The sequence below is a fragment of the Oncorhynchus kisutch genome, linkage group LG15 (genome assembly GCF_002021735.2).
Source record: "Oncorhynchus kisutch isolate 150728-3 linkage group LG15, Okis_V2, whole genome shotgun sequence".
In the NCBI taxonomy this organism is placed as follows: domain Eukaryota; kingdom Metazoa; phylum Chordata; class Actinopteri; order Salmoniformes; family Salmonidae; genus Oncorhynchus; species Oncorhynchus kisutch.
Window position 1 is genome coordinate 31,729,243 of NC_034188.2, and position 141,778 is coordinate 31,871,020.

A 141,778-nucleotide genomic window follows, 5' to 3' on the forward strand; every position below is an offset into this window, starting at 1 on the left:
TTATATTTTTGTTCAGTATATTTGATATATTGATTTAGCCAAATACATTTAAACTCAGTTTTTCCAATTCCTGACATTTAATCCTGGTAAAGATTCTCTGTTTTAGGTCCGTTTGGATCACCACTTACTTTTAAGAATGTGAAATGTCAGAATAATAGCAGAGAGAATGTTTTACTTCAGCTTTTATTTCTTTCATCACATTCCCAGTGGGGCAGAAGATTACATACACTCAATTAGTATTTGGTAGCATTGCCTTTAAATTGTTTAACTTGGGTCAAATGTTTTGGGTAGCCAATACCTTGACTTTGTTGTCCTTAAGCCATTTTGCCACAACTTTGGAAGTATGCTTGGGGTCATTGTCCATTTGGAAGACCCATTTGCGACCAAGTTTTAACTTCCTTACTGATGTCTTGAGATGTTGCTTCAATATTTCCACATAATTTTGTTTCCTCATGATGCCATCTATTTTGTGAAGTGCACCAGTCCCTCCTGCAGCAAAGCAACCCTACAACATGATGCTGCCACCCCATGCTTCACGGTTGGGGTGGTGTTCTTCGGATTGCAAGCCTCCCCCTTTATCCTCCAAACATAACGATGGTCAATATGGGCAAACGGTTCTATTTTTGTTTCATCAGACCAGAGGAGATTTCTCCAAAAAATACGATCTTTGTCCCCACCTTCACAGGGTCCTTTGCTGTTGTTCTGGGATTGATTTGCACTTTTCTCACCAAAGTACATTCATCTCTAGGAGACAGAACGCATCTCCTTCCTGAGCGGTATGACGGTTGCGTGGTCCCATGGTGTTTATACTTGCGTACTATTGTTTGTACAGATGAATGTGATACTTTCAGGCGTTTGGAAATTGCTCCCAAGAATGAACCAGACTTGTCGAGGTTTACAATCTTTTTTCAGTGGTCTTCGCTGATTTCTTTTGATTTTCCCATGATGTCAATCAAAGAGGCACTGAGTTTGAAGGTAGGCCTTGAAATACATCCATAGGTACATCTCCAATTGACTCAAATAATGTCAATTAGCCTATCAGAAGCTTCTAAAGCCATGACATAATTTTCTGGAGTTTTCCAAGCTGTTTAAAGGCACAGTCAACTTAGTGTATGTAAACCTCTGACCCACTGGAATTGTGATACAGTGAATTATAAGTGAAATAATCTGTCTGTAAACAATTGTTGGAAAAATGACTTGTGTCATGCACAAAGTAGATGTCCTAACTGACTTGCCAAAACTATAGTTTGTTAACAAGAAATTTGTGGAGTGGTTGAAAAACAAGTTTTAATGACTCCAACCTAAATGTATGTAAACTTCTGACTTCAACTGTATATACCTTCCAATGGTTCCAATCTGGAGTTAGGCCTATTTCCATGATTCTGCAACACCAGATCACTCAATCTGTTCTTACAATCAGAAATGTACACCAGGTGCGACAAACATCAATTTGATTCTAGCTCCTCTCTCTCTTCTCGCGCTCTCTCTCTCCCCTCTCTCTCTCTCACACACACACATGCACACACAGTAAAAGTAATGGTGAATTTATACCATGGTACCCGTTTTAAATGATGTAATACTTCATTGACTTAAAGAAAGACTGCTAAAGGGTGAATTCCTTGTTTTCTGGAAAATGTACACACCATTCCACTTGCCCCTTTCCTGCTTTAACCCGGCAACTAAAACACCAGGAGTGTCCTTTGAGGAACTATGTTGTATGAATGGGGTTGTCATGGAAATTCCGGCAGTGGAATGGGGCTATGGGAGGATTATCTTAATTAATTTGGGGGGGAGGAGTAAGCGTGTGTGTGTTTGTGTGTGTGGTTATTCTATTGTACATGCAGTTTGCTGAGCTATACCTTTTGTTATCCTGCACCCAACTACTCAATACTTCAGAAAAATGTGATGTCACTGAAGTTTTTTCAAATCCATGCATTAAACATAGACTTGTAACTGTTATCCACTCTCTTAACGTTTCTATCTCTCCTCCCGACTCTTTCTGTCATGCATATGTGGGTGCGTGTTTGTGTGTGTGTGGGTAGACAAGGGTGAACCCCCCTACGACCCTAAGATGATCCAGCTGTATGAACGTCTGCTGGCTGCAGAGTCCAGGGGGGAGCTGGTGTACAGGGAGCTCAGCAGTCTGCTGACCAGCCTGAGGAACCTCACCATAGCGAACAACAACTCCTCCACTAATGTCACAGGTGAGGTGACAGATCCAAGTTATCATCAGTATACATTTAGATCATAGGTGACAGGACAGCCATGTTGTCATCTATGTAAAGGCTCGTTGTACTTTGTGGATCCAGTTTGAGGACGATCCTTTACTTTCAATTCATGTTCAGTGCTGGTCACAGAGGGGCAGAAATCAAACTACCCCTCCTGAATCCACATGTTTTTGGTCCATGGCAGTGTTTTCCCTATCTCTTTCTTTCTCTCCTTTTTCTCCTTTCTTTCTTTCTCTTTCTTTCTTTCTTTCTTTCTTTCTTTCTTTCTTTCTTTCTTTCTTTCTTTCTTTCTTTCTTTCTTTCTTTCTTTCTTTCATTCTTTCATTCTTTCTTTCTCTTTCCTTATTTGCATCTCTCCTCCCAAGTTTGTTTACTTTTGTGAATCCAAGATAAGCCTTTTAAACATTGCCAACAATGCTAATCCAATGACCTCTCACAGGTCATTTGCTGCTGTAATAAAAAAGGATTAGGTGTTTTTTATGTCTGACCGTTCGTTGTGTGTTTGGTTTGGTTTCTGGTGGTGTGGAGTGTAGAAGGACTGATAAAGAGAAGACTCGGTCTGCTTTCCTCCAGACTGCCCAATGCCTACCTCTACCTGCCCCACCTACGGGACCACGCAGACAGCCTGAATCCTAACGTCGTCCTGGGACAGGGCCGGACTGGAGGTGAAAGACTCTTCCTTCTGTCTTAATCCCTGGTGTGTGTGTGTGTGCGTGCGTGAGTGCGTGTGTGCGTGTGTGTGTGTGTGTGTAGAAATGTATTACATGTAAAAATGTGTCTGCGTAAACATGTTCTCTTTGACAAACAGGAGGGCTTGTGTTAAAGTGAGAGACTACACAACCTGGTGTGGATTTCACCCTGTAACCTCTATCCACCCACCTCACCCTCCCTGCTCTGTGTGGACTTTACTCCTTCTTCACCAGAACGTCACCTGTGTTATCAATAGCTCTGGAAATTTGAAATCTGCAGCAGATAAGGCTATTTACTGTGTTCTTTCCTTCCTTCCCTCCCTGTGTGTGTATGCGTCAGTATCCCTGGTATTGGGGATCCCTACGGTGAAGCGTCAGAAGCAGAGCTACTTGGTTAGCACCCTGAACTCCCTCCTCTACGACCTTTCACCTTCTGAACGAGAAGACACCGTCATCATCGTCTTTGTTGCCGAGGTAACTTGCTCACGTACCCTGATAGAGGCACATGGACACACGTGACAGTCTTTGCCAATCAAACCTCACTTAAAGTCAATAACAATTGGGGCCCCATCAGGTAATTTAGAAGTGTCTTTCTAGATGTTAAGCATAAGAGGAAGGGACTTTGTAGATGGGGTAATGTGTGCTCCCGAGTGGTGCAGCGGTCTAAGGCACTGCATCTCCTCGCTAGAGGCGTCACTACAGACCCTGGTTCGATTCCAGGCTGTATCACAACTGGCTGTGATTGGGAGTCCCATAGGGCGGCGCACAATTGGGTTAGGGTTTGGCCGATGTAGGCCGTCATTGTAAATAATATTTTTTCTTAACTGACTTGCCTAGCTGAATAAAAATTAAATAAATGTAGGTTGGGGACCCAGACTTTGGCCAGGTCTCTCCTTAGGCTCTAACCGACATATTATTAGTATTTTAAAGCAGAAAATTGAGGGATTAGAATGAGAAAAAGAAAGTTTGAGTTTGAGTTTGAGTTTATTTTTATTTTTACAGGGACAGTGCACATTAATCAACATTTCAGTAAAAGTGCCGGTTTTAGCCAACCGGCTAATTTTCAACCGCAGTCCCTGGGCAGGTTATTAAAAACAATTACAATATAGACAATAGCAACATAGAACAAGCAAGACATAGCATACAGACAGAGCAACATAGGACAAGCAAGACGTAGCATACAGACAGAGCAGCATAAAACAAAAAGAAGCAAGACAAAATTCATAAAAGCAACAAAGTGTTTCCACACCTCACAAGCTACAGACAACAGACAACATGAAGTGGCAACACACAGCTAGGGACCAAGTGATTTGTTTCTAACAAAAGACCTGCTAAACCTTTTGAATGTGTGACCATGCCTTTCAGGACCTGAGGTGTGTATGCTTTAACACTAGACTTGAACTACAGAAACTGACGGGCACGTAACGGGAATTTCCTGTTCTTGATTTCAAGACCTAAGGCCGTTTCAGCTCCTAATGTTCAACTGCGATCACTCGCATCACAACTACCCTGCAACTGCTTTGCATGTTTGCATTCCAACTCAAAGGTTTGCCCAATTGATGGTAACTTTGCGTAGTGGTTGTGTAGTGGTTGTGTAGTGTTTGTGTGTCTGAGGATATGAGCACACACAGGAGTCAAGACACAAGACACCTTTCAGTGTATTGTACCTCTCATGTTTCATCTACACTGGTTCTATTGCACACGAACACACCACTCTTAGTAATATGACCTCATGTTTAAACTTTCACTGGATTCCCCCTTCTCATTCATTTCCCCTTCTCTCTGTCTCTTTATTTCAGACGGATGAAGGATACGTCAACACCGTAGCAGAACTCATAAAGCATAAGTGAGACATTTTGGTTGTTTGGGATTTTAGTTGGACTGTTTTGGTTGTTTGTTTTTTTTGTTAGTCTTTCTTCAATGTGTTTTGTAGTTTACCTGTGTGTTTGCCTGTTGTGTGTGGCTGTAGTTTTCCTAAGGATGTGCACTCAGGCCTGTTGGAGGTAGTGTCCCCTTCTCAGTACTTCTACCCCAACTTCCGCAGACTCAGGGAAACCTTTGGAGACTCCAAGGATAGAGTCAAGTGAGAAACGGACGCATGCACAACCAAACACAACCCAACCTAACACAACCCAACACATACAGATGTGTGGTCTTAAAATCATGAAAATAAAAAAGTCTAACACATCATCTATACCCACAGTAAGTGGTTTGTATTGTGGTTGTTTTCAGATGGCGCACCAAGCAGAACTTGGACTACAGCTTCCTGATGCTCTACGCACATGAGAAGGGAACCTACTATGTACAGGTGGGGGGGGGGGTCAGAGTTCAACTTCTCTGATTGGTCAGTCAGTCTGTCTGTGTAACTGCATGTGAGTTGTTCCATTTAAATGTGAATTTAGAAAGTGAATTGAAATCATATTTTTATGAACACATCCTCATTGGAAAAAATATGTGTTCTCAGTTGGAAGATGACATTGTGGCTAAGCCTGGCTACTCTCAGGCCATGAAAACATACGTCAGATCACTGGCCTCGGATGACTGGATGTTGCTGGAGTTCTCTCAGCTCGGCTTCATCGGTGAGTCTGTGCTCGTGTGTGTGTGTGTGTCTGGAAAAGGAGGTCGTAGTTGATCGTTTTTAGATTAACACTTGTTTCTACTGTACGACAACGGTGGAAACGAAAGCAGGTGAACACATGCAGTTTATTTATTACCTTTAGTTAATGAGGTTATTTACACTCACAGATGTGGAAATGTACCAGTGGAGGCTGGTGAGGGGAGGACGGCTCATAATAATGGCTGGAATGGAGTGAATGTAAACCAAGTGTTTGATACCATTCCATTTACTCCATTCCAGCCATTATTATGAGCCGTCCTCCCCTCACCAGCCTCCACTGGTAGGTACAATACACTCATGACTCTTCTTCCTTGTCATAAAGTCATTTTATTTTAATTTATGGGTTTGTGTGTGTGTTTGTGTCTGCATCAGGCAAGATGTTCCGAGCCCGTGATCTACCAATGATAGCAGAGTTCTTTCTGATGTTCCACAAAGACAAGCCCATTGATTGGCTGTTGGACCACATTCTGTGGGTGAAGGCTTGCAACCCAGAAAAAGATGCGGTGAGTTGTGCTCAGCAAAATAAAGTATTCTGTTCAAGAGAATGAAATGCAAACGATGATCTAATGTAGAGTCCACGCATCTCACAAACCTTGTGAGTGAACAATTCCTTTATTGGATGGAGAGGTGATGGGCTTTTCATCTTGTTTTGTCCCGTCCAGAAAGACTGCAACCTGCAGAAGGGCCTGCTCAAGCTGAGATATAAACCCTCTCTGTTTCAACATGTAGGCCTTCACTCCTCTCTGCCTGGGAAAGTACAGAAACTGAAAGTAAGATTATCTTTCTCTGGTGTGTTTGTGCAAGATAATCTCAGTTAGTGGCAGTTATAATTCAAATGTCTCTCTCTCTCCATTGTGTTTGAGCAGGATAAGGACTTTGGGAAGGCACCACTGTTTGCTGCCCACAGTAACCCCCCTGCAGAGCTGAGCAGTAGTCTGAAGCACTACCAGCAGCACACCCTGGAGAGGGCCTACGAGGGCCAGGACTTCTTCTGGGGCCTGACCCCTACCGCTGAAGACTTCATCCTGCTCAGCTTCCCGCAGCCACTCATTGTCACCGGGTCAGTGGACACACACACACTCCCACAGTAGCCTACACCAGGCACGTGAACGTGAACACCAGGCACGTGAACGTGAACACCAGGCACGTGAACATGTATCGGTAGCCCTTTGTCCTCTTGTGAAAAAAGAACCCTTAAAGATTGGTGGTATTTTCTTTCTTTAATAACTTTTTATTTTCAGACTTGTTTCTCTATTGTAGCTTTAAATGTAACGAACTGCGTTGGAAATGAATATGATAAATGACTTTGGAGTTGCTAGCGTGTGTCGTGTCACGCTCAGCGACAGGATAGGGGCACGTGTAGTCCGGTTGTTTGTCTGCAGCAGAACACATTCAAATCAAGTAAAGACTAGTGAGCTAGCTGTTTCATCTCACACACACACACACACACTTTTATTTGAACTTCAACCACAGGTCACATTTAAAAAACTGGCCTTCCCGACGCTGACTCCCATTCCCTCTGTCTGCTTGCCTGTATAAAGGTTGTGGAACAGGACTTTGCCTTCCACTTGTCACACCCTCTCTCACAATGGACAATGCTACATCCGCAACATGTTATTTGATTTAATACCACACTGTGATTATACACACAGGGAATGTCTCAAAGCAACTAGAATGGAGTTAAAGGAAATTACGAGTTATGAGCAAATACATTGTAGGTATTGAGTTAGTTGACACTTGTTGATCGTGGTCATTTATGGTATGAGAGGGATATATGACAGAGGTGTATTCTATTTTGACCAGTCAGCCCAACTGTTGCAATTCTACAGTAGGTAATGACTCCGATGATCCAATCTTGTCTCTCCAGGTACCTGTTTCGCAGCGGAAACATTGAGATCAACGGAGACAAGTTTTATAACACCACCGTGGAGGTGCTCCCTAGTGATGTGAGTGCCATGGAGGTCATACTAACTGCAGAGTGAGAGAGAGAGAGAGAGAGAGAGAGAGAGTGAGAGAGAGAGAGAGAGAGAGAGAGAGAGAGAGATCTCTGGTGACTGCAGTGTCATGGAGCTGGTCTAAGAGACTGATGTGACTCTCAGGTGTCAGATCCTGGGGACTATGTAACAAGATGACAGGAAACACCAACCACCACATGCTATCTGCTAACACGCTGATGGCCTATCTGTGTGTGTGTGTGTGTGTGTGTGTGTGTGTGTGTGTGTGTGTGTGTGTGTGTGTGTGTGTGTGTGTGTGTGTGTGTGTGTGTGTGTGTGTGTGTGTGTGTGTGTGTGTGTGTGTGTGTGTGTGTGTGTGTGTGTGTGTGTGTGTGTTTGAGATAAATCAACACAAAATATGAAACTTTCACTCCTGTCCATACTCCACTACAGTCTTATACAAAGTAAAAAATGAAAGAATCACACATTGTTCATAATGTCATCAATATAATCATCAGTGTGTCCTGGTACCTTCAGTAGCTCTGACGTCAATCACTATCAAAAGATATGAGCACAATCCCTGACATTCAGTAACTAGTCTGGTGACTTGTGAGTCTCACACAATAGAACACTGGAAATCGAGTGTATTACAGATGGGAAAACATATAAATATACTAAGCTATGTGTTAATTACTCTTAAATGACTATGAACTTTATGTATGTTAAACATTCCCATTCTAGTTCTAGTGTTATAGTGGAAGTGTTCCATAGACTTCTGATCATATCGTGTTTGTGTGGCTATTTAAAATTATACTCATTTGAATGACTGTACTCCATAGAACTTCTGTTACCTTATGGCTGTGTTTCGTAGAACTATTCAAATATAACTCTATTTGTATAGTACTGTGGAGCAGAACCATCGTCATAGTGCAATGACTATGGACATAGATGTTGCGTTACACAGCTCTGCTGAATGCGACCTGAGATAGTGAAAACATCAATTTTAACCCAGTTTAACATGTGTTTTTCCTCTCCAGAGCTCGGTGAGTGACAGACTGGTGGGTGGCCAGTCTCCTCAATACGAAGGATCTTACGGAGGCTTCATAGTGATTGGTACATGAGTTTGAATATTCTTATTCCTGGTCAGGTGATGTGATCGGAAAAAGCTCTGATCTCCTTTTATTGCTAGTAGTTTCTCTGTCATCTCTGGCCTTATAGACACAAACACTTGCCAGGGTAAGACGGGTTATTCGGAATCATAGAAATACAATAACTAGAATAGCTATCGGACTCGACCCTGGTAGTGTCTGTGTGGTGGCAGTTGGTTGTCTGTATAAGTGTACCTTTGACCCTCTTAATGCCTTCTGTGATTGAGATAGCGCAAATAGAGAGAGAAGGAATGACTAAGCTTTGCTGAATCATAAATCACCTCAAAAGGGAATGGAAACACGAGGCTTTAGAAATCCAGCTAATTGTAACTGTAAATCGCTATATTGGCATTATTGCATCATCAAATCAAATCAAATCAAATCAAATGTATTTATATAGCCCTTCGTACATCAGCTGATATCTCAAAGTGCTGTACAGAAACCCAGCCTAAAACCCCAAACAGCAAGCAATGCAGGTGTAGAAGCACGGTGGCTAGGAAAAACTCCCTAGAAAGGCCAATACCTAGGAAGAAACCTAGAGAGGAACCAGGCTATGTGGGGTGGCCAGTCCTCTTCATATCTCATCGATAGTTGAGTTTAGGAATTCCTGAATTTACTGAGACCATGACCTTCGTGTGCATTAATGAGCATCATTTGCTGGTGTCAAAAACATGATACATATTTTGAAAGCTGAGAAACAGCCGTTTCAAATGGTATGATATACAATAGCACCACATCAATCAAGAAACATCTGACATTTACACAACTTCCTAAAAATATATATATATATATAAACACTACCGTTCAAAAGTTTGGGATCACTTAGAAATGTTCTTGTTTTTGAAAGAAAAGCTTTTTTTTTTGTCCATTTAAAATAACATCAAACTGATCAGAAATACAGTGTAGACATTGTTAATATTGTAAATTATTGTAGCTGGAAACGGCAGATTTTTACATGTTCAGTGTTTTATATTTACATTTCCCCATATGCTTCACGGGCCTCGTCTGAAGTCGGTATCGCTAATGTGTCAACTTCTGTCTGTCGTGTCCTAACAGTTTGGCCTACAAACTAATATGACCGCAAAACACCAGTCTCAACGTCAACAAGGAAGAGGCGTCTCCGGTAACCTGGCCTACTAGGCAGAGTTACAAAGAAAAAAACATATCTCAGACTGGCCAATAAAAAGAAAAGATTAAGATTGGCAAAAGAACAGACACTGGCCAGAGATTTGGTATTAACTTTGCTGCCAGTTGAGGACTTATAAGGCGCCTGTTTCTCAAACTAGACACTCTAATGTACTTGTCCTCTTGCTCAGTTGTGCACCGGGGCCTCCCACTCCACTTTCTATTCTGGTTAGAGCCAGTTTGCGCTGTTCTGTGAAGGGAGTAGTACACAGCGTTGTACGAGATCTTCAGTTTCTTGGCAATTTCTCGCATGGAATAGCCTTCATTTCTCAGAACAAGAATAGACTGAAGAGAAAGTACTTTGTTTCAGGCCATTTTAGGCCTGTAATGGAACCCAGAAATGCTGATGCTCCAGATATTCAACTAGTCTAATGAAGGCCAGTTTTATTGCTTCTTTTATCAGAACAACAATTTTCAGCTGTGCTAACATAATTACAAAAGGGTTTTCTAATGATCAATTAGCCTTTTAAAAGTATAAACTTGGATTAGCTAACACAATGTGCCATTGGAACACAGGAGTGATGGTTCAGCTACAATAGTCATTTGATGAAACATTGAATTTAGCCTTACTGCTACAGTATTAGCCCATAGAAACACATTGAATAACATATTCATTAAAAAAAAGATGAAAAAAAGGAATTATGTTTTGAAGTGTCTGTCCTATGTCTAAGAGATCTGACAAAGCCCATGAAATTACACCCCCCCCCCCCCAAATTTACCCATATTTAACCCCTTTTTTTGGCCGCTATAGTACTTCCATATCATTCACTTTTTAAAAACTGCTACCGGGTTGTGAGGCTTGTGGGCGTCGTAGAGCAAAACAACTGACATGTACACGTTTGTGAGAGTCTCAGATTTCGATGGCGAGGTTATATTAGTTTGTCGGCCAAACTGTTAGGACGCTACAGACAGAGGTTAACACATTGGCGGTACCGACACCAGACGAAGCCTGTGAAGCTTGTGGGGGTCATAGAGTATAACACTGACCATATACAGTTCATTGGGTAAGTATTCAGACCCCTTGACTTGTTACGTCACAGCCTTATTCTAAAATGTATTTTTTTTAAATTCCCCCCTCATCAAGCTACACACAATACCCTATAATGACAAAGCAAAAACAGTTTTTTAGAAATGGTTGCACATTTAATAAAAAATATGAATCTGAAATATTACATTTACTTAAGTATTCAGATTCTTTACTCAGTACTTTGTTGAAGCACCTTTGGCAGCAATTACAGTCTTGAGTCTTCTTCGGTATGACGCTACAAGCTTGGCACACCTGTATTTGGAGAGTTTCTCACATTATTCTCTGCAGATCCTCTCATTGTCTGTCAGGTTGAATGGGGAGCATTGCTGTACAGCTATTTTCAGGTCTCTCCAGAGATGTTTGATCGGTTTCGAGTCCGGGCTCTGGCTGGGCCACGCAAGGACATTCAAGAGACTTGTCCCAAAGCCACTCCTGCGTTGTCTTGGCTGTGTGCTTAAGGTTGTTGTCCTGTTGGACGGTGAACCTTCACCCAAGTATGAGGTCCTGAGCGCTCTGGAGCAGGTTTTCATCAAGGATCTCTCTGTACCTTCCTCCGTTCATCTTTGCCTAAATCCTGACTCGTCTCCCAATCCCTGCCGCTGAAAAACATCCCCACAGCATGATGCTGCCACCACCATACCTCATCAAACCAGAGAATCTTGTTTCTCAGTCCTTTAGATGCCTTTTGGCAAACTCCAAGCGGGCTGTCATGTGGCTTTTACTGAGGAGTGGCTTCCGTTTGGCCACTCTACCATAAAGGTCTGATTGGTGGAGTGCTGCAGAGATGGTGGTTCTCCCATCTCCACAGAGGAACTCTAGAGCTCTGTCAGAGTGACCATCGGGTTCTTGGTCACCTCCCTGACCAAGGCCCTTCTCCCCCGATTGCTCAGTTTGGCTGGGGGGCCAGCTCTAGGAAGAGTTTTGGGGGTTCCAAACTTCTTCCATTTAAGAATGATGGAGGCCACTGTGTTCTTGAAGATCTTCAATGCTGCAGAAATGTTTTGGTACCGTTCCCCAGATCTGTTCCCCTACACAATCCTGACATGCACAATTCCTTCAACCTCATGGCTTGGTTTTTGCTCTGACATGCACTGTCAACTGTGGGACCTTACATAGACATGTGTGTGCCTTTCCAAATCAGGTCCAAACAATTGAATTTACCACAGGTGGACTCCAATCAAGTTGGGGTATTGTGTGTAGATTGACAAGGATTTTTATTTTGATTTATTTAATACATTTTAGAATAGGGCTGTAATGTAACTAAATGTGGAAAAAGTCAAGGGGTCTGAAAACATTCCAAAGGTACTGTATGTGTTCATGAGTCTCACCTTTTGATGTTGGGGTCATATAGGTTTGTGAGAAGACCAATTGTCCGTTTAAACAGATGGATTATGACAGGGATTTTATTTATTATACTAATGACATTTACACGGGGGGGGGGGGGGGTGGACATCGACTCTATATTAATTAGCTGGTACACACCTGATATAAGAACCAATTGTTGAAGAGCCAGAAGAAGGGAAAGCTAAGGGAGACGGATATAGAGTTACAAGGAGGCCGAGAGCGAGAAGTAGTCTTGGAAATACTAGACCTAGGGTGGCGACAGCAGTAGTACTGGGATTAATTACGGATTCTCTTGGTGATTTAAAAAAGGGAGAAAAAAGAATAATAACATTGAGCTTTTAAAGCAGGATTGAAATGTAAAGTCAATGTTCCCCTTAATGGCAGAAATCCATCTAGCACTTTGGGGGGAGATGAAATAACGGAGTCCCATTCGTTGGATGACATAAACATGGGCGAGGGAGCGTGAACAAGGCGGGACCAAAGTTGGGGAAAGTGGAACTTTTGTTGCGTACTCTGCGATGTTGCATTGCTGTTGACCAATCAAAGCTCACTATATAGTTTCCAGCCCCTACTGGATTGGCTGTTGATACCAAGCACGACCTAACCTGCTTGCTAACACCGACATGAGGGCGAAGCTAGCGTGCTAGTCGCATAGCGGATCACTGCTGTAAGTGAGAAGGATCGTCAATAGTTGCCACAAAGTCATAAACCCAACATATTTCTTCAATTTATCTTCTTAAAATGAGATTTAAACTTAACCACACTGCTAACCATATGCCTAACCTTAACCTTAAATTAAGACCAAAAATACATTTTTGATAATATGACATAGACAATTTTGTGGCTGTGGTAACTAGTGGAATCCAGTGAGAAGGGGAGAGAGAAAGGAGGAGAGAGAGAAAGAGAGAGAGAGAACCTACAGTACCAAAACAGCAGAGGAGAACAAAGAAAGGGACACACCTTAGAAGCCTTCCATTGATGTCAGAGTCCAATCCATTCATACATAACCAACATAATTCCTCATAGACAATAGTCTCATATGAAACTCCAATTGTTAAAAGGTTATAGCCCACTGTGGGATGTTTTGTACATGACTGGTTATAGAGTCGATTGCTGTTATAATAGACTGTATATTCTGCCCGGTCTTTTCAGAATAATGCCACATTCAGGTTACTAATATATTATTGCATGTTTGTCTTACGCTTGTAGGTTCCTTTGTGGATGGGATGGCTGAGGGACAAATAGACGCACAGATGCAGCCCATCTCTGCTTTACGTCTGCTGGTACACAGCGACTCTGACGTGTGGGTTCTGCTCAGTGAGGTGAGCTGTGTGTGCGAATGAGGAAGTGAAAGGAATTTATTGTTTTATTAGTCAGTCAATGGTTCTCTAGATTTAAAGGTGTGTCCAAACAGCTTGTAGGTGCTGTGTCCTGAAAGAGGACGTGGATTTGTTTCACGAGAATGACAAGGGCTCTCTGCAGTCCGTATCGCAGAAGTTCAGCATTAACGGCGTGATTGAAATTTAAAGGCAACATTCCTGCGTTAGGGAAGACTGCATTCATGGTAAATGGCGAATATGTCAGCTCAATAGGAAATTATCTTTCAATTTCTCTTGAACAGAGCCCTAAGTCACATTCCTACATAGTTCCCTCCTTAGAGGGAACTCTGTGAATTTATTTACAATAACCATCAGTGTGTTTTGGTACCTTCGGTAGCTCTGGTGTCAATCACGATCAAGCGATATGAGAACAATCCCTAACATTCAGTTACAAGTGTGGTGACCATCAACCCCTGCATAAATGAGTGTCACAAATAGAGCCCTGGAAATCATGTGTGTTACAGAAAGAGAAAGCAGCAATATGCTAAGCATTGTGTTAATTACTCTTGACTGATTATGGGGGGCATTAGAGAGAGTGTGTTTCTGTGTCGGATTACAGGTTTGGTTAATGCTCATGCTTGTCCCTGTCTGTCAGATATTTATTAAACTTTGATGACTGGAAGAAACAGGAGGAACCTGAGGGCCTGCGCTGCCTCCCTACCTGTTACACTCCACACCTGGACCAACAGCGACCTCTATTGGACATGGATAGTCAATGCAGTTTCTCTAACCGTCTCACCTGCTACTGAATGGAAGTACACACACACTGGATGTTCTCTTCGCCCTTCGGATAGTTTTTCAACCCATGACTATAATGTTAATCTGGAAGAGACAGTTTCAGTTTGTGTGTTCCTAAATGAGTTTGTCAATCAATTTGAGCATTTCCACGTTTGTGGAAGACTTTATACTGGACACCAGCTTTCAGCTGCGGTTTTAGTCTCCGTTCTCTAGAGGGAAAACATGATTTAACGTGTACAGGGCTATGTTAGAGTATAACAACGACAATTCAGCGAGAGATGATTTGATTGATACACTCCGCCAGTAATGAATGCAACGTGTTTGTTTGTGTATGTGTGTGTGTGTGGTGTGTGAGAAAAAGATGTGGACTGATGCAAATGGTTGTATGGTTGTATTATCGAGTGCTAGTTACATTGTTTGCGCAAGTTCATGTCTCTGGCCAAAATGCTGTCAATCAGGTTCATTCCACAAGTTAGTATTTTGCCATAGGTGCATTTCCCTGGTACTGAACTGCAAGTCTACTAGTTTCAATGGGGATCAGTCACTCCACACGTAGGTACTATGTGCTGTATATAAAGAAAGAACATGAAGGCATTCTTGATTGTGGATAGCAATTTAACTGCTTGACAAATTCTCTTGATTTTTTCCCAACCTTTAACGTATAAGTAGCAGTGGAGGCGAGGACGGCTCATAATAATGGCTGGAACAGAGTAAATGGAATGGCATCAAACACATGTAAAACATGTTTGATGTATTTGATACCATTCCACCAATTCCGCTCCAGTCATTACCTCGAGCCCATCCTCCCCAATTATGTTGCCACCAACCTCCTGTGATAAGTATCTATATGGGTTTCATATTTCATAGGTAGAAAATACAGGTTCTCTCTACTCTACAAACTAGACTATAATTGTCTGACTTTACAATATCTAACAGATATGAGTAAGTAGTATTGTTAGCTCAATTTCTCCCCAAGTTTGGTCTCGAGTTTACTTTGACTTGCAGAGTCGCCGCTAATGTTCCCCAGCAGGGGGCACTAATACTGCACAAGTCTTGCAGCTGGGTCAACTCAACAATCACTTCTATGGAGAATATGGGGTTTGGCGCCAATCCTCACCTCCGGATATTAAAACAAAATATTTGCTGCCGGGAGAATACATTTGTGTATCCTAGGCCGGCAGAGGCAATCGGGGAGAAGTAAACTCCTCCGTCCACCTTAACAAATTGACACTGCTACGTAATTATCGGTTTCCAGGTCAGAGGACTCGAGGAGAGGACAGACTTTGGTCTAATTGAGAATCTCCCTGAGAAATTCAGTTTCTAATTCAATGGATTGACATGTTACCTTGTTCCGGGCCTGCTGTTTCGGCCCTCTCGCTCTACCGCACCTGATCTCTCTTAACTCTGAATGATCGGCTATGAAAAGCCAACTAGCATTTACTCCTGAGGTGCTGACCTATTGCACCCTCTACAACCACTGTGATTATTATTTGACCCTGCTGGTCATCTATGAGCGTTTGAACATCTTGGCCATGTACTGTTATACTCTCCACCCGGCACAGCCAGAATAGGACTGGCCACCCCTCATAGCCTGGTTCCTCTCTAGGTTTCTTCCTAGGGAGTTTTTCCTAGCCACCGTGCTTTTACATCTGCATTGCTGGCCGTTTGGGGTTTTATGCTGGGTTTCTGTATAGGCACTTTGACATCAGCTGACGTAAAAAGGGCTTTATAAATAAATGTTATTGTTGTGGTCAATACATTTAAGTACAATCAATCTAGGGATTGGTATGTCAACTGAAAATCATGCTACCACAGGCCCCAGCAGCACATGACAGATTTTGAAATATAATATTAACTATAAGAACATGTTCCTGACTGTTGAGACACTGAGCCTTGCGTTAGCTGTGGACATACAGTATAATGCCTCGACATGTCAACAGATACATTTACAGCATGACCTCAGTGAGATGCAGAACGGCAAAACTCAATGCTGGCTGTTCCTCATTTGTCTTTCCGGGCACCCTTAGAGCCCATGTGGAAGCTGGAGATGTGGTTTAGAGAGGACTATGTGGAGACAGGAGAGGAATACCACCACATACACTCAAAAGGCAAATCAAACACTTTTATTAAAACAAATGCATTTAAAAAGAACATAATGGTCAAATGTACACAACGGCTACACACCAAGGTTTAGGGTGACTTCCACTGGCTGACAAATGCAACGAAGCAACTTTCTCTACCACTGATGCACATGCGCAAGCCCCAAATTGTTCATACAATAACAATTAATTTTAGAAAAACAAAGGTCTGAACTCTGATTTAACATCTTGTGTGTTTGATGAAAACTTTGCCAGTGGAGAGAGTCAGCATTCCAATTAAACCTAGACCTAAAAGCATAGTCTAATAATATGACAAACAATATTAAACCATGATGACCTTTGGGCTCTATTCAAGCTGTAAAGCGGAAGTGTTACAGATTCCGCGATAGAAATGTAAAGGTCATTTCCCATTGAGCCGACATATGCAGCGTTTACCGTGAATGAGGTCTCTGCTAAAGCCGGAACATTGCCTTTAAATTTGAATCACGCTGTTAAACTGAACTTCGCGATGCGGATTGAATAGAGAGAGCCCTTAGGGTTGCATAATTCCAGTAACTTTCTCCAAATTCCCTGGGTTTTCCAGAAATCCTGGTTGGAAGATTCCTGCAATTAGAAGTGGATAAGCAGGAAATCTGGGAATAGTCTTGAGATTTCTAGAAAAACAGACTTTTGGGAATGTTACCGTGATTTTGCAAGCCTATTTAGACTACTAGGCAATCTGAAATGACACCGTTCCCTCGTCTCGTCCTTCAGGCGAGGTTATGTGTAGTAAAAGAAACATATACACCCAGAAATAACAAAGTCGGATACAACAACTGTGTGACAATGGCAATAATACTGTAACATAAATAGAAAAGTTAAAAAGTAACCCAATGTAAACAATTGAGCTTCACTGTAGAAATCTTAAAGATGGCGAAGTGAGGGGAGGGTCTAGGGCTATGGATGTCATGACGACAAAGGCATAAACTCTACCAGCTGTAGTTCAGGGGGGTTATTGGCTGGTATTTGGGTTAGGAGGGCTGAAGGTAGAGGGGGGTTGGTTTTGGAGGGCAGTGGCGGTTCTTGTCTGGTCCCTTATTTTCGTTTGCTCTTGGTGTCGGTGGTCTGGAACACGCTGGAGGCAGACATAAGGTTCTCAATGTACTGACCCAGAACCTGGTTCTCAGACTTCAACTTCAGGTTCTCCTCCTTCACCGCATCCACACGCGACGACAGGTCTGACAACAACAATGATTTAAGGAATTGCAATAACTAACATTATTTACCGCTGCTTTCATGAGTCTGCAAACATCCAGCCGTCTCACCTTCTAGAGTGTGTTGAAGCTCCAACACCTGGTTTATAAGCCTAGTCTTTTCCTCCAGCTCAGCCTGATTCTCCATGTCACCTACAACACACACAACGCATTCTATTACAAACATGTCCACGGGAAACAAATGCTGTTTACGTTGCACATTTCCCAGAAAGTATGTGAAGCAAAGCCTTGGGCTCTTACCATCCCCGTCGGAGCTCATGGCGAAGTACTCGTCTTCCTTTTTGGAATGCAGGGCTGCAACTTACAGGGACACTGGAAGGGGGACAAACATTTAGAAGGAATAGGATCTTAGGCAAGGGTCAATGGCCCTTGACTGACCTGTTCAACTCTTATATATACACTGAACAAAAATATAAAAACGCAACAATTTCAAAGATTTTACAGTTCATAAGGAAATCAGTCAATTGAAATAAATTAATTAGGCCCTAATCTATGGATTTCACATGACTAGGAATACAGATATCCACAGATATGCATCTGTGGATCAGAAAACCAGTGAGTATCTGATGTGACCACCATTTGCCTCATGCAGTGCAACATATCTCCTTCAAATAGAGTTGATCAGGCTGTTGATTGTGGCCTGTGGAAAGTTATCCCACTCCTCTTCATTGGTTGTGCGAAGTTGCTGGATATTGGCGGGAACTGGAACATTCTGTCGTACACGTCGATCCAGAGCATCCCGAACATGCTCAGTGGGTGACATGTCTGAGTATGCAGGCCATGAAATAACTGACATTTTCAGCTTTCAGGAATTGTGTACAGATCGTTGCAACATGGGGCCATGCATTATCATACTGTAACATGAGGTGATGGCGGCGGATGGATGGCATGACAATGGACCTCAGGATCTCGTCACGCATCTCTGTGCATTCAAATTGACATAAATTGCAATTGTGTTTGTTGTCCGTGGCTTATGCCTGCCCATACCATAACACCACCCCCACCATGGGGCACTCTGTTCACAACGTTCAGCAATGCGAATTGCACACTCCCTCAAAACCTCTGTGGCATTGTGTTGTGACAAAACTGGACAGTGGCCTTTTATTATCCCCAGCACAAGGTGCACCTGTGTAGTGCTCATGCTGTTTGATCAGCTTCTTGATTTGCCACACCTGTCAGGTGGATGGATTATCTTGGCAAAGGAGAAATGCTCACTAACAGGGATGTAAACAAATTTGTGCACAACATATTTGTGGTTGTTTTGGAACATTTGAAATCTTTTATTTCAGCTCATGAAACCAACACTATACTTGTTGCATTTATATTTTTGTTCAGAAAAGTAGAGGTTTGTGACATGGCGCCTGCATGTGTGGATTGATCAACAGTTTTAGAATTCAAATCAAATGTATTTATATAGCCCTTCTTACATCAGCTGATATCTCAAAGTGCTCTACAGAAACACAGCCCAAAACAGCAAGCAATGCAGGTGTAGAAGCAGGATTGACTGACTTGCTGTAAATTATTCAATACAATCAATGCAACGGTCTCTACTGGTAGACTTACATTTGTTACCGCTGCTCCATTCAATTCGCAGCCAAGTGGTACACTTCCATTGTGAATAAATTAGTTTAAATTTCATTTCAGCTACTTTAAAAAGGAGCAATCTAGAATTGCTACATCCATTTAGACTTTTATTAATGATATAGCTATACCCATTCATTATTGGACGGTCAGTCCTTAATCTGATGGTCATCCCTTGCATAGCTCGGTCTGAATATGAGAGTGGTTACATTTCTCTAGACCCAGTGCAGCTTTTTAATAAAACAGTGGCGGGGTTCTGCTTTGTTGTTTAAATCGCACTTTCTCCTTGTTTAAAAAAAAACAGATACACTGGCTGACAAGATCATTACTCTAACCCTAGTTGAGCGTTGATTTAGCATCCTATGTAAATTTAACCAGCTAGCTAACGTTAGCTAAAAAAATCTAAATTGTCTGCCCCCAATCACAACCTAGAAACACTCGTCCACCCAAAATATAACATTATTATTTCACACTTTGACTTACGAATCGGGTAGCCACCGGTAATGTTATAAATTGTTATTCTACCAGTGTCCTGGCCAAAAAAATATCACAAAATTTAGCAGACTGTGTAGCTAATCTTGCTAGCTATGCCGACAGAGGCCAGCTGGCGAAACAAACTGGCCTGTCTTATTTGCTACCCATAACACTTTATACAAAACCATTAAAACAACACAAGTCGAAATTGACAGAACATATTCAAATTACTTACCCTCAAAGCCCAAAAAATAAATATGCAATGTGGTGCTGAAATGGGAAAACGTCCGAAAAAAAATATACAATCCTACCAGCAGCTGTTCAAGGTAATTTAGGTGTCAAGCGCCTCCTTCGTGAGATGCTCGTCGTGTGTCCGCTAGAGGGTGGTGTAAGACTGATTATTGTATCCAGAGCCATACTTTATCTACAGGAGATACTAATGTATTAATGGCATTGATTGTGGCCAATATTGCGAGCCCCTTTGAAACAATGCTGCAGCTGGTCAACGACATTGGATTTTGTTGTAGACAGTTAAGACACGTAAAAGCGTGGTCAAAAGCTTTTTGAAATATTCCTATTTTATTTTGGAGTTGCACAGAGGTATACCACAAAACAGAAATGCTACCACCATAGCATTTTCTCCATACATTTGTTAATATATTTTCCTAATGCTTTTTCATCATAAGAAACCATTTTGGAGAATGGAGAATATGGATGGTTCTCAGCACAGACAAGCAGAGTAAGTTAATGTAGCTATTCATTACAGATTCTCTGGTACTTTTGTATACTATTTAGCCAATAGTTCTGAAAATTGCCTACTACGTCACATATGAGCAGATATGCGCACCATGTCATTGCTCTCTCTCTCTCTCTCTCTCTCTCTCTCTCTGCTGTGTCCGCTGAGCGGTTGGGCCCGCCCTGCAAACTCATTGGAGAACGCTGGACAGGTCTCTTCTAGCTGTCACTTGTGAGAGCAAAATTATGTTATAATACTGTTATTGCATAAAATGGTTGTTTTATGGAATAGAATAGGGTTCTTAGAACACTCATCTGTGCGTTGTCTTCTGAGTTGGGCCTCTGGGGCTTAATGCTGACAGTGGATTTACAATGCCTTTGGTGATAAAACCTAAAGACCGCAATCCATAGCACGAGTTGGTGTTTGTGTACTGGAAGGTACCAGGGTTCAGATTGCTCGGATAATTATGAGAGGACAAAAGCTGAAGAACATATGCACATCCAGGTACTTTCCACAGGTGCTGGAGTTGTAGACAAACTCATGGAAAACAGAAAGAAAACGTTGCACACTGTTTCTCATTCTCCTAGGTTATATTTATTTATAATAACGTTTCGACCCTTAGGTCTTCATCAGGCATCCATATCCCAGGTCGGGGTGGAAGGTCCTATATATAGGGGCAGTACTCAGTGACATCACTTCCTGAAAAAGCAGGTAAACAATGTATGACAGTTTCACAATATTACAATTCAGTGTATCAAAATATATGATCATACACAGGGAATGTGATCAATATTTACAGTAATATACATACACATAAAAAAAATCCTAATTGAATATTGTAACTACATTTTGACATAAAAACTGTTTCAAGTCAAACCTCTCGTTAAGGCCAAGAGGAGACAGTGTTCAGCCTGTGGATCCAGGATGATTCCCTTAGAAGAAGTTTCCTCTCAATGTCCCCTCCCCTGCGTGACATCTTGACAATTTCTATTCCAATGTATCCCAGAGAACTAATAGGATGTCCAGCTTGTGCAAAATGAGCAGCAACCAGATTCGTTGTCTTACCTGTCCGTATATTGCTGCATTTTCATTGATCTGTGTCTTAAGGCTTCTATGGGTTTTCCCTATGTAAGACAGACCACAAGGCTATTTCAACATGTAAATAACATTGGTGGACATGCAGGTAATTAGACCCTTGATCTTAAATCTTTGTCCTGTGTGTAAATAAGTTGCATTCGTACATAAAGCTGCATTGACCACATTGGCCACATTTGTAATTACCCTCCAGAACCTTGTCCAAAAAAGTTTCCCCCTTTCTCTAGTGGGTAATCAGATTTTACCACAAAATCTAATATCAATATTATTAAAATGGCGCCGAAGAAGGCAGATGTTTTATGTGTCCTCAACCGATTGTGTTTTTTGTTTGTTTATTTGCGTTGTTTGTAACTTATTTTTAAAACTTATTTTGTACATAAATGTTGCTGCTGCCGTCTCTTATGACCAAAAACAATTTCTGGATATCAGGACTGCGATTACTCACAACTGACTGGCAGAATCCTTTTTTTCCCTTTTAATGAGTCTGACGAGCCCGACGCGAGCGATAAACTGCTTTCTCGGGAACAGGCCCAAATCCCTGTGATTTGCGTGAAGAGGAGAAGCAGAAAAAGGGGCCAGAGGGCAGGCTGCCTTCTGAGAATTCATAGGCGATCGAATAAACCCCCACTTCCTTCCACTCTGCTAGAAAACGTGCAATCTTTGGAGAATAAAATCGATGACCTACGCGGAAGACTAAACTACCAACGGGACATTCAAAACTGTAATATCTTATGCTTCATGGAGTCGTGGCTGAACGACGACACGATCACCAGCTGACTGGTTGTACTCTGTACCGGCAGGATAGAACAGCGGCATCTGGTAAGACGAGGGCAGACTATGTATTTTTGTAAATGACAGCTGGTGCACGATATAAGGAAGAGTACCTAGAGAGTTTTCATCTGTATTTTTCGTAGCTGTTTACATACCACCACAGTCAGAGGCTGGCACTAAGACAGCATTGAAGGAGATGTATTCTGCCACAAGCAAACAAGAAAACGGCACTCGTAGTAGCCAGGGACTTCAATGCAGGGAAACTTAAATCTGTTTTACCAAATTTCTATCAGCATGTTAAATGTGCAACCAGAGGGGTGGGGGGACTCTGGACCACCTTTACTCCACACACAGGGATGCGTACAAAGCTCTCCCTCGCCCTCCATTTGGCAAATCTGACCATAATTATATTCTCCTGATTCCTGCTTACAAGCAAAAAATTAAAGCAGGAAGCACCAGTGACTAGATCAATAAAAAAGTGGTCAGATGAAGCAGATGCTAAGCTACAGGACTGTTTTGCTAACACAGACTGTAAATATGTTCCGGGATTCCTCCGATGGCATTGAGGAGTACATCACATTAGTCACTGGCTTCATCAATAAGTGCATCGATGACGTCGTCCCCACAGTGACTGTACGTACATACCCCAACCAGATGCCATGGATTACATGCAACATCCGCACTGAGCTAAAAGCTAGAAGCTGCCACTTTCAAGGAGCAGGACTCTAACCAGGAAGCTTATAAGAAATCCCGCTATGCCCTCCAACAAACCATCAAACAGGCAAAACGTCAATACAGACTAAGATCGAATTGTACTACACCGGCTCTGACGCTCGTTGGATGTGGCAGGGCTTGCAAACCATTACAGACTACAAAGGGAAGCACAGCTGAGAGCTGCCCAGTGACACGAGCCTACCAGACGAGCTAAACTACTTCTATGCTCGCTTCGAGGCAAATAAAATAGAAACATGCATGAGAGCACCAGCTGTTCCGGAAGACTGTGTGATCACGCTCTCCTCAGCTGATGTGAGTAAGACCTTTAAACAGATCAACATTCAAGGCTGCAGGGCCAGACCGATTACCAGGACGTGTACTGCGAGCTTGCGCTGACCAACTGGCAAGTGTCTTCACTGACATTTTCAATCTCTCCCGGTCCGAGTCTGTAATACCAACCTATTTTAAGCAGACCACCATGGTGCCTGTCCCCAAGAACACAAAGGTAAACTGCCTAAATGACTACCGACCCATAGCACTCACATCTGTAGACATGACGTGCTTTGAAAGGCTGGTCATGGCTCACATCAACACCATCATCCAGAAACCCTAGACCCACTCCAATTTGCATACCGCCCCAACAGATCCACAGATGATGCAGTCTCTATTGCACTCCACACTGCCCTTTCCCACCTGGACAAAAGGAACACCTATGTGAGAATGCTATTCATTGACTACAGCTCAGTGTTCAACACCATAGTGCCCTCAATGCTCATCAATAAGCTAAGGACCCTGGGACTAAACACCTCCCTCTGCAACTAGATCCTGGACTTTCTGATGGGCCGCCTCCAGGTGGTAGGTAACACACATCCGCCACGCTGGTCCTCAACACAGGGGCCCCTCAGGGGTGTGTGCTCAGTCCCCTCCTGTACTCCCTGTTCACTTATGACTGCACTGCCAGGCATGACTCCAACACCATCATTAAGTTTGCCGATGACACAACAGTGGTAGGCCTGATCACCAACAACGAGACAGCCTATAGGGAGGTCAGAGACCTGGCCGTGTGGTGACAGGACAACAACCTTTCCCTCCCTCAACGTGATCAAGACAAAGGAGATGATTATGGACTACAGAAAAAGGAGGACCAAGCACGCCCCCATTCTCATCGACTGTGCTGCAGTGGAGCAGGTTGAGAGCTTCAAGTTCCTTGGTGTCCACATCGCCAACAGACTAAATGGTCCAAGCACACCAAGAATGTTGTGAAGAGGGAACGACAAAACCTATTCCCCCTCAGGAGACTTGGCATGGGTCCTCAGATCCTCAAAAGGTTCTACACCTGCACCATCGAGAGCATGGTACTGGTTGCATCACTGCCTGGTATAGCAACTGCTCAGCCTCCGACCACAAGGCACTACAGAGGGTAGTACGAACGGCCCAGTACATCACTGGGGCCAAGCTTCCTGCCATTCAGGACCTCTATACCAGGCGGTGTCAGAGGATGGCCCTAAAAATTGTCAGAGACTCCAGCCACCCTAGTCATAGACTTCTCTCCACTACCGCACGGCAAGTGGTACCAGAGTGCCAAGTCTAGGTCCAAGAGGCTTCTAAACAGCTACTAACCCCCAAGCCATAAGACTCCTGAACACCCAATCAAATGGCTACCCAGACTATTTGCATTGCCCCCCTCTTTTACACCACTGCTACTCTCTGTTGTTATCATCTATGCATAGTCAATTTAATAACTCTACCTACTTGTACATATTATCTCAACTAACCGGTGCCCCCGCACATTGACTCTGTACCGGTACCCCCCTGTATAGTCTCGCTATTGTAATTTTACTGCTGCTCTTTAATTACTTGTTACTTTTATTTCTTATCCGTATTTTTTTTTAAATGCATTGTTGGTTAGGGGCTCTTAAGTAAGCATTTAATTTTAAGGTCTACCTACACCTGTTGTATTCAGCGCATGTGATGAATAAAATTTGATTTGATCTCTCACGTTTGGGGGTCTTTTAAAAACCATATGTGGGGGATATTTAAAAATGGGTTTCAATTGTGGGTCTGTATCAATAATTTATCAGTGCTTCTTGATAATGTCCCTAAATGCCTTCCCCAATGGTGAGTATTGCGTAAAGCATTATTGGACATGTTCTGCTTTTTCTTTTACTTTTGGTTGAAGGCTATCCAACTGTTAGTCCTTCAAAATGATCATTGACATGTTTTACCCAATTGTCTTTGTACCCTCTTTCTTTAAATCTTTGTGTGAGGCCCGTAGAATGTTCCTGATAAGAAGCATCAGATCTGCATATTCTTCTGATATGACTGAATTGACTTATAGGGAGACTTTTAATAAGTGGACGTGGATGAAAGCTGTCACCTCTAAGGAGGATGTTCCTGTCCCTCGTTTTCCTATAGAGATCTGTAGAAAGGGAGGTTTTGTCCTTAAATAACCATCACATCTTGAAACCGTTTTAATAGTTTCAATGTCTAAATTGTGTTTTTGTTTTAAAAAATTTAAATCATAATTTAATATTGTATGTGTATGTATATTACTATAAATACTGATCACATTGCCTGTGTATGATCATATATATTGATACATTTAATGGTAATATTGTGAAACTATGTTATACATTTTCTTTTACATCCTGTTTCAGGAAGTGATGTCACTGAGTACTGCCCCTGTATATAGGACCTTCCAGCCCCACCTGGGATATGGATGCCTAAGGGTTGAAACGTTGTAAATAAATATCACCTGGGACCATGAGCAGCAGTGTGCTGCATTTTCCTTTCTGTTTTCTATAATTATGAGAGGAACCTTGTTTTGGGGTCCAGACCCTGGTTTCCACACAATGAGAACAGTCTTTACAGCAGATCTTGTTTCCTGTGAATTATTCATTTCTTTCATACAAATCCCAACCTTATGACCCATTCCACACATCAGTTGTTTGTCATGTAGACTATAAAAGATCTTTGTATCCTTTGTGTCGGTGCTCTCCTTGAATCATCTACGGGTGGTTCGTTGACCAGCCATCGTTGTTGCAGAGCACTCACATCATTCACTTGTGTGTGTGTGTGACCTGCTCTCCTTTAATAAGTGAATAAATATTTAGTTTAAGTATAACTCTGACTTGTGTGATAAGTTTGTCTCTCATCATTTTTGATAATACAGAAATTAACCACCACACACTCAAATGCGAGGGGCTGACTCTCATTTGCTAGAACTAAAATTGCTAGTGGGCTGGCCCACGTGGGGGGAAATGTAGGAAAAATGCCGTGGCACAGCTTCAAGAGATGTCATGGCTAATTGGGGTAAGAGAGTAATTCTGCTCATGGATTATGTATGTATGAACTACACATTAACACATCCAGCCCAAAGAGTGATGTTTAAAAAATACTTTCTTTGTTGCCAGTTCTTTAAGAAGGGCAGAATACAGTATAGACTAAACCATGTTCACCTTTTCAGACAACCCTGCCTTGTTTTAGTGGAAAAGACGTATCCATTGAAATACATTTGTCGAGCCACCATATACACACACACACACAACACCTCCAGGAACTACAAGCCTTAGGAAGACACAAATGCTCCATGCTGTCCTACTTTAGTTGCTCCATGTTGTTCTACTTTAGCTAGTTATGTTTGGTAAAGCAAAACAGTGCATTATTTATGAGTTTTATAATCTTAACTTCGAAACAGAAAAATAGCTGTCACTGACCATGTGCTTACGGGTGAGCTTCCTGTTTAAAGCTTGCTTTAGCCCACTAAATGATGTGACACCAATGAAGTGATGTGATTTTGATCATGTGGTTTCTCTGCAACGGTCTAGTAAGAAATTAACTCGTCAGGATTAAGCTGTCCTAGTTTATGACATCACACTTTTTAAGAATTCACCCTATTGTTCAAATACATGAAATTATAAATGTAATTAATTGACCTTTGTTGACAATAGTTGAGTGGTCACAGGGTATTTAAAAACACTTCTTAGCATTTGCACACGAAGGACAACGTCACAGGAGAAGGAAGTACAACGATGGCTATTTGTGTCCGGCAGAGAAGGGGTTAAAAACCTCTACGGGATCGATGTCCCTCCACCAGGACAGTTGAGCTAACGTGTGCTAATGAGATTAGCATGACGTTGTAAGTAACAAGAACATTTCCCAGGACATAGACATGTCTTATATGGACAGGAGGCTTCAATTGTTGTTAATCTAACTGCAGTGTCCAATTTACTTACAATAGCTTTTACAGTGAAAAAATACCATGCTATTGTTTGAGGAAAGGGCACAACAACAAAAAACTTTCCAACGGGTTTGATAACATTCACGTCTGAAGGTAAATAATGTACTCACATACAGTAATCTTGCTCTGATTTGGCATCATGAGGGTTCCATAGATAAAATGTAGCATAGTTTTGTTTGATAAAATAATTTGTACATTCAAATGTAGGAAATTGGTTCTAAAGTTTGAACTGCTGCTGTTTCTGTTACAGGCAGTTAGATTTGGTTGTCATTTTAGGCGAAAATTTGAAAAAAAAGGGTCAGATCGTTATTAAACCAGCGCAGGGTCGTTGTTCTGGGCATGCTGCAGTTGGCCTGTGCGGCGTTGTGTGTGGGTTCATTGACGTGTTTTTTACACAAAAACACCAACCTCAGTGAAACTCGAGCACCTGTGTGGACTGGTTTGGTGAACAATATGAGTGTTCTTTCATCTAAACAATTGAAATGATTTGTCAAATGTAGAGTACAACACTTGATTTGTTTAATTTTGTGGTGACTCTTTGCTTCCCAAAGGAAAAACACAGTATTGGTAAGTGATCAAGGTGGCATTGGCTTGAGGCTACAATTGTCTGACTGACTGCCAAAGGTGACACAATGTTCAATCATCTAATAGCATGGTTTGACCCTTGCCAGGTTTATCCTGCCTTAGTGCGCTCATGTGTTTCCATGGTGATGGTGTCAGGCTAGACATGCCTAACGTTGACCAATGGCGAGAATGACAACGAGGTGTTCCACCATCACAACAACCCTGAAGTGGTAATACCCTGACAGCTCCCACAAACGATCAACACAACAATAGTTTAACTCTTTAACTCCCCCATCCCACAGATAAAAAAAACATCTCGACCTGAAATGATACATTGCGCTGAAATGTTCAGGATGCTTTATTGCAAGGTTACACATAACATTTCTAATGTAATCCATAAACCATTGCAAGGCTTTACTCCCTCGTTTTGTTCCCAGGAATTCATTCCTGACGTGATCAGTCTCGTTAAAATAAAGTGTCTTTCTCAAACAGACATACCTTTGTATCAAATAGCCCAAATAAAATGAACAGAAAAAAAAAAATTGATTAACCTGAAATGACAAATTAACGACACAGAGCACTAACAGAACACATAAAAAACACAAATATTTAAAGCACATGTAAGCAAAACAAGAGTGCAAGGCAATTAATAAAGCCTACCATTTTCCCCCCTTGCCTAGTTCTATAGACCAATCTAAGGGCAACAGATCGGAGAGTGAATATCTTTTAATTGAACTGTATCCTGAGAAAAGGCTATCTAAGCCCACAGTACTTTAGCGCAGCTAATTGTTGTGTTGACATACTGTGGGGTGGCATCTGTTCTCTGCTGGCTAAAAACGGTAATTATACAACAAGACTTCCAGGTTATCTGACATACAGTACATAAACACCAACCGTCTTCATTAGAGGGTCATTTCACTGGTGGGGGGTTTCTTTGCAACTGTCCCATGTTCAAAGAAGCAGGTCTGTTAGCTAAGGTTCAACAGCAACAATACAGGTAATCAATCTCCTCACCACTACTTTTGACACATTTTACAGGCTTGTTGTAAAGATAAAGATACCCATGCATTGATAGCAGCGGTCATCATTACTTTGCCAAAGCAGATTATGAAGAGGGAATGATGACGAGTCTTGCCCCACATCAACAGTGATCTCATCAGGCGGAGTGGTTCGTGCAGCATCACACTGTGCTGCACTCACAGTACTGAACTGATCTGAGGTTGTGCCACACATCCTTCTCACAAACACATGTAAAACGATGCACCACAGGACCAGCTGTGATCCAAACGCACAAAGCAATGGTGACAGTAGTGAAGGCCTTTGGGATGACATCATAGGGTAGAAAACGTGTTACAGTTAGAACAGATTTAAGATACATGGTATTTGTTGTATATTGTAATAGTTGTTTTATAGACGTTACTTATGCAAGACATGCTACAGAAGATCATAACTTTGCGTAAGAAAACGTTTGTATATTGTGGGACTTGCGTAGGGGCACAATTATAAACCCGATGGATGGATGGGTATTTTGGTACAGAAACGCCTGAGTGAGGTGTACTGATATTGCCTGCTGTATACTCTGAGGTGTGTGTGTGTGTGTAAATTGAATATGTTGTGCATCAATCTGGCCAACAGTTTTCTAGCTCAAACACAGTTCAGTGGAACCCGTCAACAAGATTAACTTCAAACAAGTTCCTTTTTATCCTTAGCTTTCCCAGGTCACTGAGATGTTTACCATATGACGACAGTGCTAACACCGTCAGGACTACCTCCTAACACAGAACATGTGTGTGGTAACACACAGTCAAGGTGGAGCACAGGTGAGTGAAGGTGAGTGAAATATGTGTGTTGACAAAGACTGAGGGCACCTAAACTCTTGTAATATGATGACATCACCCCATCTCTCAGGTGACCACACATCCACTTAAATAATAAAAAGGTGCTTAACTGTTGGGGGGGGGAGATCTACCCCTGATATTGGAAGTAGAGGAATCTACCCTGATTCCTATTTCTCCCCACAACCTTCTTCTCTTGCTCCCCCCAATGCTCTCTCTCAGCACATGCAGGCCCAGCTCGCCTTCTCCTCGCCCTTGTCCCTTCCCCTCGTCAGGGTCACCGTGTCCCCCCCGGGCGGCTGGCTCAGTATCAGTGGCTTCTGGGACTTCAGCTTGTGGGCTACCGTCATGAAAATGGCCTCCACGTGATCACTGTTACCATGGCTACCGTCACCATGGCCATTGCTGCTGGGGTTCTTGGCAGATGTCTCGAACAAGGGCATGGAGTGGGCATCAGCAAACTGCTGGGCCAAGTCTGTGCCCACCTGGACAGAGTTCTGCAGGTCACACTTGTTCCCAACCAGGATCCTCGGGACCTCCTGGCCCAGAGCGTGCTGCTTACACTCCTCGATCCAGGCCGGGAGGCTGCGGAAGCTGGCGGCACTGGTCACGTCGTACACGAACACCACAGCGTGCACGTTGCGGTAGTAGTGCTGCACCATGCTCTTACGGAAACGCTCCTGGCCTGCCGTGTCCCATAGCTGAACCTGGAGGGGAAAGTCAAATGAACACACTCTGAACAGCTTCTTTATTGAATGTTGTCAGTCTCCAAGGAACTGAGATACAGTACCTAGATAGACCTTATATTCACTGTGAGTTTGCCAGAGGATGAACTGAACTGTAATATGTATGATTCTGCAGAGGGCAGTCAGCGCACCAGACAGATTGTTTTCTCTTCTGCCACTGCCCTTGAGATGATCAAAGACAAGAGACGTTTGAAATTGATGCCACAACAACTCCAACGTGGATGAGGTAGACTGCATTTATATGTCAATTGTTTCCAGGTTGTGTTGTTTTGGAACAACCCAAACAATAATTTCACTTGTTTTATGTAATCTATCTATTCACCTTGATTTTCTCGCCGTCAATCTCGATAAGTTTCTCCCGAAAGTCCACCCCGATCGTGGCCTCGGTTTTCTCCGGAAACTTGCCCGCACAGAATTGGTAGGTTAGGCATGTCTTGCCCACACCGGAGTCCCCAATCACGATGATCTTGAAAATCCGCGTCCGTGGTGGCGGAAGATGAGACGAGACAGTCAGCGAACTAGTGAATTCCGTCGACGACTCCACACTTGCCATATTGTTTGGTTATTGATTATCGAGGATATGCTAGCAAACTACAGTAGCTGCCTAGCTAACGTTAACCCAGAGCTGTTATGGCTTGCAAAACCGCGCCTCCGCCAATGCTAGCTGGATGAGCTGTCAAAATGAGACAAGCAATCTCGCCCAATACAAATGGAATTGGACATTCGTGACAAATCTGTAACCTCCAAATATAAACATATGACCATGCATTAGTTTTGGAATAACAATCTCAGGTTGCTACTTTAAGCATCCTTCTAACTCCTTCCCCGCCCTGCATTATATTTGAAGCCACGTACAACATTGACAGAAAACACAACTCTCGCGAGAGGTAACCAAGAAAATGAAAGACGCTGTGGATTGGATCAGATTCGACACGAGGGTCGTTGCTTACAACTGCAGCCTGCGTCCCAGCTCCCTACCGAGCCCAGTCAAAACACTAAAATAAGCATTACATGGGAATATCACAGAAGTGAACTGCAGTACTAAATCTCTTCCAAATACAATTTGAATGAAATAGGAATAGGTATTCAGATTTTTGATAATATCTCGAACGTGTGTCAGCACTTTAAAATCCTGTTAATGTTTTAGAAAGTGGCTTTTAACCTTTACCTAAAACAAACAATGGTTAGTGGTGCACCTTACCAAAGTCCACTTCAGTAGTGAAAAAAAGGCATCAACATGTCCGTGAGTACTCATTCCCCCCTATTACAATTTGTTAAAATGTTGTTTGTTAAAATGTTGTAACATTATCTTTATTGTCATGACGGGTGAAAGTTCACACATTTCCCGCTCTGTCCTGCTAGTTTTATTGAAGTTAAGCTGCAGTGCCTTTTTGATCCATGTAAACTTGTGTTTGTAACATTCTTATCTGTAGACAGTCAGTAACCAACTAGACACATTCATGTACAGTGTACAGTACTTCATAAAAACGGCCATGTCCCAGTTGATTGATGATTTCTTTGCATAGAGTTGAGGCATGTTATTGCAATTGTAATGGCCCACAGGATCCTATAACCATGGAGCTAGAGCCCTCTCCCCCAGGGTTGGAGGCTGAGTATCGAACCATCTTTACCGCAGGATCCCTGGTCTTCCTACAGGAACTGGTCTCAGCATTTGATGAAGAGGTCGACAAGGTAGGTCAAAAAAAGCACTAATACATTGTTCCAAATAAATGTGTTTTCTCTAGGCCTACTTGTTGACAAACTGAGTGATCAGCGATCACAAAAAAATATATACAGTATATCAACCTAGTCTAATACAGTATGTGTCTTTCTGTCGTATAAGATCCTGAGGCTTAGAATCTCCAGGAAGACCCACCTGGACCTGTCAGGTGACCTACCGGGGTTCTGTGAGGTCACAGCCCCCGTAAGAAGTGACCCTACCTGGAGGGTCCGTCCAGTCCCCCAGAGGCTGCAGAGGAGACATGTGGATGTGGGGGACCTGGCCCCCTGTGACACCCAGCGCTTCATTCAGGCCCTCAGTTCCCCTGCACAGGGCCTACAGGTACACAATGGGGCTTGCAGGTAAAGGATATTCAGGGGTCAGATTTAGCCAATTAGCCTTGTTTGACACGTTGTTGAATGTAACATACAAGTAACATTGTTGAATGCAGAAACAGTCACGTATGTACCCAGTCTAGAATGTTGCTACAAGGCAAGGGATGTTGGATATCAGGAGGCTTTGATATACAAGTTAAAAGACGTATAAATCAGGTGATTCTGGATCTGTTGGTGGGCAGAGCATTCCAGAAAAGCCCTCTTCACTATGACGACTGTGTTGTTTTTCTCTTGCAGGTGGATTTTGATGATGGGAACTGCCCAACGTACCACAACCAGATAAAAGGCATTTATAATGTTTACCGGGCGGTGCACAATCAATTTCCCAGTGAGTTTATATCCACTCTATTACCCATTACTCACGGTGGGCTCGGTCCAGGGCAGGAAGCGTTTTGTTGGCACACATCATCTGAATCTAAACGTATCTAGATACAGTCTATCTTGATTGTTTAACTGGACTTTATAATATCTTATATTTGAATCACAAACCCTGCATTAGTCGACTTTATAACTTTCCACCATGTTTAAGCAGATCTACAGGTCAGAATATTGTATGAAGACCTGCATTATTATTATTCACGTATACACCCAACTGTTACTGTCCTCCAACAGATGCCCCCAAGATATCCCAGGCTCCTGTTCTGATGCTCCGCCCTAGAGCCTGGAACATGGTGGAACACAACATGATGGTATTGAGTTCCAACTTCAACACTCTGATGTCCAAATTCATCTCAATACCTCAGTTTACATGCATACAACATCTGGATTGGCTGAAAGTGTAGAGCCATCCAAATGATCATGTTATGTCTACAACCATCATCAGGGGTGCAACTTTGGTTTTAGAAGTGTTGGGGACATACTATATATATATATATATATATATTCTGTCAGAAAAACACTCAGAAAAGCCTACCCGGTCGCTCCGAGGCATCCGCATGGTCCTAAAGCACACCCTTGCACCCTTTGTATCACATTCCAATGATAAAACTGGGGGGGACATGCCCCCCCTCATTCCCAGTGAAAGTTGGCCCCTGACCATCATCTTATTTTTGTGGATGATATTTCAGCAGCGCTGATTCATTTGTGTGTATGCAGGTTAAAGGCAAAGAGGTGCCAGGGCCGCTGTGTGATTTCGGCTTCCTCATGTTCCACTGTGGCAAGCTGTTGTTCGACAGCGAGAGTGGGCCATTTTTCTATCTTTCCAAAGTAAGGCTATGGTAGATAGCTGTGCTGTTATTGGCTGTTAGAATAGCAAATAGGATTGACACGATCTGGTATAAAAAAACAAACTCTCCACTACTCTTTCTCTCTCTTTTCCTCACCACCATCGATGCATGTTAGGTCGAGAGCTACATGGAGGCGAGACTTTGGAACAACATATTCCTCTGGACAGAGCAGAAGGTTTGTAGCATGCCAACATGGTAAAGGTGTGAAACGCTTTAGAACAGCATGCTTGCTATTTGATTGCTTCTCTGATACACAGTAAATTACTGATCATAAGTAACATTGAATACAAGTGTGTGTGTGTGTGTGTGTGTGTGTGTGTGTGTGTGTGTGTGTGTGTGTGTGTGTGTGTGTGTGTGTGTGTGTGTGTGTGTGTGTGTGTGTGTGTGTGTGTGTGTGTGTGTGTGTGTGTGTGTGTGTGTGTGTTGTATCCTCTAGCTGGGCCTGCCTGTGGGCAGCATAAAGGCAACCGTGCTGATAGAGAATGTGCTGTCAGCATTTGAGATGGAGGAGATTCTGTATGAGCTTAAGGATCACTCCGCTGGACTCAACTGTGGGATCTGGGATTATTCCGCCTCCTTTGTCAACAAGTTTGGTGAGTGACTTCAATCACTCAGTCATATCTTTTCCATGGAAACGAAGGGTTTTCATGGGTCTACAAAATGTCTCTATTCTGGCAATGTTGGAGAAGACAGCTTTCAATTTTCAACCATGTTGTTTTTTAGATTGGGACCATTCTGTCCCAAACAGCTCAGTTTAACCTTATTATAAAACTGAATGCAGCAGCTGTCTAAACATGGGTAATCCCTGGGTATATCTTGATACATCACTGGACTACTAGTTCACAAAAGGTCATCTTAAGTTCATATGATTGCCTGACAGGTCACCGAGGGGCCTTCCTGCTCCCTGACCGCAGTAAGTATGTCAACATGGAGAAGCTGTTCCTGCGGAGCTACATGGACCTGCTGGTCCAGACATGTCACCGTAGAGGAGCCCTGGCTACTGGAGGTATGGCAGCCCTGCTGCTGCCTCAGGACAGGGACAGTGCCCCCTATAGAGCAGCCTTGGCCAACGTCACCAGGTGAAGGACCTATTCTACACAGTCATCTATACGTCATCTGATATATACACTTTATGTACAGTACCAGTCAAAAGTTTGGGCACACCTACTCCTTCCATCGGTTTTCTTTATTTTTACTATTTTTTTAAACTATTTTCTGCATTGTAGAATAATAGTGAAATCATCAAAACAATGAAATAACACAAATGGAATAATGTAGTAACCAAAAAGTGTTAAACATATCAAAATATAATTTATATTTGAGATTCTTCAAAGTAGCCACCCTTTGCCTTGATGACAGCTTTGCAGTCTTGGCATTCTCTCAACCAGCTTCATGAGGTAGCCACCTGGAATGCATTTCAATTAATAGTTGTGCCTTGTTAAAAGTTCATTTGTGGAATTTCTTTCCTTCTTAATGTGTTTGAGCAAATCAGTTGTGTTGTGACAAGCTAGCGGTGGTATACAGAAGATAGCCCTATTTGGTAAAACACCAAGTCCATATTATGGTGAGAACAGCTCAAATAAGCAAAGAGAAATGACAGTCCATCATTACTTTAAGACATGTAGGTCTGTCAATCTGGAACATTTCAAGGACTCCAAGTTTCTTCAAGTGCAGTCGCAAAAACCATCAAGTGCTATGATGAAACAGGCTCTGATGAGGACTGCCACAGGAAAGGAAGACCCAGAGTTACCTCTGCTGCAGAGGATAAGTTAGTTACCAGCCTCAGAAATCAGAAATTAACTGCACCTCAGAAATGTCAGCCCAAATAAATGCTTCACAGAGTTCAAGTAACAGACACATCTCAACATCAACTGTTCAGAGGAGACTGTGTGAATCAGGCCTTCATGGCCGAATTGCTGCAAATAAACCACTACTATAGGACACCAATAATAAGAGACTTGCTTGGGCCAAGAAACAAGGGCAATGGACATTAGACCGGTGGAAATGAGTCCAAATTGTAGATTTTTGGTTTAAACCGCTGTGTCTTTATGAGACGCAGAGTAGGTGAACGGATGACCTCCATGTATGGTTCCCACCGTGAAGCATGGAGGAGGAGGTGTGAGGGTGCTTTTCTGATGACACTTTCAGTGATTTATTTAGAATTCAAGGCACACTTAACCAGCATGGCTACCACATCATTCTGCAGCGATACGCCATCCCATCTAGTATGCGCTTAGTAGGATTATCAGTTGTTTTTCAACAGGACAATGACCCAAAACACACCTCCAGGCTGTGTAAGGGATATTTGACCAAGAAGGAGAGTGATGGAGTGCTGCATCAGATGACCTAACCTCCACAATCACCTGACCTCAACCCAATTGAGATGGTTTGGGATGAGTTGGACCTCAGAGTGAAGGAAAAGCAGCCAACAAGTGCTCAGCATATGTGGGAACTCCTTCAAAACTGTTGGAAAAGCATTCCAGGTGAAGCTGGTTGAGAGAATGCCAAGAGTGTGCAAAGCTGTCATCAATGCAAAGGGTGGCTACTTTGAAGAATATAAAATATATTTTGATTAGTTTAACACTTTTTTGGTTACTACATGACTCCATGTGTTTATTCATAGTTTTGATGTCTTCACTATTATTCTGCAAGGTTGAAAATAGTAAAAATAAAGAAAAACCCATGAATGAGTTGGTGTATACAAATTTTTGACCGGTACTGTATCAATTTCTTGCCTTTTTGATCCTGATCTGTTCTGTGTTTTTGGTCATATTACACAACAGCAGTGACGACTGATTGCTCGATTATGATTTCACTGGGCTCCAATTGCACCACTCAGCAAAAATGTTGTTTCTCCCTTTCTCATATTTCAGACTGAAGTTACTGGAGATCAAAGCTGGTGTTGATGGCTTCATGGTGTATGACCTGGGCTTGATAGAGCCCATGCAGAAAGTAAGTCCTTAATGTAGGAATTGTTGAGCTATAACTTTCAAGGAACTGTTATCTTCTCAGTAAGCATTTCACTGTTAGTCTACACCTATTGTTTACGAAGAAGGTGACAAATACAATTGGATTTGTCACTCTCCCCACTTTTCTGTATCACTCTCTTCTCAGCTCTTCCAGCTGCATTCTCAGGGTGACAACCAGATGCACCAGCTTAGAGATGACCTCACGGTTACCCCCGACGACCTGCTCTGCATGCCAGCGGTCAGTTACTCAATAACGTTGTGCTACTGTATTTATACTACACTATGCATCGCTCTGGAATACCATTCCACGTCTCGTGTACTGAACTGCTCTAAACGTTCTTCTAGGGTGGAGTAACCCTGTACGGCTTGAAGTATAACATCGCTGTAGGAATCCTGTTCATAGATGCTTGGCTCAAAGGTGAGAATTCAAGAGTATGCATCATAATGAACCAGCATCCTTAATGGAGGTTTGGGATGGATATGTGATTGAGTAATGTTGATGTAATGCTCCGTGGGTCTCCCCTAGGCAAAGGTCACTTCTTCTACAGGGGACAGGTGGAAGATTCTGCAACTGCAGAAATCTCCAGATCCCAGGTAGGTTCACTTTAGTTTAGGTCATCCTGTGCCGCACTTCCCATTGCAAAAAAAACTTGAAAGTCCAGGATCCATTTCATGAGAGATGTCTGTGTGGTGTTTTGTGTCCAGGTGTGGCAGTGGATCCGTCATCAGACACAGCTGGAGGATGATAGCAGGGTGGTGACCCGGGGTCTTGTGACAGAGCTGACCCAGGAGGTCATGGGGGAGCTGAAGGTCGTCACACGTTTTCACACTGTCAGGTAGGAGTTGGATAAGAGCACAAGGTTTCCAAGATAACTCACAACTCAAACATTCCGCATTTCTAGAAGTTTCCTTTGTCTCTGCACTCCTCCCTCTCCTACAGTTCTCTCCTGACTCTCCCCCCCCACTCCTCTAGGGAGGAACAGAGGTTGTTGACAGCTGCAGCCATGTTCCTGGAGGTTGTCCAGAAGAGAGATTTCCCAGAGTTCCTCACCACCTACCTCAACCTGGACCACACCTTCCTCAGCTCCCACCCTCAAGCCAAAAGGCATGAGGGTGGGGCAGCAGGGGACCTGCCCAGACCAAAACTCTGAAATCCCTGTCCAACATAGCATGGTATTTACATCCCTCATAGTACCTACGGTGAGCATGTGAGGCAACGTGAGCAAAAGTGTTCCTCTTCAAGACCCTTCAAATAATTTTGAGTGTTTCTTGACAATACTGATCCAGAATCCTTGAATAAAATACAAACTTCTGCAGGAAAAATGGCATCAGGAAATAGCTTTTTATTCAACTTTAGTTATTGATAAGTCCTCTGTGTGTTAGGAGTGGTCTGTGTGCAGAACTCAGTATGATTGACAAACGCCTTTCTCAAAAAAATAAGATGGATTGGTAACATTGGATGAGCCTATAACATTTTACCAATAAACAGAAATAAAACCCCAAAACAAACCCCACTAACTGTAGAGTGTCAGTGTGTTTTTGCTTTATCAGGAAGTGGTTTCATGGGACTTTCACATGGGTAAAACTAGGAAGGAAAATACAGAGCGGAAAAGGAAAACAGAAATCTGCACATTTGTCAGTCATACAGCACTCCAGGTGAGCATTGAGCTCTGTGTCTCTGCATTCAGATCAGTCGTGTCCTGTTCCCTCCTGGAGGCCACGCCGGGACCTCTACCGCTGCACCACCTTGTGGCAGAGCAGAGGACTGCTTGAGCTCAGTAGCTGATTAACTGAGTGCATCGCTGCTACGCCTCCCCTGGGAAACAAGTGATGTCTCCTTTTAAAAAGTTCCACCTTTTCATTTTTGGCACTTGCCAGCTCACAGGTAAAACCACAATCCTCAATCACCACCACAATTTATAATCTTTCAATTTTTGCAAATGTTTTAAATTCTTTGTTTTTAATATATAAATTACCTTTAAAAATGTGAGAAGCAGATGCACATACAGGAGAAACACAGGCGTGAAAACACAGGAGTAAAAACCTGACTTAACGGCAGCCACCCTAACACTTTTCTTTTCTTATACAGTTTTATTTTGTTCAGTTAAAGAAGAGATGTCAACAGGGTTTAAAAAAAAAAATAATAGTAAAATGCGCATTTGTTTTTCCCTCCTCTTCGCGGCTCTCTCAGTCCAGGTCAGTGCACTGCAGGGGGCATTCACAAACAACCGTAGCTGGGGTGTTGTTGGCAGACTAGCGGCTGGCAGCTTCTATGCTCCTCCCCTCCCATCCCTTGCTCCCCTCTCACATGTCGTTGGCCATGTCGTCGTGCTCGCCTGCTGACAGGTCTCCATTGGCGCTGATGGTGGAGGTGGCGTTGTCCTCGTAGCCGGGGGGCATGAAGGCCAAGGTGTGGGGGTACAGCTTGTTACACGCGGCGCGGTACGCCTCCGCTGCCTTCTGCTGCCCATCGCCGAGATTGCCCTCACGCAGCGCCTCCAGCACATCTGTGCAGATCTGACAGGAAAGATAAGGTGTCTTAGACTTGGGTCACACAGACAATTGACATTATTCCTTGCCTTTTTCCCCAATGTTGTTTCTGGTTCAGGTGTGGGACTACTGTGCCAAAGGTACTTGATACATTTAAATATAACAATGTTGCGCAAGAATTAGTGCAGTGAGTAAGCGCTCACCGTGATGCTTCTCCCAGTGAGGGACTCATCTGGCGCTGTAGCCAGCTCAGAGGCCATCTTGTCAGAGGACGGGTCCAGATAAAACATCATCTTAGCAGCTGCAGAGGGACAATGTGGAACTTTTCAGTTATAAGTTGACAGTGTGTGTGTAGTTATGGTGAAGTCTCAAGTGGACTGTTGAGTCAGGTAGTGCGGGTACGTACCAGCCACGCGGTGTGGTATAGAGTTGGAGTGTTGGCTCAGGTAGTTCTTGTTAAAGTTCTGGGGGTTGCTCTCCCCAAACAGCCGTGAGATCTCCTGCTTCAAAACAGTCCGCACAGCCTCCGGTAGGTCCTTACTGTCAGACACTGAGGAATACACACAGAATCAGAACATGGTAGAGTTATTTGTACCAGAACAGACAACTATTCCAGCAACAATCAACATAGGGTTCAGAGACAGATGGCGGTGAGGGTATCTTAAATGCATGGAGTTTGGATGATGACAAGGCCCAACAGCCTGGCCAAATGACAGGTGGCAGAAGCCCTACTAAACTGTACCTCCTTTGAAGAAGCGCACTAGACACTGGTGCAGCCAGGGGTGAGAGGGCTCCATGGAGAATGCTCTCTTCACCGACTGCAACATCAGCAGGTACTTCTCTACGAGAGGGAAAGCAACAGATCTGTTTACATTTTTTTTTGACCAAAGTACCAGATTCTTCGTGTCAGAACGTCAATCAGCTTCTCGTTCCTTTACCTTTCCTGAAGTAGATCTCGAAGGCCAGGAGGTGAGTCTCAATCTTGTTCTTCACCAGGTTTTTCAGGGGGGTTAAAAACTTCACTGCCTCCTCTAGTGGGTTCTCCACCTACAGGGGGAAGAAAACAATATCATGGGTCTTATCCCCCCCAAAAACTTCAGTCTCCTTAGTGTAATTTCACCATGTTCTGCAGTGATATCCCACAGGGCTAATGGCAGTAGCCATGAGGGTAAAGCGAAACCACAGGTTTGTTCTTTGAGGCATTTCCAACGACTAGGGCTCACTGTGAGGAGTCTGTCGGGATAGGCCTCAGTTATTCCTTCATCTTTTACAGGCCACACACACCTTGGCCAGTTTGTCTGGTATGAGCTCCTCCTTTGGTCCTCCGATCTCCTCGTCGTCATCTTCTTTCTTCTTCTTCTGGTTCTTCAGCTGCTTCTCTTTCTCTGCGTTCTTCTTCTCCTCCTCTAGTTGGGCTTTCTTCTGGGCTCGTCTCTGCTTGTTCCTAAGCTTCTTTAGCTCCTTGTCATTCAGGTTCTCTGTGGGACAAGCACCAGCACAGGGACAGACGGGCCAGTGTCATTTCTCTCAGACACTGGGATCATTTACAAATCAAGACACTACACCAATGTTCCGTCTAAGCTGCACGTGGGTACACAGTAGCCCAAGACTGCTTCGCAGAAGAAATGTCAGCATTCAGAGAGAAGCAAGAGATTTGAGTGATGTTCACTTTCTAGAGCAGTGGTCACCAACCGGTCGATTGAGATCAACTAGTCGATCTCCAAGGCATTCCTAATCGATCAAAAAAAAACGAATGAAAGCCTTGTTCCTATATATTTTTTTTCCATCTCCGGTTGTTGGCGTTAAGTGCACCAGATTCAGCTGCCCTGTGCGCCAGGCAGGCAAGCTTGCCATTTTTAACCATTTCATGTGTCTGAATGTACAAACTCTGCCTTCCCGGCGGGCCCGGAGAGCAAATCAGGCCTACCGCTGGCCAATCGAATGGCTCAGATTGCCGTGTCTGCAGTAACATAGCAGGCATAAAAGAAAGCTACAGCAAAGTTGATACGGTGAGATTTCTAAACATTTAAAACCATGACTAGAGACTCAACGAATACAGCAAAGAGATGCTGTTTTTAATGAGAGTTTTTACTCAGCACTGTCAACACTTTGTATTCAACACTTTTATAAGCTATTAAGTCCAAGTTCGTCCTATTTCCACACAGCGCTACAACAAGCACTGCAGCAGTAAATAAAGAGTAGGAAAGTGCATCTCTGGGCTTGCTTTAGTATTAGCGACTTGGGTCTTTTTTAATATAGAGGAACATTTTACCTTCTCTGTTCATAGGAGTAACATGAATTTGTGCATGAGGCAGAAATACTGCGGTGCGACTCGAGATTCGCCATCAGCTGGAAGACGGTGTCCCTTTTTGGTCAGTGTCAGTGGAGGAAAGGGAGAGCGGAGGGATGTTGAGAGGCGGACCCTCTGACTGGCCATCAGACACCATCAGCCCGGTAAAATTAAAATAAAAAGCGAACTATTTAAATGCATGCTCAATCAGCAGTGTCTCACAAATAATACAGCGGATCTATTACCGGTGTGATCATATAGCCTACCTCAAAATGTTGTACATCATTTTTCAAAAATGGCCCGACCAACAATGCATTGGCAGGCCAATTGCTGTGATAATGTATTGGGCCTATAACTTACTGCACAAACCTCATTGCTAATGTTGCATAGGCTTATGGTTTAAGTCGTGGTTAAGAAAATGTGAGGGGTAGATCACTGCTTGCATTTTGACTCTGAAAGTGATCTCGACTCAGAAAAGATTGGTGACCACTGTTCTTCAGGTTTCCCTGTTAAACCTCTTGAAGCTAGGAGGCACTATTTTCATTCCCAAATTTTCGTTCCCAAAGTAAACGGCCTATTTCTCAGGACTAGATGCTAGAATATGCATATAATTGACAGCTTAGGATAGAAAACATTCTAAAGTTTCCAAAACTGTAAAAATATTGTCTGTTAGTATAACAGAACTGATATTGCAGGCGAAAGCATAAGAAAAAAACAATCAGGAAGTGACTCATGTTTTGAAACCGTTGTGTTCCTATGCACCCCTATTGGCCATTGAAAGGGATATCAACCAGATTCCCTTTTCTACGTATTCCCTAGGGTGTCTACAGCATTTTGACGTAGTTTTACGCCTTTGTTGAAGAATGAGCCTAAACGACTACATTGTGTAAGTGGCCAGCTGAGGGCTCTCAGTGATTCTTGCGTAAAAGACAGAGGTAGTCATTTTTCCTCTCGCACCTACTGAAAAGCCAATTGTCCCGGTTGATATACACTGCTCAAAAAAATAAAGGGAACACTTAAACACAATGTAACTCCAAGTCAATCACACTTCTGTGGCATCAAACTGTCCACTTAGGAAGCAACACTGATTGACAATAAATTTCACATGCTGTTGTGCAAATGGAATAGACAACAGGTGGAAATTATAGGCAATTAGCAAGACACCCCCAATAAAGGAGTGGTTCTGCAGGTGGGGACCACAGACCAATTCTCAGTTCCTATGCTTCCTGGCTGATGTTTTGGTCACTTTTGAATGCTGGCGATGCTTTCACTCTAGTGGTAGCATGAGACTGAGTCTACAACCCACACAAGTGGCTCAGGTAGTGCAGCTCATCCAGGATGGAACATCAATGCGAGCTGTGGCAAGAAGGTTTGCAGTGTCTGTCAGCGTAGTGTCCAGAGCATGGAGGCGCTACCAGGAGACAGGCCAGTACATCAGGAGACGTGGAGGAGGCCGTAGGACCCAGCAGCAGGACCGCTACCTCCGCCTTTGTGCAAGGAGGAGCAGGAGGACCACTGCCAGAGCCCTGCAAAATGACCTCCAGCAGGCCACAAATGCGCATGTGTCTACTCAAACAGTCAGAAACAGACTCCATGAGGGTGGTATGAGGGCCCGACATCCACAGGTGGGGGTTGTGCATACAGCCCAACACCGTGCAGGATGTTTTTCATTTGCCAGAGAACACCAAGATTGGCAAATTTGCCACTGGCGCCCTGTGCTCTTCACAGATGAAAGCAGGTTCACACTGGGCACGTGACAGACGTGAGAACGTTCTGCTGCCTGCAACATCCTCCAGCATGACCGGTTTGGCGGTGGGTCAGTCATGGTGTGGGGTGGCATTTCTTTGGGGGGGGGCCGCACAGCCCTCCATGTGCTCGCCAGAGGTAGCCTGACTGCCATGAGGTACCGAGATGAGATCCTCAGACCCCTTGTGAGACCATATGCTGGTGCGGTTGGCCCTGGGTTCCTCCTAATGCAAGACAATGCTAGACCTCATGTGGCTGGAGTGTGTCAGCAGTTCCTGAAAGAGGAAGGCATTGATGCTATGGACTGGCCCGCCCGTTCCCCAGACCTGAATCCAATTGAGCACATCTGGGACATCATGTCTCGCTCCATCCACCAACGCCACGTTGCACCACAGACTGTCCAGGAGTTGGCGGATGCTTTAGTCCAGGTCTGGGAGGAGATCCCTCAGGAGACCATCCGCCACCTCATCAGGAGCATGCCCAGGCGTTGTAGGGAGGTCATACAGGCACGTGGAGGCCACACACACTACTGAGCCTCATTTTGACTTGTTTTAAGGACATTACATCAAAGTTGGATCAGCCTGTAGTGTGGTTTTCCACTTTAATTTTGAGTGTGACTCCAAATCCAGACCTCCATGGGTTGATAAATGTGATTTCCATTGATAATTTGTGTGATTTTGTTGTCAGCACATTCAACTATGGAAAGAAAAAAGTATTTAATAAGAATATTTCATTCATTCAGATCTAGGATGTTATTTTAGTGTTCCCTTCATTTTTTTGAGCAGTGTATTATCGAATAGATATTTGAAAAACACCTTGGATTGATTATAAAAAAACGTTTGCCATGTTTCTGTCAATATTATGGATATAATTTGGATTATTTTTTACCCCAGCGTTGTCGTGAACGCTATTTCCGGTGGATTTCTCAACATAACGTGACCAACAAACAGAGGTATTTTGGGTATAAAAATAATCTTTATGGAACATTTGCTGTCTAACTGGTAGTCTTGTGAGTGAAAACATCCGAAGATCAAAGGTAAACGATTCATTTGATTGCTTTTCTGATTTGTGACCAAGCTTCCTGCTGCTAGCTGGACATAATGCTATGCTAGGCTATCGATAAACTTACACCAACGCTGGTCTTGCTTTGGCTGTACAGCATCATTTCAAAATCAGGGAAGACAGGGTGATTAACAAAAGGCTAAGCTGTGTTTCACTATATTTCACTTGTGATTTCTAGTAATATTTTTTGACCGTTGCGCTATGCTAATTAGTGTAGTTGATGACAATTCTTCCGGATGGGTAGTTCCAAGAGGTTTTAACACAGTTTTGCTTTACTGTGGCAATTGTGATCAAATCAAAACAAGAGATTTTGTTGTAGGCAGAACGCATCCGAGTAGGATTCTATTGCATTGACGCACTACTCAGCCTGTACGCTATGCTGCACTGGTCTATTTAAACAGCGGTACAGTAGGCCTATACGCAAATAGATCATTGCCATATGTGGATCTGTGCCATTTACCTTGAACTGGACTGTTTCCAGCATGAGCAGTCATGAATAGATTATCTTGTTTTGAGATCAAAGCGAGAGCTGCATGTAGCCAGGTGGTGTGCACATTTTGTTCATATCCTTTGCTAGTTCGAGTCATTTGCTGACTACAAATTATCTATAACTGGGCTCTTGGTGAGGAATTGCTTCTTACAAGAGCACAAAAACAGTGTACATTTCTAGACATCTGTGAAAAGCAAGTCAGGTAAAGAGCTTTTTTTCCTCTTAAAGGGGCAGTGTTTTATTTTGAGACAGGATTTGTAAAAGTAAATAAAAATAAGTGGAAAAAAAGTGACCTTTATTTAACTTATTGACGCAAAACATCCCGTTAGTAGGAATTGCAGAGTGCGACATTCAAATAATATTACTAAAAATATTTATATTCATGAAATCACTAGTGCAATATAGCAAAACACCTGTCGAGTCAGATTGAAAATATGCTTTACAGCGAAAGAAATCCAAGCGTTTGTGTAAGTTCATCGACCACTAGACAAAACATTATGAACACCTAGCACCAAAGTAGCTTGGTAACGAAAATCAGAAAGCAATAAAAATGTATCTTACCTTTGATGATCTTTGGATGTTTTCACTCACGAGACTCCCAGTTACACAATAAATGTTCCTTTTGTTCCATAAAGATTATTTTTATACCCAAAATACCTCAGTTTGTTTGGCGCGTTATGTTCAGAAATCCACAGGCTCGAGCTGTCACGACAATCCAGACAAATTCCAAATAGTATCCGTAATGTCCACATAAACATGTCAAACATTTTTTTTTTTAAATAATCAATCCTCAGGTTGTTTTTAAAATATATAATCGATAATATATAAACCGGCACTGTCTCTTTTTCAGTAGGAGAGGGAGATACAATGGCTGCCCCACTCTGTTGCGCAAGCAAAACTCATGCGAACACCCAGTTATCCACTACGCGATGTTTTCTTTCTCGCTCATTTTTCAAAATAAAAGCCTGAAACTATGTCTAAAGACTGTTGACACCTTGAGGAAGCGATAGGAAAAGGAATCTGGTTGATATCCCTTAAATGGAGCGAAGGCAGGCAATGGAACATGGAGCTTTCAAAATAGAGGCCACTTCCTGGTTTGATTTTCCTCTGGTTTTTGCCTGCAATATCAGGTCTGTTATAATCGTAGACAATATTTTTAAAGTTTTGGAAACTTTAGAGTGTTTTCTATCCTGTCAATTATATGCATACTCTAGCATATGGGCCTGAGAAATAGGACGTTTACTTTGGCAACGTTATTTTTCCAAACATAAAAATAGTGCCCCCTAGCTGAAAGAGGTTAACTTGTTTGGGATAGGGAGCAGTATTTTCATGTCCAGATGAAAAGCGTGCCCAAAGTAAACTGCCTGCTACTCAGGCCCAGAAGCTAGGATATGCATATAATTAGTAGATTTGGATAGAAAATACTCTGATGTTTCTAAAAAACTGTTTGAATGATGTCTGAGTATAACAGAACTTATTTGGCAGGCGAAACAGAGGACAAACCATCCGGGGGGGGGAAAAAAATGGGTGACTTTTCTATGGGTAACTAAATTTATGAGGCACCTGGTTGCAGTTCCTATGGCTTCCACTAGATGTCAGTCTTTAGAAATTGGTTGATGTTTTTCCTTTGAGAAAATAATTAGTACGGCTGTTCAGAATGAGTGTCAAGCGAAGTGTACTCGTTTGTTGCGCACTCCACGTTGATTTTATCCGCTATTGAACACAGTATATTACGTCTGAAATTTGATCGATTATTTACGTTTTAGGATACCTAAAGTTGGATTAAGAAAGTTGTTTGAAATGTTTGGACCAAGTTTACAGGTAACTTATTAGATAATTTGTAGTCATGTTGGAACCGGTGTTTTTCTGAATCAAACGCGCCAAATAAATTGACATTTTGGGGATATAAAAAAAGAGTTTATCGAACAAAAGGACCATTTGTGATGTTTCTAGGACATATTGGAGTGCCGACAGAAGAATATCTTCAAAGGTAAGGCATGAATCATATCCTTATTTCTGACTTTTGTGTCGCACCTGCTTGGTTGAAATATGATTTTCAAGTGTTTGTATGGTGGGGTGCTATCCTCAGATAATCACATGGTTTGCTTTCGCCGTAAAGCCTTTTTGAAATCTAACACGGTAGCTGGATTAAAAAGAAGTTAAGCTTTATTTTGGTGTATTGCACTTGTGATTTTATGAAAGTTAAATATTTCTAATAATTTAATTTGAATTTCGCGCTCTGCAATTTCACTGGATGTTGTCGAAACGTCTAGGCGTAACAGGTTAACTTCTTATGGCTGGGGGGCAGAATTGAGTAGCTTGGATGAATAAGGTGCCCAGAGTAAATTGCCTGCTACGCAGGCCCAGAAGCTAAGATGAACAAATGGACAAATGAATTGTCCGGTTGGAATATTATTGAAGATTTATGATAAAAAACATCCTATAGATTGATTACGAACTGTAATGGAACTGTTGTCTGAACTAAGTGCCTGCGCTGTGTGAATTTGGATTTGTGAACTAAACGGGACCAAAAAGGAGGTATTTGGACATAAATGGACTTTATGGAACAAAACAAACATGTATTGTGGAACTGGGATTCCTGGGAGTTCATTCCGATGAAGAGCAACGGTAAGTGAATATTTATAATGCTATTTCTGACTTCTGTTGACTCGACAACATGGCGGGTATCTGTATGGCTTGTGTTGGTCTCTGAGCTCTGTACTCAGATTATTGCATGGTGTGCTTTATTGAAATCTGACACAGCGGCTGCATTAAAATGGTGTATAATACTTGTATGTTGCAGGAATTTTAATTATGAGATTTCTGTTTGAAATTTGCACCCTGCACTTTCACTGGCTGTTGTCAAATCGATCCCGTTAACTGGATTTCAGCCGTAAGAAGTTAATTTGTCTGATTCTCTGGAATAATGGTATGGGAATAAAACATAAGTAGTTTCTTGCATCAAACATATCCAGTCACCTTGTCTGAAAGACAAATGGATAAACAGATCAATGTCATGCCCTGTATGTTTTTTTCAAGCCTCATGGAATGTAGACCTACAATGAACTCCACACATTGGCTGCCACGGTAGGCTGAATGATAGAACAGCTGTTTCCATGTTAAAATGTAATGAGATTTATTTTCTCCATCGTTTAAAAAAAATGGTAGCCCACTCTGGTAGGCCTACATTATGATCAAATAGCCACAGTAGCCTACTTGACCAATTAAAACTAACTTAAAGCGGGTACAGTCTGTTCACAGCAAAAGCATGCTGGAAGTTGCACAGAATTTTCACAAAGTTCAAGTTTGTGCTCAGCAGACCTGGAATTTGCTCAGTGCCAAAAAAACATTAGAAGGAACTTTGCACTACACCAAACCAAAAACCAGTGTGTAAATCACCAAATGAGCAATATCAAACAAGCGTCAGTTTGGGGTCTTGCACTCTCACACACAATACGTACCGGCGTCTGCCTGGTGTTCCTTGTTGTCGTCGGTGAGTGGGTTGTCGTGCAGGCCGAGGTAGATCTGAATGGCGGTGCGGGCAGCTTTGTAATAGAAGGGGTGCATGCGCAGCACGTCCTCCAGCTTGAGCAGGTCCACATAGGATCGCAGCGTCATTTTCCTCATGCAGTACGTGTGGAAGTCGAACTGGTCATCTGTGATCTCCACAAAATGCTAATGGGACACATGGATATGATGAGGCAATCCAACCACTGACCAGACCTGTACTACCACTGGGCCATCTAGACAGGTTTAACCCCCGTCAGGGAATCTGCCCCCCAGTTAGAAAACTTACCCTCTCGATCTCGTGGCACTTCTTGAGTGCGTCTCCAAACTTGTTCATGGACTTGTAGGCCAGAGCACATTCTGTCTGGTACCACATACACTGCATCTCATTCAGATTCTCTACCGCTGATGCACCCTCCTGAAACACACCGATACCCACAGTTACCACCACACACACACAAAGGGTTTTAAGGCAACACACAATGTACAGTCTACACATTGACAGCTTAACACACAAACACTGACTGACCCTTGTGAACTTGGAGCACATCTCTTCTGCCTCTTTGACCAGGCCGGCCTTCAACATGTACTTGGCACACTTTGAGTTGATGAAGCGGTCAGCAGTGTCCAGAGCCTGGGCCTCATCCATCCACCTGGCTGCTTCCTTTATGTTACCTGCATGCTACAGAGACAAAGATAGGAAGAGAGTGTTACACTGTAAATCTTCACGATAATGACATGTCTATAAAATGTGTGCCTTGAGGAACAATTCTACGGGTGCTCTCAACGGCTGTGTGTGGGTTACCTTGTATATTTTGGCCTTGATGAGGAACAGTTCTATGAGCGTGGGTGTGCTCTCGATTGCTGTGTTGATGTAGTCCAGGGCTAGCGTCTGCTGGCCCACGTGGTCAAAGTGCTGAGCCAGGAAATACTGGACCCACAGCAGAGTGGTGGGGGGCTCCTCCTTACCGTCATCTAATACACACACCATAATTAGAGATTCTAATACGGTTCCTATTAGATTTCATAAAACATGAAAATCTGATCACACTCACCACTTTGATTGAACTTTCGACAGCTTTTCAAACACGTCTCATATCCAACCACTAATTCTTCAATGATGGACAACTACACAGAGAGGAACAAGCAAACACAAGATCACCCTGACATCTCAGTCCAGGCATGTTACTTCAGTGACTTGCTGGAGCCTATGGAATGGCAGTGGTTCTCCCTCACCTTCTCCTTGTCGTGATACAGGGACTTCAGAGTGGTGAAGACGGGCGGACAGCCTTTACTGAAGTTCATCCTCAGATAGCAGTCCAGACATTCACGGAACTTCTCACCTGAAAAGAAAACAAGAAGTGAATGGAGCTCCTCAACACCCCATCCTCCGGTGTTCCACAGACCACGTTTCAACGTGCTTGTGTCTATCAGCCATCGTCTTGAAAGGCCGTCACACCATGGATAATTACACAGTAATAGTAGTGATAATGGCTTATTTATGTACCTGTTAGGAAGGTGAGAGGCAGCCTCCGGGGAACAAGTCCTTTGGGATACTTCACCCACGCCTCCTCATAGAGCTTCTGCCTCTCCTCTATGCAAGCTGGGAACACAAGAAGCCAACAGTCAGAGCATGCCATTCATACGCAGATTCAAATCTGGTCAGAGAATCTTCCAAACACATGTAGTGAGAGGACCCATGCTAAAGAGGGGACCAGAGAGGGTCCAGTGGGAATGGGGAGGGTAGCAGTGAGGGTTCAAAGGATACCTGGTTTCAGTGCTTTCTCCAGACCCTGGTAGTAGGCCCAGTTCTCAGGGTTCCTCTCCTGGAGTTGTCGGTAGACCTCAGTGGCCTCCTCCGAGCGGTCTAGCTGCAGTAGCAGCTCTCCTGAGCAATAAATAGGTTCACACGAATCACATTTTATACATAGATCTACAAACAACCCTACACCCTCACACACATTAGGATTAAAACACTCAATACACACTTTCACATGCACTTTCACCCCTTCTCTCACTCACACACACACACCTCGTGTCTCCTCCACAGCAAGCTTGTCACAGATCTGTTTGTCATAGGTGGTGAGGTGCTCCAGTGCTTCCTTGAACAGCCCCGCCTCCCTGAGCACCTGGTTCTGGTACAGCAGCAGCTCACTGTACTCATAGTCCACTTTGTCTGGTGACGTCTGAAACACAGCACCACATTTACTGACACAGGCAGTGACCAATCGGGTGTACTGATCCAGGCAGGGTGACCAATCAGAAAAATGTATACAGATGGGTGATACAGGAACTCTACAGAGCACCCAATGAGAATTTTTCGACTCAAAAACACAGAGGTCAAAGAGGTCAAGCTCACCTGTTGCGTTTTGCGAAACTCTTCAACGATCTTGGCGGCCATCTCAAAGTCCTCCAGCAGGTGGTAGGCCACGGCGTAGCCGATCCATGAGGCCCTCTGCGCGGGACGCAGCTGCAGGAGCTGATAGCGGGTCTCCTGCAGAGAGAGAGAGAGCATAACAGAATAATTATTATACACAGCAGGAGCTCATACTTATGAGTGGAGACATGCGTGCACACACGGTCCGTCTCTGGGTCCTCACCCTGTAGCCCTCCAGGTCTCTCATCTGGATTTGGAGAAGAGAAAGGTCCCTGAGGATCTGCAGGTTGTCCTTGTCCCACTTCAGAGCATTGCGGTAGCACTTGATGGCCTCGTCGTACTTCTTATCCGACCGCTGCAGCAGACCGTACACATGCCAGCCTGGGAGAGCAAAGGTTAAGGAGGCAAAACAACAGACTACACACACACACTAAACCAGGGGTAGGCCATCATTGTAAATAAGATTGTGTTCTTATTAACGGACTTGCCTAATAAAAATAAAAAATACAAACCTCAGAAATTAAATCCCTCGCTAAAACAAACCATTTGGAGGACTACTAAAAACACATGACTACATTTCAAGGCAAAAATGAAAGCTAATACTCATGGTGACAAATGAAAACAGTGAACCCTGTATTAACGCAACCAAGCCTATATTATTAGATGTCACAGTAACAGTCAGAGCCAATCTAGCACGCTCCCATTCCCTGCCTGGATTATGTGCAGTAGACATGGCGCAGTAAGGGCTTGTGGGATGGAGTCAAAAGTTTGGGCTTATTATGATGTCGAGCTTTTGGTGAATGTCTTCCCGCCTCCGACTAGGAGGTTCATATGAACCCTCACCTCATTAGCCCTAGTATAAAAGGATACAGACATGGCTCTTGAGGTCGTTGCGCAGGCCTCGTCTCACCAGCTCGTACGCATCCTCCTTTTTCCCCAGACAGTTCAGGGTCAGTCCCTTCATCGCCAGCGTCTCTGAGGGACAGATGAGGGAGAAAAGGAACTAGTGTCAGTCACAGCCAAAACACTTAATTAGGCCAAGAAATGAATTACCAACACTGATGCACTGAAAGATAAGTGAGTAGTGGCTGTTGAAGCACGCCTTACCTCCATGCTCAGCGAACTTTGGGTTGGAGAGGATCTGTTTGCAGAACTTGAGTCCATTTCTGTACTGCTTGTGCTCATAGCATCTCTGCAACAGGGGAGAGGTGTGTTGTCATCAAGGTTTTTGCAAAGCCTGTTCTTAGAGTTCAGATCTGATGAATCACCCAAATACATAGTTACAAATAACACTTTTGGGTAGGTTGTCTGGTGATACCACCCTGCCAGCAAGCAGGGACCGTAGCTCACCACAACCTAATACAGTAAGTATTATCTTGATTGATTGGGTCTGAAAAAACATCTAGCTTTGTGTGAATGTGTGGTCAGGTGGGTGATGAGATGCAGTGATTAGAGAACCAGTCAGACGTAGATTCCTATCTGCCTGGGTCAGCACAGTGTGGCCTAGCACCTCAGTGATCAGCCTGCCAATTCCCCGCATAACGCTAATACCCGGGAATCCACACTGGCATAGGGAGAAGGCAGGGGCTCCAAGGAAACTGAGGAGCATTCAACACAGCAACTAAAACAAATGTTTTCAGAATGTTGTACAGAACGTTAGAGGCTCTGAGTGGAAACAGACAATTCACATCTACACAAAACATACTTGTGGTAAGCATTTACAACCTTGTGAGCTCTCCTCAAACAGCATTGGCCAATGAATTACTATTATATACTATTATATTTGCAGAGTAAAGTAATGCAAGGAACTACGGTAAAGAAATGATTGCCTTGCATCAGAGTGGATTTTTTTCTTCTGCAGAGAACCAACCCTGTAGAAATATATTCAGTAATGTATTTTCCTCAATATACATAATTGTTCAAAAATATAGGAGTATACTTATGAATAAACATATGTTGGCAACTAATCTGAAAGTTTATATCCAACACTGTAGGTGTGGCTTACTTGTATTTGCAGGCCTAGAGAGATGCCGAGCTATTGACACAACCTAACTTCGCCAATAACACCAACATTGTTAAACACCATGTCCAGAAATAGGAAATGGTTGTGTGAATGGTGCTCAATATTCAGCAAAGTAGACTAAACGTGTGCACTTTAGCTGGCATGATAGGAAGCTAATTGTTTATAATTAGTTCCCATATAATATATGATTCAGTAAAGCGTGAGTGACAGCTAGCTGGCTGGGTAGCTAGGTTGTGTTAGCTAACTGCAATCTGTGGTAAAGGATTGCAATACTTAACATACCGCTGTTTGCAGTAATATCTTTGGGGACAGCACTGCACATACGTTGAGCATGTTAAATGTAACGCCTATCTAGCTTGATAGCTAGTTATAGTTTCTCTTGTTGCTAAAATGCTGAGTAATGATGAAGTACCTGTGCGGTTGGTGTAGAATGAGCTTGCAGCGAGCTAGCTTCCTACGTTAGCCAACTTATCTAGCCGTAGCTAGCTAACGTTCCTTGCCAATCATGTTTTGGAGCAAAGTCATGCGTTTATTTTGAACCAGTCCGCTACAACAAACTGATACAACATATAACAAGTTAGTAAGTTTACTCGCTTGTTAGCCATGTTTCATGGTAACTAGCTAGTTAGTAAGCGGTGTAAAACTGAAACCGCTAACTAACAAGCTAATGATGACAATCAGGCCATTCCGAGTGCCTCGCGACATACTAGCCCACGAGTTAGCTATAACGTTACAATCGTTGAGAGGGTGATGGAAGGAACAACATATGTCAACTAACGATACAACATGAATACATGCTGTTTTATTTCAAATCGAATCAACGCTAGCTAGCTACTGGTCATGTATAGAGTAGCTACTGTAACGTGCGCAAGTTAGCTAGCTTGCTATATTTAGCAAGTTAGCTAACATAACTAGCTAGCGGCAGCTAGGTACTTACCAATATTCTCTTGAATAGAGCGTTCTCCTTCGGCGGTAGAGTAATTGAGGGCATTCTGTAATCTGGCTACTCTTCTGTAGCTTCGCGCATGAATCAGAATCGAAGTTTCCTCTCTCTCTCCCCTCTCGGTCTCTTCGAGTCAAAGCTCCCGGAATTGTCTCGCTCTCTTTCGGGCTCTTCTTCCTCACGTGGTGACAGCCAAGGCCCCCTTCAGACCAAAATGGCCGCCTTCTCCTCCGGGTCAAGCTGCTCTCTGGGTCTGTGTGCGTGCTGCTGCTGTACGGTGCAAAATTGTCAAACTGAAAAGTTACAAATGTAAATCAATCAACCAAAGACAATTATGGAAGGGGACGTGTTATAGTGCATCACTTCGGTTCTGCAATAGACGTGATGTAAAATATATTTTTCTCTGTTCTCATAATTCCAATCTTGGGTTCTCCAGAGCTAGCTACATGGCACCGTGCCCAGTCCCAGACAGAAAGAATAGAAAATAAAAAAATGAATTAGATAAGATTACAGTCCATTTCCGTAGCCATTATCCATCATTGCAGCATTGTCACCACTGTTATGTGGTTTGCATTATTGACGTAAAAAAACATGACATTTGCATCATAGACGTAAAAACATGACATATAGAAGTGAATATGTTATTGCAAAATTTTACAGTAAATGGTTCAAGTGTGTACTTTATTTTAGGAACACTGAGCCTTTAATCTCTAAATAAAATCATCCCTCTTTTTTAAAATCTATTATTCTGTGATCATTTCAAATTCTACTCCACTGGACAGGGCACATAGTCGATCAAAGCTCGTCACGAACCGATTTTGGATGAGGGAACAAATTCTGTGGCTAAAATGACACTAAATCGTTTATTACTACGGGCAGCAAGCGCCAGCAAGAGTAAGTAAATAAAAATGAATTATATTATGGAAGTATACTGTGTGTATAATTTGTGTAATAATCCTTTATAAATATACTTTTTTTTAAACGTTAACCTTGCGAGAAGACTGGCTATCGGGCTGTTTTGAGGCCTGACCTTAGCTTAGCTAGCTAACATTAGCCAATGTCAATAGCTAACGTTATTTTAGCAAGGTTAGCGTAACTGTCTTGACTAAGTGAAGTACTAAGTTATATGGCAACATTCATAGCCATTCACATTTTAATAACACTGCAATTGACATGAAAACACAAAGTAGCTGTATTCAGATGATTGAATGTGCTATCTAGGTATAGTAGCTAAGTGACATTAGCTTACTAGTAGTCTACTAGTTAATTAGGTATTATTAGCTACCTGGGATGTAATCATTAGTCCAAACACAGGATTTTCATGCACGATAATTACCTCACGAATGATTGTATTATGGAGATAAAGAGAGACAAATCTGTCAACCTAGTATTGGTGTAGTCTACAATAATGTATGCACAATTTGTGACTAACTTGACACTTGTGGGGTCTCTATTGGGAGTCAGCAAGAACAGACTCATACAGTAACAACTGAAGCATTACAACCTCACAACTCTTTCTGTTGAATTGCCAGTCAGTCAAATGCTGATTATTAATCTCATTGTCCTTTTATCTTGCAGTTGGGAGTCGGTCTGCATTCACCGCAGCAAAGCCAGATCACACCAACCCCAACTGGCTGCGTGTGGGCCTAGCGTTTGGGACGTCCGCTTTCCTCTGGGGCCTGGTAATGACTGCTCACCTCCTCTATTGGGGGTTACACACAAAACATAAGATTACTTAGTTAGCCTACTGATATTTGTACATTTGTCCCCTGATTTCCTTTTACAATACTGCAGAACATTGTTTGGATTTTTGAATGCAGTCCAGGATGAATGCCAAACTATAGAGGTTCTTTTTTTCATCTGCAGCTCTTCAAACAGCACAGCACTGATGTGCATGAGTACAAAGTGAGGAATGGCCTGGAATGAATCGCTATGACAACATGTGAGTCTTACCCTCTTCAAGTCTCCCTCAGTTTAGTAATTTCAAAGGTAATGCATGTGGGACTTTCAAGAATTAGGATGTTGTGCTGTTCTAACACTTGTAAAAATGTCTGCTGTTTGAATTCAGATTGTTGTTCTTTCGATTTATTATATTACAAAAGAAAAACATGACAGTTTTTGTGATTCATTATTATGCTTTGCAGGACTATTTCGTGGATCCATCAGGGTGATCTGAATATGTCTTCACACTTTTTTTTCCTTCTGTATTTTTATTTTGTTTTAATGATCCCATGTCCTGGGCATAAAATCTAGTTCTATGTGTAATAAAGAGATTACTGTATTTACATGTCTCCTTTTATATAAACCCATATTTTAATAATTTGGTGGGTGCTTATTTCTCCTATTTCACATGTGTGTATTAATATGCATTTGTGACTTGGAAATGTGTTTTTTTTTGCATATCCCACTCTCCCTGATACACAATCGGAGAGGGGGGTCGATATTTTCCCTTACACCATACTATTTTTAAGATATAGTACATACCAATACACAGGGAAAGTATTCAGACCCCTCAACTTTTTCCACTTTTTTTTATGTTACAGCCTTGTTCTAAAATTAAATTGTTTTTTCCCCCTCATCAATCTACACACTACCTCATGACAAAGAAAAAACAGGTTTTTAGAAAGGTTTTGCATTTTTTTTTTAAATAAACTGAAATCCCACATTTTCCTAAGTATTCAGACCCTTTACACAGTACTTTGTTGAAGCACCTCTGGCAGCCATCTCAGCCTCAAGTCTTCTTGAGTATGATGCTACAAGTATGGCACACATGTATTTGGGGAGTTTGTCCCATTCTTCTCTGCAGATCCTCTCAAGCTCTGTCAGATTGGATGGGGAGCATTGCTGCAGTTATTTTCTCTCAGTTAACATCTCCAGAGATGTTCAACCACTGGCCGGTCTCTGGCTGGATACCAATTGATTACCAATTTATTTTACCTTTATTTAACTTGGCAAGTCAGTTAAGAACAAATTCTTATTTTCAATGACGGTCTAGGAACAGTGGGTTAACTGCCTTGTTCAGGGGCAGAACGACAGCTTTTACCTTGTCAGCTCAGGGATTCGATCTTGCAACCTTTCGGTTACTAGTCCAATGCTCTAACCACTAGGCTACCTGCTACCTCTGGCTGGATACCAATACACAGATACGTATACCATCAGGGTGATCATTGAAATACAGTAAATAGATGCCTTATTGATATGGTGCTCCAGAATACTGTAGATGGCAGCTCTGTAAAACCTGCTGTATTCATGGTGTGGATGCTTGCATGCATGTGTCTCACATCAGTAGACGGTGTCTAGGCCAGTGGTGTAAAGTACTTAAGTAAAAATACTATAGAGTACTACTTAAATAGTTTTTTGGAGTATCTGTACTTTACTATTTACATTTTTGAAAACTTTTACTTCACTACATTCCTAAATAAAATATTGTACTTTTTACTCCATACATTTTCCCTGACACACAAAGTGCTCATTACAGTTTGAATGCTTAACAGGACAGGAAAATTGTCAAATTTACGCACTTATCAAGAGAACACGTGGTCATCCCTACTGCCTCTGGCCTGGCGGACTCGGTAAACACAAATGCATCTTTTGCAAATAATGTCTTGAGTGTTGGAGTGTGCCCCTGACTCTACGTACATTTTAAAATCAAGAAAATGTTGCCGTCTGCTTTGCTTAATATAAGTAATTTTTCATTATTTCTACTTTTACTTTTGATACTTAAGTATATTTTAGCAATCACATTTACTTTTCATAATATGGGGGTACCACAGGGTTCAATTCTCGGGCCGACTCTTTTCTCTGTATATATCAATGATATCGCTCTTGCTGCGGGTGATTCCCTGATCCATCTCTGGCCCTTCTTTGGACACTGTGTTAACTAACCTCCAAACGAGCTTCGATGCCACACAACTCTCCTTCCATGGCCTCCAACTGCTCTTAAATGCTAGTAAAACCAAATGCATGCTTTTCAACCGTTCGCTGCCCGCATCCGCCCGCCCGACTAGCATCACTACCCTGGACGGTTCTGACCTAGAATATGTGGACAACTACAAATACCTAGGTGTCTGGCTAGACTGTAAACTCTCCTTCCAGACTCATATTAAACACCTCTAATCCAAAATCTAATCTAGAATCGGCTTTCTATTTTGCAACAAAGCCTCCTTCACTCATGCTGCCAAACATACCCTCGTAAAACTGACTATCCTACCGATCCTCGACTTCAGCGATGTCATCTGCAAAATAGCTTCCAATACTCTACTCAGCAAACAGGATGCAGTCTATCACAGTGCCATCCGTTTTGTTACCAAAGCCCCTTATACCACCCACCACTGCGACCTGTACGCTCTAGTCTGCTGGCCCTTGCTACATATTCGTCGCCAGACCCACTGGCTCCAAGTCATCTATAAGTCTATGCTAGGTAAAGCTCTGCCTTATCTCAGCTCACTGGTCACGATAACAACACCCACCCGTAGCACTCGCTCCAGCAGGTATATTTCACGGGTCATCCCCAAAGCTGGAAACTTACATTCCCCTCACTAACTTTAAACATCAGATATCTGAGCAGCTAACAGATCGCTGCAGCTGTACATAGTCCATCTGTAAATAGCACACCCAATCTACCTACCTCATCCCCATATTGTTTTTATTTACTTTTCTGCTCTTTTGCACACCAGTATCTTTACTTGCACATCATCATCTGCTCATTTATCGCTCCAGTGTTCATTTGCTAAATTGTAATTACTCCGCTACAATGGCCTATTTATTGCCTACCTCCTCATGCCATTTGCACACACTGTATATAGACTTTCTTTTTTTTCTATTGTGTTATTGACTGTACGCTTGTTTATTCCATGTGTAACTCTGTGTTGTTGTTTGTGTCACACTGCTTTGCTTTATCTTGGCCAGGTCTTAGTTGTAAATGAGAACTTGTTCTCAACTAGCTTACCTGGTTAAATAAAGGTGAAAGTATATTTAAAACCAAATACTTTTACTCAAGTCGTATTTTACTGGCTGACTTTTACTTGAGTAACTTTCTATTAAGGTATCTGACAATTGGGTACTTTTTCCGCCACTGGTCTAGGCACCTCTAGTTCAGACACTTGCCAGATAACGATGTGGAGGGAGAGAAAAGCCAGTCCCCATACCTCCCTGTTGTAAAAAGATCTTCAGCATTGCATCATTTGTTAATTTGATTACAGAGAATGCTAGCTAATGTTGTGCTCTCCAGTGGCACTGCAGATATTTGTCCCTTATATTATGGAAGTATACTGTGTGTCTGATAGCCAGGACATGATGACTTGCTGCCTTGCCAATGAAACTAATTTGTAAAATTGTGGTCAATTTTGACAGTCAACCCCCCCCCCCCCCCTGAGTTTCCCCCCTCATGTCAAGATATCATCTCATAGGCTATGACAATGACCTTTGGACAGGGCCAGACTGGCCATCAGCCATTTCGGGCAAATGCCAGATAGGCTGGTCCATTTTTACCTGAGTGGGCCTGCAGTGGTGTAAAGTTACTAAGTAAAAATACTTTGAAGTACTACCTAAGTAGATTTTTGGGGTATCTGTACTTTACTTGAGTATTTATGTTTTTGAATACTTTTACTTTGACTCCACTACATTCCTAAAGAAAACATGTACTTTTTTACATTTTCCCTGACACCTAAAAGTACTCGTTACATTTCGAATGCTCAGTCAGTGCAGTAATATGGTCCAATTTATATAATGGGTTGTCATCCCTACTGCATCTGATCTAGTGGACTCTAAACACAAATACTGCATTTGTAAATGATGTCAGAGTATTAGAGTGTGCCCCTGGTTGTCCGTTAAAAAACATTTTTTACAAGAAAATCATGCGGTCTGGTTTGCTTAATATAAGTAATTACATTTATAGAATTTACTTTGTACTTTTACTGGTAATTGAATACTTTTTCCACCACTGTACATAAGTACATTTAAAACCATATACTTTTAGACTTTTACTCTGATAGTATTTTACTGTCACTTTTACTTCAGTCATATTCCATTACGGTATTTTTTATTTTTGCTCAAGTATGATTATGAGTACTTTTTCCACCACTGTGGGCCTGCAAAACTAGTTTTTTGTTGTTGTGCAAAACAAGTTACAAGCTTTTATGTCGTAGGTGCAGGATACATACAGTATACACCGTCCAACTAACGACAATGAAACAACAATAAGAAATAAAAGGTAAGAATATGAACATAAAGCAAATGGCTCAGTAGAATGGAATAAAAAAAATAGCATAAGTATAACACAGGAAGGCACAATTTATAGTTCAATATTTACACCTGTAAAATATAATTAAACGTAAAACGATAATTATCTGGCTAATAATGGGGGCCTCAAGGGGAAAAAATGTGTCAGTGTGTTAGAAATACCAGAGACGATTTCTAGTCCCAGTACGCGCCTGTCTTCGGACATTTCTGGAACATTCCAGCAATGAAGGAACTGGAGCATAGCCTGTGGTTTACGAAAAAGCCACCTGCCCATCCTCTATAAATCAAATTGACAGCTTTGAACATATATACAAGACCACTGCTAGACCAATGCTAACGGTAAATGAGTTAATACTTCTCTGTGGATCATATTTAACCCACTGGGGTTTGGCACTCCATTTCCTACCTTAATCATTTCTTGGGGTAATCTGCGCACATGGAGGAATCGATCGATTGTTGAACGTGCATTGCGCACGTGGTGAACAAACTCCCCCTCAGATAAAGTTGAAACATGTAATTAAAAAGACTACCGTAAAATGTCTAGGCTATACGTTATTGAGACATGTTTGCCAATGGTAGGCTATGTGCAGGGGCGCCGCCAGGAATTTTGGTCCCCCATGAAAAGACATCACATTGGGCCCCACCAACACAGGCCACACCAACCCCGCGCAATTGCTGTAACCACCCACCTCCAGAACCCAATCGACCCATTCAAAACGTTAAATATCTCTACCTTTGCAGGCTTTCAACTCTCTTGTAGTCCAATATTTACTGTACAATATTCACTGACAGTGAGCTGTGAAGATATAACACTGTGCAGACATGCATGCAGCATCTCTGCACAGGAATTCACTATTTGATGCAAGACTGACACCCTCTATAAGAACTGTGCTAAAGGCCATCTTTTACAGTCTAAATGTAATTTTAATGGTCAAATTCTTGAATGGAAAATTCTCTTGAAGTGTATAATGTAATGTATAACTTAAAATAAATATTACTTAAATGAACCTCTTCAATTAAAATAAATTAACATAATCATCTATAGAATGATATAACAAACAAAATAATAAAATCAGTAGCAGATTTTTGAACTAAGTACACATACCAACTAGAAAATAAGCAGCTGTAAAAGAGGAAATGGAAAACAAAATGGAAATGAAAGGGCCTGATGGTGGCGCTAGAGGAAAGGTCAAGAGGTCATCAAATCAATAGGCTTCTTCCACTTGGGGTCATGATTGTGCACAACAAATGTTATGGCAATCCAGCCATTACTTTGAGATATATCTTGTTCTCAGCCTGTGGGCATCATGTGTGTAGTGATCCAATATCCATAACGATGCCATTTAACAGTTATCACTGGCCCTTGCTCAGCCTTACTCACCAAGAGCCCAGCTCCGAGCCTTCTTGCTAGCAAAGTCACTGATCAAGTCTTTGAAGTCCAGCTTTCTAGCTAACCGACTTTCAATGGACAGCATGGCAAGACTGCAAAGCCTGTCCTGGGACATAGTGGACCTCAAATAGTTTTAAAAAATCTGTTTTAGCTTACTGAAAGCTCTCTCGCCACCAGCAACAGTCACAGGCAGTGTGCAAAATATACGTAAAGAAATGCACACTTCTCCAGAAATGCTCTGCAGCTGCATCTTACAAATTGCCTTCAGTAGACCAAGATGGGACAAGTTAGGGGGGAAAGTGGCAGCATATACAGTGTTCAGGTGTCTTACTTCATTTTGTACCTCAGGTGTAAGATCTCTGGAATACTTCATGATCAGTGGTTGGCACACAGAAGGGATTTTATCCTCACTAATCTGCCCAACTTTCAGAACAGCAGAAAATTATTCTACAATTTTTGCAGTGGTGTGGAACCTAGTGTCCAAGTCACTTATAATGTTGTCCATAGCAGTAAAAAACACACTGTGTTCCGTTGCTGCACTGTCCTGAGCTGTCTCCTCTTGAGAGGTCTCACCATGGAATGTCTTCCTTTTCCTCTGGCGGCTGTGTTCCTTGCTAAATTGAGGTGCAACATCCATTTGCGTAGCAATCAGTGTTGCCTCAGACAGGAGAGACTCCCATCCATCTCTAAGAGCTTGCACGTTAGTTGTATTAGTACGTTGTAAATAAAATATTACAACGTACTAATATTTAATATTGATTTTTTTTTTACCTAATGTTCTAATATTTTTTAGGGCCCCTGTCAGTCACATTCCCTTAGAATCGTCCTAGCTTCCCTCATACGGCGCCCCTGGCAATGTGTAATGCAATGCCCAAATACCCGAACAAAGTGTCTGCCTAAATTGGTTTAAAGTGGGGTTCTAAGCTGACATGGAATTGTTTTAACCCTCCTGTTGTGTTCGTTTCTTGTGAATTAATTATGTGTTCCCGGTCCAAATTGACCACCCCATTATAGCTGATTATAAATCCATAATAATACATATATTATCACCTAATGTGGTGTTAGATCTTTTTCTATCAACTTAAGTTCTTGTGAAAATTACACGTTTTTAACTTCTATTTGCTATTTATGGCCTGTGGGCTTCATTGATCTGAGCTCATACAACTAGTTTTTAAGCAAAAAAGCATCATGTATGAATTAGTTTGACTATAACACATACTCAGATTAAACATATTGTGCTATTTGTCACAGACTACTCCACTGTCCGTTTCCTGGCCTCTCTCCTCCTCACCGGTGTCATGATCAAAGATATGACCAAGAGCCTCACAAACAGTATATCGTTTGGTCATTGTGCTGCCACATAATGAATTATTAGCAAGGCCTCAAAAAAAGCTTTATATACCAGATCAGCGAGAAAAGTTCTATATATTATTGAAACAATGTTGTGATTGTTTGTGAGAATGCCAACAGGTGTGGTTCCGGTGGGAGAAAGATTTTATTGGGAGAAAGGTTCCCGTGGGGGTTGACGTGGAAGCCAAGAAGGGGAGTGAGGTGTGTGTGTGTGCTCAAACTACTATGGACCATTGAGATATTTGATTTGGAATTTTAGGACCGCTTTTAGGTATAAACATTTAATTTGACCTTTACTAGAATAGCCCAGAGGAAAGCATTGAATAACACATTCATAAATGGCAAAAAAAAAATAGAGTAAAAAATATATTATAGGTTTTTAAGTTTTTGTCCTATATCTATAAGTTATAAGACAGTTAAGGAAAACTTCCTTCATACTTCGATTTTTTTTTTTAAGTCAGATGAGTCCTGACACTACTTGTGAGAGTCTCCCCTTTCCATAGAGTGGTCATAAGAGTTTGTTGGTCAAACCGTTCGAAAGCTACAGACGTTTTTGTGAGAAACCCCATTTTCGGGATGACTCATGGTTTGACAAACACCGCTCAAGTTCTGTCGCCTTTCACCGCCGATATGGAAGTACGACATCGAAAGATTAAGACGTATCCAATGCAAAAAAAACAGATTTATTTTCTTTTGGAAAAATTTTATTATCGCATTTCCTTTAAAACAGCTAAAATATTTTATTTTATATTTTACACATAAAAACGGTTGTTGTTAAAACCAATAAAAACAACTATAAATAAAAGTAATTTTTTATGTAAAACATCCAATTCTGTAAAATCCATTTAAAATGTGTATAAATTATTTAACAAAAGTAAAACATTTTTAAGACATGAAAAACATGTTAAAAAGTTACTTTGTTAAAAGGCTGTCTTCGGTCCTTTGTACAGGAATTGGGCGAGACCTTATCAGACTCGCCTCCTCCTGCTCCTCTGAATCAATTTCCGTCCTGTCAGATTTTTTCTTTTGGAAAAGTTTTATTGGCACAATTCCTTTAAAAACAGCTCATACATTTTTTACATCATTTACACACATAAAAACGGCAACAAGGCATAAAACACAGCATTTGAGAGTTACATTTGAATTTGTTAAAAAGTACATGTTGTTAAAATCAATTAGTTAAAACAACCATGAGTAAAAGTACTTTCCTTGTAAAAATATCAAATCTGTAGAAGCCATTTAAAATGTGTACTAATGATCTAAAAAGGTAAAACATTTTTAAGACATGAAAAACATGTTAAAAAGCCACTTTGTTAAAAAGCTGTCTTCAGTCCTTTGTACAGGAGCGGGGTGAGTCTTTATCAAGCTCACCTCATCCTGCTCCTCTGAATAGACCATCGTCCCATCCTTTGGGGCCCAGAGGAGATCCCTCCCCTAGGCGCATCGCCCTAGGCGCCGCAGCGCTGTCAGGCCGTGGCCGCCGGGACCTAGGGTGTTGTGGGGGACCCTTCACCTGGGGTCGAGGCCCCCTTCCTTTCGTACCACCCCAGGGCTTCCGTGGCTACCATGGCCACTGCCTGGGGGGTGGTCTCTACGTTTTTCGCTACCAGCAGGTTGCGGGAGGACCACAGTGCTGTCCTGTCAGATACGGTATCTCTACTTGAAATTGACGGATTTTGATCGGGAGTTTTAAAATTATGCTACTTAGGTTGATGTAACGGTGTGTCAATCGACTAAGGGGTTTGGGTGCGTACACTGAACTCGTAAAATGGATGCACTCATAACAAGCGTACAGGAAAGACATTCCAAAAACGAAAGACACACCGATAAAACAAAATATATGTTTATGTTTAGGTTCCACGTGCTTGACGTTTGACAGTTTCCCTTGTGCGTGAGAAAAGGGGGAGGTGAAGAACCGTTTGAGAAGACACACATCCAGCGCTGAGCGCAAGCTAGATAGGGCTCTCCTTCGCTCCTCTCACACACGACCAGCTTACGCCATTCATTCTGCCCTCCCTTGCTCCGGCACACGCTGCATTCCTACGGTAGTTTTTGGATAGCGAGCGGCGATGTTTCTCTGCAGAGCGGCTTGGCAAAGATATGGGCCTTTGGCAAGGAAGGTAGCCCAACAGTTATCTAGAGATGGTGAGTATTTACATGATGGGTTCAAAATATGGAGAGATCTAATTAAATTACATTTGTACATGATACAAGATGGCAAATCTGTATGCCTGTTGGTTTTTCATTCCTCTGTAGGATAGGCTACGGGCAGAGGAATATGCGTGCATTTCAGAAGAGAACATTTTGTTCTCATGTGTTTTGGCTTTTGAAACCGTCGCATCCCACATATGAAAGATGGCACCGGTGTTACAGTACAAGGGAAGTGAAGGTCAATTGGAATGTTGACCAATGATGCTCTGAATCTTTTCATTGTATTTATGTTGATCATTTTATTGGAGCATTGCTACATTTTAAAGGGAAAGTCCTGTTTTCTCCATGTTCAAGTAATCTCATGCTCAAAGTATCCTAACCATTTTGTTCCGAAATGAATTCGGTGTTACTATACAGACTCAGCGATGGCCTACTGTGCCAATAAATCGTTGAAATCCTCTCCAATCATTAGATTATGGCAGCTTGTCACTTCGTATTAAGGGCGATTGCACGGCCTAGGTGTTCACATGATCCATTTTAACCATAGTTACGAAACACGCAATTTGAAAGGGAATGTATCAATTCATTGAAGCTCGTTACATAACGTTTGTGGTTTTAAACACAAATAATATGTGACCTTCATTATGCCAAAGATGGCATAGAAATAGGGTTCATGCTTTTGCTCACGTGGTGTGATCATGGTCTCAATGTATAGACTGCGGACAGAGGCACGCGTTTCTCGCCATACAGCTGCTCCCACGGGAGCGCGCACCAATGAACTTGCATTCTATGAACAAAAAATGGTTGACCTAATCAGTGTTTCAAAGCCGGAGTCAGCATTCATTTTAAATATTTACCATGGGCATAGTTCAGTAGTTCAGGCAACCATATGCTGTACTCACACATATATTTAGGCTGACATAACGTCAGCTTCTGAGAAGGTCCATTTTAATATTTGGACCTTTATTAAATTGTCAAAAGCTTTACCTTACACTATGTGCCTTCACATTTTAGTAGAATGTCCACACCTTTTGCTTACATGGTATTGCTCGTAATTTGCTGTAGCCCCTGCAGAACGTGGTTTTGCTGCTCTTAGACAAATGCCCAAGGGCTAGGCAACGATAGCAACATGACGTGCCGTGAGCTTTTGGCCCAGCGTTCTCTCCATTGACACGACACACACACTCAAAGTCGAGCTTGTCCGGTGTCCTGCTGTCAGACACCATTGGTGGCCTCTTATGAGATTACGCAACAACACCGGCCCCTGCTTTGCGTCTGTGCAGTATACAACCACAGATGGAACAATGAGCCAGATGTTTCATCGGATGTGTAACTATGAAGCATCCGGTTGCCATTTCTATTTACCACCAAATTAGTGATGAGATGAAGCCCAGTGGCCGGGAGTGGGAGAAGATGGAGCGAGATGTATTTTGGCCGACATTCTGTTAATTTTCTTACCGATGAAACATTTGATCTCAATAGTTGTCTGTTCCCAAAACTAGAATCTGTTACAAACAAGGTGGATTAAGTTATGTAGACTTACCCTTTGCCAAAGTTTTTTTTTTTAAGTGCGATGTTTAGGATTGCAAGGGCAAATTTAGTCATTACACACACACACACTTCAGTTCCCTAACAGAAATATACAGACACATACTAGAACATGCCAATAGGATCTCGCTAGCTCATGCTTGGCTCTGCCCCACCCCCTTGCTTGTTCTGCCCACTATTATCCATTTGCTCCCTTTGGAAACAACAGGCTGTGGTCTATTTTGGGTTAGTTATAAAAAAAAATATATTTGATACATTTCTACATCTACATGCCAGAATGCCCCACTGCCATCTTCTCATGGCAGTGGGGCCCTCCCTGCCCACTCTCATCCCTTGACCAGTACTTAGGCACACAGAGTATCATAGTTTAATCTTATGACCCACAACCCCTCATACTCTCTCAATCCCACACCACCTTAACCCTGCAACTCCTGTGAGGGTTTAACAGATTAGTTGGTATAAATAACAGGGTACAGTGACAATCCCTATGTTGATGTTTTGAATGGAGAAACTCACGTACTATGTAGTTAGAACCCATTTATAATCACCGACACTGTTATTTCCTAATTATCAGGATCAAGAGGAAATTGACACAAACGGGGACTAGTTATGTCTAAAATAAAATCCTATTGCCTTTTCCCCCATTAAATTGTCAACTTTATTTGGGCCTGAAATTACTGGTCATCCACTTTGCACACTGATTGTGAAAGGCATGCAGGCTCTCCTGTTAGTTTAGACTGTGCTTGTTTACTGTACAAGTGAAACTGGACACTTGTGATTCGTGGTAGTTTTCTCCACTGTAGCTACTTGACAGATTTATTTGTACTGTGGCAAAGCCGGAAGTCCGTTTCTGTGACAGTCTGTCTGTATGGTAGATTTCTGTCTTCGTGAACTTTCGTGTGTTTTGAATCCTGTCTGTGTTCTAAACTTGCATGCTTGTTGTGTGGTAAGTGTGTGTGTATGATTGTATCCGTCTTTGTGTGTTGTGCGTGTCTAGTTTTTGTGTGCCTGTCTGCAGTGAGGGCATGGCAAAAACCTACAACAGCATTAGCAGGAATCTGTGACTATGGCCGAAGTCTTGAAGTTGTAAACAAAGTGCCTGGCTGCAGTGTTCTCCTGCTGATGTAATGGCACTCAGGCAAAACACAATCAAAGTGAAAGAACTACGTCAAATGACACAACACCACCTTGTGCGGAGTATCATCAAAAAAATATGCGTCTGGAGAGAGTGTTAAAAAAACTTTTAAAAAACTTGAATATTAGTGGTGGGTCATTTCACCTGCTTTTGAATGTTGCTATTGCGCTGACCTGCTAGGAAAATTACTTTAGGTAGAATTTGATTCAATTTGTATTTGACTTTCTTTTCTTTTACAATAGACTATTTAAAAAAGCTGCCCAGTGTTAGTCTGGTTGAAGGTCTACCAGAGGATCACTGAAGTCTATTTCAGTTGGAGGCAAATGAGCTCTGACAGGCACATTCCTGGACACCTAAACACATTCCACCCAATCCAATAAACAGCCAGGGATTGTGCTTCAACAAAGCCTCTGTCCTCACGCTTCTGTCTCGCTCTTTCTGAGGATTGTTTTGATGCATTAGGTCTACGTCAATCTAATAGGGAGTCAGGGTTATAGGGTGGGATCAAGATCAAATGTTGAATATCCTGTTTACATCTACCATGTTTCCTTCTCACTTGATGACCACTCTGAAGGCCGGGTGAGTTGTGCAATGATTATTATTATTTTTTTTGTAGTGTTGCCACGACGACAAATGTCATCAGTCCCCGGTGGTACTGGTGATAACATTGTCTACGCCCTGCTGTGTGGCGGGGCCTTCGCTGGAGCCATCGCATACGTGAGTCTACGCCTGGCCATTTGAATTTGATCTGTCTGAGTTCAGATGACGTAGTTTAGAGATAAACTATAATACCAGACTGGCTGATTTCATAAGCCTTTACAACTCTAGAATGTGCTCTGTTTTATTATGTGACATGGCTAAAGTTATTATTATTATTATTTTAGGTCTTTAAAAAAAAATGTATTGTTTTTCTCCCCAATTTCATGGTATCCAATTGGTAGTTTCTGTCTTGTCTCATCGCTGCAACTCCTGTACGGACTCAGGAGAGGCGAAGGTCGAGAGCCGTGCGTCCTCCGAAACACAACCAAGCCGCAGTCACTTAACCCGGAAGCCAGCCGCACCAATGTGTCGGAGGAAACACTGTGCACCTGGTGACTGTGTCAGCGTGCTCTGCGCCCAGCCCGCCACAGGAGTCGCTAGTGCGCGATGGGACAAGGACATCCCTGCTGGCAAAACCCTCCCCTAACCCGGGCGACGCTGCACCAATTGTACGCCGCCCCATGGGTCTCCCGGTCGCAGCCGGGCTGGGTCAACATGGCTAAAGTTGCCCTCCAAAATAATTTTATAGATTTCTCTGGTAGAGTTGAAGATATTACTATTTTGAGCGTTTAAAATGTTCTTTGTGTTTCTTCCAACAGACATACAGCACTGTGACCACAGACCACGCCAGATTCAATGACCGTGTAGCGGATATCAACGCTCGTCCCAAGACTGTGTGGTCGCCCAAACCATGGCCTCCCAAGAGTCAGTCTCAGCTCACCCACCATCTTACTGCATAACCTCAACCACCATCTTACCGCACAACCTCACCCACCATCTTACCGCCGCATAACCTCACCCACCGTCTTACCGCACAACCTCACCCACTGTCTTACCGCACAACCTCACCCACCATCTTACCGCATAACCTCAACCACCATCTTACCGCACAACCTCACCCACCGTCTTACCGCACAACCTCACCCACCGTCTTACCGCACAACCTCACCCACCATCTTACCGCACAACCTCACCCACCGTCTTACCGCACAACCTCACCCACCATCTTACCGCACAACCTCACCCACCATCTTACCGCACAACCTCAACCACCATCTTACCGCACAACCTCACCCACCATCTTACCGCACAACCTCACCCACCATCTTACCTCACAATCTCAACTAACCCATCATGTCATGACAGGTTGTTGAATAAGACGCTGTTTGGGTTTGGTCCTGACACTAAGGACTGTGACACACTCACTGTAAATACAGCTGGAGTCGGAAGTTTACATACACCTTAGCCAAATACATTTAAACTCAGTTTTCACAATTCCTGACATTTAATCCAAGTAAAAATTCCCGGTCTTAGGTCAGTTAGGATCACTACTTTATTTTAAGAATGTTAAATGTCAGAGTAATAGTAGAGAATGATTTCTTTCAGCTTTTATTTCTTTAATCACATTCTCAAGGGGTCAGAAGTATCCATAAACCCATTTAGTATTTGTAAGGATTGCCTTTAAATTGTTTAACTTGGACCAAACGTTTCGGTGAGCCTTCCACAAGCTTCCCACAATAAGTTGGGTGAATCTTGGCCCATTCCTCCTGACAGAGCTGGTGTAACTGAGTCAGGTTTTTAGGCCTCCTTGCACGCTTTTTCAGTTCTGCCCACAAATGTTCTATAGGATGAGGTCAGGGCTTTGTGATGGCCACTCCAATACCTTGACTTTGTTGTCCTTAAGCCATTTTCCACAACTTTGGAAGTATGCTTGGGGTCATTGTCCATTTGGAAGAACCATTTGTGACCAAGCTTTAACTTCCTGACTGATGTCTTGAGATGTTGCTTCAATATATCCACATAATTTTCATTCCACATGATGCCATCAATTTTGTGAAGTGCACCAGTCCCTCCTGCAGCAAAGCACCCCCACAACATGATGCTGCCAGCCCGTGCTTCATGGTTGGGATGGTGTTCTTCGGCTTGCAAGCCTCCCCCTTTTTCCTCCAAACATAACGATGGTCATTATGGGCAAACAGTTCTATTTTTGTTTCATCAGAGTAGAGGACATTTTTCCAAAAAGTATGATCTTTGTCCCCATGTGCAATTGCAAACCATAGTCTGGCTTTTTTATGGTGGTTTTGGAGTAGTGGTTTCTTCCTTGCTGAGAGGCCTTTCAGGTTATGTCGATATAGGATTCATTTTTACTTTGTATATAGATACTTTTGTACCTGTTTCCTCCAGCATCTTCACAAGGTCCTTTGCTGTTGTTCTGGGATTGATTTGCACTTTTCGCACCAAAGTACGTTCATCTCTAGGAGACAGAACACATCTCCTTCCTGAGCGGTATGACGGCTGCATTGTCCCATGGTGTTTATACTTGCGTACTATTGTTTGTACAGATGGAAATTGCTCCCAAGGATGAACCAGACTTGTGGAGGTCTACAATTTGTTTTCTGAGGTCTTGGCTGATTTCCTTTGATTTTCCCATGATGTCAACCAAAGAGTCACTGAGTTTGAAGGTAGGCCTTGAAATACATCCTCAGGTACACCTCCAATTGACTCAAATGATGTCAATTAGCCTATCGGAAGCTTCTAAAGCCATGACATCATTTTCTAGAATTTTCCAAGCTGTTTAAAGGCATAGTCAATTTAGTGTATGTATACTTCTGACCCACTGGAATTGTGATAGAGTAAATTATAAGTGAAATAATCTGTTTAAACAATTGTCGGAAAAATGACTTGTGTCATGCACAAAGCAGATGTCCTAACCGACTTGCCGAAACTACAGTTTGTAAACAAGATATTTGTGGAGTGGTCGAAAAACAATTTTTAATGACTCCAACCTAAGTGTATGTAAACTTCTGACTTCAACTGTAACTATTCATTGTCCACTGTTGCAATGCATTTTCAATTGGCGCATAAAAAATAGAAACCTGCTACACTCCCACCAGCTGCCAACCCACCCCATAACCCCCCTCTCAGTACAGTGGCCTAAGCCCTCCATTCGTGAGTCATGGTTGGCACAGTAGCTCTGTCCTGTCTGTGTGTGAGAGAAAGAGGGATGTGATCCACGCTAGAGATTGTGGGACAGGAGGCCTGGATAATCCTTGACTTATTTCACCATGTCCGAGGAATGTCAATGAAGGACCACACACACACGCTCATGCGCCTAAAGCCGTAGCATGGCTATTCAGTGTGTGTGTGTGTGTCCTATTTTCTCCTCTGGGAGAGCCTTCCTTCTGCAGTGGAAATCCTGCTGAGTTCATTAGAATAGACACACACACACACTGAGGGTGTCTCCTGTCATGATGTATTATTAACTCTGACACAGACAGGCCATCCCGCGGGTCAGGACAGCCCAACAGTGTGTGTGTGGAAATAACAAGTGGTCAGTAGTTTTGGCCAGACCACCATGGACTTCTAGCCAAGCAGGCCAGCCCCCCTCACATTCTCTGGCCGAACCAAGTCATTGCTATTCAGTGTCCAGGCAGCTGTCGGAGACCTGCGTATCCCACTATCACTCCTTTTCGTCTCTGCCAAAATCACTTCCTGCTAACAAAAACACTCTCCCGTCCAAGACTATTCTATTTATGCTTGCAGCCATTATGTCATCCAACAGTGGCTAGGGAGTTGGTTATTTATTGACACTGGGGGAGAACCATATCGTTCTACTGGTGCTGTATAAACACAAGATTAGATATACAACTAGCTTTTATTGTCCACTTGTAATGGATGTTTATTTTGGCAGACTTCACCGTGACGCTAAACTCCAACTACACAGATATCATCACACAAGCGCATGGCTATCTCACCCATAAACGCTCATGCACGCTCATACACGTGTGAAAAGATAAACAAGGCAACAATAAACATGTCGTACCCCACGAATGATGCAGCGCCCCCCCCATGGGGCCAACTGGGATTGCGTGTGACTAACACATTCCAGTTAACTGCTATAGCTCCCGACTTGGGCAAATCAGTGTAATTTTGTAAATGACGGATCTCTATGGCAAGACTCATCATTCACCCAAGTTTTGTCCAAATCGGCCCAGTGCTGTCTGAGATATCACGTGTGACTGACGAACGAATGGACGTATGGAGACAGATCCACAGTCCCCTCCCTGATTTCATCGTGGGGGACAATAAAACACCATGCCAATATCATAACTGAGTACAGATCAGACAGATATATACTACGGCAACCTCATTCATATAAACTCAGCAAAAAAAGAAAACTCCTCTCACTGTCAACTGTTTATTTTCAGCAAACTTAACATATGTAAATATTTGTATGAACATAACAAGATTCCACAACTGAGACATAAACTGAACAAGTTCCACAGACATGTGACTAACATAAATGGAATAATGTGTCCCTGAACAAAGGGGTGGATCAAAAGTAACAGTCAGTATCTGGTGTGGCCACCAGCTGCATTAAGTACTGCAGTGCATCTCCTCATGGACTGCACCAGATTTGCCCGGTCTTGCTGTGAGATTTTACCCCAGTCTTCCACCAAGGCACCTGCAAGTTCCCGGACATTTCTGGGGGGAATGGCCCTAGCCCTCACCCTCCGATCCAACAGGTCCCAGACGTGCTCAATGGGATTGAGATCCGGGTTCCTAGCTGGACATGGCAGAACACTGACATTCCTGTCTTGCAGGAAATCACGCACAGAACGAGCAGTATGGCTGGTGGCATTGTCATGCTGGAGGGTCATGTCAGGATGAGCCTGCAGGAAGGGTACCACATGAGGGAGGAGGATGTCTTCCCTATAACGCACAGCGTTGAGATTGCCTGCAATGACAACAAGCTCAGTCCTATGATGCTGTGACACACCGCCCCAGACCCTCCACCTCCAAATCGATCCCACTCCAGAGTACAGGCCTCGGTGTAACGCTCATTCCTTCGATGATAAACGCGAATCCGACCATCACCCCTGGTGAGACAAAACCGCGACTTGTCAATGAAGAGCACGTTTGTCAGTCCTTTCTGGTCCAGGGACGGTAGGTTTGTGCCCATGGGTGACGTTGTTGCCGGTGATGTCTGGTGAGGACCTGCCTTACAACAGGCCTACATGCCATTAGTCCAGCCTCTCTCAGCACATTGTGGACAGTCTGAGCACTGATGGTGGGATTGTGCGTTCCTGGTGTAACTCGGGCAGTTGTTGTTGCCATCCTGTACCTGTCCCGCAGGTGTGATGTTCGGATGTACAGGTCCTGTGCAGGTGTTGTTACACGTGGTCTGCCACTGCGAGGACGATCAGCTGTCCGTCCTGTCTCCCTGTAGCGATGTCTTAGGCGTCTCACAGTACGGACATAGCAATTTATTGCCCTGGCCACATCTGCAGTCCTCATGCCTCCTTGCAGCATGTCTACGGCACGTTCAAGCAGATAAGCAGGGATCCTGGGCATCTTTCTTTTGGTGTTTTTCAGAGTCCGTACAAAGGCCTCTTTAGTATCGTAAGTTGTCAGAACTGTGACCTTAATTGCCTACCGTCTGTAAGTTATTAGTGTCTTAACGACCGTTCCACAGGTGCATGTTCATTAATTGTTTATGGTTCATTGAACAAGCACGGGAAATAGTATTTAAACCCTTTACAATGAAGATCTCTGATGTTATTTGGATTTTTACGAATTATCTTTGAAAGACAGGGTCCTGAAAAAGGGACATTTCTTTTTTTGCTGATTTTACATGCAGCAGGATCATTGTGTAGATCTCTCATCCATATACTCCATAGCCTATATTACACTGAGCAAAAATATAAATGCAACATGCATCAATTTCAACGATTTCACTGAGTTACAGTTCATATAAGGAAATCAGTCAGTTCAAATACATTTATTAGGCCCTAATCTATGGATTTCACATGGCTGGGCAGGGGTGCAGCCATGGGTGGGCCTGGGAGGGCGTAGGCCCACCCACTGGGGAGCAAGGCCTTTTATTGTCCCCAGCACAAGGTGCACCTGTGTAATGATCATGCTGTTTAATCACCTTCTTGATATGCCACACCTGTAAAGTGGATGGATTGTCTTGGCAAAAGATAAATGCTCACTAACAGGGAAGTAAACACATTTCAGAGAAATTAGCTTTTTGTGCATATAGAACATTTCTGGATTATTTTATTTCAGCTCATGAAACATGGGACCAACACTTTACATGTTGCGTTTATATTTTTGTTCAGTATATAATCCATATAAAACCCTGTAAATCTGTGACACTGTGCTTCTCTGTGTCTGTTTTCAGGCAGGGATGAGGAAGAGGAGGGTGAGTGCCTATGTGTGGCTCTACTGGCTAATGTCTTTCATTTTTATAATAACTCACAGCCTGTTAAATGACTCTCTTTCTGAATGACCAATGAAACTTTGTCTTAGACTAAGGGTACCTTGGCATGGATTTGATTATTCTCTCACTGATGGCCTTGAAATGTATGTTTCTCTATTGGTGCACTCACACCTAGATCTTTCTCTAGATACATCCACAAAACTGCATTTCACAGAATTCTGAGGACCAATGGTGGGGAAAAGGAGCGGATTCATGGGCTCTGAAATGAGTGGAGTCTTCATGTATTTTATTTAAATGATTGAGCCAAATGCTGTGAAATGCCATGATGATAATCTACAGTATAGTTAGTAGTGATGTCTCCAATCATTGTAGGGTTCCTAAATCCTCATTGGTTAGTCACTGCAGAGCACCAATCACATAGCTTCTTACGCCCACTCTGAGTTCTCCCTGTTCTGGTTAATAACTGCCTGAGCCATTTGTCTCATCTGCAAAAAAAATCAGCCAATTTATCAGCAATGAGTGCTTCCAACCTTCTGGCCTTAAATGCTTTCTATTTACATATAGTAGAACTGGCATAACGGTCTGAGACAGATGACCATTTATTTGAATTGACACCTGGATAAGGTGTTGGGTCAAGAACAGGTTCTGCGCTCTGATTTTCTGGACTTAGTTTTGGAAGTTTCACAACCCAATGCCTTAGCTTTCTGTCATTGGCAGAAAAAATATTGTTAGGGGACCCAAAGCATGTAGTTGATGGAAAACCTTCTGTTGACGGTAATATTTGGGAGGACCTGTTCCCTGTACACAATGTTTGTTCCCTGTACACAATGTCTTGGTTTCTCTAGATGGCCTACTCCTGTTGATGACTTTGATATAGACATTTTTATCGGAGTGATTCTGAAACTAGAAAACTCAGCCTCTCCTTTCTGGCCCCACCCCACCCAGCTTCTCCCGTCTGACCCTAACCTGATCCTATTGGCTGAAATACCTGTTAATCAGAACAGGGGGCTCCCCTCCTTGACACTACTCCTTTCCTACTGTACGATCCACCCCAAAACGTGCCCACCCTTCAAACCCTCTTCTCTCACTGTTAACCCCCCCAACCTCTCGTAAACCCGTACCTCTTTATTAAAGAGTCTTTATTCCCTACCAAACTCCCTACCAAATGTCCACACTGACGCCACTCGTCAAACTGAAACAGGTGATGTCATCTTAGTGCCCCTTTACACCTAGAATGCTAATTCACTGTTGGCATTATCAGTCATTTTGATGAGATAAGCCTGTAGGGATTTGATGATCATAGTATTTGATGTTAAATTTGCGTATTTGATAATGGTGAAATTGTAATCTGATTTTAAGTCCTTTTTTGGGTCAAAGGTTCTCTTCCTCCTTTTTGCGCTAACGCTCTCCTATTTTTACTCTTTTCAGTGTAAAACTAAATTGGCTATACGTCAGGGGACTTTATAGCCTGCTGGACTCTTTGGATGAATCTGAAAAGGGGGAAATCTCCTACTTTCCTCCTTCTCCTGTATGACCGAACAAGTCCTGCTTACGTCCCATACGTTCAACTTCTGTCTGTTTCTGAACGTTTCAGAACTTCGTTCTATGTGTTGCCCCAATTTTGTATTTATTTGATGAACTGTTTTTGTGGCGTCTTCCAGGATGGAATCGTGTTGATGGATAAATGTGTAAACAGACAGACTGCCTCAATTTAAAATTAAATGCACACAAACCATCTGGCTTTTCTGTTAATGTTGGAATTTCCAGGTATTGGTTGCTTTGATGGGATGGTAAGATTCACCATCTTTATCCCCTCACTCCTTAGTCCACCCTCTGACCTCTAACCCCTGATCCTGTATACCTCCCCTATGTCACTTTCACTTTGCTCCTCTCCTTTTGTTGTTTTTCTCTCTTTCTCCCCTCCTTTTCTCTCTTGTCTCGTTGGGCTTTGCATGTGGTTCTGCAGTGAATTCTCTTCTGTAGTGGAGTGAATTCTCTTCTGGGGAGTGTGGTATGAGCCGGAGGTGTGGTAAGATGAGTGGCATGGGCGTGTGTGATGCGTTGTGTGATTGTTTCAGTGTGTGGTTGTGTACACGGCAGCTAAATGATAAGTAATGAATGTAAATATGATTTAAGATAAAAACATAGACGTAGTACTTTATCGGAATATTCTGTTATATTACAGGCTAGTGTTATGTAGGCGTGAGTAGTGTAATTCACATGCCCTGCAAATACTCTTACTTATTTCGTGTTGTAAAGCTTACTCAGGCAGTGTTTCAAAGGCCCATGCCATCTTTACTGATTCATATCTTTTTTTTTTCTCTCTCTCTCTCTCTCTCTCTCTCTCTCTCTCTCTCTCTCTCTTTTTTTTTTTTAAATTTCAGGTGAGGAAGCAGCAGCCTGGGGAGGAGAGGAGGAAGCAGAGGAGGCGGCTGAGGAGGGAGGAGAGGAGGCAGCAGCAGAAGAGGCTGGAGAGGAGGCTGCAGTTGAGGAGGTTGTAGCGGCGGAAAACGGAGCAGAACCCGCGGAAGAGGTCTCAGTCGAGCCAGCGGCCGAGGCAGTCTCTGAAGAACCGGCTGTGGAGGCAGCGGCAGTCGAGGCAGAAGCAGCGGCCGAGGCAGTCTCTGAAGAACCTGCTGTGGAGGCAGCGGCAGTCGAGGCGGAAGCAGCGGCCGAGGCAGTCTCTGAAGAACCGGCTGTGGAGGCAGCGGCAGTCGAGGCAGAAGCAGCGGCCGAGGCAGTCTCTGAAGAACCGGCTGTGGAGGCAGCGGCAGTAGAGGCAGAGGTGGCACCAGCGGAAGCGGAGACTGTGGTGGAGGAGATTACAGAGGCTGTTGCTGAGGTCGCAGAAGAGGTCATCGAGGTGGCAAATGAAGTGGAGGCAGCAGCAGAGGAAGTGGCCGTGGAAGAGGCTGCTGAGGAGGCAGTTGCCGTGGAAGAGCCGGAGGAGGAGATCAACGGTACGGGCCCAGAGGAGGAGGCAGTCCCAGAGGCTGCTGTTGCTGCTGAGTAACGCACACACACCACAGGGAGGCACACGCTGTCCACCACCAGCCCGAACACTCACTCCGATAGGCCAGCAACAACAGGGAGATTATGTGTACACTGTTCCTACACCATAGAGTACCACTACAGCGTCTAACACTGATCTCACCTGGTTCTAAAACCACTGTAGAGCTAGACTCCTCTGCCGTGAAGGTTATTCTCTCGAAGAGAACACTTTATTTACTAGTTTATTAGAGTTTACTTAGAGGGCAGAGAGTAAATAATGGTATGGCTGGTTTTGTAAGTGAAAGTGTTTAAAGCTAGAAGACAGAAGCTTCAAGGTTTTTGTGTGGGGTTTGATTTTCTGTATTTCAAAATCTCCTGACTATGTACAGTATATTTGTTGTGAGTCCAGCAGATGGTAAACGTGCTGAAACAGCTTTTACAAGGGAATTCAGTCAGAACAGCAGATCACCGCTGTGAGACCTTTTTAGAAAGTGGCAGTGATGTCATCCATATCAACCTCATATCACAGTAAGGATGGAAATACACAATAGTGCAAATCACTGTGCCACCTCCCCCCAATAGTGAAATGTGATGAAAAACCTTCTTATTTCCCCTTTCCCCCTCCAAACTACCTTTATTCACCCCTTCCCTCTCTCCCTTCTTCCTCTCAAACACTGTTTACAAAGCTCCACTGACCTCACGTATCAATGCCCTTTAACCTCTCCCCTGCCTTCCCTCAGAGGCCCGATGCCGCATGCAAACACAAACAGGAAAACACCTCAAATGCGCCATTTGATTATCTTTGTTTTGTAATGTGTAAGACCAGTCCACGGCCAACCAACCACGAATACTCAGGCTTTTTTTGGGGAGATATTACATAGATAACTGTACATTTCTAAGCCTCTTAACTTATGCTTCTCTGCCAGATATCACGGAGTTGGTACATGCCGATGTAACTTTAACTTGTTTCACTAAACCCGCTGTAGCCGCGTGATGGCTTCTGTTTGCACAGACAACGCTGAAACCTGTGCAAGCTCTGTAGCTGTAACAAAACGAAACGGTTGCCGTGTGTTTTCATTCTTAACTGTAAAAGTGGAACTTGGAGGGAATGACCTCGCAAGGTTAAAATGTGAGGAAATCAACCATGTGTGGTCATTCAGATTTGCTCTTTTTTTTAACCAGCTAACGTAGTGAGTCGTCGTGTAAGTGATTCAGGGAATTCATCGAGCCATACAATAAAATGACTGGAAAGATCCACTCCCGTGTTGAGTTTGTCTGGGTTTGGTTTGCTTGTGCTAATACGCTATGCTTGTAGGGTTTTCGGGTGTCCTACAAGGTCTTTCCAAAGCAGCAATGGTTTCCATCACGAGGACAAATGACAAGACAATACACTTCCGATCTAATATTATGCGGGTTGTACCATGAAGAACCTAGGGATAAATCCACCACACTGACACTAGGAGTTCATTCACCTCTGCACTGTTCCCCCATGAGTCAACAAACAATTTACTTTAGCCCAGGACACATATCAGAAAAGCTCCCTAGTTCAAGACAAATGTTTGAAATCAAACCATTATCCCATTTGGTGTGTGTTCCTTTGTGATATTTGTCAGGAAGTCATTTTATTTTATTTGAGGTGGCCTCTTTTAAAAAATATATTTTTAATGAAGGATGGTGGACAACATGCAAAAGTACTGTCTTTGCTGTATGTTCTGATGACTTATTTTGGAATGTCTTCTATTCACATTAGAAATGACTCGTTCACACTTAAAAGGCATGTTGCGTTGCATACGTGCACCATATGGGGAATGGTCATGTACAGTTAACTGCTATTCCACACACTGTTCCTTCATTACTTCTACTGCTTCCTGTGCCCTCTTCCATTCAATGCTTCTCCTGTCACCGCACCTTTTATTTCGATGCCATCTACACCCATGCCACTGCTACCCTGTATGTTGAAGTTCTGCAACAGTAGGCTCCATCCTAACTCTCTCGAAACCACCCATTAATTTGCGGTCACTCAATGCTCTGGCGGGTACATTCTTGCCATAGCCTGACAGTCTGCATTGGTCCAATGCATTTCTGCTTTGCATCATTCACCAACATGTGCAACAAATAGAGGTTTTAATGACTGGTCCAGCTGAACTTTTAGATATGGGACTTTTGGGGAGCAAGTGATGCATGCAATAGAGGTCAATGCATGGTTAAAGTACACTTTGATCTGTACAATGTTGATGCAAACTCAACAAAAATGTCTCAACACATTCGGATTGCCTTTCTATCTGAAGAAGCACAAGCTAACACCTAGCTAACACCTAGCTAGTTTTTTCTTCTTCTAACTAATGTCACGTTTTTACATGGCAAGCTGCCTTGTTGGTCTTCTCCCTGTGACCTCTGTCTGGCTAATGGCTACGTGTTGGTCTGGGTATTCTCCCTAACCCACACAGTGGGCTGAGCCCGTAAGGGTTTTGGTCAAACTGTACTATTTAAACAAGAATGCGTCTTTCACCATCTCGTGGGAATTGTGCACAGACTTCTACAATGTTCACGTTGGCATGTCTAACTCACTCTGTTTTCCTGGATCTCCTTTCTTCTGTCACACTGGGTGCTATGTTGATTGAGTTGGAGATAAATTGTGAGTCAGTCTTTTTGTAACATGAGTGTGAGTGATGTTTGGGCGCTGGGTTCTGTCTTGCAGTGGAACCAGTCATTCTGGCAGCAGCCTCTGCTTTGGAGGTGACGACAGTCGCTGAAGTGGTTGTGCCTATTGTAGAAGAAGTCGAGGAGGCCGCCCCAGTGGAGTCCCCAGCTGCAGTGGAGGAGGCCACAGCTGCAGTGGAGGAGGCCCCGGCTGCAGTGGAGGAGGCCCCGGCTGCAGTGGAGGAGGCCCCGGCTGCAGTGGAGGAGGCCCCGGCTGCAGTGGAGGAGGCCCCGGCTGCAGTGGAGGAGGCCACGGCTGCAGTGGATGAGGCCCCGGCTGCAGTGGAGGAGGCCCCGGCTGCAGTGGAGGAGGCCCCGGCTGCAGTGGAAGAGGCCCCGGCTGCAGTGGAAGAGGCCCCGGCTGCAGTGGAAGAGGCCCCGGCTGCAGTGGAAGAGGCCCCGGCTGCAGTGGAAGAGGCCCCGGCTGCAGTGGAAGAGGCCCCGGCTGCAGTGGAGGAGGCCCCGGCTGCCCCACCTGAGGCTGAACTCATTGAAGAGGCTGCAGTGAAGGAGGCCCCAGCTGCAGTGGAGGAGGCTGCAGTGGAGGAGGCCCCAGCTGCCCCACTTGAGGCCACACCCATAGAGGCCCCAACCATAGAAGAGACCCCACCTGAGGTGGAGGAGGCTGCAGTGGAGGAGGCCCCAGCTGCAGTGGAGGAGGCCCCAGGTGCCCCACCTGTAGAAGAGACCCCACCTGAGGTGGAGGAGGCTGCAGTGGAGGAGGCCCCAGCTGCGATGGAAGAGACCCCAGCTGCAGTGGAGGCTGCCCCAGTTGTGGTGGTGGCACCTGTGGAGGCGCCCAAGAAGGAGTACATTGTAGTGGTGCTGGAGGGAGCAGCCAAGACTGATAAGAGGCCCAAAGTCCTGGGGGTCGGCCCCATGACCGGCAGGATCATCCCATCTCCAGACGATGATGAGGCCCCTGCTGCTGAGGTAAAAGGTAATTTGACAACTGACAGCATGCAACTGATCAATAGAATGTTTGATTAGTTGGATTAGTAGATGAAAAATAGGACTAACACTGTCTATAAATGCACAGATTGTTGTATATTTTGTTCAAATAGATCATTTTCAATTACAAAATCATGAATGATGATGATGCAACAGCCGTGGCGGTAGTACTGGGAGTTGTATCTCACATTTAGAAATCTAGGTTAATAGGATACTGTCACTTCAGTGCTAGTCATAGTATTGTGATCTAACGTGATCTCACCGTCTGTCTTCAGGGCAAGCGACGGCTGCTTAGGATGCAGATGCAGTAGAACCACCTGACAGGTACAGAGCTTTAATACAGTCGCCTCCTGAAGTCACTTCTCTAAGATATTAGGAAGCAACATTTTCCTTTGTGGGTGTAGTGTAACGGAGTCTAACCTGAACCTGTAAGTTTTTTTTTGCTGGTGAATAGATGCCTACTTACTTGTGTAACTTTTTTCTGTCTGGTCTGTCATGCACCAGTCTTGATACACTGTGTATTTATGTCAAATGTTTTCTTCTTCTTTCTATTCGTCACAGTAAGCACTTGGAGCCCCTGGATGATATCCAGTTTCTCTACCCTGAGGGAGAAGAGGGGATGTGCCTTCCCCAACCCCCCTTTCATTGACCTCTCCACACACTTTGACCTTTGACCCTTGATATTGAATATTGATCTGTAGTATAAAACTTGTCTTCTCGTCTTGGTCTAGGGAATTATCTGTGTATATATTCAGATAATGCCTGCTTTATGGAAAAATACATGATCTGGTATGTTTTTCTAGATGTACAACACCCATCAAAAATTCCCCTCCCCCCAAAAAAGTCCCCCTCCGTCACACCGGGCAAGCTAAATTATAATAATCTGGGAATATTTGGCCATGGAAACATTCCTGGTTGACGTCAGGAGAATGTAACTGTTTGCCAAAGTTACACAAGTTTGCCAAAATACCTTAGACTAACTATTGGACTGAAATAGTTATATATTAACTTAATTTTGTAGCTCTCCATTAGAAGCTGGCAGGAACTGGGCCCAGCAGAATTTGACCCAATGTGATTGGTTGACGATATGACACATTGGCTCGCTAGCCTATACCCTACGTTTTGTCGGGTTGGAATGCAATCAATGTCAATTCTGATCAAATGAATGGGAACTCTAAATTGAAATACGCAGTGGTGGAGAAAGTACTACATTTTCATACTTGAGTAAAAGTAAAGATGCCTTAATAGAAAATGACTCAAGTTAAAGTGAAAGTTACCCAGTAAAATACTACTTGAGTAAAAACAAATATAATTGCTAAAACGTATCAAAAGTATAAATCATTTCAAATTCCTTATTAAGCAAATCGGACAACACCATTTTCGTGATATCCAATTGGTAGTTAGTCTTTCCCATCGCTGCAACTCCCGTACGGACTCGGGAGAGGCAAAGGTCGAGAGCCATGCGTCCTCTGAAACAAGACACTGCCAAGCCGCACTGCTTCTTGATACACTGCTCGCTTAATCCGAAAGCCAGCCACACCAATGTGTCGGAGGAAACAACTGGTGGCGGAAGTCAGCTTGCAGGCACCCGGCCCGCCACAAGGACTTGCTAGAGCACGATGGGACAAGGACATCCCAGCTGGGCCAAACCCTCCACAATTTAAATAAAATTTAATACATATTATGGATAGCCAAGAGCACACTCTAACACCGACATAATCTACAAACAACGCATTTGTGTTTAGTGAGTCCACCAGATCAGAGGCAGTAGGGATGACCAGGGATGTTCTTTTGATAAGTGCTTGAATTGGACCATTTTCCTGCCCTAAGCATTCAAAATGAAACACGTACTTTTGGGTGTCAGGGAAAATGTATGGTGTATAAAGTACAAAAAATATACTTAAGTAGTACTTTAAAGTATTTTACTTACACCACTAGAAAAACGGAAGAAATGTACATTTTTTTTTGTGACTAAGTCAGGACACCTGAAAAGTGGCTGAAAAACAGGACTGTCCTGTGAAAAAACGGGACATATGGTCACCCTAACACAAAAGGGTCAACCTACTAGACCACAATGTTAATCACAATTAACTTTGAACACCGGTAGGCTTACACATGAACAATACAGGCTTCAGATAAATACATCTGATCGAATATCAACTTCAATAGGGTAAAATAACAATAGACTACATCACCAATACTCAAATGATCATTATTTTCTCCTTTTAGGGGAGCTCCCCTGTAATTTGCACCGTGGTCATGCCCTTGACTATCCTCCCTATGCCCTAGTTTACTTCACCTAAGACACTTCACAATGGTGTTTCTTAATTCATCATCATGCAATGCAATACTACATCTGATGCTTAGCCACCAAAAGTCAACCACTAATTTCTTCAGGACTGGGCAGGACAAGGTGGGGTTTTGGTGTGACCAGCATTCTTTAACTATCCTCAGGTTTTTCCTCGTTGAGCCGATTCCAATGTGAACATAAGTATTTAACTCTCAAAGACATAGTGATGATCGGAGACTCTCTATTTCTGAGTCACTGGCTTGTTTTTGGGAGACGAGACACGGTAGACTACCTCGGCATTCCTCCTCTTTTCCCCCAGCTGATGATCCACAGACCTTTTATTAATGCAGTCGGAGTATTAAAGTTGAACCAACCTTCTCAGTTGCAAGACAGACATGGGATAATTTTTTGGGGAAATGAGCATGATGAGAGTCGGTCAGGTTTTCACATTCAGTGATGTCGCTTAAACTAGACTAGCATATTTCATGATATCGCTATTCAGCAATATTTCACAAGGCAGACATTTTTGTCTCTACTTTCTCCCACACCCTCTGTTGTAGAGTTGTTCTCTCTGTTTCCACACCATGGCTATAGAATACACAGCTGTTGGATAGACAATCCATTTGTGAAGCTGTATCTGAAATAGAAAAAAGCCATTTGTTTGAGTGTATAATGTGGTTTCCGAGTCTGGTATAAACAGTCGTGTGTTGTTATCATATGAAAGTTGCATTTTTACTCAAGTCAGGCTTGTGTGGTTGCATAAGTTAATTCGATGGCTCAGTAAAGTGTGTTGCTATGATTTTGTCTGCTTTTCAAATGATATGACTTATTAGTTTGTGTTAGATTCATGAATAAATGTTCAACTTTGTCAAAACCAGTTAAAATAATCGGTGGGCCAATACAAGGCTCTCACTGTACTCTACAGATTTGTTGTAGAACTAGTTCTTCTCACTTTCCTTCCCTCACTTTATATATTGGAGTTCTTGCTATGTTTAGGCATATTTGAAAAGGGACTGAGACCATTGATAAGTGAATGTAAGCTTATTCCTAATTAAGGAGTGGGATAATTCAATTTGTCTGTCCTAATGTTTGCAGGCACTTATTGTATGGGATATATATGGTACCAGTCAAACGTTTGGACACACCTACTCATTCCAGAGTTTTTCTTTATTTGTACATATATATTGTTTTACATTGTAGGATAATAGTAATAGAAGACATCAACTGTGAAATAAAACATATGGAATCATGTAGTAACCAAAAAAGTGTTAAACAAATCAAAATATTTTATATTTGAGAATCTTCAAAGTAGCCACCCTTTGCTTTGACAGCTTTGCACACTCTTGGCATTCTCTCGACCAGCTTCATGAGGTAGTCACCTGGAATGCATTTCAATTAACAGGTGTGCCTTGTTAAAGTTCATTTGTGGATTTTCTTTCCTTCTTAATGCATTTGAGCCAATCAGTTGTGTTGTGACAAGGTAGGATAGGTATACAGAAGATAACACTATTTGGTAAAAGACCAAGTCCACATTATAGAAAGAACAGCTAAATTAAGCAAAAATAAATGACAGTCCATCATTACTTTAAGACAGGAAGGTCTGTTGATTCCTAAAATGTTAAGGACATTGAACGTTTCTTCAAGTGCTATGGTGAAACTGGCTCTCATGAGGACCGCCACAGGAAAGGAAGACCCAGAGTTACCTCTGCTGCAGAGGATAAGTAATTTATCTTCCTCAGAAATCAGCACTTATCTGCACCCCAGAAATGGCAGTCCAAATAAAATGAAATGGCAGCTCTTCTTCACAGAGTTCAAGTAACAGACACATGTCAACATCAACTGTTCAGAGGATACTGCGTGAATCAGGCCTTCATTAGACTGGTGGAAATCTGTCCCTTGGTCTGATGAGTCCAAATGTTAGATTTTTGGTTCCTACTGCCGTGTCTTTGTGAGATGCAGAGTAGGTGAACGAATGATCTCCGCATGTGTGGTTCCCACTGCGAAGCATGGATGAGGAAGTGTGGGGGTGCTTTGCTGGTGAAATTGACATTTATTTAGAATTCAAGGCACTTAACCAGCATGGCTACCACAGCATTCTGCAGTGATACGCCATCCCATCTGGTTTGCGCTGAGTGGGACTGTCATTTGTTTTTCAACAGGACAATGACCCAACACACCTCCAGGCTGTGTAAGGGATATTTGACCAAGAAGGAGAGTGATGGAGTGCTGCATCAGATGACCTGACCTCCACAATCACCCAACCTCAACCCAATTGAAATGGTTTGGGAGGAGTTGGACTGCAGAGTGAAGGATAAGCAGCCAACAAGTGGTCAGCACATTTGGGAACTCCTTCAAGACTGTTGGAAAAGCATTCCAGGTGACTACCTCATGAAGCTGATTGAGAGAATGCCAAGCGTGTGCGGAGCTGTCATCAAGGCAAAGGGTGGCTACTTTGAAGAATCTCAAATATAAAACATATTTTGATTTGTTTAACACTTTCTTGTTTACTACATGACTCCATGTGTTATTTCATATTTGATGTCTTCACTATTATTCTACAATGTAGGAAATAGTAAAAATAAAGAAAAACCCTTGAATGAGTATGTGTCTAAACTTTTGACCGGTACTGTATATAGGGGCTTGTTCTGTCATGTGAGTGGATGGCTTGCCACTGTGCAATGGCCTAGCATGGGCCAGAAACTGACTGGGAAACAACATTGCTGTTTTTCTGAAATAAAGAGGGAATCAAAAAGGAATATTTCGGTTGTCTGTTGCTTTACTTTTTGTGTCTCAACTTTGAAACCCCTCTACCATGTCTGCTATTGAAAACCCAACACGGCACTAATTATGTCCTGTATGCACTACCTTTGTCATAGTAAACCCACTAATTTTGTCCCCAGGCTCAATTGGGGGATGAGAATATAAACTCACAACCATAGGAATACAACACAATATTCAGACTGACGCTCATGTAGTTAGTTATGACATACACCAGCAGTCGTCCAGTAATCACAATGGATGTATTCATGTAGCCATTTCTATTTACAGAAGTGTTCTGAAAAGGGCTTTATCGACCAGTGAGTTTTTGTATCGACTGGGGCCACAAGCCAGGGGCTCGTAGCTCTGACGTCATCAGTGCCAATGTGTCATTCGCTTTCGGGCTCCAGGAGGTTGACCTGACTCCCTCCGCGAAGAGACGGCGCGCAGGAAAGCAGTGAGATCGAAACATCCTGTAAAACAGAACTAACGTAAACAAATGCAATATACAGCATTTTATTATTGTTTGTCAGTAAAAATCAAAATTTTGATACAGCTAGCTTGCAAACAGTTGCGAGTATTTCAATTGAGGAGCAATTCGACGTCGGTCTGGTCAACTTGGATAGCTAGCAGTTAGTTTACACAGCTAACGTTAGGCCTAGCGTGAATCTATCCACCGCAGGAAAAGCAACATACGAAGGTAAGGGACGTTATTTTTGCGAGATTTTACACAATACCATTATTGGATATGTGATATTTATCGGGCAAATATGGCCATATGATAGCCAACTTTAGCGTTGCTAGCTAACAAACCATCTAGCTAACGTTCGCTATTTTAGTCTGTTGGCCGCTAACAAGCTAGCTAACGTTATTTAACTTGCTTCTATTTCATCTCTATAACACACACAACGTAGAACACACGCCTAACGGTATATAACAGTCAATGTACAGTTAACTAACGTTACTGGCTAGGTAACTAGAGCTAACGTTTGTAACAGTACAGGCCGGAAACGGCTCAAATTATGTAAACATTGGTGCACGCTTGTGAACGTGATGGCCGAACCAGCAAGTATTGGATTATACAGTGTGCAGAGTTTGCTCCGTACTAGTCCCGAAAAAGGTTTTCAAATTATCAATTTCGCACTATTATTATGTTGGATACATTTACGTTACTGTTAGTTTAGTTTCTCAGTTAGCAGTGAAGAAGATACTAGTACTTACTTTAGGGCCCGATACAGAACTATTCCTAGTCTGTGATGGGGAAGAGGGTGGCTCAGGTTCCCTTCCTGAAACTGTTTTATTCCCGTAGGAATGAGTGATGACCTCTGTTGTGGTGGCAGATGGTGGAGGGAATATGGTGGAGTACGTCACTGTCATGGAAGAGACTGAGCAGGTAAGATAGTATCACCAGGATTACCCTAACAGCCTGTCCGGTGAAGGAAAGTTGGCTTATTTGGAAAAAGTATATGACAAACAGTGGCACTCTGAATAACCTAAAATGATAACTCCCAAATAGTTTTTTCACAGTCAGGCTAACCCAAACTTCTGTGCAAGTAGGCTAATAATAGGCCTACTATTGAAACAGATAAATAAGGCTGTCAACTGAATCAGAAATTCACAGGTCTAAGTTATTTTCTTAATTTTGATTCAAGGTTCTCTCTCTCACGCTAATAGAACAACAAAATTGGATGTTCCAAGCCCACTATAATGCTTAAACCACATCAGGAGACAAATTTGAGGTCTAGGAAAAATCGAAGAATAATAGATTTGACTCTAGTTACCCTTATATTAAACTGCACAGGCACCTAGCATTGTTTTTTCTGTAGTGCACATGCGATGGAGTTAGCAAAACAAATGGCCACTGGATTGATGCTAATAATCATGATATCATTCTGGGAGGTAGGCATAATCTACTTTGTAGGTAGTTACAATTTAATTAAGAAGGTTTTTGCGAAAGCCTTTCCATCTACCAGAAGGCTGTTAGCATTACTATATTTATCCTGTTCCTGAATTGTTTGAAACCTGGGTGTTTTACTTCATATTCTGAGGCATGTCTTACCTTGCTTAGGCATGTTTAATCTATAGCCAAAACCTCACCATAGAAACGTGGAGGCAATTATTTTATAAAGACTTCATGTGCACTCGCCTGTTCTATTGGCTCTCAAATCAACTTTCTTTCATTGTTTAGCAGACAAACGCATTATGCTAGTCATATTAGCAACCCATGATAGTTGTTGCATCTTTAGATCTACCCTCTTTCTACATTTCTAGCTGATATTTACATCTCTGTTCATGAAACCGCTTGCATGTCCAGTGAGCATTTTAGAACCGTGTTTTCCCACAAATTTCATTTTGGAACTTTTGTGCGTAGGCCTACCGCCATATGCACATTTAATAGTTGATCAACATTTTAAGCTAAACATTCTGACCTGTTCCATCAGCCTTATTAATTAATACAGCGTATACCTCCACTACACTACTTTGATACTCTTCGTGGGGATTAAGACATGAGTATACGCAATGACCACTGAAAAATAAGTCAGTATACGACATATACCCACCACTGCCTGGCCCTAACCTTCCCCGTACAAAAAGGTATTTCACTTGCTATACCAGCGCAACCCAGAAGCCCATTCTAAATGTAAAGCAGTAGGACCACGGCTGATCTCATCAACATGAACAATATTGTGAAGTGAACCAATAAATAACTTGTTTGTCTGGTGACCACGGCATCTCTGTCCTGCAGTTTTGTGGAGTAAATAATTAAATGTTCAAACATACACACAATGGACTTTTCAGCTTGCGGCCTCCCTCAATGCGTCTCTCTGTCCTGTCTCCAGAGTGAGGAGGGGGAGGTGGTGCAGGAGATAGTGGAGACAGTAATCGGGGAGGATGGGGAGGAGTATCCTGCTGTGGTGGTGGAGGAGGTTCCCAGTGCCCAGGTGGAGCAGTGCTACGCTGCCCAGGTGCTGGTCTACGATGACGGGACCTACCTGATGCAGGACGTGGGAGACGAGCAGGAGGTGGTCACAGAGGTGGTGGAGACAGGTGAGAGGGCTGTGGTGGGAGAGGTGGGGGTACAGGGTTGGCCAGTGACGTGTTTCAGCAGTGAGATGGAGGGTTTGGATTGTGTCGATAGAGAGAGACGTGCAAGGGTTGGATGCTTAATCATCGTTTTAGAGAGGTAGGCAAGAGGAGTGTGTGTGTTAGACATAACTTAGCTCCTTAGGAGTTGACATTGCCAAAGAGTAGTAGTGGGACAGTGTTTCCATCCATGACCATCTCAAGAAAGGACATCTGGTGGTGTATAAGCTGAGCCCATTGGAAGAATGACAGAAGCCATTGATGCTTGAGGGAGGGGACAGTTTTATTGGATGTTGACCAATGACCACCCTAAAGATGAAACTACTTCTGTCGGCAGTTGTTGCTATGCACGATCAAACATGGAATGGGAGGAGGGTCGTAAAGGGGGAAAAAGTGTGATAAAGGCTACACGGTTTACTACCCTTTTCTCAAAAGTACAGGTTTACTTCACCTCACCCCTCATTTTTTTACAGAAAGACAACAGCTGTCTTGCCCAGCTAACTGTTTCCAATGGGTATTGTTTGTGGTGTCTGGTTGTAGGGCTCCAGCCATAGGGCGGTATGGTTAAATAATCATTGAAATAAACTAGTTGAATGAACATTACATTGACTTGAAATGTAGAATGGATTTTCACTTCTCTAACCTCTCTCCTTCCTCCTCTTCCCTCATCGCTCCTGTGTTGTCGTAGTAGAGGTGTCATCACACGGGGGCACCATGTGCTTTGATAAGACCTTCGAAGCGGCCGAGGCCCTTCTTCACATGGACTCCCCTAGCAGTTTCCATGGAGACCGCAACAACACAGGTAACCACTCAACCCCTCCCATACTGGCCTTGCTGGGGACTAGGCATTACAAGTGGGTAGGACATGATGCCGACTGTTTATTTTTTATTTTTGCAGTGTAACCTGTCAGTTACCATTTGCCAGTCTTGAGTTGACTCACTGCTCTGTGGTTGTAATAATGAGAACTATTGTCTCTGTGCGTGTCTCAGTGGAGGACGTGATGATGGAGACGGTGGTGGAGGTGTCTACAGAGTGTGAGCCCATGGAGGAGGACAGCTTCCCTATACCCCCCGACTACGAGCCTCCCTCAGCCAAGAAGAAGAAAGGTCTGCCTCCGACACCAACCAAATGCTTTCGTACTATCTGTCTCTGTGTTGATCACCGTGTCCAACCCAGTATTAAAAGTTGTGTATTATAAATCAAATTTTAGTAGTCAAATGCGCCGAGTACAACAGGTGTAGACCTTAGTGAAATGAAGCCCCTAACCAACAATGCAGTTTAAAAAAAAATATGGATAAAAGTAACAAGTAATTAAAGAGCAGCTGTAAAATAACAATAGCAAGACTATATACAAGGGACTACCGATACAGAGTCAATGTGCGGGGGCACCGGTTAGTTGAGGTAGTATGTACATGTAGGTAGAGTTATTAAAGTGACTATGCAGATATGACAACAGAGTAGCAGAGAGGGGAGGGTAGAGGCAGCAATGTAAATAGTCTGGGTAGCCATTTGACGAGATGTTCAGGAGTCTTATGGCTTGGGGGTAGAAGCTGTTTAGAAGCCTCTTGGACCTAGACATGGTGCTCCGGTACTGCTTGCCGTGCGCTAGCAGAGATAAGTCTATAACTAGGGTGGCTGGCTTTGACAATTTTTTGTTATGTCCTCTGACACCGCCTGGTGTAGAAGTCCTGGATGGCAGGAAGTTTGGCCCCAGTGATGTACTGGGCCGTTTGCACTACCCTCTGTAGTACCTTGCGGTCGGAGGCCGAGCAGTTGCCATACCAGGCAGTGATGCAACCAGTCAGGTTTTTTCGTGCCCTCTTCACAAGAGCCCTCTTGTTTTGTTTGTTTCCTTGCAGGTGGAAGGAAGTCGAAGACACAACAGCCTCAGCCTGACACCAACTGCACCATTGACCTGGGGATCAGGAAGAGACCCAGAGAGGGAAAAGGTACCCCACACAGCAGGGGCTAGGGTTTGTCAAGCCCATGAAGGGATGCTTCTCTACGTAGAGCAACTCAAGCTAGCAACTCACACAGGCTGATTCAGGAATCAGCCTGTGTGAGAGGTCCTCTATGAATGATGTTGGTCTTCTCTCTCCCTCCGTCCTCCAGGGAGCACCACCTACTTATGGGAGTTCCTGTTGGATCTCCTCCAGGACAAGAACACCTGTCCCAGGTACATCAAGTGGATGCAGCGGGACAAGGGCATCTTCAAACTGGTGGACTCCAAGGCGGTTTCCAAACTGTGGGGCAAACACAAGAACAAACCTGATATGAACTACGAGACCATGGGCAGAGCACTCAGGTAACCACGGGATACCATTCTGTTTGATAGGCAATTCCTCAATATGGTTAGTGAGTAAGGCTGGCTGTTGTTGACCCAACATATCTTTACTACTTTTATGCTAAGGAATGACTAATGACATTCTAAATTTTGGCTAGAATGCCTGTTTAAAATGCATGCATTTGACCCTTTTAAAGTCCCCTTTTCAAAATACATGCTAGGCTGTGACACTTCTGTTAAATGACATCTTGGGTTGTATTCTCGCACGTATTCTGAGTGCAAGTGCAGTCGTCTGACTGGTAGGGTTGTCCCTGTCTAGGTATTACTACCAACGGGGGATCTTAGCAAAGGTGGAGGGTCAGAGACTGGCTTACCAGTTTAAAGACATGCCCAAGAACATCAGGGTGATCGACGATGACGGGGATGAAGAGGGCGAGGAGGGTGAGGGGGAACCCTCTGAGCACCACCGGGCGGTCCAGACCCTGACCCTTGACCCTGCCACCTCCACCCAGACAAAGCAGAGCTACGTCACCGTCGTCCCCGCTGCGTCCGGCAACAGGTGAAGCATGATTAGTCATGAAATAATTATGCATGCTCTCTCTGTGTACATCTTCATACAAATGCACAGTGAACTCATTTGGAAGGTTCATGAATACATCTGTTTTTGTTTCTGTCTGATGTACAGGACCATGCGTTTGGCCATGCCCATGGTCATGACGACGACGCTGGGTCAGATGACCCTCAACTCCTCCACTGTCTTCACCACCCAGGCTCCCATCACCCTGGGCAACGCCCACGCCAGCGGGCCCAAGCTGGTGATCCAGACCCTGCCCACCATGATGCCCTCTGGGGCCAAGAGCGGAGAGAAGATCACCATCATCACCATCCCGGCGGCCCAGCTAGCTCAGCTAACGCAGGGCAACCTCTCAGCCCAGCTCTCAGGCCAGCTAGCTCAGCTCATACAGGCCAAACCAGTCACCCAGCTCATACAGGCCAAGCCAGTCACCCAGCTCGTGCAGGTCAAACCAGTCACCCAGCTCATACAGGCCAAACCAGTCACCCAGCTTGTGCAGGCCAAACCAGTCACCCAGCTCGTGCAGGCTAAACCCGCCACACTCCAGATAATGCAGAAACCAGCCCCTCCGCTCATACTAGCAAAGCATGTGAGACAGCCCCCCAACCAGCAGCCACCTGCGGCCTCCCCTGTAGGTATACCACAGCCCCCTCCCTCCACTGCCATCACCACCCCTGTACCAACCCCCACTACACCTCCTGTAAAAGAGGCCATCTCACCCCCCACAGCCCTCCCAGAGTCCACCCCATCCCCTCCTTCAGCGAGCACGGAGCCCTCCCAGTCCAGCCCGGAGGACCCCTCTGCCTCGGAGTCGGCACAGAACCCAGTGGCCCCTGAATCTTGAGAACTTGAGGCCCGAGGGCTACTGACTCCATATTGACACTGTTTGAAGTGGAGTCTTCACTTCCCATCCTTCTCTCACTGGGCAGTGGAGCTGTTGGACCATACAGAGTAGGAGAGCTCTGAACTGGACCTCAGTTGGAGCGCCTAGCTACCAGGAAGCTAGTCTTCAAACTGGAGCTGCAGTGACCTCCGTATCAGAAAACCAGGAAGACACGAGAGGAAAAGGGACTTTGTATACATACTCTTTAGAAGCTCGTTGGAACTCAAACAACGGGCAAGCCTTAGATTGTAAATTGAAAATCCTTTTTTAAAATCAAAAACATAATATAAGGAAGGTCTTTGTGTAAAACCTTTTTGATACTCTGCAGCAGGTTACGTATGATGTATTCGAAGTTCGATGCAACTGCAGTTCTTTTGTATCATAGTTGGAATCTTTGCTTTGGCTTTTCATCTGACTTTGTTGGTTCTCAGTCTCTGTATGGCTATGGGGCAGTAGTACCCCACAGCACTGTCCCTCAACACTCAATGTTCTTTTGTGTTTCTTTTTTTTTACTGTTCAGGAATGGGAGCGAAAGGATGTTTGTGTCAAGAAAAGACAAATCTAGATAGTATATTCCACATTTATGCTATTTTCTTGTACTCGCTGTATTGATGTAGATTTAAACTGAAATGTATTATAAAAACTAACATGAATAGAAACATCTCGTCTCAGTCGATGCTTGTTGTGACTGAATCGCTTTCAAATAGTTACAAATATTCAGTTGGATCTAGTTGGTCTTGTATACTGTACATTTTTTGAAGCCGAGGTTCCTGTACGGCTGCAAGGCCTGGACCCTGACAAGCGTCTAAATGGTTGCTATACAAGTGGGCTGAAAGGTGAAAACACCTGTATCCTCCTTAAACCAACCCGGTCTCGCAATGCTCACATTTGGTTTTACATAAATAGGGAAAATTCAACCTTTTTCTGTGTTATATTCATCTCCAGTACCACCCCAACATCAACATATGTGAAGATGACACATTGTTTGTAGTAATAAAAAAAATCTAATGACAATTAGTTGGCCATGCCTACTCATAATTGGTTAAAAATCACACGATATGGTCATTGGAAACACTTATGTCCCCTTAAAAGTGCCCACTTTCACTCCGTGGCAAAAGTCCCTGTGAATATATGCTGACATAGCAGTATATGCCATCCTGCTGCTAATACTATTGTCTATACCAGGGGTTCTCAAACTTATACCAGACTTGACTAGGCCATTCCAAGACATTTAAATGTTTCACATTAAACCAGTAGTGTTGCTTTAGCAGTATGTTAAGGGTCATTGTCCTGCTGGAAGGTGAATTTCTGTGCCAGTCTCAAATCTCTGGAAGATTGAAACAGGTTTCTCTCAAGAATCTCCCTGTATTTAGAGCCATCCATCATTCCTTCAATTCTGACCAGTTTCCCAGTCCCTGCTGATGAAAAACATCCCCACAGCATGATGCTGCCACCACCATGCTTCACTTTGGGGATGTGGTTCCCGGGGTGATGAGAGGTGTTGGGTTTGCACCAGACATAGTGTTTTCCTTGATGGCCAAAAATCTCAATTTTAGTCTCATCTGACCAGAGTACCTTCTTCCATATGTTTGGGGAGTCTCCTACATGCCTTTTGGCAAACACCAAACATGTTTGCTTATTCTTTTCTTTAAGCAATGGCTTTTTTCTGACCACTCTTCTGTAACGAACAGCTCTGTGGAGTGTACAGCTTAAAGTGGTCCTATGGGCAAATACTCCAATCTCCGCTGTGGAGCTTTGCAGCTCCTTCAGGGTTATCTTTGGTCTCTTTGTTGCCTCTATGGTAATTCCCTCCTTGCCTGGTCCTTGAGTTTTGGTGGGCGGCCCTCTTGGCAGGTTTGTTGTGTTGCCAGGTTCTTAAAAATTTTTAATAATGGATTTAATGGCGCTCCGTGGGATGTTCAAAGTTAGATTTTTTTTTTATAAACCAACCCTGATCTGTACTTCTCCACAACTTTGTCTTTGATGTGTTTGGAGAGCCCCTTGCTCTTCATGGTGCCGCTTGCTTGGTGGTACCCTTTGCTTAATGGTGTTGCAGACTCTGGGGCCTTTCAGAACAGGTGTGTGTGTGTGTGTGTGTGTGTATATATATATATATATATATATATATATATATATATATATATATATATATATATATATATATATATATATATATATACACTACTCAAAAAAATAAAGGGAACACTAAAATAACACATCCTAGATCTGAATGAATGAAATATTCTTAAATACTTTTTTCTTTACATAGTTGAATGTGCTGACAACAAAATCACACAATTATCAATGGAAATCAAATGTATCAACCCATGGAGGTCTGGATTTGGAGTGACACTCAAAATTAAAGTGGAAAACCACACTACAGGCTGATCCAACTTTGATGTAATGTCCTTAAAACAAGTCAAAATGAGGCTCAGTAGTGTGCGTGGCCTCCACGTGCCTGTATGACCTCCCTACAACGCCTGGGCATGCTCCTGATGAGGTGGCGGATGGTCTCCTGAGGGATCACGTCCCAGACCTGGACTAAAGCATCCGCCAACTCCTGGACAGTCTGTGGTGCAACGTGGCGTTGGTGGATGGAGCGAGACATGATGTCCCAGATGTGCTCAATTGGATTCAGGTCTGGGGAACGGGCGGGCCAGTCCATAGCATCAATGCCTTCCTCTTGCAGGAACTGCTGACACACTCCAGCCACATGAGGTCTAGCATTGTCTTGCGTTAGGAGAAACCCAGGGCCAACCGCACCAGCATATGGTCTCACAAGGGGTCTGAGGATCTCATCTCGGTACTTAATGGCAGTCAGGCTACCTCTGGCGAGCACATGGAGGGCTGTGCGGCCCCCCAAAGAAATGCCACCCCACACCATGACTGACCCACCGCCAAACCGGTCATGCTGGAGGATGTTGCAGGCAGCAGAACGTTCTCCACGGCGTCTCCAGACTCTGTCATGTCTGTCACGTGCTCAGTGTGAACCTGCTTTCATCTGTGAAGGGCGCCGGTGGCGAATTTTCCACTCTTGGTGTTCTCTGGCAAATACCAAATGTCCTGCACGGTGTTGGGCTGTAAGCACAACCCTCACCTGTGGACGTCGGGCCCTCATACCACCCTCATGGAGTCTTTTTCTGACCGTTTGAGCAGACACATGCACATTTGTGGCCTGCTGGAGGTCATTTTGCAGGGCTCTGGCAGTGGTCCTCCTGCTCCTCCTTGCATAAAGGCGGAGGTAGCGGTCCTGCTGCTGGGTTGTTGCCCTCCTATGGCCTCCTCCACGTCTCCTGATGTACTGGCCTGTCTCCTGGTAGCGCCTCCATGCTCTGGACACTACGATGACAGACACAGCAAACCTTCTTGCCACAGCTCGCATTGATGTGCCATCCTGGATGAGCTGCACTACCTGAGCCACTTGTGTGGGTTGTAGACTCCGTCTCATGCTACCACTAGAGTGAAAGCACCACCAGCATTCAAAAGTAACCAAAACATCAGCCAGGAAGCATAGGAACTGAGAAGTGGTCTGTGGTTACCACCTGCAGAACCACTCCTTTATTGGGGGTGTCTTGCTAATTGTCCATAATTTCCACCTGTTGTCTATTCCATTTGCACAACAGCATGTGAAATTGATTGTCAATCAGTGTTGCTTCCTAAGTGGACAGTTTGATTTCACAGAAGTGTGATTGACTTGGAGTTACATTGTGTTGTTTAAGTGTTCCCTTTATTTTTTGGAGCAGTCTATATACACACACACACACACATATACTGAGAACATGTGACAGATGTCACATGGGACACACTCCAACAGCATTTACAAACGAAGCATGTGTGTTTAGTGAGTCTGCCAGATCATAGGCAGTAGGGATGAACAGGGATGTTCTCTTGATAAGTGTGAATTTCACAATGTTCCTGTCCTGCTAATAAGCATTCAAAATGTAACAAGTACTTTTGGGTGTCAGGGAAAATGTATGGAGTAAAAAGGTACATAATTTTATTTAGGAATGTAGTGAAGTAAAGGTGAAATTTGTCAAAAATATGAATAGTAAAGTATAGATACCCCCCAAAAAACTACTTAAGTAGTACTTTGAAGTATTTTTACACCACTGCTGCATTTAGACAAGCAGCCCAATTCTGATCTTGTCTTCACTAATTGGTCTTTTGACCAACCAGATCAGCTCTGAAAAAGAGCTGATGTGATCGGTCAAAAGACCAATTAGTGCATAAAAGATCAGAATTGGGCTGTGTGTCTAAACACAGCACTTGAGAACCCCTGGTCAACACTACATGGCAGTGTTTCTTATCGTTGCTTTTCTATAGACTAAATGGCCAACAAAAGGCTTTAGAAGTGAGGTGTGAGCATTTATTCCCCAAAGTAATTTGACTGAATGTTGATGCTCAAGCATTTATTCAGCCTGGGCGAAGGTGATACAGAATATTAACATAACTAGCTACACAAAGTATCAAACACTAAAATAAATACACAGGACATTTATTTATTCTGTACTCACTGGCCATCTAGCTGCCACAGCACTGAAAATAGCAGAGTTACATAATTATCCACAGTATTGATGTTATCCTATTCTTCAGTTTCCCCCTTTACATAAATATATAATCAAGAGGGATAACATCACACCTGTGCCAGAAACTTTTTTCCCCTGGAGGTAGTCATGTTTCTGCAAGTGCTGGTTTTTAATATATACAAAAAACAACTACTCCCCGGTGTCAAGTCTAAAATCTAATCTCTCCACCAGGTCAAGTAAAATAAGAATTCAGTTCTCTTGTACCACAAAACCATCCAGTCACTTTTCCTTCATTGTTCTGAACTGTGACTCTACTGGCTGATACCTCTGTGATAGGCAGCCTACATCAGCCTATGGGGTTGCTCCCTGAAGTTGACATCACAGAGCAGTGAGAGGTGGTTTGAGGGGCAGGCAGTCAGGTCCTAGCTCTTCCTCAGTGGGTATGTCCAGCAGGGTATCCACAGTGAAAGCACCGTGAGACTACCAGGTGTAGTCCAGGGTACTGCAGCTCTCCCCTGAGGGACGGATCTTCCAGGTAATGAAGACCGGCTCCGTCTGCCCATCTGCACACAGCAGCTTATAGGCTGAGTCCAGACCCAGGGTGGAGGAGATAAAAAGCCTGTACATGTCCTCCGAGGGCTTCAGCGTTAAAGACACTATCAGAGGCACCCCCACTGTCCCACTCCCTCCCCCAGCTCTAAGCCAGCCGGCTGCCAGGTGATAGCCTTCAGGCTCTGCAGCAGGTATGCCCCTCCCGGGCACCCCTCAGCCTCTCCCAGCCGCTCCTCAGGTGAGTCACGCCTTCAGGTGGGTCACGGCCATGCACAGCCTCTGGCCTGTCGCCTGGCAACACTGGGGCGGCAGGGTAGCCTAGTGGTTAGAGCGTTGGACTAGTAACCGGAAGGTTTCAAGTTCAAATCCCCAAGCTGACAAGGTACAAATCTGTCATTCTGCCCCTGAACAGGCAGTTAACCAACTGTTCCTAGGCCGTCATTGAAAATAAGAATTTGTTCTTAACTGACTTGCCTAGTTAAATGAAGGTCAAATAAAAATAAAAACACAGCGTTTGCACGACGGCCACCTGATTGGTAGGCAGCATCATGGATGAGAGATGCAGGTGGGAGGTGTGGAGAAGGCTGAAGCATGAGCGGCGGTAGAAGAGAGCACAGATGTCAGGGCTGTTGTTGCTGGCCACATCCAGGCAAGGGGACCAGGGCTTGGGCAGGAAGGTGCTGTGGTAGCCCAGGCTGGCCAGGATGGGCTGGAAGGTGTCGTAGTAGTGGTCCACTTCCTGAAGACACAGGATGTCAGGGCGGTAACTGAGAATCTGCTCCAGGTACTTCCTCTCAGTCCAGGTCAGAGCTTCTAGAGGACATCTTCGCTGAGAGGAGAGAGAGCTGTTAGCAGGGCTCAGTTGTAGAGCACGGTGCTTGCAACTCTCTCTCCATCTCAGGGTTTGTGGGTTCGATTTCCACAGGGAACCGGTACGAAAAACGACAAAAATGTATGAACTCTACTGTAAGTCACTCTGGATAAGAATGTCTGCTAAAAGACTAAATTGTAATGTGTAAATGTAGTTAGCTGACATTACCAGAGTAGACATAACCGTATACTGTTGTGTACTGAGCAGTACCATGCTCTGCAGTCTTGAGACCAACCGAGTGTACAAAACATTAGGAACACCTGCTCTTTCCATGACAAACGGATGAATCCAGGTGAAAGCTAAGATCACTTATTGATGTCACTTGTAAGATCCATTTCAATCAGTGCAGCTGAAAGGTAGGAGATAGATTTTTGAGCCTTGAGACATGGCTTGTGTGCGTGCCATTCAGGGTGAATGGGCAAGACAAAAGATTTAAGTGCCTTTGATTGGGGTATGTTAGTAGGTGCCAAGCACACCGGTATGTGTGTCAAGAACTGCAACTCTTTGTTTTTTACGCTCAACAGTTTCCTGTGTGTGTCAAGAATCGTCCCCCACCGAAAGGACATCCAGCCAACTTGACACAACTGCGGAAAGCATTGGAGTCAAAATGGACCAGCATCCCTGTGGAACACTTGACACCTTGTAGCGTCCATGACCTGATGAATTGAGGCTGTTCTGAGGGCAAAAGGGCGTGCAACTCAATATAAGTAAGGTGGTCCTAATGTTTTGTACACTCAGACATACAGATGCTCTGGTGGTCTTCTGTAATCTGCAGTACTCCATCATCCATCAGAGGTCTATGTACCTTGAGCTAGGATGTTCCACATCATGACCCGTATGGATGAGGTGTTCTGCTGCTCATGGTTCCTGTATTGGTGCTGGTGTGTTGGGTCTGCAAGGTAGACCAGGTCCCTGTGTGGCCTGGGCCGGCCGGCTCTGGAGGGCATCCTCACACTCTCTGAACAGCTGGTCCGAGTTGGCCTGCTCCGGGCCCTCTGGGTTCTGGTCCAGGTCCTGGTGCTCTGGGTAGTAGTCCTGCTGGGCCAGGGTACCAAAGAGCCTGCTGCTGCCCATCGGACACACTGGGGACACAGAGACAACATATTAGAGATTTTTATTTTATTTTATTTATTTTACCTTTATTTAACCAGGTAGGCAAGTTGAGAACAAGTTCTCATTTACAATTGCGACCTGGCCAAGATAAAGCAAAGCAGTTCGACAGATAAAACGACACAGAGTTACACATGGAGTAAAAACAAACATACAGTCAATAATGCAGTATAAACAAGTCTATATACAATGTGAGCAAATTAGGTGAGAAGGGAGGTAAAGGCAAAAAAGGCCATGATGGCAAAGTAAATACAATATAGCAAGTAAAATACTGGAATGGTAGTTTTGCAATGGAAGAATGTGCAAAGTAGAAATAAAAAATAATGGGGTGCAAAGGAGCAAAATAAATAAATAAATAAAAATTAAATACAGTTGGGAAAGAGGTAGTTGTTTGGGCTAAATTATAGGTGGGCTATGTACAGGTGCAGTAATCTGTGAGCTGCTCTGACAGTTGGTGCTTAAAGCTAGTGAGGGAGACAAGTGTTTCCAGTTTCAGAGATTTTTGTAGTTCGTTCCAGTCATTGGCAGCAGAGAACTGTAAGGAGAGGCGGCCAAAGAAAGAATTGGTTTTGGGGGTGACTAGAGAGATATACCTGCTGGAGCGTGTGCTACAGGTGGGAGATGCTATGGTGACCAGCGAGCTGAGATAAGGGGGGACTTTACCTAGCAGGGTCTTGTAGATGACATGGAGCCAGTGGGTTTGGCGACGAGTATGAAGCGAGGGCCAGCCAACGAGAGCGTACAGGTCGCAATGGTGGGTAGTATATGGGGCTTTGGTGATAAAACGGATCGCACTGTGATAGACTGCATCCAATTTGTTGAGTAGGGTATTGGAGGCTATTTTGTAAATGACATCGCCAAAGTCGAGGATTGGTTGGATGGTCAGTTTTACAAGGGTATGTTTGGCAGCATGAGTGAAGGATGCTTTGTTGCGAAATAGGAAGCCAATTCTAGATTTAACTTTGGATTGGAGATGTTTGATATGGGTCTGGAAGGAGAGTTTACAGTCTAACCAGACACCTAAGTATTTGTAGTTGTCCACGTATTCTAAGTCAGAGCCGTCCAGAGTAGTGATGTTGGACAGGCGGGTAGGTGCAGGTAGCGATCGGTTGAAGAGCATGCATTTAGTTTTACTTGTATTTAAGAGCAATTGGAGGCCACGGAAGGAGAGTTGTATGGCATTGAAGCTTGCCTGGAGGGTTGTTAACACAGTGTCCAAAGAAGGGCCGGAAGTATACAGAATGGTGTCGTCTGCGTAGAGGTGGATCAGGGACTCACCAGCAGCAAGAGCGACCTCATTGATGTATACAGAGAAGAGAGTCGGTCCAAGAATTGAACCCTGTGGCACCCCCATAGAGACTGCCAGAGGTCCGGACAGCAGACCCTCCGATTTGACACACTGAACTCTATCAGAGAAGTAGTTGGTGAACCAGGCGAGGCAATCATTTGAGGAACCAAGGCTGTCGAGTCTGCCGATGAGGATATGGTGATTGACAGAGTCGAAAGCCTTGGCCAGATCAATGAATACGGCTGCACAGTAATGTTTCTTATCGATGGCGGTTAAGATATCGTTTAGGACCTTGAGCGTGGCTGAGGTGCACCCATGACCAGCTCTGAAACCGGATTGCATAGCAGAGAAGGTATGGTGAGATTCAAAATGGTCGGTAATCTGTTTGTTGACTTGGCTTTCGAAGACCTTAGAAAGGCACGGTAGGATAGATATATGTCTGTAGCAGTTTGGGTCAAGAGTGTCCCCCCCTTTGAAGAGGGGGATGACCGCAGCTGCTTTCCAATCTTTGGGAATCTCAGACGACACGAAAGAGAGGTTGAACAGGCTAGTAATAGGGGTGGCAACAATTTCGGCAGATAATTTTAGAAAGAAAGGGTCCAGATTGTCTAGCCCGGCTGATTTGTAGGGGTCCAGATTTTGCAGCTCTTTCAGAACATCAGCTGAATGGATTTGGGAGAAGGAGAAATGGGGAAGGCTTGGGCGAGTTGCTGTTGCGGGTGCAGTGCTGTTGTCCGGGGTAGGAGTAGCCAGGTGGAAAGCATGGCCAGCCGTAGAAAAATGCTTATTGAAATTCTCAATTATGGTGGATTTATCAGTGGTGACAGTGTTTCCTATCTTCAGTGCAGTGGGCAGCTGGGAGGAGGTGTTCTTATTCTCCATGGACTTTACAGTGTCCCAGAACTTTTTTGAGTTAGTGATGCAGGAAGCAAATTTCTGCTTGAAAAAGCTAGCCTTGGCTTTTCTAACTGCCTGTGTATAATGATTTCTAGCTTCCCTGAACAGCTGCATATCACGGGGGCTGTTCGATGCTAATGCAGAACGCCATAGGATGTTTTTGTGTTGGTTAAGGGCAGTCAGGTCTGGGGAGAACCAAGGGCTATATCTGTTCCTGGTTCTAAATTTCTTAAATGGGGCATGTTTATTTAAGATGGTTAGGAAGGCATTTAAAAAAAATATCCAGGCATCCTCTACTGACGGGATGAGATCAATATCCTTCCAGGATACCCCGGCCAGGTCGATTAGAAAGGCCTGCTCGCAGAAGTGTTTCAGGGAGCGTTTTACAGTGATGAGTGGAGGTCGTTTGACCGCTGACCCATTACGGATGCAGGCAATGAGGCAGTGATCGCTGAGATCTTGGTTGAAGACAGCAGAGGTGTATTTAGAGGGGAAGTTGGTTAGGATGATATCTATGAGGGTGCCCGTGTTTAAGGTTTTGGGGAGGTACCTGGTAGGTTCATTGATTATTTGTGTGAGATTGAGGGCATCAAGTTTAGATTGTAGGATGGCTGGGGTGTTAAGCATGTTCCAGTTTAGGTCGCCTAGCAGCACGAACTCTGAAGATAGATGGGGGGCAATCAGTTCACATATGGTGTCCAGAGCACAGCTGGGGGCAGAGGGTGGTCTATAGCAGGCGGCAACGGTGAGAGACTTGTTTTTAGAGAGGTGGATTTTTAAAAGTAGAAGTTCAAATTGTTTGGGTACAGACCTGGATAGTAGGACAGAACTCTGCAGGCTATCTTTGCAGTAGATTGCAACACCGCCCCCTTTGGCAGTTCTATCTTGTCTGAAAATGTTGTAGTTTGGAATTAAAATGTCTGAGTTTTTGGTGGTCTTCCTAAGCCAGGATTCAGACACAGCTAGAACATCCGGGTTGGCAGAGTGTGCTAAAGCAGTGAATAGAACAAACTTAGGGAGGAGGCTTCTAATGTTAACATGCATGAAACCAAGGCTATTACGGTTACAGAAGTCGTCAAAAGAGAGCGCCTGGGGAATAGGAGTGGAGCTAGGCACTGCAGGGCCTGGATTCACCTCTACATCGCCAGAGGAACATAGGAGGAGTAGAATAAGGGTACGGCTAAAAGCTATGAGAATTGGTCGTCTAGAACGTCTGGAACATAGAGTAAAAGGAGGTTTCTGGGGGCGATAAAATAGCATCAAGGTATAATGTACAGACAAATGTATGGTAGGATGTGAATACAGTGGAGGTAAACCTAGGTATTGAGTGATGAAGAGAGAGATATTGTCTCTAGAAACATCGTTGAAACCAGGAGATGTCATTGCATGTGTGGGTGGTGGAACTAATAGGTTGGATAAGGTATAGTGAGCAGGACTAGAGGCTCTACAGTGAAATAAGCCAATAAACACTAACCAGAACAGAAATGGACAAGACATATTGACATTAAGGAGAGGCATGCTTAGTCGAGTGATCAAAAGGGTCCGGTGAGTGGAGAGGTTGGTTGGTGATTTAGACAGCTAGCCAGGGCATCGGTAGCAAGCTAGCATAGGATGGAGGTCTGTTGTTAGCCACCTCCTGCGCTCCGTCAGTAGATTAGTGGGGTTCCGTGTGGTAGAGGGGATCAATCCAAATCACACAACAACAACAAAAATAAAAACAATAGATATAGTTATAGAGGCCCAAGAAGAAAACATAATAATAATAATAAAAATAATAAAAAAAGAAAAAAAGATACAAAACTGTACACAAACCGTATGCGCACATAATCACACCTACATACAAAAACTCCCCTGACAGCTCATGAGACATTGTGAAACATGATTGCAGAGTCTGCGATGCACATGTCTCTGCGGTGCACATGTCTCTGCGGTGCACATGTCTCACATGAAAGATCATGTCTGAAAACCGACTCAAATCAATCATCAGTAATCACTCAGTGTAGCATGGAATGCTCTTAGGTTGACCAATCAACCGTGACGCATCATTTTGCTCCGTTTACCACAATAAATGTCCACAGATTAAAAAGGCTAGCAAATTCAATTCTGACTTGCCAACAGTCAGGCTCGGACTCATCCTCTGCGTACCTTGGAAGCCATTTTGTGAGTGAGCAGCTAGAAAGAGGACAGAGAGAGAGAGTAGACAGGGACTGGATCTAAAAGAGAGACACAGATATGTGGTCTTACCCATCATCTCCATCCTGAGAATATGTCAGTGTGGTTTAATGATCATCACCACTGTTTAGTCTTGTCTATCTGAGAAAAACAGAACTCTCTAGCTCTATTCTACTTTGATGAGCTCCTTCACAGTCTTTCTCCTCCTTCAGGGGTTTCTGATTTTCTCTCGCACTCAATTCGAGACAATCTGACTCCTCCCAATTCAGTTCTCTGCTGCTTTCAGTTCTCTCCCATTCCAGTCTTCCCCAATTTCTTTCGCTCTCTCTCTGTCTCAGTCCTTCTAGGTTTCTGTGTTAGTGTGACATTCCAGCTGGTGACGGTGTGACAATTTAGACCCAGTAAGCCTGCCTTGAGACTGACTAGAGGATTAGAGGGGGACTATGAGGTCAGCATCATTGCTAGTCATAAGTGACTGTGAGAGTTTCACAGCTAGTCAGGTGGAGCTGACAGACAGATGTATCTGGAGACTTGAAAAACCCACAGGGGAGTGGGAGGTGGGTAGTAACACACACACACAAACACACACACGAGTCACATGCACACACAGGTTTAGAGTGCCGGGGGCATAGGTAGGGGAGTTACTCAATACCCAGGACAGAGTGTTCCAATGCAGGATCATGTTTAAAACTATAAACCTCTCCAGAGAGAGAAGAGGAGAGAAGAGAGAGATGAGGAAGAGAGGAGTGCCGTATTTATTTGCTACCATCTACTGACCTCTAGTGGGGTTCCAGTTTCCATTCTGGAGTTATTACTTATTCTCCTCATCTAATTTTATTGGTCACAAACACATATTTAGCAGATGTTATTGCGGGTATCGTGAAATGCTTGTGTTCCTAGCTCCAACAGTGCAGTAATATCTAACAATTCACAACAATACAAACGAATCTAAAGTAAAATAATGGAATTAAGAAATCTATAAATATGAGGACCAGCAATGTCACAGTCCAGGGTGGGTGGTTGGGATGTATAGACATTAGGACTGTATGTGGTTACTAAATATTCTGTCTGTAGAATATGTAGGATAGAATAGTGTTACACACACACACACACACACACACAATAGTTGAATAGGATGGCATTGACTAGAATATATACATGTGAAATTAGTAAAGCAGTATGTGAACATTATTAAAGTGGCCAGTGATCCCATGTCTATGTACATAGGGCAGCAGCGTCTGAGGTGCAGGGTTGAGTAATCGGGTGGTAGCCGGCTAGTGACAATGACTAAGTTCAGGGCAGGGTACTGGGTGGAGGCCGGCAAGTGATGGCTATTTAACAGTTTGATGGCCTTGAGATAGAAGCTGTTTTTCAGTCTCTTGGTCTCAGCTTTGCACCTGTACTGACCTCGCCATCTGGATGATAGCAGGGTGAACATGTCATGGCTCAGGTGGTTGTTGTCCTTGATGATCTTTTTGGACTTTCTGTAGGGCTGTAGGTGTCCTGGAGTACAGACAGTATGCCCCCTGCCCTGCGGTTGCAGGTGGTGCAGACGCCATACCAGGTGGTGAGACAGCCTGACAGGAAGCTCTCAATGGTGCATCTGTAAAAGTTTGATGCACTGTTGCGCTTTCTTCACCACACCATCTGTGTGGGTGGACCATTTCAGATTGTCAGTGATGTGAACGAAGAGGAACTTGAAGCTTTCCACTTTCTCCACTGCGGTCCTGTCGATGTGGATAGGGACATGCTGTCTCCTGAAGTCCTTCATTTAGATGACGTTGAGGGAGAGATTATTTTCCTGGCACCACTCTGACAGGGCTGTCTCGTCATTGTTGGTAATCAGGCCTACGACTATTGTTTTCTGAAAACTTGACGATTGAGTTGGAGGCTTGCATGGCCACGCAGTCATGGGTGAACAGGGAGTACAGGAGGGGCTGGGCACGCACCCTTGAGATGGGATAGGGCAGTGTGGAATGCGATGGCATCATCTGTGGACCTATTGGGGTGGTATGCAAATTGAGGTGGGTCTAGAGTGTCAGGTAAGGTGGAGGTGGTATGATCCTTAACTAGCCTCTCAAAGCACTTCATGATGACAGAAGTGAGTGCTATGGGGTGATGTCTTTCAAGCCATCTTTATTTACCTAGACACTTCAAGGATTTTATAAAATCTCAAACACATGACATCTTCTTACGACTATTCTAAGAGCTCTCTTAAATATTGTCACACACACACACAGCCCTCCTATTCAAACCCTGGCTTCAGACTTACTCTACCCAGTGTTCAGGCGGTCTCCATGGAGCTAGACGGAGCTCACACTCTCACACTCACACTCACACTCACTCACTCACTCACTCACTCACTCACCCTCTCCCCCTCACTCCCTCAGTCTGTTTCTCTCTCCCTCTCCAGGAGTTCTGGTGGGAAGACCATTTCTTCTGAACAAGATTGGACTCTTCTGAAATGGATGTAATAGAATGTTCCAGAGCAGGCGGATGTGACTGGACTGCTCAGTGTGAGAGTTTAGGGGATTCTGCCAGCTACTCAGCATTCCTGAATAGACCAGTGCCAGTCACACTCTCCCCCACTCTGCTGATCTGGCTGCCACAATAGCTTACTATAACTGTTCTGTGAGCACCACACACACACACAGCATACAACCACACACACACAGATATGGCACACTACATAATGATCAAATTAAATGAGAGAAGTGCAGTTTGTCCTTAGTTAATCTGTGTGATAGGGGAGGGACTGAACCGAGTGGAGTGTGATTCAATAAACTGCTCTTAGAGTACATACACACTGGAATGCTTCAGGGCCCCATTGAGCACAGGAGTAATGAACTACTGCATGTACACTATGTGGAATATACATACAGTGCATTCAGAAAGTACTCAGTCCCCTTCACTCTTTTCATATTTTGTTATGTTACAGCCTTATTCTCAAATGGATGAAATAAAACATCCTCAATCTACACAAAATACTTCACAAAGACAAAGCGGAAACAGGTTTAGTTTTTTGGGGGGCAAATGTATTAAAAATACCTTATTTACATAATTATTCAGACCCTTTGCTATGCAACTCGAAATTGAGATCAGGTGCATCCTGTTTCCATTGATCATCCTTGAGATGTTTCTACAACTTGGAGTCCAGCTGTGGTAAATTCAATTGATTGGACATGATTTGGAAAGGCACCCACCTGTCTATATAAAAAGGTCCCACAGCTGACAGTGCATGTCAGAGCAAAAACCAAGTTATGAGGTTGAAGGAATTCTCCATAGAGCGCCAAGACAGGATTGTGTCAAGGCACAGATCTGGGGAAGGGTACCAAAAAATGTCTGCAGCATTGACGATCTTCAAGAACCCAGTGGCATCCATTCTTCTTAAATGGAAGAAGTTTGGAACCACCAAGACTCTTCCTAGAGCTGGCTGCCCAGCCAAACTGAGCAATTTGGGGAGAAGGGCCCCAATTGGGAAGGGCCCCCACTTCAGTAAAGTGACCAAGAACCCGATGGTCACCCTGACGGAGCTCCAGAGTTCCTCTGTGGAGATTAGAGATCCTTTCAGAAGGACAACCATCTGTGCAGCACTCCACCAATTAGGCCTTTATGGTATAGTGGCCAGACGGAAGCCACTCCTCAGTAAATGGCACATTACAGCTTGCTTGGAGTTTGCCAAAAGGCAGGTAAAGGACTGTCAGACCATGAGAAACAAGATTCTCTGGTCTGATGAAATCAAGATTGAACTATTTGGCCTGAATACAATGTGTCACATCTGGAGAAAACCAGGCACTGCTCATCACCTGGCCAATATCATCCCTACGGTGAAGCATGGTGGTGGCAGCATCATCCTGTGGGGATGTTTTTCAGCAGCAGGGACTGGGAGGCTAGTCAGGATTGAGGGAAATGATGAACGGAGGAAAGTACAGAGAGATCCTTGATTAAAACCTGCCCCAGAGAGCTCAGGACCTCAGACTGGGGCGAAGGTTCACCTTCCAATTGGACAACGACCGTAAGCACACAGCCAAGAAAAACGCAGGAGTGGCTTCGGGACAAGTCTCGGAATGTCCTTGAGTGGCCCAGCCAGAACTCGGACATGAACCCGATCAAACATCTCTGGAGAGACCTGAAAAAAGCTGTGCAGCAACGCTCCCCATCCAACCTGACAGTCTGAGAGGATCTGAAGAGAAGAATGTGAGAAACTCCCCAAATACAGGTGTGCCAAGCTTGTAGCATCATACCCAAGAAGACTTGAGGCTGTAATCTCTGCCAAAGGTGCTTCAACAAAGTACTGAGTAAAGGGTCTGAATACTTATGTAAATGTGATATTTTTACATTTTTAATACCTTTGCTTTGTCATTGTGGGGTATTGTGTGTAGATTGATGAAAGAAAACATGAATCAATTTTAGAATAAGGCTGTAACGCATTTACTTTGAATAAATTTGAAAAAAAATGAGCCTGTTTTTGCTTTGTCACTATGGGGTTGTGTGTGTAGATTGGAGAGAAACATTTATTCCATTTTTAACAACATTTTGAAAAAAGTGATGAGGTCTGAATACTTTCAGAATGCACTGTATGATATGTGGCATCTGAGTGTTGGTGTTTCCAAAACACAAGGTTAAAGATACTGTAGCTGGTGATGCCAGTGGAGTGGATATTTAGTTTGACTCAAGTTATTCAACTACGGAAGAACATGATTTTTTTCTCTGTAGTCAGTTGGCCATACATACGTTACATCTCCCTAGAGGAGAGCAAAAAAAGACGAAGGAAATCGTTTCAACAATCGGTATGTAGGCCTACTCATTTATTCTGTAGAACTAAATCAATTGTTCTCCATTCAAAAAAAGACTGCATTGACAGCACAGCAGGCCCTGCCTATCTATCTACAGGCCTACATTTCAATTGGAGAACAGAATCTCTCCTTAGGAATGTCGGTGACATCAGCGTGGAATGAGACAATCACATGACTGCTCCAGGCAATTATCAAATGAAGGATGGGAGTATGGAAGAGATTAGTCAGTCGGGTAGTCAAATGAAAAGATCATTCTCCTAATCCTAATTTTGAATACATTGAATGCTGATGGTTTATACATTTTGGCTGCCTCCCAACCCCAGAGGACTTACCCCAAATGCCCCTTGTACTCCTGCCCATGAATGGGAGGGAGATGTTAGGGGGAACAGTTGAAAATGGCCTGGCCTGGCCACCTCACTTTCAGAGTGTTTCTGAGTGTGTGTGTGTGTGTGCACATTCTTAATAAGGAAACCTCGAGTGGTAACACATTATGTAACCCTAATCTCATTAAAACAGGCAGTGCGCCAGCGGGGGAAAAAAACTATTTTAGTTTCTTCCTTCCCCTCGTCATTAGATAATAGTTTAATCCACTAGTGGAATTAAAACAAAACACATTCCTTCCTCTGAGGATTTACCATTAGTGGGTGAATGTAGCTAGTTATGAAACCCCCTCAGCCCCACTATAGATGTGTACTGTTAGTTGTTTGGTTACAGAGAGGTACAGGGACTTCTATCACCGTGACCTGCTTTTACTGACATGATGGAACCTAAAATAACTCAACCCCTCTCTGATTCTGATCTGTGCCTTCATAGCTTCAATCAGCCTTCACCTTTTAACCTCTGACTGTAATGACTCAGAAACACTACTTCAACGAGGCAGGAAACGGAGGTAACAGATAGGAAAACTTAAGGCGTGAAGTAAAGGTGACATAACCGTTATAGGCCATGAGGTAAGGTCACCTTTTTAACCCGAGTCTGACTCTACTCCTGCCGTGTTGGAGCCATTTTGCTGAGTGTTTGAAATGGTGGAAAAAGCATCAAATTTTCATACTTGCAAAAGTGAAAGTCACCCAGTAAAATACTATGAGTAAAAGTCTAAAAGTATTTGGTTTTTAAATATACTTAAGTATCGAAAGTAAATGGAATTGCTCAAATATATTTAGGTATCAAAAGTAAAAATTAGAGGTTGACCGATTAATCGGAATGGCCGATTAATTAGGGCCGTTTTCACGTTTTCATAACAATCGGAAATCAGTATTTTATTTGTATTTTTATACCTTTATTTAACTAGGCAAGTCAGTTAAGAACACATTCTTATTTTCAATGACGGCCTAGGAGCGGTGGGTTAATATCTGCCTCGTTCAGGGGCAGAACGACAGATTTTCACATTGTCAGCTCGGAAGATCCAATCTTGCAAATTTACAGTTAACTAGTACAACGCAATAACGACCTGCCTCTCTCTCGTTGCACTCCACAAGGAGACTGCCTGTTACGCAGTAAGCCAAGGTAAATTGCTAGCTAGCATTAAACTTATATTATAAAAAACAATCAATCATAATCACTAGTTGACTACACATGGTGGATGATATTACTAGATATTATCTAGCGTGTCCTGCGTTGCATATAATCTGACTGAGCATACAAGTATCTAAGTATCTGACTGTTTCAAAGAAACGTCACTTACTCTGAGCCTTCTAGTAGTTGTTTGCAAGCTCCGGGTAGTCTGCACAAGAGGCACAAATTGATTTGCAATGACTCCAGTGATATTGTCATTTCAACGAATTTATTGTATAAAATGGTAGACTACAGTAGCCTACATTGGCATATTAATTAATAGGGTAATTGATGGCCAACCGATGCAAATGTGTCAATTTCATTGTGGACTTTTCCCCATAACTGAAGCACGAGATGGAGTTCCATAACTTTAATTTCAAATGTCTAATCGGGCAGCGCTCGAGACCCAGTAACTGGGCATGCATAAACCCTTCGCTTAATATGATTAGAATACAGTTTAAAAAACACTTCCAAGCGAATTTTACTAGAGCGCCTAAAGTCTGATGCCCATCAGTTCTAGCGTGTTAATTCATGTTTTATAGAAAGGGGGTTGGAAATAGGTGTCTCCATAATGACAATCTAAATAGACTACGGAGGTGTGAGCGTGCTCAACACGCACGCGCGCGCACACACACACACACACACACACACACACACACCCCCAGCCCTCCCCACCTCTCACTCACTCACTGCCTGATAATCAGCAGGTCACAATGAAATATATACTTGTAAGAAATTGCTTTGGCGGCAGCGGTGCAATTTAGAAGAAGCACAAAAACCCGCAACACGCGACATTATTTTCAAAGTAGCCCAATTTCAGGAAAATCATGGACATGGCAACCCTGACACTAACATATTTAATTAACGTCAACCGTGTAGTGACGTCCCAAGGATTCCCGATAGCACGGACCATTTTCATGCTCCCTACTCCAACGTGCTCACTCAATGTACTTTAGTGTTATGTCAACAACTGGAATTTTGGACAAATAGCTTTCCACAAACAGCTTGACCCAGAACATGTCACGTGTTGCCCTTCCTTGTTTCCCCCTTTATGTGTATTTATTACTTTTATTTAGAGTTTGTGTTGATCTTTTATTTAACATATTTTGCTCATCTTATTAAAATGTTGCATTTATTTCTATGGTTTGTTGAATTTCTATGTTTTGCTGTGCCTCCTTTTGTGCATTCCAATTGTAGACTCCTCCACCTTGGCTGGTGTCCTTGGAGACTGGAGTTGGCCTGCCTGTCACACCCAGGCCTGATTAACTAATGGGCTACCTGAGCTCCTTAAAAATGAAGCTTCCAGTTCGCTCTCGATCTGCTGCTGGAGGGAGAACACCAACGGCGAACAGCTGCTGCTGTCACCAACACCACAGCATCTACTGTCACCTGGTCCACATCTCATCCAGCCACCGATGACCGGCAGCCAGGGGGAGACCAAACATGTGTGAGTGTGGTTGAATACTTCTGTTCAGAATGTCTCCCTGGCCATGCATGTTTTTCTCTCCTTACTCTGGCCATGCATGTTGGACATGACAGATAACCTATGGCAGGGTGGGCAACTTTGATGGGGGTGGGGGCCACCCCAAAGAATCTGCTCATCATGAGGTGCTGCAGTTGCTCGTGGGTTTGCATACCCACATTTCGAGCAAAACGTTTTATCTGCCCTCCTTCTTGGCAGCGGAGAGATATTTTTTCATTTTTAGAGTTCATTTTGTGCAATTGTACACATTTTGCCATGGGTGGGAGATAAGATTTTGCAATTTTATAACTAATTTCATGTAATTCTACATTTTCATTATAATTTATGCAATTCTACACATTTTGCCATAGGGTGGAGAGAAATGTTGACAGTTTTTAATATGATATCTGAGTGAGACTGAGAAGTCTATGGGGGCTTCCAGACCGGTAATTCGACCATGATTACAACATTTAGATAGCTGGCCACTAGACTAATTTACCAATCTAAAAATGTTTAGCTGACATGGGCTTATTCAGTGGCTGACATAACAAGAGAAACTGCTGATGCGCAACCAAATTTTGAAATTGCACCTTGTGTATTTTACTATTCTAACTTGCAAGTTGAGACCCCGACTGAGTTTCAATTGTTTTTATTTTTTTCAATTGATCCGAGGGCCTGTCCATCCCTGATCTATTGGTTTGCAATACTGAGAAGCCCAAGTCTTATTGGATGATGATAAAGTGGAACTAACTTATCTAATGTTGTTACATAACCTAACAGTAGAGTCTTCAGTAAAGTTTACTCCAGGTTAATTACAGACAGGGGATTTGCAGTGCAGCAATCCTGCCTTGAAATACCTGCATTTATGTCATATTTTTATGAACAGCAGAATACGCTTAAAATAGGAGATAACAGGTTCCTTGTTGCCTGCACACTTTTTGTCTGTTTCAGAAATGGAGAGAACAGGAGCTAAAGTAGAGAAAAAGTGCTGCACATGTTGGCACGTAGGAGATGGAATATTGTGTGTGTGTAATGCTGACAGGTGCGTGGCTGAATTAAGACGAATGTCCTTGTCTCTTTGCTCCCGACACAGGGCTTCTGGTGGCAAAACTGATTACGTCTTAATCTCGCTTCTTGTAGGGAGACAATGGCTCTGTAAGTACAGCTGCTTGGCAGAAAGAGACAGACACATTAAAAACAAATTAAAATAAGAACATCACCCCAGCGATAGTATCTCTCACACCTTTCAGCCTGAAAAACAGGCCTATTAAACAATGAATTGGAAAACGAACACACTGTCTTGGTTATGCAAGTTGGGGTCTGTCTGTAGTGTACAGTACAGTATGTTTACCTAAGGATCAGATCCTTTTTTTCAATTTTCACCTAAAATGACATACCCAAATCTAACTGCATGTAGCTCAGGCATTGAAGCAAGAATATGCATATTATTTTACCATTTGAAAGGAAACACTTTGAAGTTTGTGGAAATGTGAAATGAATATAGGATAACACATTAAATCTGATAACACAATAGATCTGGTAAAAGAAAATACAAAGAAAAAAAACGTATGTGTTTATTTGGTATCATCATCTTTGAAATGCAAGATAAAGGCCATAATGTATTATTCCAGCCCAGGTCGCAATTTAGATTTAGGCCATTAGATGGCAGCAGGGTGTGCCATGTTTTAGACTGATGGAAATCATGGATAATGTTGGTGGAAATCATGGATAATGTTGGGATCCAGAATGTCCTCCACCGGAACCCAACACCGCTCCTCTGGGCCATACTCCTCCCAGTCCACCAGGTAGTGGATCACTGTACCTTTTCACAGCCAATCTGTAAATAGCACAACCAATCTACCTCATCCTCATATTATTACTTACCCTCTTGCTCTTTTGCACCCCAGTATCTCAACTTGCACATCATCATCTGCACATCTATCACTCCAGTGTTAATGCTAAATTGTAATTATTTTTGCCTCTATGGTCTATTTATTGCCTTACGTCCCTACTCTTCTACATTGGCACACACTGTACATATATATTTATATTGTGTTATTGACTTTACATTTGTTTATGTTTAACTCTGTGTTGTTGCTTTTGTCGCACTGCTTTGCTTTATCAGGGCCGGCTGAAAACCCAAAACACACTGGAAGGGGGTCAACCCAGTGGAGGAGTGACGTAGCGAGTTCTGGTACTCTGCCCATGGAAGGAATCAAGCCCACGCTCCCTGCCGGTCCTGACAGTGACACCTCAGTAACCTCCCCAGCTCCTGGTTCATCCACCTCCACCTGCCCGTTGGACTGAGGCCAGTACCCGAAAATAAAACTGACCGTGACCTCAAGCTTCTTGTTACTTTCCCCAGTTTCTGTGTTGTGGGTTTGTATGTGTGTGTGTATTTCAGGAAATTGAATCCTGGATTTCTCAAGCAGCTGATTGGTCGGCCCCATCGATGATTGGAGCTCTGAACCCTCCTTCTCGTCAGAAGAAACAGCTGTCTTCAATTACCAACTCCTTCTACAGCTGGATAAAAGCCAGTGTTCCTTTGTCAGGAGAGAGCTTCTTTGATGTCCCGTGTTGGTTGTTAGTCCGTGAAAGTGTTGTTGAAAGTATTTTGTAGCCGCTACTTCTGAGGTATGTGTATGCCAATAGGACTTAGTGGTTTTGATTATTGAAATTGTTCACTTCAAGTTAGTAATTTTTCTGTTTAATTTGTTCCCAGGGGGAAGGGGAATGCACCTTGGGAGTGTTTAGGCAAGAGGCCTGCGGGCATACATAACCCATACATAACCCATAGTATTTACTTTATGCACACTAGGTAAGACCTGGGCGGACCACCCCCTGTATTTTGGTTAGCACGTCAGGAGGTGCTAAAAGATTAGGTAAGTAGTGGGAAGGCAGATAAAGTAGGAGAGGGGACTCTTTAATTTGGACTTTCTTTGCTTTGGTTCCGTCCAGCCCCTTTCCCCCACCTTACCGTGTTAAGGAAGTATAAATTCCCTGTAAACGGTATTTTTCTCTGCCTCTGTCGTCCTTCCCCGCACCAACGATCACATACTGTTTCACTCCACGGGGAGTTGAGATGTAGCAGGGTGTTGCGTTCCCTCCTCCAAGAGGCGTACGTAGCACTTCTCCATAAAGGCTCTCCATACCCTTGATGTGAATTGGGGGCCACGGCTGGAGACGATGTCCTCCGGAAGGGCATAATGCCGGAAGTTCTGCTGGAATAGTACCTCAGTGACCTGGAGAGCAGTAGGGAGACCAGAAAGAGGGATTCAATGACAGGATTTTGAAAATCTATCCACAACCACCAAAATGGTGGTAAAACCATCAGAGGGGAGATCAGTAACAAAGTTAATGGATATATGGGACCAGGGATGCTGAAGCACGGGAAGGGGAAGGAGTTTCCCTGCTGGAGCATTCTGGGGGGATTTGGTTTGGACACATACGAGTGACATCCTGTGCCAAGGTGGGCCACCAGTATTTCTTAGAGATAGATTGAGTAGTACGAGAAATACCTGGATGTCCAGCAACGACAGCTGTGTGTGCCAAGGTCAGTAACCGGTCCCTTATCCCTGTAGGAATGTAGATGCGCTCAGGAGGACAGTTAGTGGGTGTGGGTTCCCTCCCAGAGCCTGATGGATGTCCACATCTGCGTCCCCGACCACAGGGACTATGACTCAGGAGAATGGGATTATAGGTGCATTCTGGACAGGACCATCTCCTGAATTGTAGAGACAGGACAGGGAATCGGCTTTGGTCTTCTTTGAACCTGGGCGATAGATCAGCTTGAAGTCAAACCTTGTGAAGAAAAGGGCCCCCATCGCTTGGCATGGATTCAGCCTCCTCGCTGTGCATATATACTCCAGGTTCCGTTGGTCGGTCAGGATGATGAATGGTTCCTTGGCGCCCTACAGCCAGTGTCTGTACTCCTCTAATGCCAACTTCAGCGCCAGGAGCTCACGATCACCGACGTCGTCATTCCTCTAAGTTTCTTAGAGTAATATGCACACGGGTACAATTTATGTGGATTACCCTGTCGTTGAGACAGAACTGCCTCCATACCCACCTCTGAAGCATTCACCTCCACCACAAAGAATATCGTGGGATCTGGGTGTTTGAGCACTGGGGAGGAGGTGAAACATCCCTTGAGTAGACAGAAGGCCTTGTTGGCTGCTGGGCTCCACACCAACCTACGGGGACCACCCTTAAGGAGAGAGGTGAGAGGAGGGATGACGGAGCTGAAGTTTTTGATGAAACAGCGGTAGAAGTTGGAAAACCCCCAAAAAACATTGCAACCCCTTTATGGTGGTTGGGACCGGACATGACCTGACCACATCTACCTTCTTGTCGTCCATCCTCACTCCCTGTGGGCTGATTTTGTAGCCTCGGAAGGAGACAGCCCTCTGATGAAATTGGCACTTCTCAGCCTTGACGAACAGGTGGTTAGACAGGAGGCGTTTCAGGACTGCTCGAACGTGAGTCATGTAATCCTCCAGGGTAGCCGAGTAGACCAGGATTTCACCGATATACAGGACCCCGTGGCGTCTGAGCATGTCCCTGAACACCTCGTTAACGAGTGCCTGGAACACTGATGGACCATTGGCTAAGTCAAATGGCACCATCAAGTTCTCGTAGTGACCAGACATTGTGCAAAACACAGTCTTCCACTCATGCCCCTCCTGGATGTGGATGAGATTGTATGCACTCCTCAGGTCCAGTTTGGTAAAAAAACGGGCCCTGCGGAGCTGTTCGATGACTGCCAGCACCAATGGGAGAGGGTATCGATACTTCGTGGTGATTTCATTGAGTCCTCTGTAATCAATGCATGGGTGTAACCCTCCATCGCTCTTGGCCACGAAGAACAATTCAGCTGATGCAGGAGAAGTCGACGTGTGGATGAAACCATGTTGGAGCACCTCTTGGAAGTAATCCTCCATGGCCTGGGTCTCAGCCATCAACAGAGGGTAGATATGTCTGTGTGGAGGCGCTGAACCTGCAAGCAGGTTGATGGCACAGTCCCAGGGACGATGAGGAGGAAGATGGGTGGCGTGGGTATTGGAGAATACCTCCCGCAGGTCCTGGTATATCTCCTGGATGTTGGACTGAAGGGCAACCACAGAACTCTCAACCAACATGGAACCACAGGGGATGGGGATGCAGATCCTCCGGAATTTGGGTGACCAGTCTGTGATTCTCATCCTGAACCATGAGATGGTGGGGTTATGGCGTTGAAGCCAAGGGAGGTTGACGATGATCTTGCGAACTGGTGCGCTGGTAATGAAGAAGGGAATGTTCTCCTGATGCATGAACTCCACGGTGATGGTGAGTGGTTGTGTGATGTGTGTACTAACCGGGAAAGAAGTGGAGAGCGGGTATGAGATGATGTTGAGAGACAAGGGTCTGGTCAATAAAGTTCCCTGTGGCATCGGAATCCACTAACGCTATAGACACTGTACATGAGGGACAGTCAACTAGGGTGATGGACACCAAAAAGAGTTTAGCAGAGAGTGATGAAGTTGGAACACTCACTTGTGCCCCAGGAGGTGGAAGATCAAGTGACTGTCCCTCTGCTCTTGTGAATCCCGGATTAGGAAGCACCGGACACCACTGGAGCTAGTGCCCTCCTTGACCCTAATACAGACATAGCCCCAGCTGTCTCTGTCTGTGTTGGTCTGCCGTGGGGAGGTGTGTGACCTCTATATCCATGGGTTCAGGCTCTGATTCAGAGTGTTCACTGAGGGAGAGAGAGAAGCGATGACAGTTCAGACGCTCCCAGAGTAGGTTATCCAGATGGATGGCCATTGCAATGAGCGCGTCCAAGGAGCGCTTGTCACCTTGACAGGCCAGTTCCGTCTGGACCTCTTCGCGCAGACCTCTTCTGAATAGGGTACGAAGCGCAGGCTCGTTCCATCTGCTGGATGCTGCTACTGTCTGGAAGGTGAACGCGTACTCTGCAGCAGTCTGGTTCCCCTGCCGTAATTGAAGTAGACACTCACCCCCCTCCAAGCCCTCTGGGGAATGATTGAAGATACATTTAAACAGAGCCATGAACCCCTCTTATGAATCTAGCTCCTCCTCTCCTCTCTCCCAAACGGCTGTGGTCCACTCCAACGCCCGCCCAGTCAGCAGAGAAATAACTCTGGCAATCTTGGACCTCTTGGTGGTGGGCACTCCCCTCTTGTGAGTAAAGTAGAGGAGCCAGAAAGTAGAAGTAGAAGGCCACTGTATTTAGATGGGGTGCCATCATATTTATCCGGGAGGGACAAACGGGCATCGCTGACCTGAGCGGGTTGATGAATGGGCTGTTGTGCTGGGTCCACTGGTTGTAGAGTATCCTCTGCTAGTTGATGGCAAATCCTCCTGGGTATGTTCGAGACGTTGCCCACTGCGAAGAACCTCTCCCATAGCCGTCCCCAGTTGTGCCAGCTGTTCCTGCTGTTGACGTAGAAGGTATCCCTGCTTGTTGACCGTCTGGGAGATATTTTGTTCTCCTGCGGCTTCCATTGTTTGAGTCACTATTCTGTAATAGTGAGTCGAGAAGCAGGTGCAGGTGAAACATTTAATAAAACAACAAACATGGACCGCGACAACATAACAGTACCGTCTTTGAATAAATACAGGATCAATACTGACTGGGGAAGGAACCTAAGGGAGTGCCAGATATAGGGGAGGTAATTAGTGAGGTAATGGAGTCCACGTGTGCCTCATGATGACGTGCAGGTGCACTTAATGATTAATGCCAGTTGTGCGTAATGATGGTTGCCAGGACCGGTGGTTAGTATACCGGGAACGTCGAACACCGGATGGGAGTAGATGTGACACAATGTTGAATGTTTACCATTTTAAATTTAAAAAAGAGCCCCTTAATCCCAGATTTGGGACCACACAGCCACTGTCAATGATTCCTTCCGAACCACTCATTGTTGAATTTGCGATTTCCAACTTGTTGTATAACGTTGATGTCCAATGGCCGATGAGCACCGATACGCTTTAACTATAATTTCTCTTCATTACTTCTATTCATATGACAAGGATTAAAAAGGATTTGCCAGTAGATTGTTGACTTGATTCATGATGCTAACTGCTAGCTGCACTACGCTCCGTATTTTCTGCTGGCTTGCCCCACCACCATAGAAAGCACTGAGCTAGGCTGAAACACCTGTATTTTGGAGCTGCCTTACTCAAGAAAATAAAAAAGACACCAGGTTTGTATGCGGCTTTATTAACTAAATTATCTATATATATTTTTTTACATTGTTTGCAAACGGATAGGTGACACTTATCAATGCCAAAAGAACATGCAAAACAGGCAAGCCCCCTGCCCTGAATGATGAGTTGCCACCGAAACAATGGCCTGATCATGCCTCTTACAGTATATGATTTAGGGAGAGAACCAGCTATAACAAGAACATGTTGTAAATGAGATTTTTACCTCGGTCTCACCTTCCCGTCCCCTCATCACAGGATGAGCAGGCAGAGCTCCTCTCCCCTCAGCATGCTAACAGCTTACAGTACCATAGCAGAGATTTCTGTAATTAGTGTCTTTCTGAAGCCTGTCTGGGATGGATTCCTGCTGAGCCGAGCAGGAGAACAGGAGGACTCAGAGGGCATACAGCAGATCCTTACCCTAACGAGCACGTTCCACAGTGCTAGCTCCAACAGAGAAACCTGCTATCCGCGACGTGTGTGTTAAGCGTTTGAACATGAAGAATGTGTTTCTTTTGAAAGGAAAGCTTATGGTTCAACCACTCGCTGCTAATTATTGCTCGTTGGTCTGACACGAGAAACATGTATTCATTCCTCTTCTCCCATCCTGAAAGAGCTTTTAGATCTTAGGAAACATTAGGAAAAATAAGACTGTCAAGGAGGGGAGGGAGAGAGAAACTCAGGGAGCTAATTTATCTTCATGAAGTTTGGTTCTGTACCTATACACAGACACACATGCATAGTGTAGCTGCCTGCCACACAATTATACAAGAGAAAGATTCAGTTTGATAACAACTAAAATCAGATGTTAAACATGTTAAACATACCTGACCTCTGGTTCTAGTGAGTGGTTTATTAATGACCAGTAGTAGCTTACTCAACATTGGAGCATTTCCTTATGATTTTTCAAGCCATTGCCTTGAACATGCTGATAAAGCATAAGTGGCACATATTTTCAGACTATAAGTGTGTGTGTATGTTTGCGCGTATGCAGGTTATGGCCAACGGCCATTGACTTGCCACATTGTCTAACACTAACCTTTGGCTTCATTAATCATTAATCATAAAAGAGCCCTCAGTCATTTTAATTGACTTTTAGTGGACTCTCCATTTACAGACTGATACACAATGAATGTGATCTGACATTACTTAGACATTTGGTTGACTGATGTAGGCTACTAAAGTCAGCCAAAATGTATGAAAAAGAGAAACGGAGTTTTAAAACCACTGAATGAAGTGCTTACCATGTTTATATGAGTAGATTGACTGATGCTTAGTGGTGGTTATATTTGCAGGGATAACGGCTATCACAAATCATATCTAAAACTGCTAGACTGGGTAATTTAGGGCTCCATTTAGATATTTGATCTATTATAGATGATTGATTGTGATCTGAGTGTGTGCCGCAGCCGACGAGCAGTTTTTAGAGATTATACAGGTTATATCTGTACTCAGCACTAGGGGGCACTCAAACCCCACATTTGACGACCCTTCCAAACAAGTGCTCAGAAAAACATGAAACAGTCTCTTGTGCCACCAGAAATGGGAAATAAATATGGTATGCTCTGCGTCAAATCAAAAAGTAAGCCTAATGTCTTGATATGTGCAGTTTTGTACTGACAAGTACATTTGCCCTCTTGCAAGGTCGCGCTCGCAAAATAGGTTTTTAGCCTCCAATGGGTCTTACCTGGTTAAATAAAGGTTAAATCAAAAAACATGATCACTCCCATCTGATAGGTAGTTCCAGGATGGAAGTTGAGTCTGTGGCACAATGGTAATTGGTGAATGAGTTCTCTCTGTGTCTGTCTCTCTCGCTCTCTGTGTCTCTGGCTCTGTCTATCCCCACTATGCAAAAACTGGTTGAATCAACGTTGTTCCCATGTTTCAACTAAAAAAAATCTGTGATGATGTTGAATCGATGTGGGAAACTGATAGAATTTGCAAAAAGTCATAAAATAAGGGCACTTTGTCTAATTTACTGCCTTTAAAAAAAGAAAAACATAGCTGATATGGCTGACTTGCTTAAACAAATGTGGTTTCTACTGACAATTGAGATGTACAAACTGGCATAAGGGGACGACGAGCGGGAGAGGCAATACGTAATTTCGATTAACACAATTAATAAGCGAGCTAGGTTGGACGTAGTCAATATAACTATTTGTACAGCACTTTTGAAATTAACAGCGGCGGAATTCAGAACATGGGCTGTTCTTACAGTATTCTCCCTTTACACCAAGTCTGAACCGTAGGATAAATAAAGGGGGCATATAAGCAGACAATGAACACTCATACAATATTCAATAGATATAACGTGATTTGATTTGGGTCTGACAACTTGGATGAAAATTTACTGAGGATAATAGCAGACAATATTGCCATTCCAATTTGCCATATTTTCAACTTAAGCCTACTAGAATGTGTGTAACCCTAGGCTTCGAGGGAAGCAAAAGTAATTCCGCTGTCCAAGAATAGTAAAGCCTCCTTTACTGGCTCAAATAGCCAACTAATCAGCCTTTTGGACAAAATGGTGTTTGACCATATACAGTACTATTTTAAAGTAAACAAATAGACAAACTTTCATCATGCTTATAGGGAAGGACATTACACAAATGACTGATGATTAGCTTAGAGAAATTGATGATTGAGGGGGCTGTTTTGTTAGACTTCAGTGCGGTTTTTGACATTATTGATCATAGTCTGCTGCTTGAAAAACGTATGTTTTATGGCTTTACACCTCCTGCTAAATTGTGGATAAGGAGTTACCTGTCTAACAGAACACAAAGGGTGTTCTTTAATGGAAGCCTTTCCAACATAATCCAGGTAGAATCAGGAATTCCTCAGGGCAACTGTCTAGGCCCATTACTTTTTTCAATCTTTACTAATGACATGCCACTGGTGGATGACTCAACTCTATACATGTCAGCTACTACAACAACTGAAAGAGTTGCAGTTAGTTTCAGAGTGGGTGGCAAGGAATAAGTTATTCATAAATATTTCTAAAACTAAAAGCATTGTATTTGGGACAAATCATTCACTAAACCCTAAACCTCAACTAAATCCTGTAATAAATAATGTGGAAATTGAGCAAGTTGAGGTGACTAAACTGCTTAGAGTAACCCTGGATTGTAAACTGTCATGCTCAAAACATATTGATACAACAGTAGCTACACCTTATGGAACAGCGGTGACTGTGAAGCAACACAAATATAGGCACAAACACATGCATACATACACAAACATGATAACATGCATACTATACACACACACACACACATGGATTTTCTACTGTAGGTATGTGGTAGGGGTGGAATAGGGGCCCGAGGGCACACATTTTGTTGTGAAATCTGTGAATCTATTCTTATGTTTTTAAAATCGTATGAACTGCCTTAATTTTGCTGGACCCCGGGAAGAGAAGAAACTTTCAAAGTTCTTAATTTTTAGGATTGACCTTCATGTCTCAAAAGTAATGATGGACTGTCATTTCTCTTTGCTTATTTGAGCTGTTCTTGCCATAATATGGACTTGGTCTTTTACCAAATAGGGCTATCTTCTGTATTCCAACCCTAACTTGTCACAACACAACTGATTGGCTCAAACGCATTAAGAAGGAAATATATTCAACAAATGAACTTTTAACAAAGCACACCTGTTAAATTGCAATTCATTCCAGGTGGCTACCTCATGAAGCTGGCTGAGAGAATGCCAGGAGTGTGCAAAGCTGTCATCAATGCAAGGGCGGTTACTTAAAATATATTTTGATTTGTTTAACACTTTTTTGGTTACTACATGATTCCATATGTATTATTTCATAGTTTTGACGTCTTTACTATTTTTTACATTGTAGAATAATAGTGAAAATAAAGAAAAACCCTTGAATGAGTAGGTGGGTCCAAACCTTTGACTGGTACTGTGTATATATGTGTGACAGTGGCGCTGGAGGAGTGTGAGAGTGGCTCCGGAGGAGATCCCTGCTGTTTTACAGGCTCTTACCTTTTCTAGGGTAGGGGGCAGCATTGGGAATTTTGGATGAGAAGCGTGCCCAAAATAAACTGCCTGCTTCTCAGCCATAAAAGCTAGAATATGCATATAATTAGTAGAATTGGGTTAGAAAACACTCAGACGTTTCTAAAACTGTTTGAATGATGTCTGTGAGTATCACAGAACTCATATGGCAGGCAAAAAACTGATAGAAAATCCAACCAGGAAGTGGGAAATCTGAGGTTTGTAGTTTTTCAACTCTTTACCTATCGAATACACCATGTCTATGGGGTCATATTGCACTTCCTAAGGCTTCCACTAGATGTCAACAGTCTTTAGAACCTTGTTTGATGCTTCTACTGTGAAGTGGGGGCAAATGAGAGGGGAATGAGTCAGAGGTCTGCCAGAGAGGCATGAGCTGGCCACGCGCGTTCACGTGATAGTTAGCTTCCGTTCCATTGCAATTCTACAGACAAAGGAATTCTCCGGTTGGAACATTATTGAAGATTTATGTTAAAAACATCCTAAAGATTAATTCTATACATCGTTTGATATGTCTCTACGGACTGTAACGGAACTTTTTGACTTTTCGTCTGCACCTAGTGATCGCGCGTCATGAATTTGGATTACTGGGCTAAACGCGCGAACAAAAAGGAGGTATTTGGACATAAATGATGGACATTATCGAACAAAACAAAAATTTATTGTGGAACTGGGATTCCTGGGAGTGCATTCTGATGAAGATCATCAAAGGTAAGTGAATATTTATAATGCTTTTTCTGACTTCTGTTGACTACACAACTTGGTGGATATCTGTTTGGGTTGTTTTGGTCTCTGAGCGCTGTACTTAGATTATTGCATGGTGTGCTTTTTCCGTGAAGTTTAAAAAAAATCTGACACAGCGGTTGCATGAAGGAGAAGTGGATCTAAAATTCCATGCATAACAGTTGTATGTTTTAGCAAGGTTTATTATGAGTATTTCTGTAAATTGATGTGGCTCTCTGCAAAATCACCGGATGTTTTGGAACTACTGAACATAACGCGCCAATGTAAACTCAGATTTGTTTATATAAATATGAACTTTACTGAACAAAACATACATGTTTGTGTAACATGAAGTCCTATGAGTCTCATCTGATCATCAAAGGTAAGTGATTAATTTGATCTCTATTTCTGCTTTTTGTGACTCCTCTATTTGGCTGGAAAAATGGCTGTGTTTTTCTGTGACTTGGCTCTGACCTAACATAATCGTTTGGTGTGCTTTCGTCATAAAGCCTTTTTGAAATCGGACACTGTGGCTGGATTTACAACAAGTGTATCTTTAAAATGGTGTAAAATACTTGTATGGTTGAGGAATTTTAATTATGGGATTTCTGTTGTTTTGAATTTGGCGCCCTGCAGTTTCACTGGCTGTTGACGAGGTGGGACGCTAGTCCACGTACCCTAGAGAGGTTAACCAACCAATGCTATTGTGCATGTTTTTTCACATTATTTGTAATGTATTTTTTGTGACCGGAAGGAGCTTCTGGATATCAGGACAGCGATTACTCACCTCGTACTGGACAAAGATTTTTTCTTTAACGATTCAGACGCAAAGGATTTACTTCAGACACCAGACAAGGCCAACATCCAAATCAAATCAAATCAAATCAAATGTATTTATATAGCCCTTCGTACATCAGCTGATATCTCAAAGTTCTGTACAGAAACCCAGCCTAAAACCCCAAACAGCAAGCAATGCAGGTGTAGAAGCACGGTGGCTAGGAAAAACTCCCTAGAAAGGCCAAAACCTAGGAAGAAACCTAGAGAGGAACCAGGCTATGTGGGGTGGCCAGTCCTCTTCTGGCTGTGCCGGGTGGAGATTATAACAGAACATGGCCAACATGTTCAAATGTTCATAAATGACCAGCATGGTCGAATAATAATAAGGCTGAACAGTTGAAACTGGAGCAGCAGCACAGTCAGGTGGAAGTTGAAACTGGAGCAGCAGCATGGCCAGGTGGACTGGGGACAGCAAGGAGTCATCATGTCAGGTAGTCCTGGGGCATGGTCCTAGGGCTCAGGTCAGTTGAAACTGGAACAGCAGCATGGCCAGGTGGACTGGGGACAGCAAGGAGTCATCATGTCAGGTAGTCCTGGGGCATGGTCCTAGGGCTCAGGTCCTCCGAGAGAGAGAAAGAAAGAGAGAAGGAGATAATTAGAGAACGCACACTTAGATTCACACAGGACACCGAATAGGACAGGAGAAGTACTCCAGATATAACAAACTGACCCCAGCCCCCCGACACATAAACTACTGCAGCATAAATACTGGAGGCTGAGACAGGAGGGGTCAGGAGACACTGTGGCCCCATCCGAGGACACCCCCGGACAGGGCCAAACAGGAAGGATATAACCCCGCCCACTTTGCCAAAGCACAGCCCCCACACCACTAGAGGGATATCTTCAACCACCAACTTACCATCCTGAGACAAGGCTGAGTATAGCCCACAAAGATCTCCGCCACAGCACAACCCAAGGGGGGGGCGCCAACCCAGACAGGATGACCACAACAGTGAATCAACCCACTCAGGTGACGCACCCCCTCCAGGGACGGCATGAGAGAGCCCCAGCAAGCCAGTGACTCAGCCCCTGTAATAGGGTTAGAGGCAGAGAATCCCAGTGGAAAGAGGGGAACCATCCCTGTCATTCGCATGAGAAAGAGACAGAGATATCGGGAACGTAGGTCGGGGAGCCTTGTAAGCATCCAATGGCGAGTGGGTAATCTGCCTCTACCATCAGTCCTATTAGCCAACATACAATAATTGGATAACAAAATAGACGAGCTACGATCAGGAATTTCATACCAATGGGACATTAAAAACTGTGATATCTTATGTTTCACCGAGTCGTGGCTAAATGACGACATGGATAAAATTCAGCTGGCGGGGGTTACGCTGCTTCGGCAAGATAGAACAGTTGGCTCCGGTAAGACAAGGGGTGGCAGTGTATATTTGAAAACAACAGCTGGTGCACGAAATGTCATATTTTTAAGGAAGTCTCAAGGTTTTGCTCGCCTGAGGTAGAGTATCTCATGATAAGCTGTAGACCACACTTTTTGCCAAGACAGTTTTCATCTATATTTTTTTGTAGCTGTCTATTTACCAGCACAAACCGATGCCAGCACTAAGACCACACTCATTGAGCTGTATACGGCCATAAGCAAACAGGCAAACGCTCATTCAAAGGCGGTGCGCCTAGTGGCCGGGGACATTAATGCAGGGAAAATTAAATCAGTTTTACCTCATTTCTACCAGCATGTTAAATGTGCAACCAGAGGGAAAAAAAACTCTAGACCACCTTGACTCCACACACAGAGACGCGTACAAAGCTCTCCCTCAACCTCCATTTGCCAAATCTGACCATAATTCTATCCTCCTGATTCCTGCGTACAAGCTAAATCTAAAGCAGGAAGCACCAATGACTCAAGTGGTCAGATGACGCAGATGCTAAGCTACAGGAATGTTTGCTAGCACAGACTGGCATAAGTTCAGGGATTCTTCCGATGGCATTGAGGAGCACACCACATCAGTCACTGGCTTCATCAATAAGTGCATCGATGACGTTGTCCCCACAGTGACCGTACGTACATACCCAAACCAGAAGCCATGGATTACAGGTAACATCCGCACTGAGCTAAAGGGTAGAGCTGCCACTTTCAAGGAGCGGGACTCTAACCCGGACGCTTATAAGAAATCCCGCTAGGCCCTCAGACGAACCATCAAACAGGCAAAGCATAAATACAGGACTAAGATTGAATCGTACTACACTGGCTCCGACGCTCGTTTGATGTGGCAGGGCTTGCAAACTATTACAGATGACAAAGGGAAGAACAGCCGCGAGCTGCCCAGTGACACGAGCCTACCAGATGAGTTAAATTACTTCTATGCTGGCTTCGAGGCAAGCAACACTGAATCATGCATGAGAGCATCAGCTGTTCCAGATGACTGTGTGATCACACTCTCCGTAGCCGAACATTCACAAGGCCGATTACCAGGACCTGTACTCCGAGCATGAGCTGACCAACTGGCAAGTGTCTTCACTGACATTTTCAACCTGTCTCTGACTGAGTCTGTAATACCAACATGTTTCAAGCAGACTACCATAGTCCCTGTGCCCAAGAACACTAAGGTAAACTGCCTAAATGACTACCAACCCGTAGCACTCACATCTGTAACCATGAAGTGCTTTGAAAGGCTGGCCATGGCTCACATCAACACCATTGTCCCAGAAGCCCTAGACCCACTCCAATTTGCATAATGCCCCAACAGATCCACAGATGATGCAATCTCTATTGCACTCCACACTACCCTTTCCCACCTGGACAAAAGGAACACCTATGTGAGAATGCTATTCGTTGACTACAGCTCAGCGTTCAACACCATGGTGCCCTCAAAACTCACCACAAAGCTAAGGACCCTGGGACTAGACACCTCCCTTCGCAACTGGATCCTGGACTTCCTGATGGGCCGCCTCCAGGTGGTAAGGGTAGGCAACAACACATCCGCCATGCTGATCCTCAACACAGGGGTGCGTGCTCAGTCCCATCCTGTACTCCCTGTTCACCCAAAACATGCATGGCCAGGCACGACTCCAACACCATCATTAAGTTTGCTGACAACTCAACAGTGGTAGGCCTGATCACCGACAACGATGAGACAGCCTATGGGGAGGAGGTCAGAGACCTTGCAGTGTGGTGCCAGGATAACAACCTCTGCCTCAATGTGATCAATAAAAAGGAGATGATTGTGGACTACAGGAAAAGGAGGACCGAGCACGTCTCATTGACGGGGCTGTACGGTAGCAGGTTGAGAGCTTCAGGTTCCTTGATGTCCACATCACTAACAAACTATTATGGTGAAAACACAAAGACAGTCGTGAAGAGAGCACGACAAAACCTATTCCCCCTCTGGAGACTGAAAAGGTTTAGAATGGGTCCTAAGATACTCAAAGTTCTACAGCTCCACCATCGATAACATGGTTAACTGGTTGCATCACTGCCTGGTAGGGCAACTGCTTGGCCGCCGACCGCAAGGCACTACAGAGGGTAGTGCATACAGCCCAGGACATCAATGGGACCAAGCTTCCTGCCATCGATGACCTCTATATCAGGCGGTGTCAGAGGAATCCTCGAAAAATTGTCCAAGACTCCAGCCACCCTGTCAATGAAGATCTGTGAAGTTATTGGGATTTTTAGGAATAATCTATGAAAGACAGGGTCCTGAAATATATATTAAGCTAAAGAGGTGGGGCTCTGCCCTGAATGAAGGGTTGCCACTGAACATATAAACAGTTATTACAATAAAAAGTGAATCCCTGAAGCAGCTATCCTAACAGACACAGCTAGCTAGTGTATACATAAACTCAGCAAAAAATAAACTTTTTCAGGAACCTGTCTTTCCAAATAACTTCACAGATCTTCATTGTAAAGGTTTTCATCACTGTTTGCCATGCTTGTTCAATGAACCATGCATCTTCTTAGGGGAGATTAGCGGGACACCTGTTGACAACATCCGGTGAAATTGGAGGGCACGCAATTCAAATAAATAATCGTAATATTAAACATTTATGAACATACAAGTATCGCATGTCATTTAAAAGCTTAAATTCTTGTTAATCTAACTGCATTGTCCAATTTACAATAGGCTTAACAGCAAAAGCATAGCATGCGATTGTCTGAGGACAGCGCCTCACATCAACATATTTTAAAACCAGCACAGGCTTCATAAAATCACAAATAGCGATTTAAATAAATCACTTACTTTTGAAAATCTTCCTCTGTTTGCAATCTCAAGGGTCCCAGCTACAACAAGAATGGTTGTTTTGTTAGATAAAATCCTTCTTTATATCCCAAAAGGTCTGTTATATTTGCGCCATCGATTTCAGTTATCCGCTCATTCAACTTCCAGACAAATGTGTCCAAAAAGCTACCGCTAAAATTTGTTCAAACAGGTCAAACTACATTTCTATTTAATCCTCAGGTATCCTAAAATGTAAATAAACTATAATATTTCATACGGAAAGTAGTATGTTCAATAGAAACATAAAATTAGTAAGCACATCCTCTTCCTCGCATGCCGACAGACTGATATTGTACCCAGTCTTTGTACAAAAACTCAAAATTCTTGCTTGTTTTTGAAGAAACAAGCCTGAAACCTTAAACAAAGACTGTTGACATCTAGTGGAAGCCATAGGAATTGCAATCTGGGAGATGGAATTGCATATGACCCATAGCTTCCCATTATAAGAGCCTGGAACGTAAAAATTCTGGTCGGTTTTTCTTTAGAATTTCACCTGCCATATCAATTGTGTTATAGCCTCAGACATTATTTTAACATTTCTAAAACTTCAACGTGTTTTCTATCCAGTGATACCAATTATATGCATATAACAGTAACAGGCAGTTTACTTTGGGCGCAACAGTCAGGCGGAAATTCAAGAAAATAGACCCGAGCTCTTAAATTAATGAACCTTTGGAACGGTCGTTAACTTCTTGGATATAGGGGGCGCTCTTTTAATTTATGGATAAAAAAACGTGCCCGTTTTAAGCGCAATATTTTGTCACGAAAAGATGCTCGACTATGCATATAATTGGCAGCTTTGGAAAGAAAACACTCTAAGGTTTCCAAAACTGCAAAGATATAATCTGTGAGTGCCACAGAACTCATGCTACAGGCGAAACCAAGATGATACTTCATCCAGGAAATGGGCAGAATTTTCGAAGCTCTGTTTTCTATTGTCTCCTTATATGGCTGTGATTGCGCCGGGAATGAGCCTGCCCTTCCTATCGTTTCTCCAAGGTGTCTGCAGCATTGTGACGTATTTGTAGGCATATCATTGGAAGATTGGCCATAAGAGACTACATTTACCACGGGTCCGCCCGGTGTACTTTGTGTAAATTGGTGCGTAATCTTCAGCCGCAGGCATTTTCTCCTGGGATTCAGAGGGGAAAGCACACTTCCACGAACGATATATCATCGAAGAGATATGTGAAAAACACCTTGAGGATTGGTTCTAAACAACGTTTGCCATGTTTCAGTCGATATTATGGAGTTAATTTGGAAAAAAGTTCGGCGTTTTGAAGACTGAATTTTCGTTTTTTTTTGGTAGCCAAACGTGACGCACCAAACGGAGCAATTTCTCCTAAACAAATCATCTTTCAGGAAAAACTGAGCATTTGCTATCTAACTGAGAGTCTCCTCATTGAAAACATCTGAAGTTCTTCAAAGGTAATGATTTTATTTGAATGATTTTCTGGTTTTTGTGAAAGTGTTGTCTGTTGATGCTAACGCTAAATGCTACGCTAGCCACGCTAGCTGTTACACAAATGTGTTGTTAACAAAAGGCTAAGTTTGAGAGCTAGCATATTAATTTCATTTCATTTGCGATTTTCATGAATAGTTAACGTTGCGTTATGGTAATGAGCTTGAGGCTGTATTCATGATCCCGGATCCGGGATGGCTCGACGCAACAGGTTTAAGACACTAACAGCTTACAGACGGTAGGCAATTAAGGTCACAGTTATGAAAACTTAGGACATTAAAGAGGCCTTTCTTAACACTAAAAGAAAGATGCACAGGGTTCCTGATCATCTGCTTGAACGTGCCTTAGGCATGCTGCAAGGAGGCATGAGGACTGCAGATGTGGCCAGGGCACGTCTGGGACCTGTTGGATCAAAGAGTGCGGGCTAGGGCCATTCCCCCTAGAAATGTCCGGGAACTTGCAGGTGCCTTGGTGAAAGAGTGGGGTAACATCTACTGACCGTTACTTTTGATTTTGACCCCCCTTTGTTTATGGACACATTATTTCATACCTGTTAGTCACATGTCTGTGGAACTTGTTCAGTTTATGTCTCAGTTGTTGAATCTTGTTATGTTCATACAAATATTTACACATGTTAAGTTTGCTGAAAATAAACGCAGTTGACAGTGAGAGGACGTTTCTTTTTTTTGCTGACTTTACATACATACAGACAGACAGACAGACAGACAGACAGACAGACAGACAGACAGACAGACAGACAGACAGACAGACAGACAGACAGACAGACAGACAGACAGACAGACAGACAGACAGACAGACAGACAGACAGACAGACAGACAGACAGACAGACAGACAGACAGACAGACAGACAGACAGACAGACAGACAGACAGACAGACAGACAGACAGACAGACAGACAGACAGACACATGATTGTATGTACAGTGTACTTATACGAGCAACAGTGTGTGAAAACCTTGTGAAGACTTATTGAAAACGTTTGACCTCTGTCATTGCCAACAAAGGGTATATAACAAAGTATTGAGATAAACTTTTGTTATTGACCAAATACTTATTTTCCACCATAATTTGCAAATAAATTCATTAAAAATCCTACAATGTGATTTTCTGGATTTTTCCCCCTCATTTTGTCTGTCATAGTTGAAGTGTACCTATGATGGAAATTACAGGCCTCTCTCATCTTTTTAAGTGGGAGAACATGCACAATTGGTGGCTGACTAAATACTTTTTTGCCCCACTGTATGTGAGACTATCGATTATTTTTCTCTCCGCTATTACGCTTTGCCTGCATTGACTATTTCTTCATGTGTAGCGAGGTGTTAAATGAGTGAGGGTTTTGCCTGAGGGAGTGATGAAGAAAAGGAGAGAGACTCAAAAACAGAAAGCAGCCATTGGTGCCTTCTCTATCGCCTGTTGATCTGTGGTGTGGCATGACGAGACCGGAGTGGGCAGCCAAGGTCTCAGGGGATACTTTGTAACCTTTCCACACTGAGAGATGGAGGGTTTCAGAATCCAAGAAAGCTCTCTGGAACACAACACAGTTGTCTGTGGTTGTCGTCTGTGATCTGAAAGACACTCTCGGGTCCTGCTATCACCTCTCTCCTCTACATTTGAAAAGCTTATCCTCTCCTGTCGTTCTCCTCTGGTTCAGGAGAAGTTCATGGCCCAGAGGCATCTGAATGGAAGAGGAGTTGTTGTGTTGTAGCTCAAGGCTGGAGGTGACAGAGGTTCCCTTCAGGACAGATTCAGCTCTTCGTAAATACACTCAACAACCAACAGGTTTTTGATGAGTTTGACATCTAAAGCAAAGGGGTCAAGCACTCTAAAAGCTCAGGCAGAATCCACAGGGGATAACCTTGGTCTTTGTGTCCTATCTTTCTCCCTCCCTTTTTTACTCCCCTCCTCTCTGTGATTGATATATTTTTAACTTTCGTGTGTGCAGGTGCTAACTAACACGACTCAACCATCAACCCTTCTTCTTGTACCTCTCTCTCTCCCATCTCCACTTCCCCCCTCTTTCCTTTCTATCTCTCTCTCCGCTCTCTCCCTCTGAACATGGCCCCTAATTCTCCTCCGACACAGAGAGCTGAGAGGACAGGAGGAACAAAGTGGGAAAAAATCAATGCTGGAGTAGATTAGCTTTGAAGAGTGTACATTTCAAAATGCGTGTGTGTGTGTGTTAGTAGTGGAAGTGACAAGGTGTGAGGGACAGCTCAGGGAGTGTTAAAAGGAGAGAATGTAAATACCGGAGTGTGTGTGAAAGGTGAATGAACTGAACAAAAGAGAGTGAGTGCTAGTTAACTCTTGACCACAGATGCTCTCTGTGCTTTGGTTTCAGATGCTGGTAGTAGAGAAGGTTGTCAAAGAGGAGAATGCATAGCAGCAAACCACTTCTAACATGGCTAAAAGTAGGTGATGCTCTGAGGCACGCACGCACACACGCACACACACACAGTGTCCTGTAGGCTCTGTCTCGCTTCTGTTTGGTACTCAGGGTTGTTGTAGTGGTAAGTCAACCAGTAGAGTATGCATTTTATACAACAGCCTCCATTTATATGGGTTAATGAGAGAGAACTGAGTACACGTGTACTCACACACAATGCATGCATTTATGCATATGCACACACAAACAATGCATACATGCATCCATTCACACACTATGGTTAAGTAACTAAATGTTCTCTGTTTTACCTGCAGCCTGAGTAGGCTATTTATCAATCATCATTATTATTATTATTATTATTATTTTTTGGTCCCCTTTTCCCCCCAATTTCGATCTTGTCTCATTGCTGCAACTCCCTAAAGGGCTCTGGAGGTCGGGTCATGCGTCCTCCGAAACATGACCTTCTTAACACGCTTAACTCGCTTAACCCGGAAGCCAGCTGCACCAATGTGTCGGAGGAAACACTGTTCAACTGACAACCGAAATCAGCCTGCAGGCACCTGGCCCACCACAAGGAGAGGCTAGAGCAAGATGAGCTAAGTAAAGCCCCCCACCGGCCAAACCCTCCCCTAACCCAAACGATGCTGGGCCAATTGTGCGTCGCCCTATGGGACTCCCGGTGACATCCCGGTGATGTTCGAAGCGTTAAGATTTCCCTACACTGAAACTAAGGGGCCGAGCCCAAACCATGAAAAACAGCCCCAGACCATTATTCCTCCTCCACCAAACTTTACAGTTGGCACTATGCATTGGGGCAGGTAGCGTTCTCCTGGCATCCACCAAACCCAGATCTGTCTGTCGGACAGCCAGATGGTGAAGAGTGATTCATACTCCAGAGAATGTGTTTCCATTGCTCCAGAGTCCAATGGCGGCGAGCTTTACACCACTCCAGACGCTTGGCATTGAGCATGGTGATCTTAGGCTTGTGTGCGGCTGCTCGGCCATGGTAACCCATTTGATGAAGCTCCTGGCGAACAGTTATTGTGCTGACGTTGCTTTCAGAGGCAGTTTGGAACTCGGTAGTGATTGTTGCAACCGAGGACAGACAATGTTTACGCTTCAGCACTCGGCGGTCCCGTTCTGTGGGCTTGTGTGGAACACCACTTTGCGGCTGAGCTGTTGTTGATCCTAGACGTTTCCACTTCATAACAACAGCACTTATAGGGGCAGCTCTAGCAGGGCAGAAATTTTACGAACTGACTTCACTGAACTCTTCAGTAAGGCCATTCTACTGCCTATGTTTGTCTATGGAGATTGCATGGCTGTGTGCTCAATTTTATACACCTGTCAGTGACGGGTGTGGCTGAAATAGCAGAATCCACTCATTTGAAGGGGTGTCCACATACTTTTGTATATATAGTGTACCTTAAAAAAAGGGTAGGGGTGTGGATCAGAAAACCAGTCTGGTGTGACCACAATTTGCCTCATGCAGCGCGACACATCTCCTTCACATAGAGTTGATCAGGCTGCCGATTGTGACCTGTGGAATGTTCTACCACTCATATTCAATGGCTGTGTAAAAGTTGCTGGATATTGGCGGAAACTGGAACACGCTGCCGTACATGTCGATCCAGAGCATCCCAAACATGCTCAATTGGTGACATGTCTGGTGAGTATGAAGGCTATGGAAGAACTGGGACATTTTCAGCTTCCAGGAATTGTGTACAGATCGTTGCAACGTGGGGCCGTGCATTATCATGCTGAAACATGAGGTGATGGCGGCGGATGAATGGCACAACATTGGGCCTCAGGATCTTGTTACAGTATCTCTGTTCATTCATATTGCCTTCAATAAAATTAAATTGTGTTCGTTGTCCGTAGCTTATGCCTGCCCATACCATAACCCCACCAACACCATGGGGCACTCTATTCACAACATTGACATCAGCAAACTGCACAACGCCATACATGTACGGGGCCTGTGATTGTGAGGCTGGTTGGACGTACTGCCAAATTCTCTAAAACAGTGATGGAGGTGGCTTATGGTAGAGAAATTAACATTCAATTCTTTGGCGACAGTTTCCTACAGTCAGCATGCCAATTGCACGCTTCCTCAACTTGAGACATCTGTGGCATTGTGTTGTATGACAAGACTTCACATTTTAGAGTGGCCTTTTCTTGTTTACTGCACAAGGTGCGTCTGTGTAATGGTCATGCTGTTTAATCAGCTTCTTGATATGCCACACCTGTCAGATGGATGGATTATCTTGGCGAAGGACAAATGGTCACTGACAGGGATGTAAACCAATGTGTGCCCAACATTTTAGAGAAATAAGCTTTTTGTACGTATGGAACAATTCTGGGATTTTTTTTCAGCTCATAAAACACGGGACCAACACTTTACATGTTGTGTTTATATTTTTGTTTAGTGTAACTGAATTTTGTTCCCCAGAAAGAACAGGAATAGATCATCTTCTAGGTTTACAGGAAGAGTAGCCGATATGCCATTGCTCCAGGCTGCTTATATATTATTGTAAACTAACCACAATCATCCCCAACTAACTTTGTCTAACATTTCTTTCTAGTGTATCGTCCTTCTCCCCTAACTGCCTTTCTCTGTTTCTCTGTTTCCTGTGTTCTCTCTTATCCTCCTTTACCTCGCAGTACCTCCCCTCTCTCTGTTAAAGGAAAAGAAATGGCAAGTAAACACATTCAGCGTTACGAATGAAATATGTAAAATAATGATGTATTATTCTGTTATTGGGTTTACTTGTCATCCCTTTATGCAAACTGTGTTGAGGCAACTATTGGGTTGTGTTGCTGGCCCGTTAAATTTGATTGTTATAACGGTTACGTGACGTTTATTAAAATTTCCCTGGCTGGCTCTGCTCTGGCGTGTGTTAAGTTGGTTATTTTTAGAGGGTGGTAATGGCTTACAAATTGTAGTGGGTCGTGGAACAGACGGCAGAACCTTGTAATAAGACTTAATGAAATATGTTTCTCTCTCTCTCTCTCCCCCCCTCTCTCTCCCCCCCCCCCCCCTCTCTCTCTCCCTGTCTCTCTCTCGCTCTCGCCCTTGCTCTTGCTCTTGCTCACTCTCGCTCTGTGTTTATATGTGTGTTTGTCTATATGACTGTCATTCTCTTTGGTTCTGGTCTCTCTCTCGCCTCTAGATAAGTAGCTGTTTATCAAACCAACCGGATGGAAAAGAAGAGGAAAATAAAAAAAAGATTGGTTCTAACATAGAAATTGCTGTTAGCGATTCAGAAAATGGGAGAAAAGTTTTATTCCAGTTCATCATGTCTGCAGGAACATTTGAAAGCATCACTCAGATATGGGGAAGCTATATCTGGCACAGATATGCGACGACAATAAGTAGAGGTGGCTTTTTGAATGGGGACTCTGAAGGGATAGTGGCCTTTCCAGCCAGTCTATTGATAATTCCTGTTGGTCAAACATATTGGAGAAATCATTTTGAGAACAGAGGCCATTGAATGTTTCCCTTACATCTAGTAGTATCACACATGCATGCACGCCACACACACACACACACACACCCACACACACACCCACACACACACACACACACACACACACACACACACACACACACACACACACACACACACACACACACACACACACACACACACACACACACACACATTCCCTCCCACATATAAGTCGCAGAGACAGTAACAGATTTCCATTTGTTTCCTCTTCTCTCTATGACCTTGACAAGCTAGCCGACTGCCCTTGACTGTAGTGTTTTACTCCAACACCTTCATGCTGTGACTGTTAGGGCTGCTTTCCTTTTATGTGAAACATTGAAATGTAGTTGTGCAACAGAAGATTGGTCTGTCATTTTCTATGCTTCTGAGTTATAAGTGTGAATCCAAAGGTTTGTGTGAGTGATTCTGCTTCACTCCCTCCTTCTCTCTTTCTCCCCCGCCTCTCTTCTCCCACTCTCCTCCTCTCTCTCCCCCTCTTTCTCTTTGTCTTTCTCCTTCTCGCTCTCCCCCTCCCCATCCTCCCTCCTCCTCTCCATCTCTCTCTCTCTCTGCAGGGTCGCCAAGGCTCGTAGAGTAATATCTGCTGTGGAGCTGGCTGGCGGATCCTGGTGTGAGCTAGAATGGATGCTGACACGGAGAGAGCACAGTGTGTTTGTCTCTGTAGCATTACAGCAGCAACACAACTCTCCGGCGTTCATCAATAACACTAAAGACAACATGGCACAGATGTCATGTCATAATATTTATGACAAAACTATGTTGAGATAGACTGAGGGGCTCTGCAAATGAATGTTCAGAATGTTCATTTACAAGAATACATTGTATTGAAACGTGGGCCTTGATTTTTACAATCAGGTGGCTGTGCCTTTTGAGTTGGTCAGTGTCCTGGTCAGTGTGTCCCCCCCCACCCCACCACCACACGCACACACAGACAGTCAATTCATCTCTGTTTCAGGTGTCTGCTGTTTTTCCCTCTGAACTCTGCGTTTCCAACTCATTTAACTTCATCAGTTCATTAAGAAAACCAAGCGTGGCCACCCTAATGAGTGCTTATTAACGAGGGAGAGCAGATTGCCTTGACTGGCGTACAATCTAATTGGGAGGGGAGAGAGGGCAAAACAGAAGAGAGAGAGAGAATGAGAGAATGAGAGAAAGGGGAACTGAGTGATGTGAAAAACAACCTTCAGCGATTCTCAAGGACATGCTGATTGAAAACCAAACAGACAGTGTGTGGGTGTGTGTGTGTGTGCATGCGTGTGTGAGAAAGAGAGAGATATGAACTCATTCTGTGTGTGTGTGGTGTGGGAGGGTGTTTTTGGGAACATATTGGCTCTAGTTGTGAAATGAAAACATTCAATGTGACCATTTTGTGTATGGTTCCTATTTAGCAGTAATTGACCCTTGACCTAATACTTAGAGAACCCTGCTATTTCACAGGTACAAAGGTCAACAGCAACACACACACACACACACACACACACACACACACACACACACACACACACACACACACACACACACACACACACACACACACACACACACACACACACACACACACACACACACACACACATCCTTTTAGAAATACAGAGTGAGATATGTCTTTGTTGAGTCTCTCTTCCTGGCTGTGCACACACTCCTTCTCTCCCAGACAGAAACACAGTACAGACTGAAGACTGGAAAGAGAGACCTCAGTGTGTGACCTCATTGAATGAAGAAGAGGATGGTCAGTCAACTGTATGTGTTAGGTGTTGTATACAATATATTGTATTTGATTCAGTGATTTAAATTCCAAGATATTGAAGTCCTTTATATGACAGAAATCTACTAATACTCCAAACACAACAGGTACAGTCAACAAAAAATGTCCAGGTCACCTAATTGAATAAATATAGATTTTTAAGTTGGTTGGAAAGACATTCAATGGCAAGATCCATCACATAATTATCCTCAACTCTAGAATGATTTCATGCAAGACATTTATATTTTGTTGGTCACTGTTGTGTAGTTCTATATCATGGTGAATCATTTGTTTGTAATTTAATTTGGTAATTGATTATCTACCTAGCAACTACTTTTATCTATTCTGGTTGGTCCGATTGTATGTTAATTAATGTGGAAGAGAACAGGAAGTAGTCAAGTGGATGCATGGTTGTGAATTTGGTCCGATAGAGATGAATAGAGATCACTACTTGCATGGACATTGCCATTGAGGCCTTCCACCATTTTGGAGTAGCCAACTGGGGGTGACTTCCTATGGGTTAAGGAAGGAACTCATGATTCCATCCTGGCCATCAGGTCATCAGGGCAACCTTGGATTTCTACATGTTCAAACAACACACTACAGATGGCATTATGCAAGAAAATGTACTACTTAAAAATATAGATGGTTTCAATGATCTGGCTGTGCTCTCACCGACGCCAAGATGAGTCGTCTATCTAAGTCTATGATGTGGGCAGTTCCCACTAAATCGGCAAAAGAGTCATTATGGTCCATCTACATATTTAGTCGTCTTTATTGTACCTTTTACCCCTTTTTTTCTCACTAATTGCTAGTTACATTCTTGTCCCATCGCTTCAACTCCCGTATGGACTCGGGAGAGGCAAAGAGCGAGATCCATGTGTCCTCTGAAACACAACCCTGCCAAGCCCGCTCAACCCGGAAGCCAGCTGCATCAATGTGTCAGAGGAAACACTGTAAATCTGCCCACCGAAATCAACATGCATGCGCCAAACCCTTCCCTAACCCAGCTGAAGTTGGGTTAATTGTGCGCTGCCTCACGCGTCTCCCGGTCGTGGCCGGCTGCGACACAGCCTGGGCTCGAACCCAGGACTGTAGTGACACCTCAAGCACTGCATTGCAGTTCCTTAGACCGCTACGCCATTCGTCAGGTCCCGTCCATCCACCTTCTAAAGAACCCTTAAACTACTTCAACAAAGAAGTGACGTTGCGGGCATCATCTGCCTCTAGTTCCCGCTGAGAAGCTCTGGTATGTGCCTGTCCACTGCTGATTACATTGTGACACTCAGTAATTACTCATCTTCTGAGGTTGTTTCATCCACACAGAAAATAGACACCACTGACCTTCCTTTACCCTATTACGTCTTTGAATGAATATCTTCAGAGAGAAAGAGGAAGGCGATTACAGGTAGGGAGGGTACAGGTGCCACAAAGCAAATGGAGGCCCCTTTGAATCTCAGAAATCGGCATCTGAATGTCTCTCCTAGGAAAATAAACACTGCTGCTAATTTGCTCTCCAAACAAGGTGCATGTTTAAAGAGCAAACTGAAGTGAAGAGGAAATCATTGGCCCAAAGCAGAGAAAGGCAAGAAATGTTATGGTACAATCATGTTGGATTGAAAGGAGGTAGCTATAAAAATATGAATAATCACAGAGAAACTTGCATTTCACGTAGTACCAGAAACTGCACCAAATGTCACTGAGTGTGGGTGGATTGATTATGCAGGACATCACAAACTAGCAAGAAAACAAAATGAACATGCTTATCAGTCATGGGCAAGAAGGCTGCAGCTCCACACCTGTAGGATTGGCTGTCGTCTAACCAACAGATAGGAGCCTGAAAAAAGGTTTTCAGTTGTAACAAATCTTTGTCCAATGTAAGTGTTAACATACAGAGAGCTTTAAGGTTTCACTCATACAGCAATAAGCTTGATAAATGATCTCAAAACAAAAGCATTTATACTGCCAGTGAACCCATCTTTGAAACCATATCCCAATAGGAGATATAGATAGTTAGCCTAGATAAGCTTTTTCATCTTCTTGACTAGAGTATAAAATGTTGGCCAAACATTTCCGTACGGATTTTGTGAGCAGCCAGCTGAACGTTTTCTAAGAGTTAGAACAAAAACCTCAACGTCGCCAACGGTAGATAAGAGTTTCTCAGAGATGCTGAAAAAAACAAACCAGTCTTTCTTTTCCAGTAAACTTTATCCATCAAGGTTTTTAATTTTCTCCACCTTACATTCTGGACCCTGATTCGTCCTCTAGTTTCTAGCTGTTTTTTTTAAGACCATCATAGATAGTCAGTCCCAATCCCCTTCAGAAAGCAGGAGTTAGTTCCCAGATGAGTTTATAATTCTCCCTCTGCGCTGCCATTTGATCCAGCATGTTGGATGGCATTCTAGGGCAACGGGCTATAAGCTGCTAAAAATCAAAGACTCTTTCTTCTTAAATGAGAAGCTCAGGGGCTACAGCCTCATCTAGCTTTTCTTCCTCTCCTCCTCCTCTCCGCCCCCTCTCCTCCTCCTCTCCCTGGGTTTGGGGATGAGAGCGCTCTGGCACTCGATTAAAGGGCTCAGGTTGCTGTCCACGTGGAGCGCTCGCATCGCCCGCCTCTCGCCTGTTTAGACGCAGGCATTTTCAGGGAATGGAAATCTCAGATGTGACGGCCCACTCTCCTCTCCACTGGTGGGCGATGATTTAGGAGCGATTTGTGGAGAAGGCACCTCTTCTTATCTCTTACTGTCTTGTCAGACCTCTTCTCTTTTTTTCTCTCTATTTTTTCCCAATCTCTCCTTTATTTGTCTCTCCTCCCTCCGTTTCTCTTATTTCCTCCATCCCTCCTTGATATCTTGCCCCTCTACCTCAAACCGTGCCTCCGTTCTATCATTTCTCTTTCATCCCTCCTTCTCCCTTTTCATTTTTGGGGGGCAGCCATTCAAGTGCTTGTGTCCTTGAGCTGAAAGCTGCTTGGCAGCGATAGAGACAGGAGACAGCCAGCAGGCCGGAGTTGGACATGGCTATCACTATCATTACCTTCCGACAGCTGACTCTTTCAACAGGCCCCCAAAAAACAAAAACACAACACGGAAAAGCAGTATATTTGAGAGAGGATCTCCGTGAGTGGCTGCTTGTCTTTTTCTGTCTCTGTCTCTATGAGTTTCTCTTTTCACTTCTTTCTCTTACTGTTTCTCTCCCTCTCGCTATGAAGTTTCGCTCCAAGTTAAGTGATGCAGATTTTCTCAGACAGGCATACATTATTATACAGGAATGCCTTCTAAGTTCTTGGAGTAACTACCAGTTTTTTTACCACAGTACTCCCCCCCCCCCCCCCCCCCCCCCAAATGGTCTTTCTCCCTTTGACAGCACACTGAGTTAGTTATCTGACAGCCAAATCACAGCAGTAGAGCTGACGGGAGGTCAACCTCTCAAACCTGAATAGGAACGAAGGG

General features: G+C 43.6%; 8 protein-coding genes, 1 long non-coding RNA gene and 1 other non-coding gene across 20 annotated transcripts in view; 5 read left to right on the forward strand and 5 right to left on the reverse strand.

Annotated features, from left to right (window-relative positions):
- The window catches only part of LOC109905965 (alpha-1,3-mannosyl-glycoprotein 4-beta-N-acetylglucosaminyltransferase B-like), a 16,567-nt gene extending 1,659 nt beyond the window's left edge, over positions 1 to 14,908 (forward strand). The window contains exons 2-15 of the mRNA XM_031790123.1: positions 2,043 to 2,204; positions 2,762 to 2,893; positions 3,258 to 3,391; positions 4,717 to 4,763; positions 4,887 to 5,000; positions 5,150 to 5,225; positions 5,382 to 5,496; positions 5,907 to 6,037; positions 6,197 to 6,304; positions 6,401 to 6,594; positions 7,402 to 7,480; positions 8,506 to 8,581; positions 13,382 to 13,494; positions 14,147 to 14,908. Of these exons, the coding sequence (XP_031645983.1) occupies positions 2,043 to 2,204; positions 2,762 to 2,893; positions 3,258 to 3,391; positions 4,717 to 4,763; positions 4,887 to 5,000; positions 5,150 to 5,225; positions 5,382 to 5,496; positions 5,907 to 6,037; positions 6,197 to 6,304; positions 6,401 to 6,594; positions 7,402 to 7,480; positions 8,506 to 8,581; positions 13,382 to 13,494; positions 14,147 to 14,164 (1,499 nt within the window). The 3' untranslated portion in view covers positions 14,165 to 14,908. The remainder of the gene's footprint in view (positions 1 to 2,042; positions 2,205 to 2,761; positions 2,894 to 3,257; positions 3,392 to 4,716; positions 4,764 to 4,886; positions 5,001 to 5,149; positions 5,226 to 5,381; positions 5,497 to 5,906; positions 6,038 to 6,196; positions 6,305 to 6,400; positions 6,595 to 7,401; positions 7,481 to 8,505; positions 8,582 to 13,381; positions 13,495 to 14,146) is intronic.
- A 1,488-nt stretch (positions 14,909 to 16,396) lies between these two features.
- LOC109905182 (short coiled-coil protein B) lies at positions 16,397 to 20,100 on the reverse strand. 3 transcript variants are annotated; one of them, XM_020502411.2, is made up of 4 exons: positions 19,932 to 20,087; positions 17,882 to 17,953; positions 17,693 to 17,773; positions 16,397 to 17,605 (listed from the first exon to the last, which is right to left on the reverse strand). In XM_020502411.2, exons 2-4 carry the CDS (start codon positions 17,898 to 17,900, stop codon positions 17,463 to 17,465), a joined length of 243 nt encoding a protein of 80 aa, XP_020358000.1. In that variant the 5' UTR covers positions 17,901 to 17,953; positions 19,932 to 20,087; the 3' UTR covers positions 16,397 to 17,462. The 3 variants fall into 3 exon arrangements, with proteins under 3 accessions (XP_020358000.1, XP_031645985.1, XP_031645986.1); XM_031790125.1 differs by having other exon boundaries at positions 16,398 to 17,605; positions 20,008 to 20,100; XM_031790126.1 differs by lacking the exon at positions 19,932 to 20,087 and adding an exon at positions 19,706 to 19,819 and having other exon boundaries at positions 16,398 to 17,605.
- An 8,046-nt stretch (positions 20,101 to 28,146) lies between these two features.
- On the reverse strand, positions 28,147 to 31,297 carry LOC109905183 (ras-related protein Rab-33B-like). Its single transcript, XM_020502412.2, has 2 exons — positions 30,720 to 31,297; positions 28,147 to 30,358 (listed from the first exon to the last, which is right to left on the reverse strand). The coding sequence occupies exons 1-2, from the start codon at positions 30,948 to 30,950 to the stop codon at positions 29,870 to 29,872; spliced, it is 720 nt and encodes a 239-aa protein (XP_020358001.1). The 5' UTR covers positions 30,951 to 31,297; the 3' UTR covers positions 28,147 to 29,869.
- ugl (ureidoglycolate lyase) lies at positions 30,562 to 38,225 on the forward strand. 3 transcript variants are annotated; one of them, XM_031790121.1, is made up of 15 exons: positions 30,562 to 30,623; positions 31,961 to 32,089; positions 32,241 to 32,459; positions 32,750 to 32,840; positions 33,125 to 33,201; positions 33,608 to 33,718; positions 33,854 to 33,913; positions 34,175 to 34,331; positions 34,619 to 34,817; positions 36,612 to 36,690; positions 36,853 to 36,945; positions 37,053 to 37,125; positions 37,234 to 37,301; positions 37,413 to 37,543; positions 37,681 to 38,225. In XM_031790121.1, the coding sequence occupies exons 2-15, from the start codon at positions 31,973 to 31,975 to the stop codon at positions 37,856 to 37,858; spliced, it is 1,653 nt and encodes a 550-aa protein (XP_031645981.1). In that variant the 5' UTR covers positions 30,562 to 30,623; positions 31,961 to 31,972; the 3' UTR covers positions 37,859 to 38,225. The 3 variants fall into 3 exon arrangements, with proteins under 3 accessions (XP_031645981.1, XP_020358003.1, XP_020358004.1); XM_020502414.2 differs by lacking the exon at positions 30,562 to 30,623 and adding an exon at positions 31,335 to 31,640; XM_020502415.2 differs by lacking the exons at positions 30,562 to 30,623; positions 33,608 to 33,718 and adding an exon at positions 31,518 to 31,640.
- On the reverse strand, positions 38,031 to 54,190 carry LOC109905184 (N-alpha-acetyltransferase 15, NatA auxiliary subunit). The gene is made up of 20 exons (XM_020502413.2): positions 53,630 to 54,190; positions 51,777 to 51,861; positions 51,540 to 51,644; positions 50,893 to 51,050; positions 50,652 to 50,786; positions 50,325 to 50,478; positions 50,061 to 50,180; positions 49,800 to 49,895; positions 49,529 to 49,635; positions 49,348 to 49,420; positions 49,098 to 49,267; positions 48,822 to 48,974; positions 48,582 to 48,710; positions 48,247 to 48,460; positions 40,482 to 40,675; positions 40,136 to 40,244; positions 39,940 to 40,038; positions 39,604 to 39,747; positions 39,401 to 39,498; positions 38,031 to 39,224 (listed from the first exon to the last, which is right to left on the reverse strand). Exons 1-20 carry the CDS (start codon positions 53,681 to 53,683, stop codon positions 39,012 to 39,014), a joined length of 2,610 nt encoding a protein of 869 aa, XP_020358002.1. The 5' UTR covers positions 53,684 to 54,190; the 3' UTR covers positions 38,031 to 39,011.
- Positions 40,317 to 40,450, reverse strand: LOC116353745 (small nucleolar RNA SNORA18). Its single transcript, XR_004203242.1, has one exon. It is a non-coding gene; the product is annotated as a small nucleolar RNA SNORA18 (small nucleolar RNA).
- Positions 54,191 to 54,396: 206 nt separating the features above from the next.
- ndufc1 (NADH:ubiquinone oxidoreductase subunit C1) lies at positions 54,397 to 55,952 on the forward strand. Its single transcript, XM_020502416.2, has 4 exons — positions 54,397 to 54,529; positions 55,214 to 55,317; positions 55,502 to 55,577; positions 55,780 to 55,952. The coding sequence occupies exons 1-3, from the start codon at positions 54,484 to 54,486 to the stop codon at positions 55,559 to 55,561; spliced, it is 210 nt and encodes a 69-aa protein (XP_020358005.1). The 5' UTR covers positions 54,397 to 54,483; the 3' UTR covers positions 55,562 to 55,577; positions 55,780 to 55,952.
- A 7,682-nt stretch (positions 55,953 to 63,634) lies between these two features.
- On the forward strand, positions 63,635 to 86,122 carry LOC109905966 (fibrous sheath CABYR-binding protein). 5 transcript variants are annotated; one of them, XM_031790117.1, is made up of 8 exons: positions 63,635 to 64,760; positions 68,066 to 68,166; positions 68,808 to 68,913; positions 74,396 to 74,416; positions 76,819 to 77,394; positions 80,124 to 81,065; positions 81,352 to 81,400; positions 81,638 to 86,122. In XM_031790117.1, exons 1-7 carry the CDS (start codon positions 64,685 to 64,687, stop codon positions 81,369 to 81,371), a joined length of 1,842 nt encoding a protein of 613 aa, XP_031645977.1. In that variant the 5' UTR covers positions 63,635 to 64,684; the 3' UTR covers positions 81,372 to 81,400; positions 81,638 to 86,122. The 5 variants fall into 5 exon arrangements, 4 of the variants coding, with proteins under 4 accessions (XP_031645977.1, XP_031645975.1, XP_031645978.1 ...); XM_031790115.1 differs by having other exon boundaries at positions 80,124 to 81,058; XR_004203038.1 differs by having other exon boundaries at positions 63,639 to 64,760; positions 75,863 to 77,394.
- LOC116353598 (uncharacterized) lies at positions 85,034 to 87,457 on the reverse strand. Its single transcript, XR_004203039.1, has 2 exons — positions 87,345 to 87,457; positions 85,034 to 86,596 (listed from the first exon to the last, which is right to left on the reverse strand). It is a non-coding gene; the product is annotated as an uncharacterized LOC116353598 (long non-coding RNA).
- On the forward strand, positions 86,453 to 93,608 carry LOC109905189 (ETS-related transcription factor Elf-2). 3 transcript variants are annotated; one of them, XM_020502418.2, is made up of 9 exons: positions 86,453 to 86,823; positions 87,433 to 87,516; positions 88,964 to 89,171; positions 89,899 to 90,009; positions 90,198 to 90,314; positions 91,068 to 91,157; positions 91,321 to 91,513; positions 91,812 to 92,051; positions 92,178 to 93,475. In XM_020502418.2, exons 2-9 carry the CDS (start codon positions 87,442 to 87,444, stop codon positions 92,908 to 92,910), a joined length of 1,767 nt encoding a protein of 588 aa, XP_020358007.2. In that variant the 5' UTR covers positions 86,453 to 86,823; positions 87,433 to 87,441; the 3' UTR covers positions 92,911 to 93,475. The 3 variants fall into 3 exon arrangements, with proteins under 3 accessions (XP_020358007.2, XP_031645980.1, XP_020358006.2); XM_031790120.1 differs by having other exon boundaries at positions 86,454 to 86,823; positions 88,923 to 89,171; positions 89,896 to 90,009; positions 92,178 to 93,604; XM_020502417.2 differs by having other exon boundaries at positions 86,551 to 86,823; positions 89,896 to 90,009; positions 92,178 to 93,608.
- The last annotated feature ends 48,170 nt before the right edge of the window (positions 93,609 to 141,778 follow it).

Excerpts from the sequence above, each read along its gene's own strand:
- LOC109905966 (XM_031790115.1), top strand. The coding sequence starts at position 64,685 with ATGTTTCTCTGCAGAGCGGCTTGGCAAAGATATGGGCCTTTGGCAAGG. Across the intron at positions 68,914-74,395 it reads CAAACCATGGCCTCCCAAGA|GCAGGGATGAGGAAGAGGAG; the intron begins GTCAGTCTCAGC and ends GTCTGTTTTCAG. Across the intron at positions 77,395-80,123 it reads GCCGGAGGAGGAGATCAACG|TGGAACCAGTCATTCTGGCA; the intron begins GTACGGGCCCAG and ends TCTGTCTTGCAG.
- LOC109905184 (XM_020502413.2), bottom strand. The coding sequence starts at position 53,683 with ATGCCCTCAATTACTCTACCGCCGAAGGAGAACGCTCTATTCAAGAGA. Across the intron at positions 50,479-50,651 it reads AGTTTCGCAAAACGCAACAG|ACGTCACCAGACAAAGTGGA; the intron begins GTGAGCTTGACC and ends GCTGTGTTTCAG. Across the intron at positions 39,499-39,603 it reads TATACCACACCGCGTGGCTG|CTGCTAAGATGATGTTTTAT; the intron begins GTACGTACCCGC and ends GTCCCTCTGCAG.
- ugl (XM_020502414.2), top strand. Across the intron at positions 33,914-34,174 it reads TCCTCTGGACAGAGCAGAAG|CTGGGCCTGCCTGTGGGCAG; the intron begins GTTTGTAGCATG and ends TGTATCCTCTAG. Across the intron at positions 36,691-36,852 it reads TGATAGAGCCCATGCAGAAA|CTCTTCCAGCTGCATTCTCA; the intron begins GTAAGTCCTTAA and ends CTCTCTTCTCAG.
- LOC109905182 (XM_020502411.2), bottom strand. Across the intron at positions 17,606-17,692 it reads GCTTCAACACACTCTAGAAG|ACCTGTCGTCGCGTGTGGAT; the intron begins GTGAGACGGCTG and ends TGTTGTTGTCAG.
- LOC109905183 (XM_020502412.2), bottom strand. The coding sequence starts at position 30,950 with ATGGCAAGTGTGGAGTCGTCGACGGAATTCACTAGTTCGCTGACTGTC. Across the intron at positions 30,359-30,719 it reads TTGACGGCGAGAAAATCAAG|GTTCAGCTATGGGACACGGC; the intron begins GTGAATAGATAG and ends TTTCCCCTCCAG.
- ndufc1 (XM_020502416.2), top strand. The coding sequence starts at position 54,484 with ATGACACTAAATCGTTTATTACTACGGGCAGCAAGCGCCAGCAAGA. Across the intron at positions 54,530-55,213 it reads GGCAGCAAGCGCCAGCAAGA|TTGGGAGTCGGTCTGCATTC; the intron begins GTAAGTAAATAA and ends TTTATCTTGCAG. Across the intron at positions 55,318-55,501 it reads CCGCTTTCCTCTGGGGCCTG|CTCTTCAAACAGCACAGCAC; the intron begins GTAATGACTGCT and ends TTTCATCTGCAG.
- LOC109905189 (XM_020502417.2), top strand. The coding sequence starts at position 87,442 with ATGACCTCTGTTGTGGTGGCAGATGGTGGAGGGAATATGGTGGAGTAC. Across the intron at positions 89,172-89,895 it reads CACAGAGGTGGTGGAGACAG|TAGAGGTGTCATCACACGGG; the intron begins GTGAGAGGGCTG and ends GTGTTGTCGTAG. Across the intron at positions 90,010-90,197 it reads TGGAGACCGCAACAACACAG|TGGAGGACGTGATGATGGAG; the intron begins GTAACCACTCAA and ends TGCGTGTCTCAG.